Genomic DNA, 129515 nt, shown 5'->3' with positions numbered 1-129515 from the left:
TGTATAATTTCCTAAAAAAACTTTGGAAACAGTTACTTATCTCATTTGGCTTATGAACATTCTTTCCCTCTATCTCCAAACAAGTAACTGTGTTCAATTTTTGTCTCTTTTTCAATTGCCATGCAAGGAGCTTCCCACACTTATCTGCAGACTCAAAAGTCCTTTGTCTCATTTGTTTAATTTTCCATTCTATCTCTTGATTTGTCAGTTCCATATATTGCGTCTGATAATATTTTATTTCTCTCAAAATTTCTTGAGACTTTGGTTTTGACCTCAGTTTCTTTTCTCCTTCCTTCATTTTTTCTAAAATTCTTTCTTTCCTTTCATTTTGCTTTTTCCTCTTGATTGAATTCTGTTGTATCAGGAAGCCTCTCATCACGGCTTTACTTGCGTCCCAAATTGTTCTTTTTTCCACATCTGTTCTCAAATTTATCTCGAAGTAATCTTTCAATGTCTTTAGGGCCTTTATACAGAATTGTTCATCTCTAAATAGGGAGTCATTCATTCTCCATCTAAAGGATCCAGTTGTTGTCATTTTCATTTCCATCTTTACGGCATTATGGTCGGAGCAGGTTTTTGGGCAGATTTCTACTTTTTTAATCTTTGTAGCCATCACACTAGATACCCAGATTTGGTCGATTCTCGTCCATGTCATTTTAGATTCCGAGAAAAAAGTTCCCTCTCTCTCGAGAGGATTCTTTGTTCTCCAGATATCAATCAAGTCCATATTTTCCGTCATCTCGAAGAAAGTCTTTGGTAATCTTCCTTCTTTGGATATTGTCTGTCTTTGTGCCTTGTCCATATTTGTAGAAACCACTCCATTCATGTCCCCCATCATTATTATTTTGCAGTCGAGATAATCTAGTAAGGTCTCATGCAACTTCTTAAAAAATTCTGCCTTCCCATCATTTGGTGCATATACTCCAATTATCAAATATTTTCCCCCCTGGATCTGTACTTCAATTGCCAGGTATCTTCCTTCTTCATCCTTAAATTTTAGCTTCGGGTCCAATTTTTCCTTTGCATAAATCACTACTCCTCTCTTTTTTACTTTATCGGAAGATATAAATTCTTGTCCCAGTCTTTTGTTCACCAACAATTTCCTGTGTGCTCTAGTTATGTGAGTTTCCTGTAGACATATCAGATCCAGTTGTTCCCTTTTCAAAATGTGGAAAACCTGTCTTTTTTTTCTGGGATGGTTCAAACCGTTGCAATTCCAGCTTAGAAGTTGCAGAGACATTTTGTTTGTTAGATGTTTGATCCTCCGACTGCTCCAAGTTTTTCTTCCTCTTCAGTTGGCAGTTGTGGTAGTCCAAATGATAGATTTGCAATGTCCGTTAGCCCTCCTCCTTCTGGTGTTAATCCTTGTCCTTCTCTTGCCGGATCCACCGTACCTTTCTGTAGGTCCTCTAGGTTTCTCTCCAAAAAGTACTCTTTCTCCTGTACTGTTCTTATTCTTACTTTCTTCCCTTTGTAGTTAAAGGACAACCCCTGTGGGAATTCCCACCTGAAGGGTATGAAGTTCTTCCTCAGCAAATTGGCAAGATCTCTATAAAAAGTCCTCACTTCCAAGATGTATTTAGGGATGTCCTTAAAGATTTGGACTTGAATGTTTCCAATCACCAAAGCTTTTTGATAATGAAGGTTCAGTATCTTGTCTCTTTCCTCTTTGGTTCTAAAGGTGATCAGACAATCCCTTGACTTCTTGCTTTGCTTTCTACCAAGTCTGAAAGCAGTTGTTATCCCCACTTCATCTTCCTCCACATCTCCTTGCCAATTTTCCAGAATTGCCTCTGTGAGAAATTCCGCCAGATTGTCCTCTTCTTTCTCTGGAACCTGTCTAAATTTCAGATTTCGTTCTTTCCGTTGTAATTCCAGTAAGGAGAGGGCCGCTTCATGCTCATTCACCTTTTTCTCAATCGGCACAAGTCTTTCCTGTGTCTCACCTGCGACAGATTTTGCACTCTCTGCAATTTTCCTTGTTTCTGAAGATTCCTGAATCAGTCTATTTATAGATTCTGTATTTGTTGCCACTGATGTGGTATTCAAATCCAGTCTTGCTGTAAGTTCTGAGAAGAGGGACTTCTCATATTGCCCTTCTGAGCTTTGGAGATCTCAGCAATGAGAAACTGCTCATTTCCGATTCCTAGTTGGGAGAAGAGAGAAGGTGGGTCCCCTATGGCATGCTGCTGAGCTTCAGGAGATTCAGACACACTCTATCCTGAAGCAATATAGTTAATACACACACATGTATACACATTTCTAAAGTAAGAGTGAGTCCTGATCTTTCCTAAGATAAACCCATCCATCTAATTATTTATTTCAAAAGATTTTTATTCTTCCATTTTATGAAATGATCCTCAAGGCAGCTTGCAATAGATTGTAATAATACACACACACACACACACACACACACACATATAAACCCACACAACTCAGAAGCCCATTTTTATTAATTGTCTACATTTCTATTCCCTCTTTCCTCCAAGGAGCTCAAGACAGCATAGATTATTCTTCCCTCTCCGTTTTATTCTCACAACTACCTTGTGAGATTGGCTCAGAGATGGTGATGGACCCATGGTCATGCACTGAGCTTCACTGGAAGCCTGATCTCCCAGGTCCTCATCTGACAGTCTTACCACCCTGGCTTAGCTTCCTGGCTGATGGCAGAGATCAAAATGTGCTTTCCTTTAAGCTTTCCAGCCCTAGGTCAACTGGAAGTTGGAAGAGAGTATCCTTTCTGACAGGTAGGCAAGCAAGGTCCCTGCAATTGTTCCTTCTCTGGTTGATGGATGGGGCCAGATTGCTCTCCCCTTTGCCATGATGTACTTATTGGAAAGGTGTGCAGCCTCCCAGTGGTCCTTGGTCCCCTGGTCAATGTCAGATGCTTGAACATGCGTCCCTGTCATCCTCCATGTTCTGTGGCATGTGCAGAGGACTTCCAAAAAAGAATGGTGACCCACAAATTATGGGAAGCCAGAAATGTGCAGACCTCTGACTTTATGGATGTCTGTAGATCACACTGTCAATTTCATCATGATCATCCCCCCAGCCTAGGATGTTTTGGGCTTACTTACACCAGAGACAATCTATGCCATGGTCAATGTACCATCCGGTCTTAACAGTATTCTGGCTTCTGTCTAGCCTGCACGTCCTCCTGCTTAATACTTTTTATTCAGTAACCACTTGAAATTCCAATGCAGAGCTTTCTTTCCTCCAGTGTTGTGTCTTTTTTTATTGTAAACCTGAGAGCAGGGACTGTCTTACTACTGATATAAGATACCCATTTCTTTCATCTCAACCCTGCACCTTCAGCAGTGCTAAGAAGAATAAGTCCCCTTTGAGCATTATTACAGGGTAGAAAAGAGGATGCGAATTTAGAAATGCAGGAGTGGGGGTGGTAGAATAGGAATAGTTTTTTCCTCTCTCTGTCTCATCTTTTTGAAAGCCCACATCACCACACACTCATGTGAATATATAACAGAAGGTACAGAGCCATGTCTCGCACCATTTGCTTAATTATCCATGCTTCTAGAATAATTAACAACTATGTTTATACACATCATTCCAGCAACTCCGGTTCTTACGGGACTTTGGCCATAAGGCTATTATTCAATATGGGTTTTTTTGCCAATTATTTTAATAGATTTCCCAAAGTTTAACCCAATTATATAAATTATACCCAAAATAAAATAGCAGTATATTGCTAGTTCAGTGGCTGCTGCTGCTGATTTATAAATGGTACATTAGTCTAACTGAACTGGCAATATTTTGCCTTTTTATTCTGTGATAGGCCAGTTTACTGATTCCACATATTTGCAAACTACAAACTCTAAAAGTGAAATGTGCTTAACATATTAAGAATTATTCACTATCAACACTGTACTTGTAACAGAAACTGTCTTTTGATTATAAGTTCGGGGGGGGGGGTACTACTACCACAGTGCATTAGATGTTGTTCTATCACATAATTTTTCTCCAGAAATTAATCAAAAGAAAGTTATTATCCAACTGAAAGGCAACTTTTCTTTCCCAAGGTTATAGAATATATCATATCTGCCCTCTGCTGGGGAGTTCCATTTATATGTCTACAAATAACACACTCAGACTCAGGAGCAAACAACGTATAACGCTGAAAACATCTTTATGAACCACATGGGCAGATCCATGTTATACATTTAAAGCAGACTCAATGCATATTTAAAGCACATGACTTCATGCAAGTAAACTCTAGTTTCTTATGGGTGCTGGGAAAGGTAGTTCTGAAGGCTGCAACATGCAGGGTGGGAAGTTTAATTCTTTTCCTCACCCACTGTAATCCTGATGCTAATTGCCTCCCTGCCAAACCTCCATGGGAACTTTCCTTCTGAAGGTAATAGCAGCAAATGTGGGAGGGGGATTTCATTGGGATCGCAGCAGAGAAGAAAATGGCAAATGCTCCCTCCCCATTAGCTGTGGCCCTGATGTCAATCAGGCCCTATCCACCTGCTATTAATGTATAGATTATCTATGAGCAGAATAAAACAGGGCTTGCACTTGCCCCCCTGCTTAGGAAATTATGTTTGTAAGAAGCAACTGTTAACTTGAGCAGATAAGTGTGGATATTGTTGTAAACTGGGATGGAAGGGAATACTCTAGATGTCATCTGAGGGATCTCTCAGGGCCCTGTGATTCTTGGTTCTAAGACTGAGCTTTGATCAGAAGCGGGTTAAAAGGAACATGCACAACAAACAGAGATTAGCTTATGGGTCACAGTGCAGTGATCAATGAGTCATGGCTTCTCCCAAAGAATCCTGGAAATGTAGTTTGTTACGGGTGTTGAGAGTCGTTAGGAGGATCCCGTTCCCCAAAGAGAGCTATAATTCCCAAAATGGTTTAGCAATTAATCCCTTTTCCCAAGGTCCTCTTAGAATTGAAGCAGGGGCAGAGATAATGTATCCAAACAATTCCCAGCTTCCATAACAAACTATGCTTCCCAAGATTCTTGACTGTTAAAAATGGTTTAATACTGCTTTCAGTGTATAGTGCAGTCAGAAATAAAGTTTCTGTCCTAGCCACACCTTCTCAGTGGCATGATATTTTTATGGGGATGGAATGATTGGAGTGTTTTTACAGAATCTTCAAGGGAACCACCCTCCCTTGCCATCCGAAGTGGTTTGGTCCAGAAAAAGGTTTGCAGCAAAGTGAGAAATCAGCCTAAAAAAATAGAAACTAAGGGAACCACAGTAATCACCAAACTAGAAGACAGATTCAAAAGCCTTTCTAATAATTTTATTTGGATGGGGGGGAAGCTGTTATCCTCACGTTTCTACTCCTCTCGTGGTTATCTCCAGATAAGCATGGCTCGCGTAAAAAGAGAAAATGTGATGGCTAAACAAAATTAAATAAATATAAATCCAGCCAATATAAACACATGGTGCATTACTTAACTGCCTTGGCTTGATGTGCCTGCATGGGATTGGTTGTTCCAGGGGGCAGTAAATGGACTCATGATCTGAGCTGGCAACCTGCACATTACCAGCAAGTAGGAGACATAGACGATTACGCTAAAAGAGCCTCTGGTGTTTAAGGTACAATGCAGTATAGCAGGCATATAGAGCCTAGTGTCGTCGTAAATATCTATATTGCAGGACTCAGCATGGTCCCACCAGGGATTGCCATTGCATTTGCGGCTTAGTGCAGGACAAAAGGGCTGAGCAAACAAAGCACATTGTTATTGCACATGTGAACATAACTATAAGTGACTCGTATATAAAATGTGGGAGGCCAAAGCTGAGCCTGGTATATTAAGAACAGTTGTGGAGTGACAAATGTGCTCAAAATGTGCTCAAAACCATGATCTTATACATATTTCCTGGATTGCATCCTTCTTTGTTCTCTTTAGTTTAGTCCCAGGAACTGTTCTGGACTTGAAAATCACTGCATCTCACTGTTTTCATAATGCTGTAAAATGTTTGCATAATGCTGGAGATCTTGATGTTGTCCCTAGACATGAGAAGAGTAAGGTTGTTGTAATCCAGGGCACATTTACTTCCAAATAAATATACACATCACTGAGATGCACAGAAAAGAAACCATAAAGCACAGCTTCTGTCAATCACTCTACTACCGAGGAAGCTGTGCCTTGTGAAATATTCCCACTTCCCTTAAAAAAAAATAGTTCTTTTGGGGACTGAATCTGGGAATCTTAGGCCATGATAATTCATGGGAAACATATGGGCACAGGCCATGGAAACTTCAAAAGGTAAAAAAAGAGCATCTCTCACTGTGTTAGCAAAATTTTATTTTTAACTGGATTCCTTTGATCATTCAAAGGCAAGTCTCTGGGCTGGGTTCACTAAATCAAACAAACAGCACTTCAAAGCTATCACTGACGTGACAGTCTCTCTTCTCAAAGCTGCACGTCTTGATCAATCAAGGATCACAGCAAAAGTTGGGCAGGATGGGCTGCAGTTCAGCAGACCACCTGCTTTGCCAGGACTGGTTCAAGACATTTTGCTTCCTGAGGCAAACCACAAAATGGAACTCCTCCTCCCCACCAGGGAAGACGAGGTGAGTGAATATCTAAATAAGGAGCAGAGAGAATGGGATAAAGAACTATGCTGGGATGTCCCTGCGGATCCTGCCTTCCAAGGCGGTCGCCTCACCTTGTCTCATGACTGGGCCGGCCCTGAGCTCTGCATATCTGCTCCAATTCCTGGCATCTCCAGGTGAGACTGAGCAAAAGATTCCTGCATTGCAGGGGGTTCAGTTGTTTCCCAAACTTGGGTCTCCAGCTGCTTTTGGACTACAATTCCACTCATCCACTCATCTCACTGGTCCTGCTAGCTAGGGATGATGGGAGTTGGGTCTGCAGCTGTTTTCGGAGTGCAAATTTGGGAAATACTGGGTGACCCTTGTGGTCCCTTCCAACTCTACAGTTCCCTGGTCTGAAACCCCGGAAAGCTCCTGCCAGTAGAAAATGCTGAGTTCGTAGGCGGACCAATGGTCCATTTCGTTTCCTCTATCCCTGGATCTACTCTCCTGCTTCTCACCGCGGCTACCTCGGAAAATCCCTTTCTCGACCTCTGAAATCTGGAGGCTCCCTATGCATAGCTGTCAACGTTTCCCTTTTTTTAAGGGAAATTCCCTTATTCCGAATAGGATTCCTCGCGAGTAAAGGGAAAAGTTGACAGCTATGTGCCTATGCCCTAGGAGGAGAGGCACCCCGAAATAAAAGCACAGCTGAAACCCCAGGACGCGGAGGCGCAAGAGCCGTTCCCCTCTCCCTCCGCCCACCGGCGCGGAATCCCCCATCCAAGGCCCGGCGAACCGCCGCCGCGCGCTTCCTGTTCCTCTGCGCACGGCGAGGCCGCGCCCCCTCCGTGCCCTACAAGGGGATTGGTGGAGGCGGCCTCGTACATTTGTCAACCTGGGCGAGTCTATTTAAAGCCTGCATTTTGCCGCCAGTGGCTTCTCGCCGCCTCTCGCCTCTCGCTCCCGCGCCCCTCCAGCCGCAGAAGCGCCAGCATGTCCGACAAGCTGCCCTACAAAGTTGGTAAGGGAGACTCGTTGCATGTTTTTGTGGGTTTTGATTGCTCTCTCTGCTTAAGGCCTGCAGAGAGCGAGCGATCGAGCAAACCAGCGTGCTCCCGATTTTCATCGGGGGTGGCTGGGCCTGGAATGGTGCCCTTTCTACCATGTTTCCCCCTCTCTCTTGTTTTCGTCGTGATGTTTTATAGGCAAATGAATTTTTTTGCACCGTTTTCATTGTTCTCGCTCCACTCCCGCAACCATTTTTTTAAAAAAGTAGAATTTGCAAATATTAATAATGGTGATGCTAAATGTCCCCCCTAGCCCAGTTCTGGTGTGCAGGGAGGGCTTATTTTCTCTCTCCTTCCCGTAGTCCAAAATGGACTTTGGCTTAGCTAGGCTAGCGTGTAATTTCGGAGCAAACTCCATGTGGGCTCAGGCGAAAGGTCTGCTTCTGGGAAATGTAGTCCCTCTGATCATTCGGCAGAAGGTTTGTTTCGTGGTTGTGGAGCCGCGAGAACTGCATTTCCCAGAATGCTCTCGGGGACCATGCTGTCAAGCCGTCGCGGCTGCTTCCCTGCGTTAAGCACGCTGCAGGTTTCTATGAATCGCCCCTGCTTAGAGAGAAGCCTGGCTATTTTGAAATACGTGGGTAGATCCGTCAGAGATAGAAGGGATTTTTGGAAATGGGGAAAAAACCCACCCCGTTTCTCCAGTCGCGTACAATAAAATGTTTCGCAACGTCATAATCTGCTACCTTTGCAGAAGGAGCTTAAAACTAGGGCAGAGGCTTAAAGGGAAAGTTGTGCAATAGTGTGACTACGTCAGAATATCAGGCTCTGATATACGTTAAGAAGACACGCCCCCCTCCAATATTTCTTTATATTTTTAGTTTGGGCTTTCCCCATCTTGGCCTCTTCTAGAGATGCTTAGTGTATGATCTGAAGACATCTGAAACAATGATTGACAGGCAGAAAACCTGTCATGTGCTTAAATGAGAACTGAAAAATGAAGCTATTGATGTACTGAGAAAATGTGGAAAAAATCTCTGTTTCACCATGCAAATCACTGGGATTCACTGTAGCGGGTCCCCAAAAGATCTTGCTACTCAGTTACAAGAACCTGACGTGTGCTAAAGTTAGCTAACTTACACCGTGAAGCTCTTAAAACTGCCCTTTCTCTATTTTCCATTCAAGTATTGAAGTATCTGAAGTTTGAATAGGGCAGGGGGGGAAACAAGACACCTCAGTTCTATTCAAGGTTAATGCTGGCATCCCAGTTACCCATTAAGCGGTTTGCATCAGCACTTTTGTTTCTCTGCCACTTCAAAGGCTTCATATAATTTACCTGATGCAACATTTGTCAGTCTTTTCTGAGTTGATTCCCACAAGAGTCTCTCATAAGATTATGACACACAATGTAGTCAGGTAAGGTAAAAGGTAAAGGACCCCGGACGGTTAAGTCCAGACAAAAGCCGACTAAGGGGTGCGGCGCTCATCTCGCTTCAGGCCTAGGGAGCCAGAGTTTGTCCACAGACAGTTTTCCAGGACATGTGGCCAGCATGATTAAACCGCTTCTGTTGCAACAGAACACTGTGACGGAAGCCAGAGTGCACGGAAATGCCGTTAACCTTCCCGCCACACTTGCATTGGTATGCTTTTGAACTGCTAGGTTGGCAAAAGCTGGGACAGAGCAATGGGAGCTCACTCCATTGCGGGGATTCGAACTGCCAACCTTCCGATCAGTCAGGACCCCACTGTTTTTGGCCTTTGGTTTTGTGGCTTGGTCTAGCAGAAACGGGCACAGACAGAAGCCTCTGAACTACAAAGGGCAGCAAATGCTGCTGAGAAGACAAAATTATTTAGGTTAATGAAAGACCTATTTAGGTTAATGAAATACTAGTATGTGCTTTCAGAAGACAACAAAGGTATTAACAGTGCCAAATCCTGCCTAAGGTTCTTTGATATGTTGTGATGAAATAGTGCCCCGTGGGATGGGTCAAAGTCGCAGATCATAGTGGGGCTGAAATGTGTCTGCTGCCTCCCCCGACCCTCACCACCTACTTAAACCTTTGTTTCCTTAACATTTGAGTGCCCAGCTTGGTGAAGTCTTGGCTTATGGTTGCCAATTCTACTTACCGAATTATAGTTACTAGAAATCACTGCAAAGTGTGCTTGCCCTACCATGGGTTGTTTGGTTTTTTTTTGTTATAGTCTTTTCGCTCTAGCATCTGATGCAGCAACTTGCTAATGTTGTCAAATTTATAGGGTGCTGTGACGCCCTTGAGTTCTGCAGGAGGAAAAGTTGACATTGCCATGCACATTCTTTTAAGACTACTATGTCTACTTAGGGGGTTTGCGGGTGGTGCTGTGGGTTAGACCACTGAGACTAGGGCTTGCTGATCAGAAGGTCGGTGGTTCAAATCCCTGCGACGGGGTGAGCTCCCCTTGCTCAGTCCCTGCGCCTGCCAACCTAGCAGTTCGAAAGCATACCAGTGCAAGTAGATAAATAGGTACCGCTCCGGCAGGAAGGTAAACAGCGTTTCCATGTGCTGCTCTGGTTCGCCAGAAGCGGCTTAGTCATGCTGGCCACATGACCTGGAAACTGCACGCTGGCTCCCTCGGCCAATAAAGCGAGATGAGTGCCCCAACCCCAGAGTCGTCTGCGACTGGACCTAATGGTCAGGGGTCCCTTTATCTTTTATGTCTCCTTAGAACTCAGTCCCACTGATTCCAGTGGGGCTTCTTCCCAGGTCTGCAGCTTTACTAGATCCAGATCAGAGGTCCTTCTAGCTAGTATTCTGTTTTCAACAATAGCCAGGCAGGTGCCTCTACAAAGACAACAGGCAGGATACCTTGAACTTGGACAGTAGACAGAACCAAAGGAAGTAGATGTGCACTCAAGATCTCTGCAGAAAAGAAATATGTGGGGTAACTTTATGAGATTTTACTTGCAGTGCACTTGTTTGGATCATGTAGGCACCTGAGCTCTGTTGGCTGGCTGTCCCCTTCTTTTTAAAAAAGATTTTTAAAGATCTAAGTGCTTGGCAAATGAGTTTTCCTGTATTTTCTGCAAGATTAGCATGTGGTGTAATACAAGCTAAGTGGTGCTGTGTCATAAAGGTTTAATGTATCAATGTTTGGAAAATGAAAGCTATATTTAGTTGCAAAGAACTTATGGTTGGGGTTTATCTTGCTCTTAGTTCTTTTAGAGCTGACAAATGCCCTCAGTCTTAAATGTATTCCTTGCAGAATGTTGCAGTTCCATGGAATGCTTCTCCCTCGGCCCTTATTCCAGAAGCACCTTGCTTCAAAGACTTTACAGAAGAAATTGCCTGGAAATGATGGTTTCTTGTAACTTGGAGAACATTACACCTAAATCGGATTACCTGTATATGATTTTTTATTTTTTATTTTGTAAAACGGAGGTAGAATTGAATAAATCTCTTAGCATAGTATAACACTGTGTATGCATAAGGTCTTAACCAAAAGGTTTCAAGAGAAAATGAAGACTACTGCTCCTCTCTCCCAGCTGCTGCCAAATGTCTCTCTTGATAGCTTCATAGCAGTTGTGCTGCTGCTGCTGCTGTTAGTAGAGAACCTGAATGAACTACAGTTTCATGAATGCCTGTTCCAACCACCTGTTGCTCCTTATGCTTATAGCTGACATCAGCCTTGCAGAATGGGGTCGCAAGGCCCTTGAAATTGCTGAGAATGAGATGCCAGGGTTGATGAAGATGCGGGAGATGTACTCTGCAGCAAAGCCACTGAAAGGTGCTCGGATTGCTGGTTGCCTACACATGACTGTTCAGACTGCAATTCTGATTGAAACTCTGGTGGCGCTGGGTGCGGAGGTAAGCATGTTTTGGATTCCTCCTTTAAGGAAAAGAGAGAAAGAAGGAACCTCATTGTTGTTGGCTAAAGTGGAACAAAATGGCCCAGACAGTGTTTGTTCAATATTTTTAAGAGAAGTGGCAGAATAAAAAACGAAACACTAAAATGTGAACTTGTTCTGAAAAAGGAAAAAAATTAACTTGTGTTTCCCTTAGTAAAGAGGACTACTGACCCATACCAAATGGAGCATTTTCATGCATCACGTTTAAGTAAAGCCACAGACTCTGAACACAGGTCTTTTGTAGGTATGGTTAGCCATTAAGAGTCAAAGTATAGTTGGAGTTGTGTAGCTGTTGAATAAATAGCCAGTGCAAGAGCCAGATCAGTACTGTGGCGTGTGGGTGTTTTAAAAAAAAAACTTTGCCCCTCCTGCAGCTCCAATCCCGCTTGGTCTTCTTCTGCGTGGCTATTTGTTAAACAAAAAAACAGGTGGACCAATCTGGCAGCCTCTAGATGTTGATTGGCTGCAGTTCCCATCATTCTTGGCGATAGGCCATGCTGGCTGGGGTGAGTGAAAGTTGGAGTATGACAACTGGAGGGCACCAGGTTAGGCAAGGCTGAGCTAGGCAATATTTAACACTTGGAGTTTGCTCCTGATCATGCTTCAGAGCAGTCATAGTTGGCACTGAGGAAGCACATTGGGGAGTACCTCATTAGAGCAGCAGCACTGGCTATAGGGATTTAGACTTGCCATTGTTTTTCTGGCGTAATTCTAGCAGTGGTAAGAATAGATTTTCTCCCCACCTGAAGTGTAGGCTGAGAGCCAGCATTAGTCATTAGACACATTGAAATTGAAGACGTTGTGGTCATTGATTCCAATAGGTCTGCTATGAGTTTGACTTTGAATGCCAGTTTGCGGGGGGATTGCATGTGATCGAGAATTCCGTTCACCTGCAACCCAGTTTGCGCAGAGGTATATTTAGATGCCAACTTCCCAGCATTGCTATCATGTTGTTGACTGCCCACTCAACCCAAGAAGAAGCAAATCCAAAAAAGGACATAGAATTCAATTTCATATCGGGTTAATAAAATCTTGATTGGACCTTGAAAGGGGAGGGGGGACATCCACATTGTAACATTGTAAGTTAGCTCTATTCAAAACTTCAGTTACATCCTGATATTTAGCAAATGCATTTTAGAAAGGTTTTCTTTTGATACGGGTAATGGTTCCCAAATCTGATTAAGCCTTAATTTGTAAATAATTGTTTCCTGTTTCTTTAAACTGTTTTGCCTTTTAAACGAAACATGCAACAGGGAAGTAAAAAGGGTTTGGACTTGCTTTGTTATCTCTGTAGAGGAAGGTAGGGGAAAATCCCTTATGGTTTCTGGATATATTTTGATTTCTTTTGCAGGTGCAGTGGTCCAGCTGCAATATTTTCTCCACCCAGGATCATGCTGCTGCAGCTATTGCCAAAACCGGGGTTCCTGGTAATATGTTGCTTTGATAACACTTTAACTCTTGTCTGTTTCTTTTGCTCGGTCCAGCCCAATGACCAATGAAGAATGTAGCGTAGAGGGGTGAATTTGCCAGGCTAGCACCAGAGCAGAAGAAATGAGCCTGAGAGTGATTTCTCATTCTGAATGCAGTGCTGACAAGGCAAAATTCTTTTGGTGTATCATCCTAGCAAAGAAAAACTGTTGGTGAGAAACGGCTAAGCAGGCTGCTGCTTATAGTTCATCAAAAAGAATGAAAACATAGGTCGGGGTAGGGAATCTGCAGCCCAGGAACCAAATGTGGCCCTTGGGGCCTCTCCAACTGGCCCTAAGAACTCTCCCCACTGCTACACCCCTCACTGACCCAATTCAACCCCCAAGTGTTTTGCCTGGCTGGAGTGCATCTTGGACTCTGATAATGGAGGACAGAGGTGGTGTGTGTGTGTGTCTGTAGAAACTAGCCTACTGTACAAAGGTAAAATTTACACTCATTGCTTCCCCACTGTTGCCCTGCCTACCACTGGCAAGTGGTTCTTGGAAGGTTGCTCAGAAGGAAATGCATCTCTAGCGGTGAAAAATGTTCCTCACTCTTGATGTAGGTCAGGGGTCAGCAAAGGTTTTGTGACTTGGGCCAGTTCACGGTCCTGCAGACGCTGCGGTGGGCCAGAGTGTGCGCAAGCGCTATTTCCTGTGCTCCTTCCAGCGTGGAGGAGACGTGCGCAGCCAATGGGAAGCCGGCCAGCGTCTTGGAAGGCGGTTCCCGCTCTGAGCGGGTGGCGGGGGTCCATGGGCCAGTTAAACATGGGCTTGTGGCCCATGGGCCTTTGGTTGCTGACCCCTGATGTAGGTTATAAGCTGCAGGATAAAGGTAGCTCTCTAAGTAGAGAAAGCTTACCCTAAGGAGTATGTTACTCTTGACGATGCAGTATTGTGGCTTTGAAGATTGAACATTCTGTTAAGGAGTCCAGCATCCTGACTATTTGCTTGAATATATAGTAAGAACCCTTCTCCCTCTTTGATCTCATTGTATGAAGTCTACTTAACTGCTGATATCTGTTACTGGATAGGGCCTTAGGTAAAGTGGTCTGCTGTTTGCTAGTGCTGCATGTTGGACAATAAGAACACATTAACGTATTTAAGGATATCTTGGGAATTTCAGCAGGTGCATCTTTGCTTACTCTTGCAAGAGAGTGTCAAACTTCACTTGTCCAAATGGCCTCTTCTATACAACCAAGAGAGGTACAATCCTCTATCCTAGATGGAGACTTATGAGAAATGGAGAAATTCCAGATATCTAGTTGCTCCCTATTCAGTAGTAGGTGCAGCTTTTATTTTTATTTTTATTTTAAATTATGATCCTCCCCAATTCTAATTTGGTTGCTTAAGGCTACAATCCTTAACACACTTTCTAGGAAATAAACCCTACTGATCTCAATGAAACCTTCAAGTAAACATGGTTAGGATTGTATTGTAACTTAGTAATGACTTAAGTCTCACAGGTTTAAATTGGGATAAAACGTGTCTTAGTCTGGGATCTAACCTGCTGATTATGCATCCTATGGGCTTCATTATAGGCCTCAAAATGTGGAAACATGCATCTAGGCATCACACCAAAACTAGCAAATTCATTGCAGCATAAGTTGGTGAACCAGACTCTAGTCCATAAGAAGTTGTAAGGCCACAATACAATTGTTTAGTTTTCAAGTTGCTGCAAGACTTTTGTTGTGTTAGCTGCAACAGGCTTAGGCATGGCTGCTAGTCTGGAAGATGTCAAGGCATGTATTTTGGAGGATGAGCACTCTGCCTGCAGAAGTGTGAGTCTTAAGAGTTGACGTGTGGAGTGAGGAAAGCCAAAGGGATGTCAACAATGCTCAATAACTCTGTACATCATTTTCATGGAAAAGCTGAGATCTTCTTTAGTTGAAGATAACACAGCCAATCTGCCCCCACCTCCTTCAAACCCTTCCTCCAAACCACACCTTTTCCCATGAAGCCTTAATCTTCATACCTGCTGATGCTACACCTAAGTAAGTGTTTATGAAATTTAAGTATACGTACTGCCCCCCTCTCTGTTGCCTCCACAATGTCAATTTAGATTGCAAGCTACTCAGGGCATGGACCTGTCTTTCTGTTGCTCTGTGACAGTATGGCATGAAGAGCACCAGCGTGTGAATGTATAAGAAACTGATGGATTCTGATTAAGGTCTTTAATGTGCATGATTAAGCGGTAAACTCTGCTTCCCTGTTCAGATGTAATTATTTTTATTTCCAGCTGTTTATGCAGAGATGAGTTTCTTGTTGCTTCAAGGGAAGATTGCTGATATCATGATAGCACATCTTTTCATTTAGCTCTTGAAACTGCATTCATTTGAGTGTAGCTGACTTCTTAAGTCTTTTAATTACCTTTCTGTTTAATTACCTCTGTGTTTTAATTGCCTCTCTGTTTTGACTTGTACCTAGTGTTTGCTTGGAAGGGGGAAACAGATGAGGAATACATATGGTGCATTGAGCAGACCCTCTATTTTAAGGATGGGCAGCCCTTGAACATGATTCTTGACGATGGGGGAGACCTCACCAACTTGGTCCACACAAAATATCCACAGCTCTTGAAAGGTAATTGTATGTGGTCTTGCATAAACACTTAAAATATGTAAAGCGCAATGTAAGAATGAAGGAAGCTGCTCTCCTGGTATGCCCCACGGAGAGCCTCAAGGTCCATAAATGGCAACACCTTAGTAGTCCCAGGTCCTAAGGAAGTTAGATTAGCTTCAACCAGAGCCAGGGCCTTTTCAACTCTGGCTCCGGCCTGGTAGAAAGCTCTGCCTCATGAAACCAGGGCCCTGCAGGATCTGATTTCTTTCCGCCTGGCATTTGGCTTGGAGCCAATTTGATTCCATCCCCCTCTTTCTTTTTTCTTTTCCCTTTCTCCTCCTGTGATGAGGCTGCATTTTAATATTTTAATGTCTCAATATTTTAATGTTGTATTTTAATCTTGTTTTTAAGTTGTATTCATTCAACTTGTTTTTATTATTGCTTGTTAGCCGCCCTGAGCCCAGCCTTGGCTGGGGAGGGCGGGGTATAAATAAGAATTATTATTATTATTATTATTATTATTATTATTACAGATCTAAACATTGTCCCATCAAGCTCAGTATTGTCTAAACTGACTGGCAGTGACTCCCCAGGGTTTCAGATGGGGAACATTGCCAACCCTATCTGGAGATGAGACCTTCAGCATGCAAAGCACTTACACTACCACTGAGCTGTTGCCCTTCCTCCTTGAAAGTCCCTAGATAGTTCCCTTCCACTATATCATGCACATAATGCAATGTGATTGAGGAATGCTCTATCCAGAGGCACTGTGCACTGACCTAATTAGCAATTCTTTCCACTTGAAATTGGTTGAAAAGGCTATACAAATCAGGCCATCATGCATACGGGCCTCCAGGGAGGGAGTCCACATAATACTACTTCAGGTGTATGGTGGGGTGGATGTGTTCATGCTACAGCACCACTGAGTCACTATCTAGGTACCGTATTTTTCGCACGATTGGACGCACCGGACCATAGGACGCACCTAGTTTTCAGGGGGGGAAATCAAGGAAAAAATATGATTCCCCCCCCCAGCTCTGGGAGCAGTGGACAGGCTGCACGCAGCCTGTGCGCTACTCCAAGACCTTCTCCCTGCTTTTGCGGGAGGTGCCGGAATTCCCCCATCTCCCGCAAAAGCCCGCAGGAGGGAGAAGGTACTGACTCGGCCAGTCAATCCCTTCTCCCTCCTTGGGGAAAAGCCCCCAAGAGCTGCGCGCTCTGTAAAGGCTGCGCGGCTCTTGCAGGCTTTTCTGCGAGGTGGGGGAATCCCCCCACCTCCTAGAAAAGCCAGCAAAGCCGCGCAGCCCCTTTAAAGAGCGCACGGCTTTTGCCTGCTTTTGCGGGAGGTGGGGGAATTCCCCCATCTCCCGCAAAAGCCCGCAGGAGGGAGAAGGGACTGACTCAGCCAGTCAGTCCCTTCTCCCTCCTTGGGGAAAAGCCCCCAAGAGCTGCGCGCTCTGTAAAGGCTGCGCGGCTCTTGCAGGCTTTTCTGCGAGGTGGGGGAATCCCCCCACCTCCTAGAAAAGCCAGCAAAGCCGCGCAGCCCCTTTAAAGAGCGCACGGCTTTTGCCTGCTTTTGCGGGAGGTGGGGGAATTCCCCCATCTCCCGCAAAAGCCCGCAGGAGGGAGAAGGGACTGACTCAGCCAGTCAGTCCCTTCTCCCTCCTTGGGGAAAAGCCCCCAAGAGCTGAGCACTCTTTAAAGGCTGCGCGGCTCTTGCAGGCTTTTCTGCGAGGTGGGGGAATTCCCCCACCTCCTAGAAAAGCCAGCAGAAGCCACGGAGCCTCTTTAAAGAGCGTGCGGCTTTTGCCTGCTTTTGCGGGAGGTGGGGGAATTCCCCCATCTCCCGCAAAAGCCCACAGGAGGGTTGGAGAGTAGCGGGAAGGCGTCGCGCGCCTTCCTGCTGCCCCCCATCGTCTGGGGCTGGCGATGGGGGAAGCGCTGCTTTTCCCCCCGCCAGCCTCAAAGAGCAGACTCTCCTGGCTTCAGCGGAAGCAATGGGAAGCCTCCGGAGCGCAGGCTTCGGAGGCTTTGCCTTGCTATCGCTGAAGCCAGGGAGCCTGCATTCGCTCCATAGGACGCACACACATTTCCCCTTAGTTTTTAAGACGGAAAAACTGCGTCCTATGGTGCGAAAAATACGGTAAGTATCTGAGCTGTCTTGGCAAGTAAAGAGGAGCCCTTCCTACACTTGCCTGCTTCTTGTAAGATTTTGCAGACTAGTAACTTCTGGGTGCTTCATAGCATGGCTGGGTTAATCTTAACTATGGCTTGCTGAAGCAAGCCAACGCAATGAACTGTGCTTTGGAGCAGACTTGTTTCAACAAGTCATAGTTAAGCCTGCCCACAGTTTGTCTAGGTTTGGATGCTTCAGCAAGCTGCAGTTAATCTAAAACAGAAGTGAAAAGTTCCAAACCTTCTCTTCTTCAATGCTCCTGAGGCACACAAAGAAGTGTGAGCCCCTTCCAGTAGCAATAAACAATGTTTTTGCACGGTGTCTATTAAGCCATTACTTTAATAGATGAATTACTTAAGAAATGAAACTTGGACAAAAAACATGCTGGCTAAATTGAGCAAGACTGGATGCTGTACTCATCATCTGCTAAGCAGAGAGTTCAGTGTTTCTGGGTACTCCCACTCACCCTCCTGCCAGTATAACTTGCACATTCTTTCTGCCTTCATGCCTTAAGCTACAGAAACCTGTGAGAATAAATGCTGAGATTCTCAAAATACGAGGCAGCATACCAGTGTATGCTACAGTGTATACTACAGTGTGGTGTAGTGGTTAAGAGCGGTAGACTCGTAATCTGGGGAACCGGGTTTGCGTCTCCGCTCCTCCACATGCAGCTGCTGGGTGACCTTGGGCTAGTCACACTTCTTTGAAGTGTCTCAACTTCACTCACCTCACAGAGTGTTTTTTGTGGGGGAGGAAGGGAAAGGAGATTGTTAGCCGCTTTGAGACTCCTTCGGGTAGTGATAAAGCGGGATATCAAATCCAAACTCTTCTACCTACCCAGTTTCTGTGATTGTACAGTGGTATAGCAGAAGGATTCACCCTTTGGGATTTTAGTCTGGAGGAAACTGCCTTGTTAGATCAAAATCAATGGATCTTCTTTTTTTTTTTTTTAATTATTTATAAAGTTTCAAATATAACAATAAAAAAAACCATTCCATTTGAAATATACATCCAATTCTAATATTTCCACTTTCAGACTTCCTTCAGTCTATCTGGAAATTTTCATGTTTTCACAATTGTTCACATTTCTTGTATCTGTATTGTTTTGTTGTTGGTTTTTTTGACCAAATTAATCTTAACAATTATTATAAAACAATATTTCTTTCCCTTATTATCACAGAGCTTCTTGAAAACCTACAAACGTTAATTGACCTTCACATATATTTTTTAATATACTCTGTAAATTTATTCCAGTCCTCGGTAAATCTCTGGTCTCGCTGGTTCCAAATTCTCCCTGTTAGTTTGTCTAATTCTGCGTATTCCATCAACTTCATTCTCCATTCTTCTTTCGTCGGGATTTCTTCTTGTTTCCATTTTTGTGCCACCAAAATTCTTGCCACTGTTACTGCATATAAAAACAACTTCTCATACTTCTTTTTTATGTCATTTCTTAGTATTCCTAACAGAAAAGTTGATTGAGAAACTTTTAAATCAATGGATCTTCTTATCTGTATATTTTAGTTACAGTACTTTAAGTGCTGCTGCCTTGGACTTTTTGTGCTTGTGCTAAGGGGCAGAAGCTTTTGGAAACACCAGTCAGACAACATACAGCCAGGAAGTTGCTTGCGTCAAATGGTTGTGTGCTGCGTTTTAGTACCTTTATGAAATCCACCCTCCTGTGTTATTTTCCTTGAAAGAAGAGGCATGTGCTAACTTCGCATATATAAAGTTATGCAAGGAACAAGGCATGGTTAAGATTAAACCAGCATTGTTACCAAGCCCCAACAAGTTACTAGCCTGCAAAATCTTATGAGGAAGATGAACAAGCATGATAGTAAAAAAAAGAAAAGGAGGTTGCAGGCTAGAATTGCAACTATGCCTTTTGCACTTTCCTCTTCTCCTGCCACCCTGTTTGCCTTCCCTCTTCTTCCCACTCAACACCAAGCCATAGAGCAGAAGTGGGGGCCTTCCCCCCCACTTTTAAACATTTTCCTGCACACAGTTCCACCTGAGCGAGCCCCACCCTCTGCCCAGAGTGTTTTGGGGCCTGTGAAGAGTTTGCATGCAGTGGAGAAGAGAGCAGAATTGTCCCTAGTTAGCCTCTTATGGATTTTTAAGCCCTGTTGTCAGGGTGTAAGTTTCAACAATAAAGAAATTCACATATACCATATTTTTCGCTCTATGGGACGCACTTTTCCCCCTCCAAAAATGAAGGGGAAATGTGTGTGCGTCCTATGGGGCGAATGCAGGCTTTCGCTGAAGCCTGGAGAGTGAGAGGGGTCAGTGCGCACCGTCCCCTCTCACTCTCCAGGCTTCAGGCAGCTATCCGCAAGCGTTCTGAGTGCGGCGGGAGTTCCTGCTGGGCTCCGAAGGCTTGCGGATAGCAGCCTGTTCTGGGGTCGGGGGAAGCTTGGGTTTACCCCACCCCAGCCCCGCGGCTGGGGCCGGAAATAATTTTTTCCCCTTTATTTCCCCCCCTAAAAACTAGGTGCACCCTATGGTCCGGTGCGCCTTATGGAGCGAAAAATACGGTAGCTAGGCGGATTTTTTTAAAAGGTGAAAAACGAGTAGTCGTGAGCACTACTGAAAAGTGATTTTTGCAAAAGGCCCACTAGAGGGGGGCATTGCACTTTACACTGTGTTGGGAGCTGAATTCCCCCACCCACTTTGCTGGTAACAAAGTAAAAACATGCTGGAAAATATTTTAAAGTAATATCTGTTTCAGCAGAGCAGGGACCATATGACTGTTGGCTAAAGGGCAAAATTCTCCCCATCACATGTCATGGAATGATTAGGGTCCATCCATAGATTTGTCTCTTCATGTAATCTGCTACTGATTGGCTGCATGTGACCATACTGTGCTCCTCTCTCCATCTCATGATCTGCTGCCAATTCCTATTATTTAATAAGACACCAATGTTTTCTACATTTATATTATTAGATTCATATGCTCCCGCCCTTCAACGTTAAAAGTTCTGAAAGCAGCCTCTCAAACATTTTGAAGGACGCTGATTCATTCCAATCCAGTTTCAGGCCTGGGCTTGTCATGGAAAGAGCCTTAGTCTCACCCTGGCGGATGGCCTAAGCCATGGAATGGATTTGGTGTGTGACCCTATTAGTTTGCCTGGATCTCAAAGTGACTTCCCATGTCAGTGAATATACTGTTTCTCTAGGCTTCCTGGTAGGATTGGCTAAGAAGCAGCATTTGCAAAGAAAGAGGAGAGCGAATTTTAGACACACAGGGAGACACATTTAAATTTCCCTTGGTTAATTGTTATTAATTTAAGACTGTTTTATACCACTTAATACTTGCACTCGTGTTGTGTACACTGAGAGAAAGATAACATATACCATATACTCTATCTTTTGTATTTGCGGGTGTTGATGATGAGACAAGGAAGCATTAGGATGCTTCTGGCATGTCCCCATAACTCCTCCTCTCTTGCCATTCTGACATTTGTTGGGTCATTGGAGAGAAGTGAATGACATTGAGGAAGTCCCTGGTATTGCACACAAGGGGGGGAATTCAACATTGTGCTCTTCCAATGCTCCATCAGCAGAAGCATTTCATCTTGTCAGAAGGAATTATCCTTCTCTTCACTCTGTGTACTGTTCTAGGGTTTCTCTTGACCTTCCCAAGCCAATTTTGGGGAGCCTGATGCGGGTGTGTGATCCCTGTTGCTAAAGCAGAAGTCATTGCACAGGGCTTCTGTTGATGGGACTCATTAGGTGAATCCCACCCTAAGTCTTTTTGTTCATTTCTTTCGATCTCACTCCTCACTCCGCCCCCAGCAGTCTCAGACAATTGGGCTGCTCATGATGCTAATGGAAGGTGCTTTTTTAGTTTAGTCTCTTAAAAACCTTAAGCTCATTTTCCCTCCCTCTCTGTCTATTGAAGATTATATCTGTTCTTTTAAGGGCCCTTTCAGATGCCAATCTTCATCCAGCCACTAGATGGTATTTATGGTCTCTCCCATTTCGAATGATCCAAGGGTTTGTGTCTTACATTAATCCTTCCAATATAGGTGAAGATACTCTCTGACCTCTGAAGGACTACCTGGTTTTTCTCAAACATCAAGATCCTTGAAGGCGAGCATTACTTGCAGATGGAAATAATCTATTAAATGCACCTCATCCACTAAAATGCCAACAGGACTGCACTTCCGTGGGCGTTTTCTTTGCCTGGACCAACCAGCCTCTTCCTTTCCACTTCTTTGAGGCCCTCTCCTCTGTTTGGTTTAATCCATGGGCTGCTAGTGCAATGCCTGTGGGCTTATCCATTCAGTAGAAAACATTCTTTTTAAATGAGTTTCATAAATTTCTGTCACTGACCCCCCCAAATCGCTTGGAGACACCTGTGGAATTGGCAGTAATTCCTGTCTTTTCATCTGCACATGAAGCTGCGCATTAACCTTTGTAGCAGTCATTTTGTTATTTTAAGTAAGCGCCATGTTGTAAATCTTTATTTTTGTTAATGAGCTGCACAAATTTTAAGGTTACAGGCGATTTCAGACTTGGCATCTCCAGTGCAAGAAACAGGTGGGAAAGTCTTTATGGGAGGCCTGGGCCGTCTCAGTTATGCATGCATGCATCCCGGCCCTTCACCTCCTTCTGCAACTGTAATTGGATAACTACCAGCTGCCTTTTCCAGAAACAAATACTTAAGCATGACTGTGTTGTAAACAAGTTAAAGAGCCATTAGGGGAGTGTAGCATTTTTATGCAATACTATCCACTGGCCACTTTCTGTTCTGCTAGGCTGCATTCATGTGACTTTTCCCTAACTGTTAAGTTCCCATATTATATTTGAGCTTTCATGCCATGTAAAAGAAACTTCTGGAATTATAGTACAGGTTTAGTGCTTATTTCCATTTTACTTGCTTCCAGAAGACATCCATTTGCAAATAATATGGAAATGGGTGCTAAACTTGTACTATATTCCACTATAAAAACAAAAAAAAATTCCTTCCAGTAGCACCTTAAAGACCAAGTTAGTTCTTGGTATGAGCTTTCGTGTGCATGCACACTTCTTCAGATACACGAATACAGAATACACATGTGTATCTACAGAATACACATGTGTATCTGAAGAAGTGTGCATGCACACGAAAGCTCATACCAAGAACTAACTTAGTTGGTCTTTAAGGTGCTACTGGAAGGAATTTTGTTTTGTTTTGACTATGGCAGACCAACACGGCTACCTATCTGTAACTATATTCCACTATAGTTCCTGTTACATTGCAAGAAAGCTCAAATATAATACAGGAACTTAGCAGTCAGGAAAATGTTGTGGAAGTAGAATAAATGGCCATTTGGATGCAGCCTTATTAATCTGCTGTATTGCATCATAGGATTCTTTTCAGAAAAGCAGTTCACTGAACATTCCCTCTCCTGTTCTGCTGGCCTTGTGTCACAAGTCCTAGTTTCATCCTGATTTGTTCCTTTCCCCCGTTTTGGTCCGTTCACCTTGTGAAGTAGGGAGGGATGTCAAGCTACATAACAAGACTCATACTGCAAGCATGGAAAACCTGGTGTCCTTCAGATGTTGGATGATGGCTTCCATCAGCCCCAGTCAGCATGGCCAGCTGTAGTCCAGCCACATGGAGGTCCACAGGTCCCCCCAACCAAAGTCCAGGACTACCTTGTCAGCTGACAGTGGGTCTCTAAGGTCTCATGCAGAGGTCTTTCCCAGCCATGCCACCTGAGGTCATATTGTCAAAATATTATTGGATGAGTTCAGATACCGTGTTTCATGTTCTTAGCATTCAGATACAAGCCTAGAATGCTTTAGACTCGACCTTGTATGAAGAGAGTTCCTACTACTAGAGAAGTCCTCCTAAGAGGACTACTAAAGATGGCTGCTTAACATTGGTTGAAATCTGGAGATCTCTGTTTGCAGCATATTGTAAACACAGTTGGATTCTTCCTTGCAGGAATCAAAGGAATATCTGAGGAAACCACCACTGGAGTCCATAATCTCTATAAAATGCATGCCAAAGGGACCCTGAAGGTGCCAGCTATCAATGTTAATGACTCTGTCACCAAGGTAAGGTCACTAAACTCTTCTGTATTGTCTCTCCTTCCATAGCTGATGACTATGGATTCTTCCTTGTGTCTCATTTTTCCTCTTGCGCCTTCACCTGCCATCTGAAATGATAAGGGTTCAGTAATCATTTTACTCTGATGAGCTGCTTGTCCACATAACAACTCATCATAATTACTGATTTGTGATGGTGCTGGTCTTTTGCTTTGGGAAGCAGTGGTGGCAAAGCCTTCTGAGGTGTGTGCTTCAGAGAGTGCACCTGAGCAGTAAGCTAGTAAGTCATTGCCCACAGCAAGTCTTTTTGGGGAAAGTTGCATAGATTTCCTTTGCAGCTATAAGCTTTTGCATTCAAGCTAAATTGCAGCAGGGGGCACCCTTCTTAACATCCGTCAACACTTGCAACAACTTTCCTCTCTAGGTTCCTGCAGCATTTGTGTCTAAAATATAGTTTGGATGCAAGATATCAAAGGCTTCTGTGAATAAACTGCCTTTCTTTCGCCGCCCCTGAAATTATGTCTTATGGCAGAATTATGGATAGTAGAAGTTGGGTTTAAACATGCTGATTTATGGAAACTGATGAAACCTGGATGCATTTAGCCTACCTCTAGCATTCTGATGTGCTTGCTTCATGCTGCGATCATCTTTGGAAATTGCTTCAGTTTCTCAAATTCTTCTTTCCTCCCTAGAGTAAATTTGACAACCTCTATGGCTGCAGGGAATCCCTCATCGATGGCATTAAGCGTGCCACAGATGTCATGATTGCAGGGAAAGTGGCTGTTGTGGCGGGCTATGGTGATGTTGGCAAAGGTTGTGCACAAGCCCTGAGAAACTTTGGTGCCAGGGTCATCATCACAGAAATTGATCCAATCAATGCACTGCAGGCAGCCATGGAAGGTGAGAATTGAAGGACCGTTTGCTCAAGTGAGTCATTGTTCTTGGTGAATCCAGCTAAGACATATGTGTCATAGTCCCATTAGAATGAATGGGAGTCCCAAATCTGGGGTCCATTAGGGTATGTTGTTTTAACCCTACGTATGCCACCCTAAGCACTATGGGAACAGGGTTGGGATGATACAGCTGTGATAGATACTTAAGAGCTGGCAAAACAGGAGACATATACCTTGTTTATAGACGCGGGTGGCGCTGTGGTCTAAACCACTGAGCCTCTTGGGCTTGCCAATCAGAAGGTTGGCTGTTTGAATCCCCACAACGGGGTGAGCTCCCGTTGCTCAGTCCCAGCTCCTGCCCACCTAGCAGTTCAAAAGCACGTCAAAGTGCATGTAGATAAATAGGTAGTGCTCCAGTGGGAAGGTAAACAGTGTTTCCGTGTGCTGCTCTGGTTTCGGTGTTCTGCTGCACCAGAAGCGGCTTAGTCATGCTGGCCACATGACCCAGAAAAACTGTCTGCGGACAAACACCGGCTCCCTCAGCCTGTAAAGCGAAATGAGCGCCGCAACCCCAGAGTCGTCTGCGACTGGACTTAACTGTCAGGGGTCCTTTACCTTTTTACACCTTGTTTAAGGCAACCATCCCCCATGGTCTAATAGTGAAAGAGAACAGATACATTCTGGATCAGAAAAGGCAAGATGGAAGGTGGGTCACCTGTTGATCTACAGGGCCTTTTCGTACGTTACACAGGGGAAGCCAGAATCTCTTTCCCTCTTTCAGTCTTATAATATGCATGTTTGCTGCATTCATTTTTGTAGGTGTATGTGTAAAACTCTAACGTGTAAGGTGTGAAGAGGCCCAAAGTTACAGTTCAATGTATCCTTTCCCTTCTCCTTATTTCCAGGTTATGAAGTTACAACAATGGAAGAAGCTTGCAAAGAGGGCAACATATTTGTTACCACCACTGGATGCTCAGAAATTGTGCACGGGAGGTACTGTATACATTTTAGCTAGTGACTGCTATCCCTGTGTGTGTTGGGAAACAGGGATTGTGGAAGATGGTATTGCAGATATTACTATTGCACAGCTTGGAAAAATAGGATGAAGAAAAACTGACTCAGAATAAAAATTGTCCAAACCATAAATATTGTTCCAAACTTTTGCTGTTCTTCAAACAGACAAAAAACAAACAAGTGATACATTCAAATGGTTGCATAAAATCATGTGCTTGTCCAAGCACAGGTTCAGCTTCTTATAAATATAAAATACTATTTATAATCGGAGCTGACAAACAGAGCTCTGTCTCTCCTACAGACTCCATCAGCCTGCATTCTAGCCTGAGGCTGTTTTCTCTCCAGGAGAGACATCAGCATGTCTTTCCTTTATAGTCGCTGAGGAACAAAGGACTCCCTCAAAATGGTGATTTGCAACTCAATACCTTACTCATGTGATCTAAGGTTAAGCACCACATGGTCCTCAAGCAGATCTCTAGTTATCTCAATGGAAATCCCCCAATGTTCCCTTTAGCAATACACATACAGAGTCATTTTCTATTCAATGTACAATTAAGCAACACATGGTTCATTGAAGCAGCTTTCATGATGGTTTTGCTATTATCTTGCTCCCAATGTCATCTTCTGCCCGTAGAACACAATTAAAATGGCATACCCCTCTGGAATTTGTGTTCTGCAGATATAGGACTATTAACTTCTATCAGCCCTATCAGCATGGCAAAGGATGATGGGAGTTGTAGTCTAAGAGCTCCTGCGGGGCAGAATACTGACTGTTCCTGCAATGCACCAGAGCCCATTCAGCTGTTAAAACAATTTAATCTGGCTAGGCCCCAGTTATTCTAGATATCTCTGGAGTATTTTGGTTCATAGAAGATATAACAGCACGTGGAGTTTAAATCTGCATTCCATCCTTTCTATTCTTGATTCTGCAACAGGGACAGAGAATCTGTGATACTCCAGAGGTTGTTGAGATTCAAATTCCCATCATCCCCTGCCAGCGTGGCCAATAGCAAGGGATAATGGGAAGTCGGATTCAAACAACATCTTGAGGGCTGCAGTTTCCCCATCCCTGTTCTACAATAAGCCTGTAACCAAATCTGCTGAACCCTACCAACTGATTGGTAGCTGATTATGAACCAGAACAGAGCTGAGAATTTTACTGCTTTCACAGGCTGCAAGGAGGTAATTGGGTCAGGCCGTGACAACCAAGGAAAGATGGGCTTTACAGTAGATTGTAGCAAGATTAGCAAAGGTGCTTTAGAATGTGAGGGTGGAGTTAGACCATCTTCCCAGTTCCATTTTTAATATGCTGGATTTGGGATGCTTTCTGTTGGGGGTGACAGGAAAGCACAAAAGTGCCTACTAGTGTGAAAAAATAAGTGAAATTCTTGGGACTTGTATTGGTCTGTATACTGCATGGACCAGTCCTTGGGTTGAGGGAATGCATAAGACATCAGCTTTTTGCCAGCCTGGTGCCTTCTAGACCACAACTCCATCAAGCAAAGTCAGGTTGCTGAAGGCTACCTTACATCCTTGCCGTTTTAAGCAGGTCTTTTTAGCTATATAGCATCTGGTGGTCAAGGGACTTAGTTACTGGGATGAGACCCTTCCCAACTGATCTGTGGCCATCTTCAAGCAGTGTTCAGTTCCTTGGGTGCAGGACACAATGAATTACCTTCTCCACAAAGAGCTGTTTTTTTCTCCCCCTTCCAGGCATTTTGAGCACATGAAAGATGATGCCATCATATGCAACATTGGACACTTTGATGTGGAAATTGACGTGAAGTGGCTAAATGAGAACAGCGTGAAGACTGTGAACATTAAACCCCAGGTGAGTGAGAGTGAACTTAGAACACAAAAGATCCCATCTTCATGGAACTCATTCTTGGGAGGATAAAGTCCATTGAAAGACAGAGTGGCGGCTACTCCAGAATTGGAGAAGGGGACCGCATCTTTTGACAGCTTGTTTCTGGTGAACACTGCTGAGGTGTGTCCTGTGCATCCCTCCCCTTTGGGACATGTGGTGAGCAAGGGATGAGGGAGGTGCAGACCAAAGACAAGAAAGTACCTTATTTTCACAAGGGCTGGGCCTATGCAGAGACTTTTAGCAGAATGCGCAGTTGGGTTGCAGTGCCAAGGCACATATCGTGGGTTTGTGCAGATCACCGGAGAGCTTTACACAGGCATGGTTCTTAAACAAGCTGAACTCTCTGTTGGCTATTTGCAGATTAGTTGCACTGCAGAAGGCGTGCTGGGGAGACCACACATTACAAAGAACGCAAAAAAAACTTTTGTTAGGTTTTAATAACAAAAACTCCTTTTACACTAAATACAGTGGTACCTCATGATACATACGCTTCAGGTTACATACGTTTCAGGTTACAGACTCCGCTAACCCAGAAATAGTGCTTCAGGTTAAGAACTTTGCTTCAGGATGAGAATAGAAATTGTGCTGCGGCAGCAGCGGGAGGCCCAATTAGCTAAAGTGGTGCTTCAGGTTAAGAACAGTTTCAGGTTAAGAATGGACCTCTGGAATGAATTAAGTACTTAACCCGAGGTACCACTGTATATCAATAAGCATAACCCATCCCCCAGGGTACTGAGAGAGCTAGGTGCTGTTCTTTATATACTACAGTGGTACCTCAGGTTAAGTACTTAATTTGTTCCAGAGGTCTGTACTTAACCTGAAACTGTTTTTAACCTGAAGCACCACTTTAGCTAATGGGGCCTCCTGCTGCTGCTGCGCCGCCGGAGCCCGATTTCTGTTCTCATCCTGAAGCAAAGTTCTTAACCTGAAGCACTATTTCTGGGTTAGCGGAGTCTGTAAACCGAAGCGTATGTAACCTGAGGTACCACTGTATACCCAACAGCTTAATTAACGTAACTTAACAGCACCTGCTCTACTGCTTCACAGCTGTAAAACTAGGTCACGTTATTTGCTCTGGCCCTTAAAGAAATGCACATCTTGTGGAACAATAATGAACCTTCAAATTTAAGAGACCATTCAACACTCTCTTCTACCCCCTTATCACCACAGGGGAGATAGGCAGCATTACACAGTTGCTGATCTAAATCGTTAAAAGTTACAGACTGGGTTGAGGACCTCAGGCTCCAGGTGTTGAATGCAGCCCATGAGGCTTCTCTGTCTTGCCCTCTGGTTTCTCCCCAGATCACCCCCTCCCCCCTTAGTCTGCTTTGTACCCTCCTTGGATGTTTTTGCTGGGCTGGAATATGTCTTTGAACTCTGATCATGCCTGTTGCTTGCCTGGATAGAGTTAGGTTTGTGTATAGAAGCTACCCTACTCTACAAAGGTAAAATTTAAAATTCACGGCTGGGCCTATTTTCTCTCTAGACCTGCCTACCACAGACATGTGGCCCATAAATGGATGATCAGAAGGGAATGTGACCCTGCCCCTGTTTTGGACCAGTTCTGGGAGCCAAAAGGCATCAGATATAGGAGGGAATGTAAAAAGCAGCAATTATAGCTTTGGAACTATGGAAATTTATTTCTTTTCACTGACGAAAAAACTGTGAATAACATTTTAGAACCTTGCGAGTTCATGCAGACACTTTTTGAGACGGAAGGGAGAGATGTCTAACGTATTTTGTGACACACATAAAGTATAATGAGGTTATCCCTGTTTCTGGTCAAACACTAGAAACTCATTCTGTACTTTTAAATTAATTTATATACTGCTTAGTGTCAAAGTAGACCTCTGAGCAGCTTAGAAGTATAAAACCAATTACACAAAGTTCCATAATTAAAATCTACAAATAGATTGGAAGATTAAAATATAAACATTGAAAAATAAAAACATGGAATAGAAGAAACCCATTAAATGCGCGCGCGCGCACACACACACACACACACACACACACACACACATATACAAATTAAAACAGGAGACTCGGGTCCCTGGCAGGTACCTTTCTCAGGCACTTCTCTGAAACCAGACCTGGAGGCTGGAATGGCTCAATTGCCCATCCTGAATGCATAACAGGATGAAAGGTGAAGTTTTGTTCCTCTTGCACTCTTGAGGCTGATGTTGTTAATCTGCACACCTTCAGTAAAATGACCTCAGCCTTTTAGGATTAGACATGGTCCCATTTTAACTGCTTTGGCAGGCCTGGCTTGTATTAAATGTATATTAGAAACCAGCCTGGCAAAACTCTCACTTTGTGCTGCAACTGCTCTGGGTTGTGTCATGATTTTCTACCACAGATCTGCAGTCATGGTTAGTGTATCCTGTCAATGGCAAGTCCACATTTCCCTCTTGGCCCTTTCCTTGTGTGTTCAGCTACTGGTTTCCATTTACTCAAAGGTGGCTGGAGGCCTGGAGCTTTTCAGAAACACATTGTCATCCTCTTTTTTTCTTTTCTGAAGGGAATATATGGAGCATTTTTCCAAGGCAACGTGCTAACTAGTTCTGAAATATTCCAGGTGCTGAGAATATGATACATCTTTTAGTGTGGCAACATCAGAAAACACTCCTTCCACATCGTGCCATCTAACATAAAAAACACCCCCCCCCCTTTCTTAAAATCCACAGTATGCAACCTAAGCAAGAATACTTGTTGTCAGAAGAGTAATTGGATCAGAGCGTGAGGCATATGGGATTGGAACCATCATAATGGAATTCCTAAGGAAAGACCTTATTCTGTTAGAACCAGGCTTTTGAGTGATCTCCTTCAAAGATAACCTCTGCAAACTGTTTTCAGCTTCCTTTTCATGCGTGCGCATGCACATTTATACATCAAGAACATTTATACTGAGGTTTTTTTGACATTGAATCCAACACATCCATATGTGTGTTGCTGACGGGACATTCCAGATGGAGTCTAGACAGGCGGTTCTCTTTATTGTATCAGCCATCCCTTAAGAGCCAGGTAAGCACACTCTCCTAGGACATGTGCATACCTGTGTGTGTGTACGCATATATTATTATTATTATTTATTTCATATATTTATTTATTATATTAGCACCCTCAAACCTCATGTTGCTTGGGAATTCTAAGGGCGTCATCCGGTGAGGTACTTCTGCTAGTGCTATGGTTTCTGCTTTTGCAACTGAACTCCTGTCCCCTTCCCCATTTCTGCCCTGGAAGGTTGGGGTAACTTGCAGAACACATTTAGCGGGGCATGCTAGGAGAGGAGAGAGGAAGTTAGCATATTACATCAATCCTGCACTGGCTGCCAATTAGTTTCTAGGCTCATTTCAAACTGCTGGTTTTGACCTATAATACCTCAAGGACCACATTTCCCTATATGAGCCTACCTAGACCCTGCAATCATCCTCTGAGACCCTAAACAAGAGGTCTGGAGAGTGGCAACACAAGAATGGCCTTTTTCCGTGCTGACTCCCTGTTTGTGGAATGCTCTCCCCAGGGAGGCACAACCCAGCGTAATTACATACAAATACATAAAACAAAGGTACAATGAGCAATTTTCTTTTACAATGAAATAAGCATAGTTTTGTACCATTTATGATAGATCTTTATTTAATAGGGTAAATTGTAAATCAAGAAACACAATATAACCTGTCATCTGTTCAGTTTTGATCAAAAAACATTCTCCCCAGAACTCTTGTATATATTTATATGACCACATCATGTGAAAATAATTTCCTTGTTCTTCACATTTACTATTTCTCTCTTTTTTTGGTATATTTTTAATTAGTTCCAGCATGGTATGCCATCTGCTCATAATTTTAAAAGAAATGTCTCTAGTAGACACACTTACATAGATGCACTGTGGTTCCAAATATCTCCTTAGTCCTCTGCTATCACCTCTTTATCCAGTCTTCCTCCCAATTCTGCATATTCTCCATTTTAGCATTCAGCAAACATGGAACCTTGATGTATCAGTTTTTGCCCCATTTCTAATGAATCATCAGCTGATACAGTGGTACCCCACAAGACGAACGCCTCGGAAGACAAAAAACTCGCTAGACGAAGGAGTTTTTCGTTTTCTTAGCCGCTTCGCAAGACGCATTTCCCTATGGGCTTGCTTCGCAAAACGAAGCTTGCCCCGCAAGCTCCGGGGATAGCGGGGAAGCGCAGCGCGTCTTCCCCGCTGTCCCCGGACCTCTTTTGAAGCAAGGGGTGGCAAGGAGAAGATCGCTTCTCCCCGTTGCCAGCCCTGCGATTCTCCCCGCTGCCCCTTCCCTTGCTTTAAAACAGGTCCGGGGACAGAGGGGAAGGCGCACGCGCCTTCCCCTCTGTCCCCGGAGATTGTGGGGCAGGCAACGGGGAGAAGCAATCTTCTCTCCACCGCCCCTTGCTTTAAACAGGTCCAGGGACAGAGGGGAAGGCGCGCGGCGCTTCCCCTCTGTCCCTGGACGGTCTCCATAGGAACGCATTGATTGATTTCCAATGCATTCCTATGGGAAACCGTGCTTCGCAAGACGAAAAACTCGCAAGAAGAAAAAACTTGCGGAACGAATTAATTTCGTCTTGCGAGGCACCACTGTAATTCTTCCCTTTTCTCCAGCTTACAAACTTCACCTGAACCCAATATGCTTAAAATACCAAACTGTTCTCCCTTCCCACCCAGCCTTTGGACCAGCCTTCTCCAGTCTTGCACAATTAAAGGGCTCTGTCACCCAAGGAAATACACTTTTAAAAAAGAATTGGATGCTTTGTGGTTTGGAACATGATGGGGAAATGCCCTGAAAGTGTGGACTGGGTGAATGAGTAATGGGAAGACGTATAAACACCCCTCAAGCAAATCCGGATGAATGCTTATTGTCAAATAATGACCCTGCAAACAAATAGGAATGAATAAAGAGGCTCAATAGAGACCTGATATAAATCTAACCTCTGTGTTAGCAAATTGAGATGAATGTTCAATTAAGCAGGTCATCTGGAGGATCCCCAAACCTGTATTTTCTAGTACATTCGATGCATAAATGGGAATCCTCACTTGCCTTCTCTAGTGCTGCCGTACTGCTTCTTAAGTCCAATATCCTGTCCAGAGTGTCTGGTGCAAGCTCTTAAAAAGATGAATACCTCATGATCGTCATAAGATGAGTGCTGTGTGTTCCTTTCCAATGAGATAATCATCTTTCTTTCACTTTCTAGGGCAGGAGCTGAAGTATTGTTTCTCTCTGTTGTGCCTATGCCTCTGGAGGTTTGAATAGGGCTCTGTGGGTTTCCTCAATCACCCATTCATCATAGCCTAGTTCTAGTCAGGATTGAATTAATCTGTTAATTTGCAAAAGGCAAACTGGTTTCATTGAGGATAGTTTGCAGACTGGATATTCCGTGCCCAGAAAGCTGTGGCTCTTTTGCTTCCTTCGGGTGTGTCAGTTCCTAGACCTTTTTCCTCACTCCATCACTTTCCTGCCGTTTTGGTTTTCTTGTTTCACTGGAAAATGGCAGCTGCTGACATTGAGGCTGCTGCCTCATAACACTGTGACTTGAGATGTCTGTTGACTTGAGATGTCTGTTGTCCACAGGATCAACAGACATCCACAGGATGAATAGCTTCTAAAGCACTCAATTGCGGCACAAAATACTGTTGTACTTCATTGGCCACAGATTATTATTTTTTCACTGGATCTGTGAAAAGACCCATGTAGCCCCACACATGGGTGTGGGGAGTAGTGCCTTGGGGAGTAGTGCCTTCCTTTTTAGTACACAACCTGCTGTGAAAAAGCTTATGCTTTGTCATGCAGGGCAATCCCTATGCATGCTAAATTCCACAGTGTTCAGTAGTGCACAAATCAAGAAAGCACATATACAGTGCTACCTCGGGTTACATACGCTTCAGGTTACAGACTCCGCTAACCCAGAAATAGTACCCCAGGTTAAGAACTTTGCTTCAGGATGAGAACAGAAATCTTGCAGCGGTGGCACAGCAGCAGCAGGAGGCCCCATTAGCTTCAGGTTAAGTGGTGCTTCAGGTTAAGAACAGTTTCAGGTTAAGAACGGACCTCCAGAACGAATTAAGTACTTAACCCGAGGTACCACTGTAAAGATTATGGCCTTGATTCCTTTAATCCGGAGTTTGTTGTTCTCAACCAAGAAAGGTTTGGCAGACTGGTGCATTCTGAAAAGCCATTTGTCTAGAAACTGCTGTTGTCGTTTAGTCGTGTCCGACTCTTCGTGACCCCATGGACCAGAGCACGCCAGGCACTCCTGTCTTCCACTGCCTCCCACAGTTTGGTCAAACTCATGCTGGTAGCTTCGAGAACACTGTCCAACCATCTCGTCCTCTGTCGTCCCCTTCTCCTTGTGCCCTCAATCTTTCCCAAAATCAGGGTCTTTTCCAGGGAGTCTTCTCTTCTCATGAGGTGGCCAAAGTATTGGAGCCTCAGCTTCAGGATCTGTTCTTACAGTGAGAACTCAGGGCTGATTTCCTTCAGAATGGATAGGTTTGATCTTCTTGTAGTCCATGGGACTCTCAAGAGTCTCCTCCTGCACCATAATTCAAAAGCATCAATTCTTCGGTGACTGCCACTTAATAACCTTCTCAAGGGACATGGTTCTTAGCATTCGTTGGGTTACATTTTAATATACTGATTGTGTAGATAATACAGTGAAGAAGACTAGAGAAGGGCTGTAGCTTGGGGTCGACCATCGGCTCTGCATTCAGGAGGTTCCGGGTTCAATCCCTGACATTTCCAGATAGGGTTGGGGATACCTGCTGTCTGAAAGCCCAGAGAACCATTGCTAGTCTGTAGAGCCTACACTGTCTGGCAGTGGCTCTTCAGGGTTTCAGGCAACTAGATGGTGGCTTCCAGTGTTCTTTCATATCAGGATCGATTAATCATTTTCTGCCTGTTCTGCAGTGGTTGCTGAACTAAGGATTAAAGCTTTTGATCCCAAAGTTTTTACCGCCCTGCCCCCCAGATGCTATCCTCTTCCTCCTCATGTGCATCAGTGAGAGCCAGTGTGGTGTAGTGGTTAAGAGTGGTGGACTCGTAATCTGGGGAACCGGGTTCGCGTCTCCGCTCCTCCACATGCAGCTGCTGGGTGACCTTGGGCTAGTCACACTTCTCTGAAGTCTCTCAGCCCCACTCACCTCACAGAGTGTTTGTTGTGGGGGAGGAAGGGAAAGGATATTGTTAGCCGCTTTGAGACTCCTTCAGGTAGTGATAAAGCGGGATATCAAATCCAAACTCCTCTTCTTCATCATTCCCCATACCTGGCAGCCTAGCAGAGATTGTAATAATGCCTCTGTGTCTTTCCCTGACTCACTCCTTAGCTCTCATTGGGTCTTTTTTTTCTATTCAGGTGGACCGCTACACGCTAAAAAATGGCCGCCATATCATACTTCTAGCAGAAGGCCGGCTGGTGAACTTGGGGTGTGCCATGGGCCACCCCAGCTTCGTTATGAGCAACTCCTTCACCAACCAGGTTCTGGCACAGATAGAGCTCTGGACACATCCTGACAAGTACGCAGTAGGAGTCCATATTCTCCCAAAGAAGGTGAGTGTTCAGACTTAGGCCCTGTGTTTCTTTGGATGAAAGTGGTATAAAAGTAGTTTTTGTTGGGGGTAGAGGAGGAGATAAACTGACTTGAGACTCTGGAAAGCTGCTGGCAGTAAAAGTAGGCTGATGAAAGGTCTGCGCTGACTGAAGGCAGCTTCCTATGCCCCTTGATTTGAATGTTGGTGAGTTTATGGCTGTGATATGATTTTAACTAGGGACTCCTCAGCCCTCAGGTCCTTGCAACAACTGCTCTTAATTGTGCAATGTAATGATTGCCATCAATGCTTCCTCCAGCTGTTGTTGGACCTTGGCTCCCATCATCCTGGACCATTGAACATAATAGCATGGGAGCTAATATGATGGGAGCGCCATATTGGCTACCCCTAGTCTAGAAAAGCCTCATACTTTGTACAGTATCAACGAGCTAACCTGTGCGCTAGATCATATTTGAATATGTTTTCAACTTCTGCAAAGAATGCTTCTTTAGACAGATTAATCTTGTGTGTCACGGGTCAAGAACCATTGCTCAGGGGTCTTGTGAGTTTTATTTTCTGCTTTGGTGTTGCCTTGCATTCCTGGAAAACATCAATTTGTCCCCAAACCCTTGATTTTCAAAGGAGTTGGTGCCCAGAAGTGTTTCATATGTAATCAAAGGAGAAATGGGAGTTTGTCCTCATTCTTTGTTGTTCCTTCTGGAGCCCAGTTGTAGCTTGTTCTTTTGTATAGGCATGATGGATAAAGGGGAATCTACAACTGCTTGAACATCTGAGCAAAGGCAGTCACAATCTGTTCCTAATTGTCCAAGTGTCCATCCTGTCTTTGTCCTTTTTGCCATTTTATTTCCCTGGGTTTATCCTTAATTATGAGTGAATAACTAATTATCAGTGGATTTCTTTGTTCTGAAAGAGGATGCGGGTTTGAGAGATGTAATAAATTACTAAAAACAAAAAGAGTCGTCTGGCCTCAATTTTCTAAAACAAGCCTGTGATTTTGACAAGATGGTAGTTGTTTGGTGCTTGGCCTAGGCTTAGTCGTCTTTGAAATTCAGCCAGAAGTGATTAGAAAAGATTTTCCCTTTGGTAAATAACATAAACCTGTGCACAACCAGCTGACGCACATACTTGCTGGAAGAGCTTTTCCGTTTAGACTAGTCCCCTAGGAAATATGAGTCCCAAATAAATTTCGCTGCTGAGGACACTTCCCCGATGAACCTGGAGTCACTATGTGCCAGCATTACAACAATCTTGGGATGCTGAGGAAAATTTTGGCAATTGCACAGTGTGCACAGCCTTGGCTCATTGCCTGTCCTTACCAGGGGATGGGGCCATATACCTCATTGGGGGCGGGTGTATTCTGATGCCAGTCAATGTAAGCAATAATGGAGCTAAATGGACCTATAGTCTGATACAAAATAAGGCAGCCTCCTCAGCTCCATAGTAGTACAGCTTAGTCTTTTACATCCTTTAAACTATTTCCTCCCCTTTCTTTCTTTCAGCTGGATGAAGCTGTGGCTGCTGCTCACCTGGATAAACTTGGCGTGAAGCTAACAAAGCTGACCGATAAGCAGGCGAAGTACCTGGGAATACCCAAAGACGGCCCCTTCAAACCAGATCATTACAGATACTGAGCAGCTAGCAGGGCCCCAAAGATCAAGACACAGGGACGTAAATCTTTCAAAGTACTTGCTTCCCTGCTGGGATTCAGCAGACGGCTCCACCCCAGTCGCTTTTTATATAAGCATTTAATAGCGGTTCTACATTGTCACATTTTGCTCTCCCCACTCACATCTCAGCCCATATTTCTTTTTTAGTGTGAAGTCCCCATGACTTTCCCCAAGCACTTTTTTCTCAAACAACTGTGCAGCCGGCTCCTCAGCAGAGCGGTTGCCATGCTGGAAGGTCTACGAGGAGTCTGCAAATTCACTTATCTTCAGGTCTGTGTTTCCAGGGGCGGCTCCTTTGCATCTTCAGGTACATGGAGTGATCCTTCCCTTGTCGTTGTAAAGTACAGGCCACACTGCACAGCAGACTTATTACCTAGCTGCTACATCATGCCTAGATAACTGGAACTTGGCTGGGGTTGACCTGAAACAAAAATGCAGGATTTGCTTGCATCTGCTCACTGGATCTCTCGGATCACAGATCTAGCTTTTGGGCAATGTAACATGATCCCACTTTGCATATATAGTCTCCATAGTAAGAATGGACCTGAATGTGTCCAGAGAGGCAACGTCTAGAAGCAATTTCTTTTGTGTGTAACAAAATTATAAGCCTGGAGCCAGGGGTTGGAGCAGCCAGTTCTCCAAAGATGCCAGTGGTGAATGTCTACTTGGGCCTAATTTTTGAATCTTGTGCCTGTCATAGTGTCTTAAAACAAGTTTTCTTAATAAAATCTGCAACGGTTGCCTTGTTTTTCTTTATGATATTGCTATCATTTCACATTGTCATCTTAAACATTCACCTATTTAAGGCCACTTTTAAGCAGTCGACCTTGTCAATATTCTGTGAATATATAGGGTTGCATCCAGAGTATAACCATTGGAATCAGTTGATTTTTTGTTAGTCATGTAATGTCCACAAATTTCAGTGAGTCTGCTCTGGTTATGACATAGGCTTAATGACATATGACTATAGGCTTCAGCCTATAGTCCTTTTCTGAAGGCAGTTCTCGTATCGCCCAGCATCATATCCTGTGACAGTAAATTCCAAAGAATGACAGCATGGGAGGAAGTCTACAATATTATAGTGATGGCTCAGGGCAGGCACTGATTTTCACGCACAGGTGTATGGGGTATTTGAAAAGGGAAATTTGAGTGCTCACACCCCAAAATGTGGAGTCTAAGGGTGGAATTCACTGTTGTGCAATGATGAACATTTCATCTCCAAGCATTTAAGCTTGTCAAATGAAATGCCCCCTCCTCCTCCCGTGTGCTGTTCTGGGGGTTCTCCCAACCACCCTGAGCCAATTTCAGGGGTGGGTAGGCTTGCCATACGTCCAGGTTTTCCTAGACACATCCTGGAATTGCTCAGCAATTGTGTCTGGGCAGATTTTTGCTGAATCGGCAAAATGCCTGGGGGGAGATGTTCCCGAAAAGAGCTCAACAACTTTGTCATTAATCCTAACAGGAAAGTCTCCATAAACCAATAGGGCTGGAGAATACTAATGCCCAGAATCTGTTTTTAAGCTCCCTGCAGTACTTGGATCAATTCACACATCCAGTGATGTTGAAGCTCAATTCTTCATAGGTGACTTTCTTTTTGCTCTCGCCATGTGCACAGTTGGGTCAAGATGGCCTCATGTGATCCAGCTCTGTGTGTGCACTTATATGGGATTGCATCATGATTTTCGGTATCTGTGCCACAAATTTTGCCGAGATAATCACCGCCGACTTGAATAGCTGTGCAAATCTGGTTCACACAGGATTGCCTCCACATGGTCATGGGGAGCACATAAATCCTCCAATTAGTTGAAGAGAAGCTGGCAGCTTCCCAGGTGTGACCTGGTTGTCTTCTGTAGTCTCTGCAGGCGCAAAAATTGGTTCTATGTCTGCACAGAGCAGACACCAGGAATTTCCTGGGGAGGGAGCCTAGGAATGAGTGCTCCTACACCCCCCCTGCTTGAAGGTGATAGTGCCCCCCCCCCGATAACTATTGTACAAATCATCTCTCAGCTACCCACTGGTTACATGTCTCTGAAATGAATGAATCAGTTTCCCTGGTCCTGACCTCTTAAGCTGCGAAGGATGCTGTCATGGAAAGACAATAAATTCTCTGGTCATCTGTGCAATCACTTGACCTGCTCTATCACCCCCACTACTTTCCTTAAATGGAATAGTATTGCAGCAATAATGAAGAAATGGAGAGGGGTGTTAGTTGCACAAGCACAAAAGAAGTGAAAAATCGCTTACGAGAGATGGGGGAAGAGTTAGCGTTTGTTTCTAGAAAGTTCTCAGGCAATTCCCTGCACAGGTACAGAATCCATGTGTGTCTGTTGGCACAGACAAATGTGGCACCAGTTACAGGTAAATTGCATTTAAAAATAAATAAATATTGGGACTTCAACTGGATACATGTTTATGCACATCACAACTTCTTTACAACCTTCAGTTAATATGCAGGATTCTTATATTGTAATTGCTTGCTTTTCTTTGATATGTGCCACAGCTGTTTAAAACCTGGGCATGTTGGTTGGATGAAAAAAAATTACACCTTTTCCTCAGGCAGGTGTGATCTTTTTATATATATAAAAGTGTTCTGCATTAAGGCCTTCAAACAAGCTGTGGAGGGAAGCACATGTCCCAAGATGGCAAGTTGCCTGCTTCCTTTTGATGAAAACTGGATGTGGGTTTTCCTTTTAACACCTATGCTCCCTTTTTCCTACCTATGGTTTAAGTTGCCTTTTACACTAATTCAGTTTATGCTGTTTGTTGGTAGCCTTGTGCTTCTTTCTGGAGATGGGGAAATGGACTAACGGAGCAATCCTGCACTCTTAAGTAATGCCAGGTGTGGTGCTGTAGGCAGTGGCGTAGCGTGGGGGGTGCAGGGGGGGGCGGCCGCACCAGCCGCAACATCTGGGGTTAGGGCAAATCCACGGGTTAGGGGGCACAAATCCACGGGTTAGGGGGCGCAAATTACTTGCCTTGCCCTGGGTGCTGACAACCCACGCTACGCCACTGGCTGTAGGAAACGCCTGAAGCCCAGCTATGCTGTTAGAATGCAAGACATGCCACCACCATAGGAATCTGCCTTATACTGAGTTAGACTTTTGGTCCATCTAGCTTAGTATTGTTCACACTGACTGAGAAGACTGTGAGAGGCAAGTCCCTCACAGTGTGAGGGGTGGGGGTGCTGCTGTTACTAGGTTATATGAGGCAGTTAGTTGCCAAGTGAGAGAGGAAAGGGAAATGAGTCGTGGTACCTGGTAAAGGTAAAGGGTAAAGGAACCCCTGACTGTTAAGTCCAGTCGCAGATGACTCTGGGGTTGTGGCACTCATCTCGCTTTACTGGCTGAGGGAGCCGGTGTTTGTCCGCAGACAGCTTCCGGGTCATGTGGCCAGCATGACTAAATTGCTTCTGGCGAACCAGAGCAGTGCACAGGAACGCCGTTTACTTTTCCGCCGGAGTGGTACCTATTTATCTACTTGCACTTTTTGGCGTGCTTTCAAACTGCTAGGTTGGCAGGAGCTGGGACAGAGCAACAGGAGCTCACCCTGTCACGGGGATTCGAACCGCCGACCTTCTGATCGGCAAGCCCTAGGCTCTGTGGTTTAGACCACAGCACCACCCGCATCCCCAGGACCTGGTAGGGCAAGACTATTGGGCAAAATAGCAGGAGTGCAGATGGAATGGTCACATGCATTGCCAGGAAATTGGTCGTGGTGGGTGTAATTCAACAATGAATCAATGAGACGGAATTGAAAGTAAATACATATTTCAGCAGTACCCAGTCAGCAGACAGTTAAGATCAAATGTTAACGGTGACAGCAACTGACTAAATGATATCAGAACAGATATCATATTCAGACAATCCTTTTACAAAATAAAAAAAAAAAACCCCAGTATTGGAAAAAAAATCCTCAGAAAGTTACTACAAGAAAGACCGCTTCACAAAGGAAGTGGCCAAGCAGACTATGGGCCAGTTCAATGTTTGGCCCACATGTAAGGAATCCCACCACCATCCCTAGGGAGCACATAGGGACTAGCAGTAGCAGGGGAGTTGTTGGCTGTGACGCTGCGGCTGTCTGTGTTGGAGGTACTGTGGTGCCATCCTGCATGTTTGTGTGGTGATGCCAGAGCATGTAACTGGGAGCATGACATTATTACCTTGAATTCATTGACTTCTTCTGTGCAACCCATGAACTTTACTGCTGCCACAGTCCTTGACTGGTGGGCTGTAGCGATACTCCCAGAGACACTGGGGGAATATCTGTTGTTTGCATTTTCTCCTTATTTTGTTCCCTCCTGGGGAACACCCACCCACACATAACTGGGGCATACAGGTAGGTAGCCGTGTTGGTCTGGTGCAGTCAAAATAAAAATAAAAATAAATAAAAAATTGTCTAGTAGCAGCTTATAGACCAACTAAGTTTGTTCTGGTATAAGCTTTCGTATGCATGCACACTTCTTCAGATACAGGGTATACAGTTGCTCTGCCCAGCAGAACACTCCATACTTGATTATTGGCATTTGATGACAATGTGAATAGACTTTCTTTATTCACAGGTGGGGTGCTTGTATTCCTCCATTCATTGTTGGACTTCAACTCCCATTAATGCCAGAAACTATTATCTGGTGCTTGAGGCAGTCTCTTCAGTCACTCCTGTTTGGGGGATGATAAAATGTGTGTGCCTGGCATGTGCTGGGACGTCCTTGGGTTGTCCAAAGGATGCAGTCAGTTTCCAAGGGAAGAATATTTCAGAGACAACTTCTAGAGTTCTTTCATCTTTAAGAAGCGAAACCCTGTAAGCATTGCCCAGAAAATTCCCACCACTCGAGCACGTCAGCAGTGTGTAAGAAAACAATAAAATATAAGATGAGCTTAGAGTGCATATGAATCTGTCATATATCTGTGAAGGCTTGCTGAGATTTTTAAAAGGAAGGTGTGTGTTTCTTACAGCCTTTCTAAAACCAAAGAATATGGAACCAGCAGGCATCTTTATGGTACCCGCACTGACAGAACATAACAATCCTGCTGAGCCATTTAGTCCAGCATCCTGTTTGCCTACAGGAAGCCCACTAGCATGACATGAGTTCAAAGAAGCCTGCTGCTTGTGAGCCTCAGGAACTGGTATTCAGAGGCATGCTGCCATCAGTCTTGGAAATAAAAGTATAGAGCTGCTATGACAAGCAGTCATGGGTAGCCTTATCCTCCATTAGTTTGTCTAACCGTCTTTTAATGCCATCTAAATTAGTGGCCACCGCTACATATTGACACGGGAATCCTTTTAATTATTATATTTAATGGGGCTGCCAAGTTTTAACCTATACCTTTCAGATTTCCCAGGACAGTGGATGATAAGCTAGTTGCAGCTTCTCCCACGAATTAGTCTCTCATTTCTCTTCTCCCATGAATTAGTCTCTCATTTCTCTTAATTGACATCATATCTACTTGCCATAGCAAGCAGAACTCTAGGGCTGTGTACATACTCCCATTAACTCTACACCTAGTGCATTCCCACTTGCACTACATTAGCCACAGGTAGGGGCTGAAGGTAGGGATAGAAAAGCCAAGTCCTTTTGATTTTGCATTTTCCCAAATCCTCTTGATTTGCAATAATACATTCATTTTACTGCGCCCTTTTACCTAATATTTGCATTTTGTAAACATCGGTTGGGTGGACCAGCGGCATTGTGAAATTTGAATAAGTGCAAATTTTGAAGGGGGGGGGCAAGTTTCAGTTCTCAAATCGTTTCAGAAAGTGCCTATTTGATACATTTGCCTTTAAATGTGAACTGAATTAAGTTTCTCTCTCATCTCTAGCCACAGTCCACACCTATCTGTCATTTCTTTTTAAATGCTGCATTTCCTCATAAATCAGCCACAATCCAATTAGAAAACATAATGAAATGTATGAAGGCATCGATGCCCTAACTCTGCCCACTGGTGTGGACAGACAGCGGGTGACTTGGAAACAGATCCAGCAGTACTGATGTGAACAATAATATGCTAATACAAAAGCAACAGAGGTGGGGGAAGAACCCTGCTGCATTTTAAGGTGCTGGCGCTGCACACAGCTTGGGTGTGATGCCCAGTCAAAGGAAGATGGCAATGTCTGAAAAAGAAACACATGTAGGACAGGGACAGAGATGGAATGTATGCAAGCAGCTGTGACTGTCTTCTCTCCTGTTGCACTGTGGGAGTTAAAGATACGTTGCAGGCAAAAAATGCCATTGAATACTTCTTTTCTAGTAATCAGCCACCCTTCTCTCTCTTTCTGGCTACAGTTATGGATGTCTGTTTTTGTTATTGTGATGGTTCTTCTACTCTAATATTCTCCCCCACTATGTAACGTTCTACACCTCTTTTATTTCTTTTGTACAATTCAGCTAACATCTGTTTTGGGGAGGGGGGGATATTTCCCAGCATCATCTGCTTGAAATCATGCCTAATATGTGGTTTATGTGACACTCAAAAAGTGAAAGATGAGATCTTGGTACAATTACACCTTCTTGAAGAATTTAAGTTCTGAGACGTACAACTTCTTTTCCCTTCCTCTTTTTGCCTTTAGTCTTTTTATCCTACCTAATTCTTTTCCCACAAGGAGGAACTGCCTTCTCCCAGTTTCCATGTCATAAAATTTGATAGCCCTCGCTGTATTTGTCTAAAGGTGGGGATAACAGTTATAGCAGTTGATTGGACAGATGTGGTTGTATGGCACACACACCATACACTTAAAGCAAATCCTCTTAAACAAAGAAGCCTGGAATTGTAGTTTACCTCTTACAGAGCTATAATTGCATCACCCCAAACAAACTACAATTCCCAAGATTCCTTGAGGGAGCGGGGACATGTTTTAAAAATAATAATAATAATATTATTTTCAGTAGATAAACATAGTAAAAAAAAGATTAACAATAATAAAGACAAACAAAAAATAAAAGAAAAAGAGAAAAAATAAAAAAGATACATTCAACATATTATCACTTAATTAATTAAAATTAAGTACCATCCATCTTCATAAACACAGTATTTGACTTCCTCGAATCTCTTCCATCCGAATTTCTTAGTAATTATATGTAGCAGTTTCCAATATCAGTGTTTCAAAAGACCATATCACAGTCCTAATCATATTACATAGCTTTCCTTATCGTACATTTTCTTATTTATAAATTTAATTCCATTTTAATGCTAGGCCTAATTGTTCCTTTCAAGTGGTTATATATCTTTAATATTACAATATTTTTTCAAATAGTCTTTAAATTTCATCCAGTCTTCTTGATGTTCCTCTTCTTTCTGGTCGCGGATTCTCCCGGTGAGATCAGCCAGCTCCATAAACTCCATCATCTTCATCTGCCATTCTTCTACCGTTGGTAGTTCTTGTGTTTTCCATTTTTTAGCTAATAAAATCCGTGCTGCAGTTGTATGCTGCCACAACTGCAGGGACATGTTTTAAATGTGCTTTATTGCAACCACCGTGAAGCCAAGTTAAAGCTAGAAAAGGCAACTGAGTAGGTACTTGCACTGAACATGACTGAATGTTGCCCATTCTTAAATACAGTGGTGCCCCACAAGACGAATGCCTCGCAAGACGAAAAACCCGCTAGACGAAAGGGTTTTCCGTTTTTGAGTTGCTTCGCAAGACGATTTTACCCATGGGCTTGCTTCGCAAGACGAAAACGTCTTGCGAGTCTTGCGAGTCTTGCGATTTTTTTCCGCTCCCCCCTTTTTCTAAGCCGCTAAGCCGCTAATAGCCTTTTAGCCGCTAAACCGCTAAGCCTTTAATAGCCGCTAAGCCACTAAACCGCTAATAGCGCTAATCTGCTAAGCCGCTAATAGGGTTGCTTTGCAAGACGAAAAAACCGCTAGACGAAGAGACTCGCAGAACGGATTATTTTCGCCTTGCGAGGCACCACTGTATCTGTATCACCACTGCAACTTGTGATCTTGCTATGTAAGGAGAAGGGGAATAAACTAGAGGAACACCTCGGGTAAGCAGAAAAACAAAACGTGTGTGTATGTTTTCCCCCTTTGGCAATCTAGAGGGGCTTGAGTCAGGGGGAAAGGCACTGTGTTTATGGGCCTGATTTTGTGAGAAATGAAACAGGGAAGGAATCAGCAGGAAGGAAGAATGATAAGGCAAAGTACTGATGAGAAGCAGGTGTGTTGGCCAGGGACCTTCAGAAGGAGCTGGCAGCCTCCTGGTGCTTTTAAAATAATGGCGTAATCTTGGCTAAAAGGATGAGATTGCATTTCATCTTTGGATCAATTTGTGGTGTTTTCTGCTGCACAAATGATGAGCTGGGAGGTTTGGCCCACAGAAGTAGCAACAAAATCTTTGTGCCATCTTCTCTAGCTGGGCTAACTGCAGTTGCCAAAGGAAAAAGGTAACTTTATGTTCATTACTCTCCTGTTTGGGCAAGATAAACATTTTTATTAGGCACCTAAGGATTCTACATAAAACAGTATTCAGCCATTTCTGGCCCTTTGTAATAAATGAAGCTGTTGCCTTTATCTATAATACATATTCTGAGATTTTCCTTTCTCAAGGTTTGACCCATTACATTTTTTGGTGTCTTCTCGTCTGATTTTATTTCCTGTTCCTTTCTTTGTGTCTTTTCGGGGGGGGGGGAGGGTAATTGATGTTAATCTATCACCAGTTGTGCCCACTTATTGAAAATGTGGGCAATCTTTTAAAAAGATCAAATTTCACAAAATGTAATCAAAAGCTCCACAACATTGTTGCAAAGAGCGAAGTTGTATTCCTAAAGTTTCATTTTTTGTTCTTATTACAGAAATTGTATCTCTGCATCTTCCACAGCAAATCAGTAACAACTGTACATCTAGGAAGACCTTCTGAGTCTCATAAGATTCAATGTTGTTCTGTTTGCCCAATTGCAATATGTACCGTACCTCTGACAGAGGAATGCAAGAACTCCAGTTACTCAGTGGTGTTTTTCATGGGTTATGTCATGGGTAGGCAAACTAAGGCCCGGGGACCGGATCCGGCCCAATCGCCTTCTAAATCTGTCCTGCAAAAGGTCTGGGAATCAGCGTGCTTTTACATGAGTGGAATGTGTCCTTTTTATTTTAAATGCATCTCTGGGTTATTTGTGGGGCATAGGAATTCGTTCATCCCCCCCCAAAAAAATATAGTCTGGCCCCCCACAAGGTCTGAGGGACAGTGGACCGGCCCCCTGCTGAAAAAGTTTAGTGACCCCTGGGTTATGTCATGTAGTTAAGTGCAATCTCTCTCCCCCCACCCCATCTCTTGTATTAGTGATACTGCAGCCACCCAAAACTCACTTTTACATGAATTCTTTTGCCCTCAATACATTGGCAAATGGCCATCACATCAGTCAGTAGAGAAACCTAAATTTACAGAAACTAATCAATGTTCCCCAGGGGAAACAGAACGCTTTAGCAAAAGAAACAGCCATTTATTTAAAGAATTGCTTCTTATTGTGGCACCTGGCTATTGAGGTGATGAGTTTTAGCTAAAATGACAAATACTATTCAGGCTGGCCTTACCTCCCCAAGGGCCCTCCAGATTTTATAAACCGTTTTCATCTGCAAGATGATTGGGGATTTGGCCAGTTTTCTTTCAAGATCAAAAGGAATTACAAGATCAAAAGAAGATTCTTGTTGTATGTGAATGTTTCTCTGGTTTGGGTTGAATTGGAGAGATTTGTGGCCTAGTTGGGAGGATGGAATGTGGGGAGGGCAGGAGAAAATGAATTCCAGCAAATAAACATAGCATTACAAAATGGGCTCGAGTCTGTGCTGTGTAGGTATACCTTACCTGAAGAAATAAAAAGTGAGAGGAGGGGCTGGTGAAGCACATTGCCAGTTAGAAAGGGGTTGTATCTTTTTGAAGCTTGACAAAGTTTATTCAGCTGTCATTTTGGCTGGTCATCTGTTCAGGGCTGGCTACAGCACCTGGATTCCCTTGGTAGTTACCAGGGAACCAGCTCCATGACAAGGCCCATCACTGATGCTCATTGTGCTCACTCTATTTCTGAAGCAGCACTGCCTTTGGAGAAACTGGTGAAATAAAATGCTAGTCCTCAGCAACCAAATGCTGTTGCTGCTACATGTTATGGAGATATGTGTAGCTCTTGGCTGGAGTCCACACGCTTCCTCTGCGCGCTCCCCTCAGCACTCCCGTCAGCTACCTGTAGCAGAGTGTACGCAGCGTAGAAACTGTTGCTGTGTGTGTGTGTAATAAATCAGGCTGCACGCAAGCGTTCTTGCTTATCTCTTTCCAGTCTTTAATCGTGTAGAAAAACAACTCATAAATCTCCCGGTGATAGAGCGCTCATCTTGCGAGTCTCTCCACTAGTACAAACGGAACAACACTGACACAAAGAAACACTCCCCTCTGTGAACTAAGCCACGCCTCAGAATGTGAGACGTCACTCAGAACTTCTTAACCCTGTAAGTTCTGATTCTCTCCACACATGTGACATATTAAACTGTGTGTGCTATAATGAGTATGGAACTCATTCTCACAAGAGGCAGTGATGGCCACCAATTTGGATGGCTTTAACAGAGAATTGGACGAATACACTGCTTGGCATAATGGCTTCGCTCCACTTTCATTGTCAGAGGCAGCACGTATCTGAATATTAGTTGCTGGGAATTGCTTCTCTGTAGTGGAAGTGCTGGATTTGGTTGGACTAAAGTGTTGGACTAGGACTGTGAAGACCCAAAATCAAATTCCTACTCAGTCATTAAGCCCACTGGGTGACCTTGAGCCAGCCATGCTCTCTCAGCCCACCTCACAGGGGTGCTGTGTGAATAAAATGGGGGTAGGGTGGAGAACTGTGTATGCTACCTTGAACTCCTTGGAGCAAAGTTGGCATTTAAATATAATAATCAATATAATAATCAATATCTAATAATCAATAGTCTAATGGAATTAGCTTTTTGACAGAAGAGAGAAAATAATTTGGTTGAAAGGCAGACATAAACTTGGAGCCCACCATTCAGATGTTAGAAGTTTGAAGCAGAATATAATAGTTTCATTCATATACTGAGGGAAGACCTTGAGAGGCTCAGAGCTTTTGAGCAAAAGGATGTATAATATTCATTGTGGAATCATCTCCACAGTTTCCTTTATAATCACATTTCTACTGATATTATTGTGTATGTTACTCTACAATCTATATTATCTTGACAGTGATCAGGAAATTTTCCTTCCCAACTCAATTATTTTTAAAAGGCAAGAAGCATTATTTTTCATAAATACTTTATTCGTTTCCATACCCTGTAAACGATCACGCAATATGAGCCACGGCCAAGAAATTCAGTAAGGCATATGATTATTTCACAGTGCTTATTGTGGAACACATTGTCCTTTTTGCCATTAATTATCATGGTAATGAGTCACAGGAAATATTAGAAACAACATCTTGCACACACCTTTGTATCTAAATAGTGGTGAAAAAGCAGTAGTAACAGAAGATCATGTGAGTGTATGGAAAAAAGACATAATTAATTTCTGGTTAATTCTAAATGCATAACAAAATAGTTAACTGCGGGCCAAAGGAGGTATGACATCTGGGTGAAAGCAAGTAATGTGCACAGTTTAAAAAAAATGTCAAAAAGCCACTATAGGGAGGGAGGGGGAGAGAGGATATCGGGACTGTTTTCAATCCCCCTGACGGCTCCTGATAAAATTACTGTACCTCTGAAGCAGCCAATGGGAGCTCTCCCCTTCAGAACTAATAGGAGTTTTGGGGGGGGGGGAAATTTCATTGGATTTTGGAGTGGGGGATATGGTCAAATCTTTCCCTGTGCACCATACTATCAACATCACATCAAATTTGGTCCTGAATTACTGTGTTAAAAATCTCATAATGGTCTAAGTAAAAAATATTTAACTGTATTTACCTGCTCATATGCTAGTTCACATCTCCACACACGTATGCATGCGCACATGTAGACCAAACGTTGATTTGCTTTTCTTACCAAACTTTATGCTGCTTCGAAGTAAATAAACTCTAAATGAATACATCTTAATACTGGTCTTCAAATATCAGAAGGGCTGTTATTGCAGAGTATGAAATAGGCTTCCTCTCTGTTGCTCTGGAGATCAGGACTAGAACCAACAGGTAATAATGGCAGGAAAGCAGATTTTAGATCTCTGTTTAGGCAAAACTCCCTAATGATACATGTGGTTTGACAGTGAAGCTGTGCACATGCTGTAAATGTAAAGATGACCGCCCCCTGGAAAGAATTCTGATAGCTGTAGTTAGTTAAGTGCTGAGAATTGTAGCTTTGTGAGAAGTAAGCTACAGTTCCTCAGGAGGTGGGGGTCCTTCCTTTGCTGGAGATATTTAAACTCAAAAAATCTTCACTTTCTGCAAAAGAGGTGTTTGTTTTTGTTGAAACAGGGAGAATGGGAACTTCAGAAGAAGAAAAATGTGGGACTAGTGTGGAGCCTAAGTTGATAAAAATATCTTTTTTCCCCAAAATTGTACCTATGTTATAAAAGCCTTGCTTCTCCCTAGTAATGGTGGGGCTCTTTCACAAAGCGGAATTTGTCAAATTCGTACTTTCTGAAACAATTTGAGAAGTGCACTTAACCAAATTTTGAGATGCAATTGTTTCACCAATCAGAGTTGACAAAAATGCACATATTAGGTAAAAATATGTATAAAAATGAATATATTCTTGAACATAACATATAAAATGCATTATATGGCTAGAAATTGCTTGCAAAAAAGCGTATATTAGTCAAAACTGCATATGTGTATATTAGACTAAATTTCCACTGAAATGCTGAAGAACTTTCACGAGGATCTTAAAACAGAAAATTGTCAAATTTCTCTAGAAATATGCAAAACCAAATTTAAGATTGGAAAAGTGAGAAATACAGAGAACCAAAAATTGACAGAAGTATCAGTGAGCAAAATGGGATTTACTTTCATTTTTGTTTTTGCATAGGATTGCAGGATAAAGAACTGATTGTTATTGGAATGGAATATTAATGGAATTGAGAAGAAAACCACATATTTGGTTCCTAAACCTGTATTTATTGAGCTAATACAAATGTGGGGCAAAGAGGATATTTGCCAGTGAGATTTGGTGGGTGATAAGGAAGAGTGCTTAAACTTTCTTATACTAACCGCTTCTCTCCTGCAAATAGTTCTCCCGCTTATCTTCCCCTCAGCTGAACTTACTGCTTTGGAGCCCAGGTGGGCGAAGAAACAATTCAAACCACTGGAAAGGGCATTTGTAGGGGAGAATCAGCAGCTGGAGAACTCCTTCCACTGCTGTTTCCTTTTAACTTCCACCATCCCTCATATTTCTCTTCTAAGGAAAACATGGAGTTGGGGACACCATATTTTCATCATGTGGTTCCACCTAAATAAGGAATTCGTGATCTAGGCTGCAGTATTTCTATTTTGTTTTGCTGTGGTATTAGGAAGTCTCCTGACATAATATGCTATCCAACCCAAGTTAAACACATTTAAAGTCTAATTGATTTCAATAAAAGTGAAAACCACATTCTTAATTATCTTCTACAAATTATTATCTTTCATTTGCTTGTGCTAATAATTGTATTTTTACTCTAGCACAGCCCCTCCCAACCTTGTGCCCTCCAGTTGTTCTGGATTACAACTCTCATCAGCCCTCAGTCCAAAACATCTGGAGGACACTCAGTTGGAGAAGGCTGCATGAATCATTATTATATGTCTGGTTCTCTTTCATTCCCATCTTTATGTATTGGTCTTTAATAACCAGTGTGATATTTTTATTATTCCTTTTTGAAGAGGAGCCCTCACAGCTGGGATTTTGTTAAGTTTGCTTGACAACCATACTACAAGGCTCCCTGATATTTTGTGCTGCCATTAATTTTAAAAAGCAGGTTATGATGCTGTGCAAGATTTCTGCTTTTTGGTAGAATCCAACAAAAGGCAGAAATGGGTTTACTGGATCGAGGCCAAGGTGGCTGGTTTGTCCTCTGTCAACACTTTCATATTAGACAACAAGATCAACATGCCATGCTAAAAATCTGAACTCTAATTTTGGAGAACATTATTGTGAATTTGGAAATGATTGAAACCTCATATCTGAACATCACTGGATGGATGGCTGCTTTTATGGTGTGAACTATCCCTTCTTTTCACTTTGGGGTTTTTCTTCGTAAGCAAATTAAGTGCAGATCTCCAACACTGTAGGGCTGATTAGAAGTACCGTAATTGTTATGAGCATTTTAATAGAATCCAACCTTCTAAGATTTATGGCAGTCAATAGACAATGTTGAGGGAGACAAATGTTCTTTGAGGTTTTGTCTCTCACTGCTTAGACTCCCTCTTGGTCTCTGTCTCTGTCTTTCTGTCCCAACTTCATAGGAGGATGGACTAGCAAACCTGCCCTCCACTCTCTCTTAACATCTGGCCTTTATCTTGAGCACTGGTCTTTGAAGAGGGTGCAAAAGAATTAAATAGCAAAGGCATAAAAACAAACGTTGCTGAGCCCACTTTGCAGAATACATCTATATTTTTTGTGTCTCTTTGTTTACTTTGTTCTCACACAGTTCTCTGTAAGGAAATCCAAGTCTGCAAGTTATTCTCATGCCCCAGAAAGCCCAATGACAGATGATTCATTGTGCTTTAATACAGATGTGAGAGCACATCTTAAGAAAATAGCTCCTGTATGCTTGGGGAATGTGTGAAAGGCACCCGAGTAAATTCTGCTTGGATATAGCCATGTTATGCACTACACTGAGTGAGGTGGCAGAATTACAGATTGTACCACCATACCAGTGTTCAACAGCCTGGTGCTTCTAGATGTTTTGGGTTTTATAATTCTCATCAACCTCAGCCAGCACATTGCATGACTGTTGTTTGGAGGGCACAAGATTGGTGAAGGGTGAACCACGTAATGCTAAACCTTTTTCACATTGTGCTAGTTAATTACATAATTCAAAACTTGTTGACTAATAAAGCTCTATGATGGATTTGGGGGTCATTATTTCTGTATAGACCATAGCTTTTTTATATTAAAAAAATCATCATGGTGTGTTTAGAACATAATCAACCACTTCAACCATAATATACCACTTTTTTGGGGGGGGGGATTTGTAGAGCTTTTTTTTTGCAAAATCTCAAAAAACATTCTGACAGCTGAATCCTGGCATATGGCAGCTCTAACCAGAAGCAATGCAGTTCAGAATTCAGGCATGGTTAGGATTGTACTGTTATTAGTTCGCCACCTCATCAGAGCATAAGGCAATACCTGCTGAATTGGTTCCAAAGTTCCTCTAATTTATTACCCTGTTCCCAACAGTGATCAGTCAAATGCTTCTGGAAAGGGCCTTCACATCCCCCTTAGTTTTTTTGTATTCAGCAGTACAAATGGGGACGTACAAAAAACCAAAGTTCACTGTTTTACTTTGTATGCATTCTCCTCCCAAATTAAATAGTTTTGTTTTAATTTTAAACATTAATTAGTGTGCCAAAAACTCATCTTCCTAAATATACATGTATAATGCTTTGCTATGTTGCGTGTTCATGTTCAGGGGAATTATTTTAAATTGACGCCCACAGATAAAAACAAGACTACTGTTACACTGGTGAATATTCTGGAGGAAATAATATGCAGGAGGATTTTGGAAAGATATTGGACATTCAGCTACCAGGCCCCTGGCCATGGACTATGATGTCTGGGACTGATGGGAATATGACAACATCTGGAGGGCCACAGCACTGATCAAAAGTTCCTCTAATTTGGTATCCTGTTCCCAACAGTGATCAGTCCCTGTCTTAAAGGGACCGCTTTTCTCACTTGTGAAATGTTTCGCTGAGCGACAGAGCAATATTGGCACACACTTATCAAATTATGTATATTATTCAGGTGCCTGAATAATTTGCCCATGGTTACTATATGCAATTTTCTGTTCTTCCTCAGGCAATAAGGTGTCTTGAGCCAGCCCTGAACCTTCAATATTCTCTTTAAGTCATGCAGATAAAGGTGATTTCTTTTACAGTGCTTCCTCTATGCATATAGATGGCTTTTGATATCCAACCCAAACACCTTCTAAATTTGGCCTGCGGACGATCCGGGAATCACCGTGTTTTTGCATGAGTAGAATGTGTGTTTTTATTTAAAAAGCATCTCTGGGTTATTTGTGGGGCATAGGAATTCGTTCATCCCCCCCCCCCAATAGTCCGGCCCATGGTCTGAGGGACGGTGGACCGGCCCATGGCTGGAAAAGGTTGCTGACCCCTGGATAAACAGTCTTATTTCCCTTGGTTATCTTCAGCTTGCTGTACAAACATTCTATATCTATAGTTATTTTTCTTGACAGTATGCCAACATTGGTTCATTTTTTTAAAAGAAGTGTTCCCTTTCCTTCCTTCCTCAGTTTTATTTTCCTCACATAACTTCATTTAATTTTGCTTTCAGGACCGGCCTCACCATTAAGCAGAGTGAGGCTGAGGCAGCTCCCTCAGGCAACTGATTTTGCATGTTATGCAAGGGCAGGAAAAAGGTTAATTTATATACTTGTTGTATTTATACTCCCAGAGGGGAGGGGTGGAGAGGCACCTATGGGATTATCTGATTTAGGAGCCAAAATATCTAGACCAGCCAAAGTTACAATGCACCTTGACTGGGAATGCTGAAGCGACATTTGCTGTTCTGCCTCGGGCAGAAAAGTGATTTAGGCCTGCCCTCTCAGAAGGGAAACCATTTCATGTTTACTTGAAGCTAATAAGTAGTCCAAAGAATATTAGTCAGCTTTAAGTAAACTTGAAATAAAGGGGGTGGGGTGGGAGAGAGAAATCAGGTTTACTTGAGGCTAATAAATAATTCAAAGACTATTTATAAGACTATTTATTTATCAACTTCAAGTAAACTTGAAGTGTTTTTCCTTATCCCTGAGAGGGCAGGCCCAAGTCACAGATCAAAGCCTATTTATTTATCAGCTTTGTTCAAGTAAGCTTGAAATATTTTTCCTTACCACCTCTTTTATTCAATTTGCTCCACTCTTTTTGCTCATAAAACAATAATGTCTATGTTTCCTTAGGCAGCTTATAGATTTCTTACATTATTTTTTAAAGTACTGTGTATTTACTTTTATATGCTCCTCCTCCTCCTCCTCCTCTATATGGTATGGAACTTCTGTGTTGTTGCTATTTTTCTCTGACAGTGCATGTGGAAATTTATTTATTTTTTAAACCCAAAAAGAAACATAAATAGCATAAGAAATGCTATTTTTATTGATCTGTTATTAATGCCTGTTATTTATGAAATACAAATTGAACATATACCATTAATTCCCCCCCCTTATTCTTTCACTGTTTTTTTCATATATTTTAAAGTTGCTAAATGTTCCTTTTCTTCATAGTTGACGGTTGGTGGAGATTGCTGCATTGCAGTGAGGTGGTCTACAGATGACCGTTGGGGTCCCTTCTAGAGATGGGAAGGCCTGGGAAAAAACCCAGAAAAAAATTGGGGGGACCCAGGTTCCCCCCCCCCAAAAAAAGCCTTTTTTTTTTTTGTTTGGAAAAAACCCTGGTGTCTCTCCCCCACCCCTTTTCCAGTTTTCCCCCAGGCCTTAGATATTCAGTGTTTTCATCTCCATTTAAGTTTCCTCTCTTTTTCTATTTCGCTATGGATTTCTGCCTGACATATTGCTTTGCTGCCCTATCCCATTCCTCATCCCGACAGATCCACATTGTATATTTAAAGAACATTCAAACAGACATTTAAAGCACATGACTTATTCTGAAGAATCCTGGGAACTGTAGTTTATGAAAAGTACCTGGTATTGTAGGTCTGTGAGGAGGAAACTGCACTGCAGAGTTCTTGGAAAGTACCCATTGCTAGCAGATGTGTTGATTAACCTGTATAGATTAAGCAAGAAAACCTGCTTAATCAACACAGCCTGCAGAGCCCAGGTATTTTTGGGACAGAGTTTGAATTAATTTGGTAAAGAAATGATATTTATTTTAGCACATGCTACCTAAAAGTGGAGATATTGAGATGAGATTTGCTGCAGTGACAGAATGTATTTAATTCTTAAAAATTAAAAGAATGAAAGAGGAGTGCATTTTTTCACAATGGGAAGTAAAAGTAGTTTGTGATGTAGTGATGGGCACCAATTGTGATGGTTTAAAAAGGGTTGGATTCATGAAGGATAGCTCAGTTGGTTAGAGTGTGGGGCTGATAACACCAAGGTTGCAAGTCTGATCTCTGTAAGGGACAGCTGCATATTCCTCCATTGCAGGGGGTTGGATCAGGGATGTCCAACCAGTAGATTGTGATCTACTGGTAGATCCCCAGCTGATCCTGGTAGATCATGGGATCCTTAAAAAGGTAAAGGTACCTCTGACGTTAAGTCCAGTCGCAGACGACTCTGGGGTTGTAGTGCTCATCTCACTTTACTGGCCTTGGGAGCCGGCATTTGTCCGCTGATAGCTTTCGGGTCATGTGGGCAGCATGACAAATCCGCTTCTGGTGAACCAGAGCAGAGCACAGAAACGCTGTTTACCTTCCCGCCGGAGTGGTACCTATTTATCTACTTGCACTTTGACATACTTTCGAACTGCTAGGTGGGCAAGAGCTGGGACCGAACGACGGGAGCTCACCCCGTCGCTGGGATTCAAACTGCCGACCTTCTGATTGGCAAGTCCTAGGCTCTGTGGTTTAACCCACAGTGCCACCTGCGTCCCCACATCATAGTAGCAAAGTAAAAAAAGAATATTTGTGCATGTGAGAAGTGCTTGTGGAAAAAACTAAAAAACTCTGTGCAATCCTCCCCCAAAAAAGCTCAACAACTCTGGGACCTCCCTCCTGCTCAAAAATTCTGGGCAGTCCACCCCACGCATGCTCCTCTTCCCTCCAATGACAATGGGTAGATCACTGCCAGTTTTTTTTTATACTGGGAGTAGATCACATTCTCTTGGGAGTTGGATATGCCTGGACTAGATGATCCTCAGGGTTCCTTCCAACTCTATGATTCTATGATTTCTTTATGGGTAAAGTCATTAATGGCTACTAGGCGCAATAGCCTTTTGTTACCTTTTGTTACAGAAGCAGTGCACCTCTGACAACCAGTTGCTGCGGACAACAGCAGGAGAGGTCTATTACCTTTGTACCTTGCTTGTAGGATTCCCATAGGCATATGGTAAGCCACTGTGGCAAATAGGATGGGCTGGATTTGTGGCATGTTGTGTTGATATCATACTATTCAGTAGGTGTCTGTGGAACTAAGTGCGGCCATGCTCCCTGCTTCAAAGGAGATGCAGTGGTCATAATAATTTGGGTAAGGGCCACTCTTTTCTAGGACCTTGGGTTGGCAGTTTCAACAGGCTTTTATCTTCCACCCTTGACAGAGAGCTAACTATAAAAGACTGAGCAGTAGCTTGTCTCCATCTGCTCTATACTATTTAAAAATCTTCTTTATTGCTACATGGCTGACTTTCTGGAATGTGCCTTTTGTAGCTAGTCAGTGGCCCATGTTTCTCATTCAAACTTGTAATGTGCAATATAATACCACTTCTGAAGAGAGATATAATTCCTTCTTGACATGAAATCTGCTTCTTTTCACCTCTCTTGTAAATACCCTTTCAGGCCGTCAGGCTGCATCTCCTTTCTTTCCATTCCTTGTCATACTTGCTGGGGCAGTGGCTGTCTTGTTTATGACAGCATTTACCTCATGAAAAATATCCCATAATTCATGCAGTTTGGGAGGGAGTAAAAGCCAGCCAGCCAGCCAGCTTCAAAAGTTCTTGGCTTCCTTTGCAATGCACATAAGACAAAGAGGCCTAGAAGACACACTTATGGGTCTAATAAGACACAGAGTCCCCGTGGCATCCCTGGTTTTTGATTTAGCAGTTTGGGTTTCCCATACGGCAGTAGCAGACTGTCTGAAATAGTCGGCAGTGACAGAAGGCACAAAAATCGCAGCAGGGACGAGATGGTGGCTTGCAGCTTGACCAAGTAGGCACACAGTTGGGTGGTGGTGGAGGTCTTGGTTGGGGAGGCTTTTTTTGCTGTGCCTTTTTCTGCGGAGGGGAAAAAAGGATGAAAAGCTTAATAACTCTTAGCTATAATAAGAGTTCCATCCTGTTAATGTCTGGGAAGATCCAGATGTATGGCAGCCCTGCAACTGAGGATTTTTGCTCTTAAAAAAATCTACTTAAAATAAAACCCCAGAGAAGGGCCATAGATCACTAGTAGAGTGTATGCTTTCCTTTCCATTGGGTTCAATCCCAGGCATCTCCAGTAAGCGTGAACTGAAACCCTCAAGAGTTATGGCTTGTCAGGGTTGACAATACTAGGTTGGATGAACCAATGGTCTAACTCAGTATAAGGCAGATTCCACTGTTTCTACTGGTCTGTGAAGTTGGTAAATGTAGAATATCAACATTCTTGAATAATAAAGAAGCTTAAAAAAACCCATTATTGAAGGTCAGGAAGAAAGTCTGTGATCCATTTTTAAATCCAATTTTTTGCATACCTGTCAATTACCGTAGTTTTACAATGGATATGGGTAGTTCTCTGGAAATAAGCTTAATTTCCTATCTAGTAGTTCTGCTGAAGGCAACCGTATAATTTTTCTTTTAGCATGTCTGGCATTCACAGATAATCTCATGGTTCAATTGATCCGACTGTATAGATTCTGATTTAGTTTTCTACTAGCAGTCAAACCTAATATCAAACTTGTAATTAGTGCCAACCCTGCCCCCCCGAACTGTGGGATATAAAGGTGTCAGTCAAGTCCAACATTCCGAGAGGACTAACTGCCTCTATGTGGCAGGCAGTTTTGTCGGTTGGTTGCTGCTAGGAGTGTTAACTGGTAACTGCTCGGATGCAGTCTTCTCATGTTTCACTACTATCTAGTATATAGTTTATCTGTCATGTAACCTAAGCCTGCCTTCAGGAACAACTGTGTAAACCTGAATGAATCTAAAAGTAAAGTAGTTTATGTTAATATGATTCAGATTCATGTGTGTTTTCTTTAAGAGGGACAGAAAGGGGTTATCAACCAGGAAGGTATAATTATTGATAGGACTCAAACGAATTAGCAACCCTCTTGTTGCTGCATAAACTCAAACAGGGGATCATTTAAACTCTGCTAAATTATATAAACGTTCCCACACAAAGCATATCCAGTATACAGGCAACCCCTGATTTACACTGGGGTTATGTTCCAGATTATCATGCACTTGTGTGAAATCATGTGCAATTGAAACACTTCACATATGGCACATGTGGCCACCATCTTATTGAAGCTAAGTAGTCTGGTCAGAGTGGCAACTGCCTGGGAATCACAGTTATGCTGCCTTGGCTTCCATGAAGGATATTGTGTGTCTGTGTATGTATGAACTTTGGACTAAACTAGATGTGAGGTACATACCTTGCTTTTTTCTTAACTGATTTTAGAGTGTGAAGACACAGAAAGGTGAGTTATACATATAAGTACAGAGATACTGTACTTGTTAATATAAGCTGGTAATGTAGATATCCCCATCAGCAACAGAAATGTAAAAGTGAGAAGTCCTATAACCTGTTACTGACAACTTGAACTATTTTGACCTTGCTGACTTTTCAAGATGTATCACTCACCTTCATAGATTTCCTTTTCTCAGCCTCATTCCTGCTGAGCTTCAGGGACGTTTTGGTTAAATCTTTAGAGGGAAAAAACATTTTATTAAAGGTGTTACAATGCACGAATGTAGATACTTTGAGAGACGTGGATTTTCTCACATTGCTTGTCTCTGTCCCCTTATTCCAAGTAATGTGGCAAATTACAATATGTAACATGATGACATCACCCTCTGTGTCACCTCACAATTTGCTTACTTCAGGGGTAGGTGATGTAGTACCTTCCAGATGCTAGTACAACACCATGTTTCATCCCCGTGAGTCCAAATACAGACCGGGACGAAGGATTGACTGATGCCCCAAAGAAATCAGTTGCAGGGATTCCAAAGAAATATGCACAAAATGGCAAAGTGATCAGTTCAAGTGCTTTACATCAAGAGGGTTACATACAGCAATGCAATGCAGGATTCTTTGCCGCTATACCTCAGGACGGACACTGAAACAGCAAGCACCATGGCTTTGTTTGTGACAGGCCAATTGTATATGGGCTACTTATATAAAAAGCCAGCTACGTAAGCTGGCCCCAATTAACAACCCCTGGCTTAGAGTTCCGTTCCCCAGTCCCATCCATCTCTCAGATAAGGGAGTGGCTGAAAGGCAGCCAGCTCGAGACTTTAAAGCTTCAAAGCAAGCAGATAAACATATATGAGTTTATTTTTACCGTAAATATGAATTAGTCCTGGGGTTATCTTGACTACCAAGATGGTGTTTACAGGCCTTCCGGGACATTTGCACCATTTGGTTCTATACCCTGCCACCTCACCATCCCTGATCATTGGTCACATTGACAGGGCCTGCTGAGTACATTTGGAGGGGGGGTTTACTGTATTGCCTTTTATATACCATACATCATGAGATGACAATTGTAGGGCCAGAAGAACTATACATACAAAAATATACTTATGAAGAATGGGGGGGGGGGTAAAGAGATGGGGAGTGATGGCAACTCTATGCTTTTCATATACTGTATCTGAGCACTAAAAAACGTTCTGGGTAACCCTTACCGAATTATATATAATCTAGTGCAACCACCTTGCTCCATATGTTCATTTGATTTTGAGCATGCCAGGTTTGCTTGAGCTTTTGAGCATTCAGCTTATCACCAGGTGACATTGCCTATAACTTTCAGCACTTGGAGACATAGCTTCTGCAACTCTCCTCCTATTTCTCCAACAGTTCTCTAACCCACCTCCTTTCTTCGCCTCTTGCAGGTGAAAATAATCTCCTTAATAGGCTGGGTGGAAGTATGACATTGAAGAATTGGGTAGGTTTGGATGTAATGAGAAGCCATGGTTTCCTGCTGTGTCAGGTGTGGGGAATCATTGGTCCTCCAGATGTTGCTTAACTACAGCTTCCATAATCCCTGGCTATTGGCCATGCTTGCTGCACAGATGCTCTTACAAAAATATAGTACTGCTAAAAATCATTGTAATTCAAATCAAACCTTTATACACCACCTGGATATAAAGCCATAACTGACCCTCTGCAGACAGACAGATGTGATCCATGTGACGCTGTCAAAATCCTATGTGGGCTGGGAGTATAAAGTGCATTGGGGCAGACAGGAAGGAATATCTCTGCCTATGTTGTACCACTGAAATCACTGTTGCCCTACCACTTTCCAGATCAAAAATAACTCCACCCAGGACAAAAAATGGCTGCAGGAAAGTACCCTTCTCACTCAGCTGTACATTAAATTACCTCCCTTCTTCTGCTTTATAGCAATTTAGCACAACCTATGTCAGATCATGTTTCATCTAGTTCCTCTCTTGGAAATCTCACATAATAGATAATATGCCTTTTGTGTTTTAAATACACACTGAAAAGCCTTATGGTACTTGTTCATCATTTCCCTACTGAAGGATGTAATTGAAAAGGCCTACAAAAAGAGAGGTCACACCTTCTATCAGCGCTGACTTCCAGCACCTCTGCTGACATTTACTTTTGTCTTGCAGCCTTTCATCTTCCTGAATGCATCCATCGCTGCTGCTTCCAGGTCCTCAATTCCATCCTGATTTGCTTCATGTGCTCTTTGTAACTGATGATTACTCAAGAGTATAATGATCTCCATGTAATCCTGATGACAGTAAATCTATACTGATAGAAAGTGTGAAGCATCTTTTTACAGGCCTTTTCAATTACAGTCGTTTCTCATTTGTCTATTTATATTTGTTTCTAATATAAGCAACCTTGCTTATATGCTCCCTTGCCCTTGCAGGGATTTATTTACACATACATCAATGTACATAGCAGACACATGCAAGGGTACTAGACATGTACCGTATCTCTTTTCCTCTCTCAGTACCTTACAGTCTAGAGTTTGGAAGTAGGTCTGAGTCACACAGTTATATTGTTCCTTTTTTGATTTGTTAGAAAACCCAAGGTTGCAAAACAAAGAATTTCTCATAAGAAGAGCCTGCTGGATCAGGTCAACGGCCCATCTAGTTCTGCATCCTGTTGTCACAATGAACAGCTAGATGCCTATGGGAAGCCCAAACATAGGAACTGAGTGCAAGAGCACTCTCCTCTACTGTGGTTTCAAGAAACTACTATTCAAAAACATCCTGCTTCTGGCATAGCCATTGTGGCCAGTAGCTAGGAGCCATTCTTCATGAATTTGTCTAGCCCCCTTTTAGAACCATTGAAGTTAGTAGTCATCCCTGCCTCCTGTGGGAGTGAATTCTATTGTTTAACTATGTATAAAGTAGTACTTTCTTTTGTCTGTCCTAAATCTTCAAACATGACTCTGCATTGGATGTTCCTGAGTTCTAGTGTTATGAGAGGAGAATTTTTTTTCTCTATCTACTTTCTCCAAGTCATGCATAGTTTTTTACTCTCCATTTTCTCCCTCCTTTCTCCCCTTCATCCTCTCTCTCTCTCTCACTCTCATATACACACAAGCACATGTCCTATTCTGCCATCATCCATTCATTCTCGCATGTGCAGGTCCACTGGGTAGAGAAGCTGAAAGTATCATTGGAGGTTTGGGCAGTTGTTGCTATCCTTCCCATCATTGCATCTGAAAAGCTAGCTAGAATGGATCTTGGAAAGCAGTTGTTTCCTCAGTACTGAGCAAGGAAGAAAAGTGAGCTGCTTGTTTGTTCTGATAATACTGTGGTGTTCCTCCACAGATGGCTTGTTTTTCTTCAGTGCTGGATACATAGAAATGATCTATTGCTCCTTGGCAGCTCACTTTGGGAAGGAAAGAACCAAACAGGAGGCTAGGCAGGGGACCTGCTATGGCCTGGTGGTTCTGGACCCATTCCAAGACATCTAATTTTAGCAACTGCCTGTATATCTTCATTTTTCCAAAGTGGACTTCGTTGCCATTACAGATGGATTGTGATAACACATCTTCTACCAAACCTCATGCAAGAGATAACTGAGATCCAGTTGACTTTGTCAGAGGAAGTAGAACACAACTTTGCTCCATTCTGGTAGTAGTGAACCTGACTTCAGCTGTCAAGGTAATTATTGAGATTTATTTTACATTGCTTTTATACTGCACCCTTCATTTATATTCTATGATGGTTTACAAAAATACTTTGGGTGGGATTCACCTAAGGAGCCACATCAGCAGAAGCCCTTGCAAGGGCTTCCACTTGCACAATGGAGCTTTCCCTCATCTTCTCCCCTTGTGCCCCTGAAATTACCTTGTGTGTGAGAGAGAAAGCCTCCAGAACAGCACATGGGGAGGAGGGGGGAATCATTCCATCTGGCGAGCTGAAATGCTTCTGCAGACAGAATGTTCAGAATAGTGCTACATGGAATTCCAACCGATATAGCTGGCGTTCTCATTCAAGAGCATTATAAAGGAAAGCGAATTCCACTATTGTCTTTTGCAATGTTCTGTGATTTATTCCCAAGCATTTAGAAGTCATGACAATCCTTAATTTGGGTATGCTGTATTCTGAAATGATAGCAGATTCAGGTCAATTATGAAAGCCATATTTTGCTTAGATGTTGAGCTTTCCCAATATCAAATTTACTTTACTCTCAATTTAGTTCAATTAGCTATTTGTGAACAGATGGCTAATGTAAATGTGTTTCTATTAATCCCAGAATGTCTATGAAGAGCCTTTATAAAATTAGCCTTGAAGTTTTGATTGACTCATCTGGTAACTCTGTGATGTGGTGGAGTTCATATGGGTTCAGTTTGAGTAGTCCTGGAAAGCTACCCCATAGCTTTATGCTTTTTTAAAGGATGACAGAGGCATTGGTGGGATTGTGACGATTTGACCTAAAGCGCAAATATAGCTAAGGGATTTACATGGATTCAGTCACTCAGTATCTAATAGGAGTATAGGCTTTTGTTTTTGAAAACGTAAAATTAATCAGCTGAATTTGAGAGTTGTTCCTTTCCACTCCTACTTGCCTGAAATGACGGTATTAGTTTATTTTAAAAATAAATAAATAATGGCAGGGCTCAGTTCCAGATTAGGTCCAGGTTGCTCAAGGCTGGGCTGCAGAGTACCAGAAGAGAGGCAGAGGTAAAAGAGACACAATGAGTTCTTCTTTCAGAAGTTGCATGCCTCCCAGTTCTGTTTTTAAGATTCCAAACAGAAGACTTTACTGACCTACTATTGAGATAGGTGGGAGATCCGGAAACTTGATTTTGTTACTATTTACCGTACTGTTGACGGCATTCTGCTTTTCCTCAAATACCATGTAAGAGTAGCTGGTTATGAGCAAAGTGCAGCAGAGAAGGAAGCCAAGGAGGAAGTTCCTATATTCCATTCTGGTGAGAGAGAGAAAGAAAATAACACCGTATTAATTTTTTGTATCAGTCACATATACCTGAGGGAAAAGAGAGCAGTGCATATAATGTCAAAGTATACAAATATTTTTGCAGCGTTTCGTTCTGTCCTTCCAACTAGTCACCTTTGCTAGAATGGAGAGAATGTAAGACCTTAAGCTCACAAACCCTCTAGAAAGCCCTGGATTCACTTCTGGATGAGTTTTTTAAAAGATAAAAAGGCATCAAAAAGGATGCCAACTTTTTGTTGTTGTTGCTTTGCTCTGTTTGCAATAACCTCAGTTACTCACATCAGTATGGGGTCAAAGGAAGCAAAGGCTGTTGGGTTTAAAGAGGCAAAATTATTACAATAGGGCAAAAATAACAATCTCACTTTCATTTACTGATTAACCTTGCATCATCATCATCATCATCATCATCATATTTTTTTATTTATATCCCGCCCTCCCCAGCTGAAGCCGGGCTCAGAGCGGCTAACAACAGTAAAATAATACAGCATTCTAAAAGCAATTCATTATAAAATCAGTTCAAATCAAATTAATGGGCTAGAGTTCTGCAAAGTAGCCAGAATATTATCACCACTGCCACAAGATAGGAAGAAAATACATGCAATGTAATTGAAATAACTATGATTTGGCTTCTACAATTCGAAAAAAATCTGGTATACCAGAACAGGGAATGTAAACTGTAAACTGTTGTAAGTGTGCAAATAATTAAAATAGAATTAAAAGGGGCTCCTTTTATATCCCTATGCCCTGTTCCTGCTATGTTGCATTCTTACAATTTCTCTTTGTTACTGTAAAGTAAATATTTGTCACTGCCTTTTGCTGAAACAATTGAAGTTATTGTTGAAGCATTGTGAAGACATACATAAGAGAAAATATGAAGCACCTGATTGCTTGCATAAGGCAAGAGGAAAGTAAAGTATCAGCTTTCTTTAATCCATGAACAAACAATTAAACCCAAGTGAACACTATCAAATCAACTGAAAAATTCCAGTGGTGATCAAATTTAAGCAGCCATTTCCAAGTCAAACAGTTCCAAGTTTATTCATTCTTAAATATCAACTTAGTCCCATAAAAACTGCTGAACACATTTAAACTCAGTCATATTAACAACAACAACAACAACAACAACAATTTATTATTTTTACCCCACCCATCTAACTGGGTTGCACTGGCCACTCTGGGTGGCTTCCAGCATATATAAAAACATTAAACCTTAAAAAGCTTCCCTATACAGGGCCACACTAAGAAGCTATTTTTAAATATCCCCAGAGTTAGGGGTGAGAGCTATGTAAGTAAGTAAGTAAGTAAGTAAGTAAGTAAGTAAGTAAATAAATAAATAAATAAATAAATGGAGAGATCCAGTATTTTATTGTAGCTGAGATTTGACACATCTCCTCAAAACCATAATGGAGCTCCCCACCCTGAAAAAACCCAGAGCCAAATGAAGATAGGTTGTGGGTGCTCAGTGCACACTGGATGCTTTTGGACTGTTGCAGGAGGATGGGGAGATAAATATTTGGGGAGAAATAATGGAACGGAGGGGCTGAATCACTCTACATAGTAACATTTTATTTCAGTGCCCCACTTCTTGTTTTCTATTTTTAAATTGAACTTGTACACTGTCTTGAAATCCAGTATGGTAAAAAGGTGAGTGAGACTATTTAGAAACAATGAACACGTTCAAACCAAACATAAATCAACACTTGTTGCTTTGTGGAATATCTCCATAATATTTTGCACAAAACATGTTAACCACAATCTCACACATAGTCAAGTATGCTTAGGTTCAATGAAATCAGTTTCATGCTGGTTTGTATCACCCATCACAACAAGTTATGGCCTGCTATAATTATGCAAATTGTTTTATTACCCAATTGATTAGGGGGGGAAATGACTCTCAGGGTCCTTTCCCACTCTACAGTTCTATGGTTTTGACAGCTATCAATAAACAAGAACACAGAAAAGGTTTGTTTTCAGACTTTTAAATAATTTTTTGTATGCCCGTCTACCTTTGGGAATGTTACATATTGAGAACACATTCAAACCAATTCTCACCACATAATCCAGAGAAGACAAGGTGCAAAGACTTGTGTGTGATGTGTATGTCTGTGTGCAGGATATAGTACATTTTAATCATTATTCATGAATGTTAAAACCATCGCACATTGAATATGTATTATAAGATTCATGTTATTTAAGAAATAGGCCTTAAAAAACCCCAATTTAAGCCCGAAACACGACTCATATACATATCTTTTTGCTTCATTCTTTTTCCATCTAGCCCTTTATGTAGTTCTTAAACTCAGAACTAATCCTATCTGTTACAGTTAGTCTGCATCGATTGATCACAGTCCATCACAGTTATGAGTGCAGAAGCTCACTGGAGTCAAAGGGCTTCAGTTCTGTGATGCATTATGGCTATCAGTGTGTTCTAGATATGACGTGCATAATTCGTTAAGTATAATAAATCCCCTTCTGTTTTGCAAGTGCATCAGAATCCATTCGTTTCAGGAAAACCAGACATATATCAATTATTCATATTATTCAGTGCCTCCAGATGGCCTTGATCTCTCAATACAAATTATTTCATAGTTACCTTCTCTGGAGCAGCTCTCTAGGACTTCTCTGTCCTCTCCTTTCAGTTCATTTGTAAAGAGCAATGAGTCTGTTCATTGGCATTAAATATTAGTTTTTAAACTTGTTGACAGGGGAAAAAAGACGACCACAGAGCAAAGCTCTATCAGTAGGGAAATGCACAGTGAAAGACTGTGATCACGCCTTCTTACCAATAATATATTTCAACTCTAGGGCATTTTTCCATTCTGGAAAATTCACTGGCACAATGCCACATCTTAATATGGAACATAGCCTGGGCCAGCTGATTGCTCCTGTTAAGACTTTGTCCGGGTTAATAAAACTACACTAGCTGAACTAATTTAACAGAACATATTTAAATTTTTGCAAATATTGAATTTAGGCTCACATAAACCAGCTGAGCTCTTGTTGAAATCAATTTAGCTCAAACCATCTGTAGCAAAACCAATGGATTTACAGTATTTTTCCATGTATAACACTCCCCCCCCCCCATGTATAAGACACCCCCTATTTTTGGGAACTCCAGATTAAGAAAATGGGGGGAGATTGTGTCCATGTATAAAATGACCCACAATTTTGAACATAATTTTTTTTTATTATAAAACCTCATCTTATACACTGAAAAGTACAGTAAGTGCTATGTAAACTGGTTTAAAGCAGAATGACCAGATACTAAGTTTGCACTTGATCTGCTGCTATAATGTAGAGATTTATGGGTTAGGAGCGAAACTGAATCTGAATAAGTAGTGCTAAGTTACACATCACACTGAAACATTAGTCCCTGATGCTTGTGCTGGAAAGGGTATCCGGTAGACAATTCCAGATACTTCGGTTGCTCTTCTCAGCCATGGCAAGGATGTTCACACATGTCCTAAGTTGTTGTGGTGGGCATTTTGCCAGGCTGGCACAAAGAGGGGAAATACATTAATTGAAGAGGGCATCTCAATCCACACTCCTTAATAATCTCTAGGATGACCTATAGAATGCTTGACGGCTCAGCCACACTTCTGCTTATCCCATGCCTAGGACGCATGGGTCTGGGTAGTTTACCACTTGTCACATGCTTTCTAGACACAAGTCTGAGTCGTTTTCTGATTGCTCTACCGCTTTCTCCAGGAAAACCCACTTTTTAGCACCGAATTGGAGCAAACGTCAATCCGCAGAGAAACTGATATTTGCTCCAATTCCATGGTAAAGATCAGAGGTTCCCAAGGGAAACTGTCAGGATAAGCAGAAGTCTGTCAAAAAAAGAAAGAATGAGCTGAGATGCAGAAGTTTCCATGTGCAGTCTCTGTGTGAAAAACTCATGACAGAATGTAACCTTTTGTGGCATGTAGCTTGTCTTGGCCTTTTTAGGACTGTTGTGAAGGTTTTCAAAAGGAGTTGTTTATTAAAAGGAGCTATAGTTATAATACATATTAGTCCGCATAGTATTTATGAAAGGAGTAACCTCAGATAGTCTTAAAGGAATTCTACTTTGTTCTAGCGTGAAAAGATAGCCAACTTTTTATCCAGCTTTCTAATCGGTACTGATGGCAAGAAGATACATTTCTTGTAAAAGCAACCGGACAAACTTTGTGTGTGTGTGTGTGTTTGTTTGTTTTTCTGTATGTGGTGTGTGCGTGCACAGTACCTTGTGTATGTAGCACTAAGAAGGAAACTTAAAGCTAGAAAGTAAATAATGTTTCTGAAGATTGAGTTCTTGCAGTCACCAGTATTGCTCCAAGAGCATGTTATCTCCTTTGTTGGTTGAGAAACTAATTCTATAAACACTAGCTATCTGAATGTTTGTCAGCTAGCCCACATTCACTTTGCATTAGGGTTGCCATATTTCAAAGAATGAAAATCTGGACACAAAAGTTTTCGACGAACGAATCCCGGCTATGCCCAGGAAATTCCGAACGTATGGCAGCCCTACGTTGCAAATTTGTAAAAATATAATATTTCCAAAAAAATCAGCCCTGAGTGCTCACTGGAAGGACAGATCATGAAGCTGAGGCTCCAATACTCTGGCCACCTCATGAGAAGAGAAGACTCCCTGGAAAAGACACTGATGTTGGGAAAGATTGAGGGCACAAGGAGAAGGGGATGACAGAGGACGAGATAGCTGGACAGTGTTCTAGAAGCTACCAGCATGAGTCTGACCAAACTGCGGGAGGCAGTGGAAGACAGGAGTGCCTGGCGTGCTCTGGTCCATGGGGTCACGAAGAGTTGGACACGACTAAACGACTAAACAACAATCTTTCCAAAAAAAAAAACCCCTGTGTGTCTAGATTTATTTTTGGGGGTCTATATTTTATCCTCACAAACACCCTGTGAAAAGCTATAATTTATATCATTTGCATATATCATTTGCATTCTCCCCGGTAAGCAATGTGTTCTGGGCAGTTAATGATAAACTGAAGCTGAAATAAACCCTGAAATTTACTACCAACCGGGGTCATGAGAAGCTGCGAACCACTAGTATTAACCCTACAACTGGGATCATGCTTGGAGTTTGGGGCATGAGGAGAGTAGGAGAGTAGCATACCCCAAACAATGTTTCGGTCAGCAATTTATAAAAAGGTTTATTCTACTTCATGCCAGTCCCCCCAATTCACTGCTCATGCATAATACAGTTCATGTTATTTCGAACAAGAACATGCAACCAGCTTTTTGTTTGTTTGTTGTTTACAACAATTTGGGCCTCGTTTAGAGATGCTTTAGGAAATTGATCTTTGTGAATTTCAATACAAATTGACCTGATCTGAACCACCAAGACTAATGTCCAGATAGGTACTTACAGTGCAATCCTCACCATGCCTACTCAGAAAGAAGTTCTATTGAATTCAATGATGCCTACTTACAGGAAAGTGGTGTTCAGTCTAAGCTATCCATTGGCTTTTAGTTTTGATGTCAAAAGTATCAATGTAGTTTTGATGTAAAAAGTATTTTTAAATACTTAAATGAAAATTGTCATTATTTGGCAGATTAATGTGGAAACAGGTTGGGTGCAAATTAATAGACTATTTCGTTTTATTCGGGGTGATTTCAATGGGAAATTAATTGGCTTTCCTTCTATGAAATTACATAAATTCTATTAATTTCTAAATGCACCACTGTTTAGTAGGATTAGCCTCTATCACTACAGTATTAATCTTTATTATAAAATACCAGTATTAAAATTTAGTCTCCAGTCCTCGAACTGTACCTGAAAGGAAACTAGATGCCAGTTAGCTGATACAGAAAAATATAATACTGTCACTTTAGGCTTCATAAGTGTATATCATAGTGGCAAAATTCAAGGACTGAAGGATACAAGTCATGGAGCAAGATGTTCTCCATACTAGATGGCACATTGACATTGATAATAATAAGCAAACAACTTTTTTAAAATGAGACATCTGGCAATGATTGTCTGAATTGCACTAATGTCACACAGGGTGAGCCAAGTCAGCGTTATCAAGTTGTGTGAGAATTCATAAACAAAAACAAGTTGCTGAAAACTTAGATGTTGTAAACAGCTTGCCTAAAGTTCTGTCTAGTATGAAGGATCCAAGAGCATAGGTAGTTCAGTTCCCAGTGATACTTGACGTGACAATTGAAACACTTTTGTACAAGGGCTCAGACTGTTTATGAGTCTTACAAACAAACTAACAAACTCCAGTATATCTGAATGCGGAGGATGCAGAGAACATTCTGGGAAACAATAGGGTTGGTGCCATCTTATGCCATTCCCACACATATATTAATCTTCGGGGGGGGGGGGCAGGGAGGCCAAGTGGGAAGCTTTCAGTGGCTTGAATGCAACACATAGTTGTCTAAATCACATAGCAACAGTCAATCTAAATTGTTAGTAGCAAGATAGATTTCTTCCTTCATTCTCTGTGGATTATTTATCATGTTTATATACTGTCTTACTTCCAAGGCAGTTTATAATTTAAATTACTAACACAATGAATGATGCAAAATATTCTCAGGCTGATTTCAGGAGCTGATGACACTTGCTCCCTAGCTTCTGCTTTCCCTCAGGGCAGCCAGATCTTAAATAGCCCAAGGAAGGTGAGGTTGGATTCCCAAGCAGTTCTTTCAGGATACTTCTTTCAAGGGCTGGTTGTTATTTGCTTCCTGCCTGGGCTTCTGCTCTTTTGGCTTTGCTCAAGGCACACACAGGTCTTTATGCTTTTGGAAGTGGTGGATAATACAGCCCCAGCTGGTTTTATTTTCTTCATCTTCATTAATAGATTTATTCGGTATCATATGTGGATTATTGCCTAAGCTATGCATGTCTAACAGAGACCTAGAGTGTGAATATATGTAGATATTATTTGAATTCATTGTACAGTGGTACCTTGGTTCTCAAACTTAATCTGTCCCAGAAGTTCGTTCCAAAACCAAGGCGCGCTTTCCCATAGAAAGTAATGCAAATCGGATTAACCCATTCCATACAACCCCTAAAACAGCAATTTAATATTAATTTTACTATCTAACAAGACCATAGATCCATAAAATGAAAGCAATAATAAACATACTGTACGATAAAATAAATAACAGTATTGTAGATGATAAAAATTAAAATTATTATTTTTTCTTACCTGCACTGATGATAGTCATTGTTTGGATGTGAGGCTTATTCATTTCCACAGTCACACAATCAGTAGCTGAACTGGGTTCCACACAGTCACAAAAACAAATTAACTGAAAAAGCCTCAAAAACAAAAATGCAAAATAAATAGCAAAAACAAAAGCGCCAAACTTAATCTGTTCTGGAAGTTCGAAAACTAAGGCGCAGCTTCTGATTGGTGCAGGCACCCCGGATACAATAGCCAACAGCTGCACCAGACATTCGGCTTCTGAAAAACACTTATTTCCGGGTCTTCGGTGTTTGAGAACCAATGTGTTTGAGTACCAAGGCATTTGAGAACCAAGGTACCACTATAATCGTAAAAATAATGCAACTTCTTTAGCCTAGTGTATGCTTATCAGAGGGGCAGAGCAATTCTAACCTCTGTCAAAGTCCAGTTGAGGGAAGTTACCACATATAAAGAGGCTATATCAACCAAAGGCAGCGTGAGATGATGTCACTGGTGTTAAGAGACCAATAGATCTGGACCAGTCTCATCTTGAACTGGGCTGGGAAAAGACACGGAGACCTGCCTGCCTTGCTGTTTATGCTGAGTCCAAAGCTATGGGTTTGGGGGCCTCCCTAGAAATCTTATAGGGAAGCAAGATCTGTTGAAGTGTTAATGCTGTGAACTCTTCTATCTAATGCTCAGCTTGCATATAGGTGTGTAAATAAAACTATATATCACAAAGACACCACTGTCTCCAGTAACCTTCATTCAAAGGAAATCAAGCCCAAGATATATGCTGACAGCCCTGTAATCTTTCATTATTTGGAAATTGTGGTGCACCTAACAGTATAAATAAATAGGAATGCAAGATACATATTATTAATTAATTAATTAGTTAAATTTATTAGTTACTCTTTTTTTACTCAACTCAGAGTGACTTACAAAACAACAGTATACACATATAAAATGGAACAACTGTAGGGTTTTTTTGCATATTTATCTTGGAGTTTTTAAGCACTGGCTTGCATAAATTTCTTTTGTAGTAGAAGAAGAGAAGAGTTTGGATTTGATATCCAGCTTTATCACTACCCGAAGGAGTCTCAAAGCGGCTAACATTCTCCTTTCCCTCCCTCCCCCACAACAAACGCTCTGTGAGGTGAGTGGGGCTGAGAGACTTCAAAGAAGTGTGACTAGCCCAAGGTCACTCAGCAGCTGCATGTGGAGGAGTGGAGACGCGAACCCGGTTCCCCAGATTACGAGTCCACTGCTCTTAACCACCACACCACACTGGCTCTCAGTAGATCTTAAGAAAGTCCATGACCCTGCTGCTGGCTTCATAGCCATTATAGGGAGCATCTTAAATGAACTTTTATGGTTTCTATGTGGAACTTCCCTAATTGTGAAACCATCATGTGGTACAATTTAACTGGAAAAAAATTCAGTGTCACTGCTCATAAAAATCTTATTCTGGAAAACAATATGTTGCTACTACAGGCATATAAGGAAAGGGAAGGGGGAAGTGAACTTAAAAGCTCTTGTTTGTTTTCATTTGCATACAATCTATTTGGCATGTTCAACAGTGTTGGGTAAAGTGGGGTCATCACAAATACTGATTCTCAGTTAGGTCAGTGCATTTCAAAGATTCTGCCTGAGAATACTTTCCATCAACATGTCTATAGAGGATTTCCTTTATGTTGCAGAGAATTGTGTGAGATTTACTAGAGCGCACAATCATGCAGAGTGCTGCTATCCAGGCGTGTTGGGCTCTGCATGCATGAGAGGGCACCTAAGAACCACAGTCAAGACTCCTTTTTGTTGAGTATTGTAAGGGAAACTGTAAGGGAAACCCTGTTTGAAATGGATCCAGACAATCCCAGAAAAAGCTCCAGAAGCCCCTGAGTGAAGAAGTCAGTATTTATTTATTTATTTATTTATTTATTTATTTATTTATTTATTTATTTATTTAATATTTCTACCTCACTTTTCACTTCATCTGGGGTCTCAAAGTGACTGGTAGAAAATGGAAAATATACAATGTACAACATTTAAAACATAGATTAAATAATCAGAGATTGAAACAAAGACCACCACAAAAAATGCACAGAAGACCAAGAAAATCTGACAGGTTTCCCCAGGAAAGCTCAACAATGTGGGTTTGTTCCACCAAAAAAGCTGTCAGGAGTTTTACTTTTTGAAATATGGCAACCCTAGATGTAACATCGTGTAGCGAAGAAGCAGAATCGAGCCTCCCCTTCCCCCTCCCTAACTGGAGATAAACTCCAATTCGCTTTATCATTATGTGTGAACTGGGAAAAGCCTGGTCCCTTTAAACTGTGATTTGTTTTAACAACACAGGATTACAAATCATGGTTTGATTCTCAACAAACCATAATTGAAAGTAACTAAAGATCCCCTGTCCAGTGCATCTAACAATACACAATGGTTAGTTGAAAACAAGCAGTGAATGCTTCCTATCTCCTCGTGGCTGTGCCAGAGATGGAGAGGAGAGCATGTGAGCCCTTTGCTCATTTCTGCTTGTTAGCATTGTATCTGAAATCCACCATTAAGTCTGTGACATTTCTATCCAAAGCCCAAATGTATACAAGAATAGAGTGACCCATTCACTGCAACAGTAATAGGCGGTAATAGTATTATCATGATGAGGTCTATGGAGAATTTTCCAGACACAGAGAACCATGAATTCAGAATTGCTAATCATATAATATAATTAAGTTAATTTCATTTACATTATTAAGTTCATTTTATTCAAGTGGATTTAATATCTGAAATTACCTGAAAGTATTATTAATATTATTATTATTATTAAAAATGTATTGAATTAAACAGGATCTCCACAAAAGCAAATTTGTGTCGCAAAAAACAAAGTTACATTGTTCATCACAAAACATAAGTTGTGTCCACATATCTGTCAGTCACACGGTTATAAAAATAACCTATTTCTCTTTCAAAATTCCATCAGTTTGCCTGCTTTTACTGTTTTTCTTTATTTTTTCTACATATAATGGTTAATTATATCTAAGTTGTAGAACTAACTAAGTTATAGACAAGGACAAATAGTGTCTGTTTCTGTGGGCAAAATTCCAGTATTTAAATGTTGATCAAGGAAACAGAATTTGATCTTGTGCAGACTATTTTGCATTTCCCCTGCGTACTAGAAATTTTTATTTTCTCCTTCCTGCAAAAGCAACAACACCCCTGAGAAGGGAAAAGAAAGGACCTAAATCTGAGGAAAATTTATAGATGTTTAAGAGAACAATTGCCAGTATGATTTTATTATTCTAAATTACAAACCAGAAGTCACCATAGTCTTTGGAAGCAAAAGGAGATCCTACAGAATCTTTCAGACACTTTAAAAATGATAAGAATTCCTCTCCCGAAAACAACCAAGCCAACAAAAAGTACAAAAGATGTATATCTTGTGATACAAAATGGTACTTCATTTTGGAATAATGATAAAATTGAAAATATGTAATTAAAAGGGGAAAAGAAATACTGAATATTGTTAAAACAGGAAACCAACATTCAGAATACTAATATGCAATAAATTACTTTGCAGTTATATGGAAGAAGTTTATAATCATTCTACCGCCATTTAGTCACCACTTACTCACACAAGAAAACACCTCTGATCAGGCAACTTGTTTTTTTGTTTTATCAGGCAACTTGTTATAAATTAAAAATAAACATATCCTTATTTTATTTTCAGTAGTGAATATAAGACCAAAAGAACAATGCGTAAGAAATGAAAAACGATTACTATTGTCTCCACGGTTGTGATTCCAAAACCTTCAGAAAATAATGAAAGAATACTAAATAAATGCTGCCCCACTTTAAACTTCATACACCATTCCTAAAAATGCAGATATCGAATGTACTTGACCAGAATACATTTTTTAGTATAAAAAAGTGAAGAAAACAAAATCAGAAAGAATTTATTGAACCAAAGTTAGAAGAAGTAAAATTGATAAGATTAATGAAACAAACATATGAGCTCAGTGTAACAAGTAATGATAAAGTTTTGTTTTAAATGTTAAAAAGGAGAGCAAATACAGCACAATATTTGAATATTAGGAAGAATTGAGTACCGGTAACTCTTGGATTCACTTTTTCATCCCACCAAGCCATCCTTTGGGGTCTGGCTGGAAGTGGGAAATGGAGAGTCTAAAATGTAAACTTTTCTCCGTAAAAGTATGTTAGAAAGCAGAATTTTTCAGAAAAGGGATTATTATTATTTTCCTATGAAAGTAGCAAGTGGCTACTGCATTCAGTACTCACTAGTGCAAATCAGAGCAGCTTTTCTTTCTTGTCGTCCTCTTGGTCTGAAGAGAATACGAGCGATGCTCCTGGAGTTTTTGCTGTCACCCTCCTCCCCTAGGATTGCTGCAAACCTTTTCCTCTTCTAGCCTTTTTACATAGAGCCATACTGAGTCGCAGCCAAATTAATCAGAGTACCTGGATGGGCTCCCCGCCCCCTCCCACTTTAATTTACTGCATGTGGTCAGGTGTTTTTTTCCGCTCCGCATGACTCTTCAAATCATTTGCAAACAGGAAAAGAGTGTACTTGAACTTAATCCTGTGTAATTTTAATCATAGAAAAAATCCACTGAGTGCAATGAGAACATCCCCAGATGCAAGCCAGACACAAATAATTGCTAGAAAAGCATTTGGAATAGTTCTTTGGTAAAATATCAAATCCTTCCGTAAAGTCCAGTTTTATCTGTTGACTAGGCACAGGCTTCGCTGGCTTTGATGAATGCAAAAGGGTTGGACACTCACTCACAGCCCTAATATGGTTCTAGCCTTTCCTTAAGTCTGAGGAGAAGAAGAAACCTGGCAATGATTTGAAATTGAAAAAGCAAGCGACATCTTAGTTATTTTTAAATACTTTAAAAATGCATAGAAAGAAATTAATAGTCCCCGTATTGACAAAGAGCAGGTATGTGTTATAGGACAGACAGTTTAAAATTGTGTGCATCAAGGCTGGGCTTTTATACGTTCCAGTCTTCCCTAGTCAATTTCACAAGTGTGCTCTTAATTGATTCTGCGTTGGTTTACACCACTCCATTCAACGTATATATATTTTTAGTGCTGAACTGAAAATACTGCTGTACTGCCATAGTCCGATTTGCAGACTGCAAAATCATGCTTGCGTTTTTGTGATTTCTTGGGGGATGTTGAAAGAAAGTCTAGAAATGTAAACTAAGAGGCTTATTTGGGTACCAGGTACCGGTGCACCCAACTCAGGCTCCCCAACTTTGCTCCTCCCTTCCTCCAGAGGGGAAGCAGACCATGGAGCAGCAGACTTTGCATGCTATCCAAATCAGGGGTGAGAAACCGTGATCTGAAATGAATGTTCGCTCTTGGTTTGCGGTTTGCTCGGGAGCAACAAACAATGAGCGCTGAGTCAGAAGTACGGTAATTCTAAGCCATACTGTTATCTGTTTTCCCTCTGGATAAAGATTAGAGTAGATCAGGAGTGCTGGAACTACTGTAGTTTGTTAAGGGTGGTGGGAACTGTAGGTCTTGAGGGGTGAACTACAATTTCCAGGATTCTTTGAGAGAAGTCATGTGGTCTAAATGCACATTGAATGCACTTTAAATGCATGATGTGATTCTGCCAACTGTATCACATCTGAATATGGCCAACAGTCACACATGCCTCAATACAGCAATGTTTTCAGCCTTAACATGAGTGTAGAACCAGCTCTCACTTTTAGATTCAAGTATGCATGACCTTGTTCAGAAACATCTCTTTCCCTCCTGCTCTTCCCCCTCCATTTTTATTTTGAACTTTTTTTTCCTGATAGTGTTATAAAATTTGGATTTACATATTACTCTAAGTGGTAGAAATAAAAGTTACTGATTAGCATCCACCGAACCATGGAACTAGGTCTGTATGCCCCACAAAGTACTGAGCATGTGTTTGTTGAAAAGCAGCCTCCAGTGCCATAAGGAAAATGGATCATGATGAAAGCAATGGATATTTCAAAATTAACTTTTAAAATGTCATGGAAAATCTGCTGTTCAAATTGTATGTGGGGGAGTGAAAAATTGTAATTAGAATTCCCAATTCCAAAGTAGCTCTTTGGAATGAAATGGGAAATGGTACTTTACAGTGCAAGCTTATAACCTGATTCCCAGGTATGGGTGAATATCTCAGTTTTGGTTTCTCTGTTTCTCATTTTCAAAGCTTAGCTTTGTTTCTTCATATTTCTACATCCAGGTTTTGTTTTTTCAGGTCCTCATGAAAGTTCACCAACATTTCACTACAATTTTCTCCTAATATACACATGTTTATATATACATTTTGCCTAATATACATATTTTGCAAAGCAATTGTGCTTTTGTATGCTATTTTCATTAATGTATGCATTTATATGCACACTTTACCTGAATACTGTATGAGCATTTTTGTACATATACATTGGCTGGAGAACTGCACTGCCAAATCAGGAGGAGTTTGCCTTTTGAAAGATGACTGTGTTCCGTTTTGCTTATTGTTTCGGAAAGTGTAAATTTCATAGGTTTGGGTATAAATGTGAGCTGAATTTTTGCCCCAACCCTACTCCCAGGCAAGCGGGTAAACAATTGCAGCTTTAATGTCATTTCACCTGAAACCACTTGGACATACCAAAGAAGGAGAGAGGGGAGGGAGAAGCATACGGACGGAACCAGTACTTAGCAGTTCAGATTACACGTAATGCTAAGGCAAACTATGCTCTAAACCCAGACCCATGGTTTGTCTTCTCCAGACAAATTATGGTTAAAGATTGTTGTTTGTCTGGAGCAAGACAAGCCAAAAGCAAGGGTTTGGCCAACATAGTAAGCCAAACTATGGCTTGACGCACAACAGCAGCAACAGGCCAGATATGAAGAACAATGTAGCCATAATCTCCGTTTTGGGAGCTCACATGCTTGCTCATTTATACTAAGCTGTGATTTTGCTTAGTGCTATGAGTGAACTACATCATGCTGCCCTTGTTATTAAGCAAAGATTCTCATGCTCAAACTGTCCCATTGTCTTGTTCACTGTTTCTTGGGCCATATTTCGAGAACTTAGAAAAGTCAGCCATATGGGCCCTCCCCATCACAACCCATGCCTCTTCCAGATAATTTTAACAGGTCTAACTACTGACAGTGTGGCTTTTGCAGTGGACAGTAGTTCAGAGAGGATATTATTCAGAACCCTCTTGCTTCATCTGCTCCCTCGTAGGTTCTCTTGCGTTCAGTGCCAATATCGAAAGAAGAAGAAAAAAGAGGGAAAACGAATACAGGGACAATAACTTAACTAATTGCACCCCCCTCACCAATTTGGCAGGTTTATAAACTTCACTGAGTTGTGAATGAGTCATGCATTTCTCACAACCTGCACAAAGCCACACAGTTTTTGGTATATAAAATAGTCACAACCAGTTTAAATAATTAAGAAATAAGGCTAAAACACAAGACTTGAAGGCTGGCAGTTAATGCAATGGAGCAAGCCAAAGGCAAGGGCCACAGTGGAATGGCATGATGTGGGAATGTGTGAACCAGATAGGTTGTGGGTAATATAGCAGCAGAAGGTCCGCTTGGGTTGGAAGGAAATTTTTCTCATGATGTTTCAATCTAACATTTATCTGATATTTGGTGTTGATGCAATTTACACAAATGTCAGAAAGCTAAGCTAGCTGCCTATAGGAAAGACTCTGATTCAAGTTACAATACAGTACTGATCAGGTGGGCACCCTCCAAGCTTGTGGGATCTACTTGTTTTTTTGTTTTTTACTAGAACCTCAAGATCTATTAACTGAAGCCAAATTTAAATTGGTGGCAGGGGCAGAAGCAACATACTGTTAGTATTAAGGAATAGGGTAACTCTGAATTGATATGCAGCCCATGAATTTATTTTCAGTACCAGCACTTAGCTCATAGTCCTATCACACAAAAATTAATTCCTGATTCCACCCTACAAGCTTTATTCCTCTCAAAAGCCTAATTTGGAATGTGGGGAAAGGCTTTATGTTGCAATTATTAAACAATAGAGAGTCGGAATCCTTGCTGATCTTCTGCAGCTTACCTAGAGAAGTACTGGTAGATCATGATCTAAGAACATAAGGAGAGCTTGGTTGGTTCAGGGCAAAATTCCATCTAGTCTAGCATTACGTTCTTGTAGTGGCTGTGATGGCCACTCCCAATCATCCTGGGTCTGGAGCTGTCTGATGGGAGTGTGTTCCCTACTAGCACAGAGTATACCCATCTGCTCAGAGTGTGTGGTATGTGTGTTGTTGTATGTCACACTCACTGTTTCTGGGTACTTTACAAAAATGCAGTATCTCATACCTTTTTAAAAAGATTAATTGATGGGAGTTTTTGCTTGGGCTCTTCTTTTTTGTAAGCTCACTTATATTTAGGTAGGTTGTTTCAGGACTTGGCACAAAAGAGCCTGTGCTTATGCATCCTAGGAGTCAAGCAAGAGAACACGTTTGCATTCCATCATGCATAGGGTTGTCATCCATCCCTAGAAAATTGGGATCACACTGTTTTGGGACAAAAGTGTCCCCTGTCCTGTTTGGACTTCAAACAGGATGCCACCCCCCATGTTTGAGCTCAGCTGGCCCAAAATGGCAGTTGTGTCACTGTTGGTATGGCTGAAGGGGTGTCTGGCCCGGCACAAGTGACAGTAGAGGGAAGGAGCAAATTCCTCTCTCTCCCTCTTCCCCTCCTTCCTTCCCTCTCGCTGCTCCTCCTCCTCAGCCACTGCCCCTCTACCACCTTTACCTGACCTCCCCTCCTCCTCTGCCCTTGAGTCTTCTCTGATGCCAGCTGGGGTGAGAGGATGGAGCTGTAGCTCAAGTCACTGTGGGAGCTGGCCTTCTACCCCTGGCCCCTGCCCATCTACAGGAGTCAGGGGAAAGAGCAGGGCCAGGGTGGCGGGAGGCTGAATGAGGAGAACCTCACCTCCTCAAAGGGGAGGGGGGAGGATTTGGTGCCATGAGAGAGAATGTGCCCCACAATTCCCCCAACCTGTCCTTTATTTTGTCCCACCTGTCCTGTATTTTGCCTGACCAAAGATGGCAACCCAAGCTCAGTAGCTAATATGGATTTGCCCCACCATGAGACAGTTACAGATTGATTTGCACATCCAAGCATGTGGCTGACAGACTCATTGCATAAGCTGCCAGGCTATTTTAACAAGTCCTCAACTAAATAACTATATCCAACAGTACGCAAGTCCAGGCTTCTAAAATGGCTTTTATATTGAAGACTTCATTCTGCATAACAAAAGCATAAAATCAGTTATTCACGAGATGAACAAAGCTCACTTATTTGAACGGCTCACTCTACCACATTTGTTTCGTTAGAGACACATAAACATGCATTGATCTAGCAAGTGCAACTCGCACATGGAATCTTTTCTGTAATTGGCAACCAAAGAGCTATAAACAAGTTCTGCCCTAGTTTAGCAGACTTTGGGCTTCTTTCTTTTGGAAAAAAAACCCCACCCATTAAGATGTAATAAAATTTGCTTTTAAAAGTTAAAAGACTTTCATAAGAGCATTTAAATAGGATATAGTTGGACCTGCCCAAGCCCATGCCTATGGTTGATGAAGCTCTTTGTTACTTAGTTCACATATAGAGTAGGGTGAGGTACACATAATCCCCACCGTGAAGCCTGCACATATAATTCCAGTTGCTGGAATGGGGCTGCCTGCATAGGGCTCACAGTGATCAGTTCTGCTAGCAGGCATGCTAATTCTGATAATCTGTTTGGGCTGAGGGCAGTCAGAACACACCCACCCAGTAGATGGTTGGTACTATCAAAGCAGACAGCACAGACCATCTGTTGGATAGGTGTACTCAGTTCTTGCAAGTATCATACATTGATATATTTGCAGAGAGCCATCACCGAATTCCTATCCCTCTTCATCATATATATAAAAAGAAATGGAGAGGAAATACAGCTGGGGCTTCAGGAAGAGTGGGCAGCTAGATGCTTTGAGGAAAAGGACAAAAGCATTTTGTTTTACCACAAGGCTGGTCAAAGTTTTCGTGCTACGCTGCACAATAGCTTTGCCATAACTCCTTCAAACATAAATAGCTTTGATATTTCCCAAGTGTTCCCCCCTCAAAATCTTCTCAAAATGTCACTAAAAAATCAAATCCAAGATTCTTTCTGTTGAAAAAGAAAGAGAGACTCTACCCATAGTACAAACATCTGTAGACATTGTGCAAGAGTTTTGGAACTTCATCCTGGATCAGCACATACCACCAGAGCCTTTTCTGCTTCTATAGAAAGCAAATGATTCTTGCAAAATATGGTTTCAATGATTCCTTCTCTTTGTTTCTTGGATCTGTCAAGACAAGACCTTTCTTATCTCAGCATGCAATACTGTTGTGAGCCATCTCAAGACACGGGGAAAGCTGTACAGAAATAAAATATATACATTTTAAGTAACCCACAAGTATATAACTAAAGAATCCTTACTGTCTCACTCTACAAGTGGTTATATTTTAACTCCAAGAATAAGTTCTATTCCGCAACCTATTCAGTGAGGAAGAATGCTAAGAGACTGAAAGGTAGACATCTTTGTTATTGGCATTGTCATATATGTAACTTTGATTATTAATTTATTTGATATGTATGGTTTGTAGCTTATACAAAGAGACCTATGAAGGCACACATACAGTCTGAAATAAAGAAAAAGCAGTGTTGTGGTTGTCTGAAACTTCTTATGAGCACAGGTGTAATATAGTAGCTAAGGAAGTGAACTATGAATTTGGAAGTTTCTAGCTCACATCTCAACTCTACCATAAAATCATTAGGTGGCATTTAACAAGCCATTCTCTCTCTACGTCAGTCCCCTTCTCTCCATATGCAGTATGGGAGAATAGTAGTATATACTGGTCCATTAGGGCAAGTTGGGCACTGCCCCACCAAGATGATTCTGCCTTCACTCAGTCCCCACCTGTCTGCCTCCTAACTTACAACCAGTCCAAGGGTTGTGGCACTGACTGTCAGCCTCCTCCTTAGTCTCACTCAGTGATGCCTTTGTTGAACTCAGCAAGGAGGAGAATGGAGGCAAATTATCCTTGGCTCTGTCTCCACTGTTGGTCTTCCTGTCTTCCGCCATACCAGTCACCACTGGGATGTGTGCACTGGACATGTGCAACTGCCTGATACAGATTCAGCCCATTAGTCCACCTAACCCAATATTGTCTACTCCGACTGTCAGTGACCCACCAGAGATTTTCACTGGTATAATTATTGCCTCTCCCATGGGGTACCTTAAGAACTTTAATTATGTGATGGGGATAATTAAAGATTTATCTTTTAGATTTATTAAATTAAAGATTTATATTTTAGATTTATCAACTGCCCAATGAACAGTTCTCAGGAACTGGTATCAATCCAATCTGAGTTTCTCACACTGATATGTTTATTTTCTGTCCTTAGTCATGGCCATCTTTAGTTCAGAATTTTGCAGTGTGTGTTAGGAGATATTTGATCAATCCAGAAATGAAGTGGGGGTTAACTATTTTATTTCTTGTAAACTTTATTGAAAATGCATTACTTTTTTTGTTATATTATTGGTTAATGTAATTTCCGAAAACATTGTTCTTAAGCTGCAATCCAAAATACATAGACAGCTGGGGGGCAGTAATTGCGCAAATGCCATTAATGTTTGTGTATTTGTGATGTAAGTATCAGCAATGGAGGAAGCAGTATCAGGACCGCAGAAGACTACTGGCAGGATGGGCTGGGGGAGTTAAATGAACATTTCAAGAAAGGAAGTTCCAGAATCTGGGCACTGCCACTAGAAAGGCGGACATTGTGCATCTTCCCTGCTGAGGCTACCTGACTGGATTTAATTATTTTGTCATAGAAAAATGTCTGTCTTTCTCAGGAAGATTGAAAACAACTACCCTTGTGTATGTATTTAACTATGGAGGTTTAGGAGTTAGGAAGAAAATGGGCTGCAATGTATTTGTGACTAAGAAATGAAGGCCCCTTTCGTTTCTTTTCCCAGAAACCAGATGTACATTTTGTCTTTTTTCTCTAGAGAAAGACTGTTTTGCTTTAAAAATAATGATAACTGAAAAGCACTTCAAATTCGGCATAAGTGTTTTGGGACTCCCCCAATGTGAGGCCACATGGAGGTCACTGGCTGTATTTCGCACAAGACTGGTCTTATTTCCAGGAATTGTAAGCAGAACAACTCAGAGTGCTTCTTTTCCATGAATGGGCATCACTCGCAGTGTGTGGAACCAATGCCATTTTATTTCTTATGCAAGCAGTCTCTGTTTGGTAAAAAATATTTCTTGTGGATATTCATATTGCTTCCAGATTTGTCTGTATTTTGTGAGTGGGGTTCAGTTGCAAACTGGCAAATTCAGGTTGCACAATTTTGTGCAACAAACCTGTCCCCCCCCAAAAAAAAATCAGGGACTTTTTCTGCAGTATGTAAAGCAATGGGGAAAATACACCGAAAAGCTTGCAGTAACAATTTCTCAGTAAGATGTTGTATAACTTCGCTGGAAATAAATCAGAATGAGTACTCAATAAATAGCCAACATAGCATAACCATCCTGCAAACTTTCTGCCATCAAATCAAGATCAATGCTTAAATAAGCAGGTTATTTTGAAGAGACATCTTCCTTTCTCCCATTGTCCTTCCAATCCAGTCTCAATAGCCAGGAAATACTAATTTGTGATTAACCCTGGACATCCTAAATTACTAACTTGAATGTTAGTGATGTTCAACTAATTCTTAATCAGAGTAGAGCCATTGAAATTAATGGACCTAACTTAACCATATTCATTAATTTCAATGGGTGTGCTCTGAGTAAAATTTAGTTGACTACCACCCAAGGTTTGGATCTGTCACAATCATGGCAAGCAGCGGAATAAAGGCACACAAAGGAGGAGGCTTTATTTTCCCACAAGGGCCATGCTGATATTCTCCAAGTTGCTTTCCTTTGCATAAGGCAAATGTTTATACTGTAGAACTATATGCTTCCCCATTGTGAACAGAAAAGCATCCTGAGGAGGCCTATTTTGAACACAAAATTACTGACACCTCGCAGCTGTTGTGATCAAATCTGCATCACCTTCACTGCATGTGGGAGGGGGGCAGCATAAAGAAAACTGGGAGACCAATAATAAATCTCAAGCTGCCACATGGAAATTGATGGCTCAAAACAAATAAGAGATATCTAAATGATTTTTTTGTGTTGTGTAATAATAATAATAATAATAATAATAATAATAATAATAATAATAATAATAATAAATAATTCTATTTATACCGCACCTTTTTCCGTGACCGGGACTCAAGGTAGCTTACAAATAAAATAACAGCTATTCCAAATTAGACCAAGAAAAGCAACCTTGAAGGCAGAGCCATCTTCTAGGGGAACGTGCCAGAAGCGATGAGGCAACCCCAGGCCAAGAGGCAGTGAAAAGATTATGACCCGTTTGTATACGGAATTAAGATGTGTGTTGTGTTTATGGCATTTTTACTGTTTTTAAATGTAAGGGGGATAAGCTCAATCCTTTGTAAATTTATCTCTGCCACTTCAAACATTTTTTTTAATAAAAAAGGCAAAATCATGAGCTTTAAAAATCAGCATATGGAAATAGGATTATGTTTATTACTTTGCTCATAACACTGTCCAGCTGCCCAAACGAATCTCATGTTAACCACATCATTTTTTAAAATATCATTTTAGAAATTTATTAGCTGGATCATCTTCCCCCTGTGAAGCAGATGATAATAACAAGGGACATTTTTCTAGAAAAAGAGGTGCTGGAACTCACCATGAACTTCTCCCTCGCTCTCTTAGAATGGCAATTGTGCCCGTCCAAGAGGGACGGGAGCTGAGCACTGGTGAGCTCGGGTTGAAAAAAAGCCCTGATAATAACTAAATTCTCACTTCAATGTACTGTGCTTTTCTTCTTCTTTGGATTTAAATTTGATCATTTCCTTTGCAACCGTGGCTCCAAAAAAGTGGTGGTTAAAACTGCATGTTGCAGAAAAAACTTTTTTTCTTTCTCAAAAAGCCTGCTTAAACTATCCACTTGCATTTATTGATTGATTGATTTTTGTTTGGGGAAAGCAGCCATGGCTTCTTGATCTAGGATAGGGGTTGCACAACTGTGGCCCTCCAGATGTTGGTAGACTCCCAACTCCCATCAGCCCCAACCACTATGGCCAATGACCAGAGATAAAGGGACAACTCCCATCAGCCCCAGCAACTATGGACAATGGCCACAGATAAAGGGACAATATCTCGAACAGCAAACCTTCCTCCGCTCTAGGATACGTTTCCAATCAGAGTTGGCTCAAGACATTTTGTGACCTGAGGCAAACCATAAAATGGTGCTCCCTCTCTCGCCATGCAACTTGACTAGGACATTGAACAGTCACCAGGTAATAACTACCAACCCGTAGGATCTTAGACACACCCTTTTAATCATTTTTAACGTATTTGTTCAGGGTTGTTGAATGCACATTGAGCAGCACATTAATGACTTCCAAAGACTGTTCTAAATCAAAATTGCTATGATGATAATTGGAGCAATCTAACTGTGGAGCCTTGAAATAGTGCAGATTTTTACTTGGGTGAAAAATGGCCCATTATGTTCAGTGGCGCTTACTCTCAGAAAAGTGTGCATAAGATTTGTTTGTATGTTTGTTATCCTAGCCTTTGGTACTGAAACAAAAAACCAGAGGGATTGATAATATAGTTAACATGCCACCCCAATCACTATGAGCTGGGCGAGAGTCCATAGGCTGCAGGCACATTTACTAGAGTAGGTTCCCTTTTAGGAAAATGAGGCACAGCAGAGTCTGTGGTGTTTATGATATATGGTTTATTTACACATATACACAACCTGCTCCTAGATGGAGAGAGTGCAGAGCATTCACATCCCAAGAGGGTCCTGTTTTTCCCATTGCTGCAGCCTCAGATTCCAAATATCACATCTGACCCTCTCCGGAGCATAAAACAGGCTCCCCATCTCATGCTCTTTTACTAAATCCAGGAATTATGGGGAGGATCTGGCACCTAAGAGTTCAGGGGATCCTCGCCCCTCTCCCAACTTATAACAATACTAAAAATACAAAGCTAACCTTAATTACAGGATTAAGCCTAAAAGCAGGAACCCTGGGGGGAGAATGCTAGGATGCTCTTTTGCTTCCAAGTGTCTTCATTTAGGCTGCAGTTACCAGAGGTGAGTGGGTTTGGGTTTTTTTTACTGTAGTAATAATAATAATAATAATAATAATAATAATAATAATAATAATAAATATAAATATATATATATATATACTATTTCGCACACACAGCTCTGGCTGTGGAACTGCATGCACACTGCAGTCATTCTCACATCCAAGCCCCCGTTCCTGCCCAAGCCAGGGACAGGCATTTGAAACATTTGAAGATGTTCACCAGTTGCAAGGCTCTTTACAAAGTCACTTGATCGGCAGTGTCCTGCAATACAGTGGTACCTCGGGTTACAGATGCTTCAGGTTACAGACTCTGCTAACCCAGAAATAGTATCTCGAGTTAAGAACTTAGCTTCAGGATGAAAACAGAAATTGTGTGGTGGCGGCAGGAGGCCCCATTAGCTAAAGTGGTACCTCAGGTTAAGAACAGTTTCAGGTTAAGAACGGACCTCCAGAACCAATTAAGTTCTTAACCCGAGGTACCACTGTATATATCAGCTGCCCCCAGTTTAATTAATATGCTTTATGTAAAGAACAATATGATAAAGTTAACCATTTGGGCATATGCAAGGCTTTACATATGTAGCACCATTTCAGAAGAGTGAACTGAACAGAAATCTACATTTTGAAAAGAAAAAGGGAGAGCCCGTTGTCCTGGTATATTCCCTGAAAATAAAATAAAAATTACATGTAGTGTTTCAGATTATTTCTCCACAGAAGGATTTATCTGTGTTATTTGCTCAGAAGACATTTGTCTTCACTAAATACCCTTCAAGGCTGACGATGGTTAATATTTCAATAGGTTTAATTGACTGAAGGCTACAATCACACACTTGCTTGGAAAGAAGTTTGACAGAACTTAGTAGGCATTGCTTTTGATTACACATGTACAAGATTACACTGTAAATCAGTTAAAACACTGTTCTTCTGGCTAAACCTTTAAGCACCTTGAAATATATACCTGCATCACTTTACAATGGTATAGAGTTGGAATGTGTAAATGCCAAAGTTTTGAAAATTATCAAACCATGACCTATTAACATAATTAAATATGAGACTTCGCTTCAGAGGCTGAAGTATGTTCTTTCATCCACAGTGGTTAAAATGAATGAATATGAACCTGTATCTTACAGGGGTCTTTTACATTTATTAGATTCGCTTTGAATGTTAGATAAAAAGAGAAATCATGTTCTCCGGATGATTATTAGCAATTCCTATGTTTTCAAAGATAACCTTGTTTTAAGAAATATGTTAATTCCTTTTACTAGCTCCCTGGTTCTAACTATGTTACACAAAAGAAAAGCCTGAAATCAACAAAAAGTTTCTCCCACCAAAAGTGTTAAGAGCCAATGTGTAAATCTAAGAACTAGAAGATATCTCTGATGTCAAACTGATTTTGCAAGAATTTTGGTAAAGGTTTATAGATGTTCACACAGTAATTTGCACATTGGTACGCACTATCTGGGTACATTCTTTAATTATTTTCACTGATGCTTAGAATAAAAAAAAAAATCAGGTTTCTGGATGAAAGCATCACATAAGGTCTGAAAGTCCAGAATATTGTCATCATAAGAATATTCTCTTTCCTAAATACATCTTTGATGCATCAAATCTTTATATTTTGTTTATATTGTAACTTTTAGCATCTCTTCACCTCCACCTAATTCTTTAAAAAAAACCAACCCTGAACATTAAGTCCACAAGTGATATTATCAGAAATAAGAAGCCTTGATTAATTTTCTACTAATGATTGCTAGGGGAGAATAAAGTTTGGGTACACAAGTGGTAGGGTTGACTAAGATTCACAAATCCTCAAGCATAACTGCCACATACCTTAGTGTTGTGCCAGGCACTATAAAGCGTCAAACGATCTGCTGCTCCCTTTTTTCTCCTCACAGATAGGCAGCTAAGCATCGGTTGGCGAATTAAAGATGCTAGTCGTCTTGTTTATATTGCCTGTCATAGTTGGGCTGGCAGGGGCGGTACCCCAAAGCAGTACTCTGCACCCATACTCAAATTCATGTACACAACACAGCTGCTTTCGTCACCCCCATGTGGGTTGGAGAACTTTGTAACAGTAGACTTTAGAATGCTTTGATCTTTTTCAGACAGAAGAAAACCAGAAGGTGCATAAGGCACCTTTCAGAGGAAAGAAATGGTTGAAATAAACGCGTGCCCTACGCCATGAGGGAATGCAATCTGTCACTCCATTGATGAAAATGGATGCATTCCTCATAACTCCTCGCACTATATATGTTTTGCTCCCTTGGAGGACAGCTTATAACTTGTTGAAGGAAAAGAACAAAAGGGTGTATACATAGCCTGTGCAATGAGCAACTATTTACTTGTGTAATTTTCAATACACAGAAGCCAAAAAGATTACTAGAATAATTCATCAAAATCTGCTTTTGTTGATCACAAATGCCAGTTTTCCAGGTGGGCGTGCCACTGATGTTCTGGATCTAGTTCTAAGATTCAAATGACCTTTCCTGAGGCTAGGGCTATACAAACATCTGAATTTCAGTTTCTCTGCACTTGCTTCACTTTTGAGAGGTAGCTGCCTGTCACTATCCTAAGCTTGTGATTCAGTTGAAATTAATTTGCACTATATAGCATCTCTTGAAAATGTATTTATAGGCTATGGTTAAAAGTAACCACTGCCTTCCTGTTACCTTCAGATTCTGTTCCTTAAGATGCAATCCCCCCATACCTATTAAAACAGCATCTGCTGGGCTGTGGGAAGGAGAACAGTTTGTGCCATCAACCAAAGACTGGAATGAGCTACTTATTAATTTGTGAAAATGAGCATCTAGGTTTTAACTTAGCACTGCTTGCTGTTTATCTATATAATGTTTACCGATGGGTTTGGATCTTAAAAACAACAATGTTTTAGGTGCTTTTTGTGGTAGTTCTTTTTCTGTATTAATTTTAATGTTTTATAGGGATGCTTTTTATTTGCATTCTTTTCCTTTAAGCTGTCCCTAACTTTGGAGAAGCAGGATCTTTGTCTATACAGTATTTGTTTGTGCCTGTGAGTACGTGAAATAAATAGGGCGCCCCATCAGGCTTGCTAAATGGAAAGAACAATCTTGCAAAGCTTAAAAGGGAGTGTAACTGCCCGGTTAGCATAAGCTCCTTCTGTTTTGAATTCAGTCTGATTCTTCCTCAGTTCAGCTACTCTGGTTTGAATCAGCACATGGTCGTTGCTGAAGTATGACAGGAGCAGCTGGAGGTGCTTGGTAATTACCTGATATACCTTTGCTGAGTGCTTTTCCCACCCCAGTGGTTGCCGCTTGGAATTCTCCCTAAGGGTACTATTTATCAAGCATCTCCTGTCCCACGCTGGGTCACAAAATTTACAAGTAAACAGAAATTGACTAAAGGGGTGGGGTGTGCTTTCATAATTTAGCTTTAGGAGAAAAGCTGCTACATAATAACCTCTGCATATTCCTTAAAGGAGGGCCCTGTGTGCAAGGTAATCAAAGCTCCTTATTGGATACTTCTCTATAGCCCAAGCATTAAAAAAATGCGTGGTAGTGCTAATCACCTCCAGATGCGCATAATAGCAATAACTTGGACTATTGTGTCCAGCTCAAAAAGGATATTGTACAAAAGGGAAACCACAATTATCAAGGCGCTTGTGATTAGGTTTGGGGTTGCACTAAAGGCTACTGTGAAGAAGGGCTATATATTGATTTATTATTTTTACTGAATTTCAGTGGGGAGAAAAAGGAATTATTTGCCCCAGTTGCATATAAACCATTCATTAAGTCATTAAGATCTTCTTTGGAGGCCTCCTTCCAGTTGGCTGTGCCTTTTGAGGAGAGATTTTTGGTGTTAAAGCAGAAGATCACCTTTGTGGCAGCATATTAGCTATGGAATTTCCTCACCTGTTCCTTATTTAGTATTGACTCAAATAAGGAACCTTGTAATAGGGAACAGGAGGGCAAAGACTGCTTGACACCTTCCTCTTTGTTGAATTATATGCAGCAGACCAAAATGGTGATCTGTATTCTTGATTTTTGTAAAGTGCAAGATGGAGAGCTAGGAATCCGTGGCCCTCCAGCAATCCTGGAACTCCCATCAGCCCCACTGTGTGTGGCCAACAGTCAAAGATGATGGGGGTTGTGGTCCAGTAACATCTGGAGGGCCTACTGGTCCCCACCTCCCACTCCCAAGAATTCTTGCTGACTTTGCAGAATCTTGCTGGTCAATAGTTTTATTGATTATTTTTACATTGAGTAATGATGTTTTTGAGTTATCCCACCTTGTTTTGTAAATTAAAAGAAGATGCCCAATGCAGGTTCCAAGATTCATTTATGTCTTTAAATATGTCTAGACCTCACTTTCATATAAAGTCGTATGCAACCTAGTACCAGTACTACAGTAAAAGCTGAAAGATTGAACGTTGAGATACAATAAGACCCTTTGTCAAAATATGATCATCCCTGTTTCAAAAACTAGCTAGGTTCTAAATGTGCACAAGAAAATAAGACTAGACTCCTGTGTCACTACAATGCCCATCTAGTCTAGCACCCTGTTTTCATAGTGGCCAGCCAGGGGCTTATGGGGAGCCCAAAAGAAGGACTTGATCTCAACAGCACTGTCATCTCCTGTGGTTTCCAGCAACTGGTATTTAGAAACATATTTTTGTGCTTTTATATTGTAAACCACCCTGTGATCCTCAGATGAAATGCAGCATAGAAATCTAATAAATCTAATAATAAAGATAATATTGCTTCTGATAGTGAAGGCAGAACATTGCCATCAGTGTTAGTAACTACAGATGGCCTTATTCAAAATGGCCACAACTTTATTGATTAAAGATGTAAGTTGGTTTTGGTTTAGGCATTGGGTATGTATCCTGAATCAGCCCACCTGCTTGCTGACTGATATCTCCATCAAGGTGAAACCAATTGAATGGGTGATCCCACCAGGTTGCCCTTTTGGGATGTTCTACGGCCCATCAGCCCTCTTTGGGCTTTCAGACAGAACCCAACCCCTGGACCCCTTTACTAGGGTCTAGGGGTGGGGAACCCACCCATCCCTAGGTTGACAGGGGCAGGTGCCAGAAGCAGGTACTAGGTGCGGGTCAGCACATGGTTTCAGTGAAGTCAACTCTTTATTCAAAGAAACAAGACAGTCTAGGAGGCCAGGCCTAGTGAGCACAGCAGCTCTTCCTGATAGAGCTTGACCCTATGAGGCTGTTGCAAGGGTTGGGTTTTGTTGGGGAAGGTGGCGGGAGGGCTCTTGGATGAGTCAGAGCACTGTGCCTCCCTCCCTAAGCTAGGCAGAAGCTTCCTGGGCTTTGGGAAGGAGGTGCCAGGCTTTAATACTTTAACACTCTAATTTACTGGGAACATTTAGGGGACTAGTCTAGTCCCCCATGTCCACTGATTGCATGCCACTGGTTAGGCATGCACTTCTTTGGATGCTGTTGACTCGTTTTTGACAAGCTCTTCATACTGCGTTTCTAATGCCCATGATTTCCCATTGTACTTTAAAGACACTTCTTAGCAACGAAGTGACTCATAGAAATATCACAAATAAATAATAAATGTTTATGATTTATTGAGAGCTGGCCCTTTCCAAATATTCCTCCAAATACATGCCAAATGGAAGCTGGAAGAGAACAACAGGGGACAGTGTGTTTAATGCGTGTTTTGTATTGTGGTGGCCTGTTATACACAAACACTTCACAGCGGAGCCAAATTATTCCCAGGATGTATTTATTTAATGTATTCATATCCTGCCTTTCTCCCAAGCTGGGACTCGAGGCAGCTTAAAACATTAAAAAAACTTCATAAAATACAAAATAATTTTTAAAAAACTAGTAAAAAACCCCAAATAATTAAGATACATCAGAACGCAGGTACAGCAGCCCCAGTGATCAGCATCACCTGCAGCTTAGTTTTCAAAGATCTCTGTCTCGATAGAAAGGTCTGTCTCGATAGAAAGGTCTTAGCCTGCCAGCGGAAGGATAACGAAGAGGAAGCTGATCTAACCTCTCTTGGGAGAGAATTCTACAATATGGGAACAGCCACAGAATAGGTTCGTCTGTCACCAACATCCTTGCTTCTGATGTTGTTGAGACTTAGAGAAGGTGCTCACCCAAGGATCTTAGCACCCAGAGAGACTTGTATTGAGAGATACGATATTTTAGGTAGGCTGGGCTCAATGCCTTGGCCTTGTATATTTAAATGTTTTCCTACCACACCATCCCTGCAAATAGAAAACCAGCGTGCCAAGAAGCAAGCTAGGCTAGAACCTTCCCCCTAGCACCAGTTCACATAGGAAGACCCACCATATGGCAGTTCTAGAATTGGTGGCAGCAGTGCTGGAACCACATGGTGTAGACTCTACAAGTGTGCGATCTGCCATTACTGGCAGCATATCAGAAAGACCATATAGCTACAGCACATCCCATAGCACCATAGTCATGCCTGAAGGGGCTCTGGACTGAGTCCAGTTCTAGAGATCCCTTGCATTTATTAATCTGACCTGGGTGAAACTAGTTTTTGTCGGCAATGTATGCACATAGAACAGCCTTCCAAAGCCTGATGCCTTCCATCAGCTTCAGCCAGCATAGTACAAATGACGAGATTTGTGATCTAAAACATCTAGAGGGCACCAGGTTGGTGATGGGTATTGAGGCTAAATTGCTGCATTGGTGGAAGCTACAACAATGTTTTTGAACCTCTCCTTTACCGCTGTGAGGCCCCCCTAATACAGGTTTTAGATTTTGATTGGCTTCTGTCAAAATTGCTTACTCTTTTTCCTCTGGTTTGGGATGGGCAAATATATCAATTTTGGTTTCTTTCCATTTCACATTTCTCCAATCTTATGTCTCCTCCTACTTCTCAAAAGCTGCCTTATGTCAAGTCAGAACAGTGGTCTATCTAGCTTAGTATTGTCTAAAGAGACTGGCAGTTGCTCTCCAGGAATTCAGGTGGGATGTCTCCCAGTCCTACTTGGAGATGTTGGTGATTGAATCTGGAGCCTTTTGCATGCAACACATGTGCTCTGCCATTGAGTCAAGGACGATGACACCACCACCACCACCACCACCAATATATACTTGTATGCTTCAGGTGCCAAATTGCCTTCATCTGTCATTTTGTCTGGTCCCTGGCACATGCATAGAAACACACTATATAGTTCTAAGAAGAATGCCACCCTCAAAAAAATTATTCAAAAATAAAATAGGGACAGTTTTTTAACAAAGAACAGGTGCCAGAAAACAGAAGTCTGTCTGTGATATATAGGGACACTTCTGTAAAGAGAGATTGAATTGTGAAAACATGACCCCCCGCCCCACTTCAGATCCAATTATATCTGTAGTTTTAATCAAGCCACACTCTTGCTCAGCCTAAACTCAACAGAGGGATAAGACTACTGATACTATCTTGGAGGGTCATTGTGTTAGGTTTTATTGAGATATGTGAAGTGCACTGAATACTCTTTTGTTGTTGTTTAGTCGTGTCCTACTCTTCGTGACCCCATGGACCAGAGCATGCCAGGCACTCCTGTCTTCCACTGCCTCCTGCAGTTTGGTCAAACTTATATTGGTAGCTTCGAGAACACTGTCCAACCATCTCGTCCTCTGTCGTCCCCTTCTCCTAGTGCCCTCAATCTTTCCCAACATCAGGGTCTTTTCCAGGGAGTCTTCTCTTCTCATGAGGTGGCCAAAGTATTGGAGCCTCAGCTTCACGATCTGTCCTTCCAGTGAGCACTCAGGACTTATTTCCTTCAGAATGATCTTCTTGCAATCCATGGAACTCTCAATTGTCTTCTCCAGCACCAGAATTCAAAAGCATCAATTCTTCGGCGATCAGCCTTCTTTATGGTCCAGCTCTCACTTCCATACATCACTACTGGGAAAACCATAGCTTTAACTATACGGACCTTTGTCGGCAAGGTGATGTCTCTGCTTTTTAAGATGCTGTCTAGGTTTGTCATTGCTTTTCTTCCAAGAAGCAGACGACTTTTAATTTTGTGACTGCTGTCACCATCTGCGGTGATCATGGAACCCAAGAAAGTAAAATCTCTCACTGCCTCCATTTCTTCCCCTTCTATTTGCCAGGAGGTGATGGGACCAGTGGCCATGATCTTAGTTTTTTTGATGTTGAGTTTCAGACCATATTTTATGCTCTTCTCTTTCACCTTCATTAAAAGGTTCTTTAATTCCTCCTCACTTTCTACTATCAAGGTTGTGTCATCTGCATATCTGAATACTGAATACTCTAAAGGATTATATAGGCAGGCTTGTCATTATTACTCCCAAAGTCACACACAGTTTAATAACTTGACCGCAAGAGGGATATTATGAGACAACTTTTCACTGTTTTGTAGTTTTATGACTGATCCATCAACAGTGCACCCACCGCTCGCTTTGTTCTGGTTTCTAATACAACACTGCTCCCTTGCGTGCAAATAATACATTGCTTTGGAAAAACCCATTTCCCTTGAGGCTGTTAATGATTCTGCACATTTCTCCAAGATAGTGAGTGTATAAGCTTAATAAGGTGTTTCTGCAAGTTTAGCAACAAGCCCTTTGAACAACAAGCTCCAACATTCTTCATCTGAAAAGCGGGACACGTGCTCACTTCCTTCCCTCCTCACTCACTTCCTCCACCCACACCCACAGAGAGGGGCCAGCAAGAGCATTGTGCGTGTCCACCATCTCCACTCCAGTGGGGAACTGACTCTCCCACTCATGAGGGCTCCACTTCACAAGGGTCCTACTGCAAATGCCGGCTGCAAGTGCCAGCTCACTTTCCTCTCTGAGCTTGGTGGCAGCAGCGCAGGAGGGGGAAAACAGGACATTCCGGGATCAGATTAGAAGCCAGGATGGCTCCCGTAATTCCAAGAATGTCCCAGGAAAACTGGGACGCTTGAAGGGTATGGACGAATGTATCTGAACAAAATGCTGGTTTTTCTCCCCTGGTTTCCTAGTGAGACAATTTTGCATTGCCCTTTACATACACCTTGAATCAGGCCCCAACTGCACTATACATTTAAGGTAGTATTATGCCACTCTAAACAGTCATGACCCAAAGAATCCTAGGAACTGTAGCCTGTTAAGGGTGTGGATAATTGAGGAGACTTCTATTCATTCTCGCAGAGCTACAATTCTTGAAGTGGTTTAACAATCAACCCCTCTTCCTAGGAAGCTCTACCACAGGCATAGGCAAACTGGGAGCTCCAGATGTTTTGGGACTACAATACCCATCATCCCTTACCACTGGTCCTGTTAGCTAGGGATCATGGGAGTTGTAGTCCCAAAACATCTGGAGGGCCGAATTTGCCTATGCCTGCTCTACCCTGAGAGGGGAGTGGTGAGTGTGTCTTCTAACAATGCTCACCACCCTTAAACCACATTTCCTAGGATTCCTGGCAGTGGCGGCAGGGAGAGCCATAACTGTTTAACGTGTTTAAATGTTATAATGGTGCTTTAAATGCTCAGAGGCACCAGGTTGCTCCCAAGATTGGGGTACTGGGTGCTGGTGTGTGTTGTGTGTTTGTTGTGTGTCACGTGTCACGTGCGACACAAGAACCCTGGAGGATCTGGCCACTGGACCTGCATCACATATTGCATGTGTGACGTCACACACGTGCGATGCATGCAGGATGTCACACTTGACGCATGCAGGGCCACCTGAAGATTGAGGGGACCCATTCCCCTTAAAAATATATGTATCAAGGGGGTCAAAACAGTTGGCGTGCCGGATAGTGAAAATGAAGCCTAAGGCTGTAATCATATAACCACTGGGAGTAAGCTCTCTGGAACTCAGTGGGACTTGCTTCTGTGTAGACATGTGTTAGGTTTGCACTGTAACTTTATCACAGTGACAGGGAGATTGCCTCCAAATGTTGCAGTCAGGAAAGTCAGGAATTGTACTTTTGACATGGAAGTCAATTGATCTAACTTCAGCAAACTGGGCTTAGTTTTATGAGATAACATCTGGACTCCAGAGAATGTATTCCTTATGTCCATCGTTATAATATCCAACAAAAGAAAGAAAGCCAGTGGTTCTTTTTTATAGATAGATAGATAGATAGATAGATGATAGATAGATAGATTATTTATTTTATTTCTAAAAAGATTTTCCATCAGGGCAGCTCTCAATCAGTAACACCTTTTAAAACAAATAAATTCAACATCAATGAAGCACACAGCAAACCCACAGCAGAACAATTATAAACAGCAATTGGAGTTAAGTCAGCAGTGAAATTGACTCTGCTCACATTTTTACAAGACACATGTCTAAATAATATTATTTTTAAACTGATTCCACAGTGCACTTAGTGGTTGAGTGCTGGGTGAAAGAAAGAGCTTATGTATACTCTTGTGAGGCTTGAGAGCTTGTTAAATCTTACAAACAGAAGTTGAGTTAATGAAGAATTACGAACAGCATGCACTAAAGCTGGACAATCATTTCCAGGAAGTTCCATGGAAATGATTCTATGTCAAGACTTGCACCATTCCATATTCTTGGGTAAAAAGGTGGCAGCCCCTATTCAGCCAAGTACTACTGACCGGTAGCAGATGGTGTGGTAGGATGACACCAGTCAGCGAACCTTTGAGCAGTTGTGTTGTTGCTGCTTACTGGGAGGTAAAGGGGAGGGGTGGGGAGGCAACGACGAGATCAGTATGGTGCAAATGCACAAGAGCCAGTTTGGCTCCACCTGTGCATTTACACTACACTGACCTTGCTTCCATATTGGTCATCTAGCTCCTGATAAGCTCTTAAGGGGTGTGTGTGCTGTAGCCTATCAACTTTATGATTCCGCTTTGGGGCTTCCTTGGTGGGAAATGTCTGTATTGTGGGAAATTTCAGAGCTGGTGGCACACATCACTCTTACGCTTGAAAAGAGGAGGCTACCTGGGTTTCTTTTACACTCAGTGCAGAATTTTACACTTCCACCACGCAGGCTAATTAGCAAGAGGCAAAGGTGGAGCAGTGACAGCCGACATTTTGGATGGTGGAATTTGGACTCAGAGGGTGTCTTTGATTTATTTCTTTTTTACATATGAACACCAGCACAACACTTGAGAATCGTTGATACCAAATGAAACTCATTTGCAGATCAGTTAATCCTGATTAGCTCACTTGGATTTTTCAAGCAAATGTAAAGCAATTAATACATTTAATCCAAACTGTCAGCGACAGGGAAAGTCATTATGTGATTGCTTGGATTTACATGATGAACACTGATTGTGTATGGGTGCACAGATAGAGTACAGCTTCCTGTGAATGACAGTCTCATTTGGGTTGCATCAATGTACCCAAACCTATGGAAAACTTTCATATTGGCCCTACTCCAAAACTGTGAATTGGCTACATGTTTTGTGGACAAATCTCCACATGCCTAGCTATAAAATGGGTGTCTGGTGCTGTAATTTTGACTAACTCAAATCACATTGTTTCAGAAGGATTGTGGATGTGTTAATCCAAGCTCTCTCCATGATGTAGAAGCTAAGTAGCAGAGCACATGCTCTACTACCAATCCCTGGTGTCTCCAGGTAGGGCTGAAACAATAGAGAGCTGCTGCCAGCTGGTGTCAACAGTATTGAGTCACATGGATCAATGACCAAATATAGCTTCCTATATTCCTGAAACCCCATACAAAATGTCAGTCAAAGCACCTATAACATGTTCAATACCATCTTCCCTATGTCTTCCTCTCTCCCATTATAAAGGCTAAGCCTATCGTACTGTTATGTGTTGGAGGGGGGGTAGGCTGCATGCCGAGACCCTTCTAACCCCTGGATCCAGCAAGTGTCGGCGGGGAAAAAAGACAGGCTAGCTTCCTGATGAGGTGATTGCCTGGGTGATGAGCCATTGAGGGGAACAAAGAGAAAGCACTCTGTGCGAGATGGCAAATGGGTGGGGCCCTTTTCTCAACTCATAGATAGCTAGAAAGACAAAGCCAGAGTTGAGGGCAGAGAGTTTGGAGTGATGTAAGCTAGAAGTCAGAAAGAGAGGGAGAGACAGCGCACCATGTCTGATTTCTGCTGGAATCCAAGGCTGTGGCTATGGGAGAAACAAGGCGTGTTTTGGGGTGTTAACGCTGTGAACCCTTCCATCGCAGACTCAGGTTGTATATATGTATGAATAAACCTTATATCATAAAGACATCACAGTTTTTGCTGTCCCTCGTTTCGAAGGAGACACAAACCCTGGGTAAGCGCCTGGAACTCCTAGAATCTCACATCATTTGGAGATTGGAGTGGCGTGCAATAGTATTGTAACCCTGCTAGCAGGAATACCCCCCCCCCCAATAATTCATAATTAGCTTAAGAGCTGAAGAGTTGATTAACCAGAGGTTATAGCAAAGTTTTGTAAAACTGCTTTGGTTGAAGCTTGATTACCAAAATAGACAACTTTGTTCTCCTAACATAACCTCTGTTAATATACTCTCTGCCTAAAGCTCAATTTGTACAGGCATTTTGAGTTTTTATTATGTTGATATCAGTTATTACAAGGTTATTTGAATAGCATGTGATTATCAGTAGAGCATTTTGTAATAAAGCCAGCCAGATCAAGGTTTAGTTGAGATTCCTGCATTGCAGGGGGTTTGGACTAAATGACCCTTAGGATCCCTTCCAACTCTGATTCTATGAAACTCAATTTACTCATGAACTGGCTTCAGCTGTCAGTAAATAACTACAGGCTAAATGTAATCTTATACTGCCATCTAGCTTACAACACTTCACATTTCCCTCAAGTATTTACTGCAAAATAAATACATATTTTTATTTAAAAAATATCTTCACTTTTCCTTATTGGCAATTTGGCATTGCTCTTGAAAAGAAAAAAAGAAAAGGGAGAGAAAGAGAGAGAGAGAATAAAAAGCCATCCAATGGCAAGGGGATAGATCTAACTGAATCTGCTGACTCTAAAATAACTTAATACAAAATGAAATAACATTTCTCTGAACTCTGAAAATGTGCAGGAAAGGAATGTATTGGCTGGGGTGACTTATTCTGTGCAAGTGGGAAGAAGTCTCTAAGAACCAACTTTGTTCGTTGGTTCTTATATTTTCGGGCAGTACACAAAAGCTCTCACCTTCAAGAATTCACACGATCTCATTCTTTAAGGCATGTTGATGTACTAATTTCTGCTATAATACTTCTTAGCTTGCTTATTATTATTGACGACTTTGAACACAGTCTAAAGCATCTTTCCTCTACCTGGTGCTTTCCAGATGTTTTGGAGTGCAGTTCCCATCAGCCCTAGCTCCACAAGCACTACCTTATTCCAACTCTTTACACCAAACCTATCATGTAGGTGAGTATGCTGTAATCTTACAAGCATATTACAATCTTACAAGCATATGGGAGTAAGTCCCACAGAGGGACTTCCTTCTCAGCAAACATGCATATAGCATTGTTCTGTATAATTATCAACGCTGTGGTGTAGGTGACTGGGGAAGCTGATGCAGTGTGTCTTGTCTAAAGAAGCCTGGTAATTTCATTGCAAAAAGGGACACATGGATCAGGGACATCCTGGTTAACAGTGCAGTTTCTCAGCCACTGTAGCACTCTACTAATAGAAAGGTTAGTGGAAGGTAAGTTTTTGCATATGAAGCACTGTGTTGGGATAATGCAAAACCTGAAAGAGTGGGAAAAGGTAGTCAGTAAGGGAATTATGAGTATTGAGTTCCAGGGTGGAACAACTGTGGAGTGAGTGAATGTAAGAACTGTTTTAATAATGGTGTCATGTGTGGGACGCGGGTAGCGCTGTGGGTTAAACCACAGAGCCTAGGACTTGCCGATCAGAAGGTCGGCGGTTCGAATCCCCGCGACGGGGTGAGCTCCTGTTGCTTGGTCCCTGCTCCTGCCAACCTAGCAGTTCGAAAGCACATCAAAAGTGCAAGTAGATAAATAGGTACCGCTCCGGTGGGAAGGTAAACAGCATTTCCATGCGCTGCTCTGGTTTGCCAGAAGCGGCTTAATCATGCTGGCCACATGACCTGGAAGCTGTACGCCGGCTCCCTCGGCCAATAAAGTGAGATGAGCGCCGCAACCCCAGAGTCAGTGACGACTGGTCCCTAGCACCTTTACCATGTGTTCTAGACTGGAAACACCCACCAGAATTCTCTCTGGGCAGTTGGAAACCTTGGAAAATTTGGGTTATTGGTGGTATGGGGAGAGCTTTGTGTATGTACAGTCTACACATTTATGTACACATGTAAAAATGAGGTGCTGGTAAGGTAAAGGTACCCCTGCCCGTACGGGCCAGTCTTGACAGACTCTGGGGTTGTGTGCCCATCTCACTCAAGAGGCCGGGGGCCAGCGCTGTCCGGAGACACTTCCGGGTCATGTGGCCAGCGTGACAAAGCTGCATCTGGCAAGGTGCTGGTACTCATATATTAATATATCCTCTCCCCCCATCCATTAATCACACACACCACAAATACAACTCTCCCTCTCTCGAACAAATCACCTACATACCTCTCTGTTTTTGCCTCTTACTCCCCCTACAAATTGAGCGACTCCTTCAGAAAATTCCCTCCATTTCCACCTGACGGGCGGGCAACAGCAGGCTGAGTTTGCTGGACATACCTCACTGCTCCTTCCTTCTCTCCCCAACCTTTTTTAATTTTACACAAGCCCTAGCACAGGGTGAAGAAGTTGTCTGCTGATGGATGGTGAGCATGTGGGGATATCTTGCCACTCCTCCCCATCCACTTTCCCTCCAGCTAGTCCCAGCATGGGATGAGGTTCAGCTGCCTCTTGGTGGGCATCTCACTTGTGTTTAAGAAGTGGGGAGTGGAGCTTTCAGAAAGAGTTTTGAATCCATGCATTAGAATAGTATTAGAATATCAGAGCAATGCCATGGCAGCAACTGCTGGCAGAGAAGATCTCTTCATTAATATCTTACTTCCAACACATCAAAATTTTCCAGTTCATGTCCACGTAAAAACTATTTCCACAGAAGCGAGAATATGGTAGCAACAAAACCGTCAGCACATTATAGTAAGATTTGAAAGTGTTTCCATGTCATGAACTGCTTGCAGCTGGGCTGCTTGAGAGAGCATGGGTCCGATTGTCCCAATTTGGAGGACGCATCCCCCCAAAGCAACTGGTTTGATACCCTTTCACAAAATGGTCTACATTTTTGCAAAGCAGTTTCATCTCTTGTAATGCGTTTTTCATTGTTATTTTCATACATGCATTTCTATGCGCACTTTACCCTAATATATGCATTTTTGTACACCTTGCTTGGCTGGAGAACTGCATTGCAAAATTCAGGGAAGTGCACATTTCAGAGGAAGGCTACATATTGTTTCAGAAAGCGCAAGTTTGGTAGCTTCAATTTTTAATGTGAATTGAATCAAATGTCTGTCCCATCGGTACCTTTTGCAGCATAAACTACCTTTCTAGTTTAAAGTCAAATGTGTGAGACCTGACAGCAGGACCGTATGACTGGCCTCTAAAATGTATGGAAATATTTCTCTGGAACCAAAACACCAGCTGCCCTCAGCCCAAAATGCCCTATCTCTCATTTCCTATAAACATGTGAGAGGGATTTTGTTTACTGAAGCTGGCCAGCAGCCCACAAACACTGCAATATTATCTTCAGGAACCTTTCCTTTGCCGCCTAATAAATCCTTCACAGATTTCTTCCATTTGCCTGGCAAGTTAGAGTTCACATCTTTGGTTTGTGAGGGTTTCTGGCCCTTCCCTAATTTCAGGAAATCTGGTTCTCTAGTAGATTTCTCAACACATCTGTTCATCTTCTGGGTGCATTTCATGGGGGTGAACTAATTTTCTTTCTTTCTTTCTTTCTTTCTTTCTTTCTTTCTTTCTTTCTTTCTTTTTGTGTTTTATTTCATTTGAACACTGCCCCCAAAACTGGCAAGGCATTAAGAATTTATATCTTGAATTGTGAGGAATTGACAAGTGGATTTATGGAGGTTTGGTGGTGAGAGAGATTTTGAAAAGGAACATCACATAAAATTACCTGTGTTCATTCAGAAGATTTAATAATCCTCATTAGGAAGTGTGAAAACTGCAGGAGGCCTTTGTAAACTTCACCAAAGGAATTCTCTTTGCTGAGTCGTCATTCATAGGCCTATCCAACAAGGCATACATGGGCAAGAGGCAGATCATGACAGGTCTTGGGCTAGGCTGCAAACAGAGGGACCATCTCCAGGGGATCAAAAGATCAGACATATGGCAGGAAGTGTCAGTGGGAGGGGGAGTGAAGAAGGCCCCACTCTCTCACCAGAACTTCTGTTTTGCATGGAGAACACAAGAAGCTCAAAGCGAGTTTGAGAAAATCTTCAGTTTATACAGTGGTACCTCGCAAGACGAATGCCTCGCAATACAGAAAACTCGCTAGACGAAAGGGTTTTTTGTTTTTTGAGCTGCTTCGCAAGATGATTTTCCCTATGGGCTTGCTTCGCAAGATGGAAACGTCTTGCAAGTTTGTTTCCTTTTTCTTAACACCGTTAATACAGTTGCGACTTGACTTCGAGGAGCAACTCATAGCAAGCGGTGTGGTAGCCTTTTTTGAGGTTTTTGAAGACTTTGGTGATTTTTGAAGCTTTTCCAAAACTTTTCCGACACCGTGCTTCGCAAGATGAAAAAAATCGCAAGACGACAAAACTCGCGGAACGAATTAATTTCGTCTTGCAAGGCACCACTGTACACTCTTCCTCTTCCAGATAAAGGCGGTGCCGGTATCAGCACTTGTATCCTTGGGTCGATCCTGGGGAATAATGGTGTGATCCTAACCGTGGCTACTAACAAACAGGTGGGGTGTAACGAAGGTGGTGGTGGGTGGAGAAGCAAACTGCTATTGTAGCTTGGAATTGGCAAAGTGATCAGGGCCCAATGACATTACATGATGACAGCGAGGGTGCCTTGGGAACCAGTGGACCTCGGCTGGCTGAGAAAGAATAACATCATATTTATTTATTTATTTATACATACCCCACCCATCTGGCTGGGTTTCCCCAGCCACTCTGGATGGCTTCCCACCGAATATTAAAAACAATACAGCATCAGACATTAAAAACTTCCCTAAACAGGGCCGCCTTCAGTTGCCTTTTAAAAGTAAAATAGTTGTTTATTGCCTTGACATCTGCTGGGAGGGCATTCCACAGGGCAGGCGCCACTACTGAGAAGGCCCTCTGCCTGGTTCCCTGTAACCTCACTTCTCGCAGTGAGGAAACTGCCAGAAGGCCCTCGGTGCTGGACCTCAGTGTCCGGGCTGGATGATGGGGGTGGAAGTGCTCCTTCAGGTATACATGACTGAGGCCGTTTAGGGCTTTAAAGGTCAGCACCAACACTTTGAATTATGCTCGGAAACGTACTGGGAGCCAATGACGATCTTCCAGGACCGGTGTTATATAGTCTCGGCGGCCACTCCCAGTCACCAGTCTAGCTGCCGCATTCTGGATTAATTGCAGTTTCCGAGTCACTTTCAAAGGTAGCCCCACATAGAGCGCATTGCAGTAGTCCAAGTGGGAGATACCTAGAGCATGCACCACTCTGGCAAGACAGTCTGCGGGCAGGTAGGGTCTCAGCCTGCATACCAGATGGAGCTGGTAAACAGCTGCCCTGGCCACAGAATTAACCTGTGCCTCCATGGACAGCTGTGAGTCTAAAATGACTCCCAGGCTGTGCACCTGGTCCTTCAGGGGCACAGTTACCCCATTCAGGATCAGGGAATCCTCCACACTAGCCTGCCCCCTGTCCCCCAAGAACAGTACTTTTGTCTTGTCAGGATTCATCCTCAATCTGTTAGCTGCCATCCATCCTCCAACTGACTCCAGACACTCACACAGGACTTTCACTGCCTTCACTGGTTCTGATTTAAAAGAGAGGTAGAGCTGGGTATCATCTGCATATTGATGAATGCCCAACCCAAACCCCCTGATGATCTCTCCCAGTGGCTTCATGTAGATGTTAAAAAGCATGGGGGAGAGGATAGAACCCTGAGGCACAACACTCATCCCCCACCACAACTTTCTGAACACGGCCCAGGAGAAAGGAGCGGAACTACTGTATAACAGTGCCCCCAGCTCCCAGCCCCTCAAGACGGTCCAGAAGGATGTTATGGTCAATGGTATCAAAAGCTGCTGAGAGATCCAGCAGAACTAGGAAACGGCTCTCACCTTTGTCCCTAGGCCACCGGAGATCATTGACCAGTGTGACCAAGGCAGTTTCAGTTCTGTGGTGAGGCCTAAATCCCGGCTGGAGGGGATCCAAATGGTCCGCACCCTCCAGGTGTGCTTGGAGTTGTTCAGCAACCACCTGCTCAATCACTTTGTCCAAGAATGGAAGATTTGAGACTGGGCGATAGTTGGCCATATTGGCTGGGTCTAAAGATGTTTTTTTAAGAAGTGGTTTAATGACCGACTCTTTCAGTGGGCCTGGGAAGGCTCCCTCACAGGGAAGCATTCACTACCCCCGAAGAAGAAGAAGTAGAAGAATAAGAAGAGGAGGAGGAGGAGTTTGGACTTGATATCCTGCCTTTCACTCCTCTTAAGGAGTCTCAAAGCAGCTAACAATTTCCTTTCCCTTCCTCCCCCACAACAAACACTCTGTGAGGTGAGTGAGGCTGAGAGACTTCAGAGAAGTGTGACTAGCCCAAGGTCACCCAGCAGCTGCATGTGGAGGAGTGGGGAAGCAAACCCGGTTCACCAGATTACGAGTCCACCGCTCTTAACCACTACACCATGCTGGAAGAGATTGATCAGGCAAGGAACAGGCAAGTAGATTCCTTATTATCCTCCACCCCACTGTCTCCTAGATCCAGAAGGGGGTTGAAGAGGGAAGGGCAGGGACTGCTTTTGTGATGGGTACGTGGAATATACGGTTGGAATACCAACTTAAATATGTGGCATGAACCCCAAAATGTGGGTGCTTTTAACAACAACCCAGCAATGTTAGCAATAGTTGGCCACTCTAAGAACAGATTCCTGGGCTAGATAGACCTTTGGTCTGATCTAGAAAGGGTTTTCCTAAGTTTCATCTTCTACAAAGATTTTTCTTTAAGTAGCTCACGACTTCATTTCTTATAAATCTGTGATCATTGGATTATTATTATTATTTGCATTGTTGCTGTGATTAACTGGAGCATTCAGTCTAAGCAAAGAAGCATTTGTTAACATCCTTTGGCAGTTTGACCTTTCTTCATATAATAAAGAAAAAAATATGCTCCTGTGTTTATTTAACCTGAACCTTTAAAAAAGGAACTATATCTACTTAAAGCCCTAAAGTGGGGCTTTAAGTCTAATTGTTGTCATTCACATATTCACTCACTGGAGATAATCTGGCCATTTTCATTCATTATTTATAGTAGAACAATTTTGTGGGTGGGTGGGGGGATGGGACGGGACACAAACACTCAGTAAAAGAGCAAACATTTGGAAGTATTTACAGGTCTTCGTGCAGAACTGAAACTACAAAATAGCAGTGCTCAGAGAATTGGTTCCAGGTGCAAATTAAGAACAAAAAGACTAATAATTTTATAAGCACCAGGGCATATATATTTCTCCTTTTAGAATATATGTAAATATTTAAAATATATGCTATCACTTATAACCATTTCATAAGCAGATTACTCCATGAATGCAAGGATTTCTGCTTGCATGATGCAACAATATTCCCTCTCCTCCTTCAAGGCAAGAAAGTTTCTCATCTCTTCCACCCCAGCAGTCACCTGCACCTCCTACAAACCATCTCATGAGTACCATGTAGTGTTGCCATGTGTCCTCTTTTTCCTGGGTAGAGTTGTCATAGTGATCCATAGTTAAAAGTAAAAGTCGGCAAATGTGTCCTCTTTTTTGCTCTTCAAAATATGGCAACCTTAATTAGAACATAGGGTGCTACCTTATATTGAGGCCATTGATCCCTCTAGCTCCATATTGCCTGCATTGACTGAAATTAGCTCTCCAGGGTTTCAGATGGAACATTCCCAGCCCTACCTTGAAGTGATGGAAATTGAACCTCTAACCTTCTGCATGCAAAAGCCATACTGAGGTATGGCTTTTACTCAGGTGGAGGCAGAGGGAAGTGAGGTATGGGAGACGTTCCTTCCATGTTTTGCCTTACGTTAACATCTTAGGATCTGAGCCAGTATCTTTATTGATATTTCCTGACAGCTTCCTTCCTTCCTTCCTTCCTTCCTTCCTTCCTTCCTGCCTTCCTGCCTTCCTGCCTTCCTGCCTTCCTGCCTTCCTTCCTGGTGTATGCACCGTGTATGTTAGAAATTGACCCCTAGTGTCTTGCGATTTTGGCAAGATCTATTATTATTATTATTATTATTATTATTATTATTATTATTCTATTTATATCCTGCCACTTATGGCAAAGCACTTCCAGGTGGACATGCAGCATAAAATAAACACAGAAGAGGTACATTTATCAAATTATTATATTTATGAGGCACCCCATAAAATAAATTATCTAGGCATAATAAAGAATAAAATATAAAAACATGCTGCAATAAAACCAGACTATAATACACTGCACACTACACCAAAACCACAATAAGGTTAAAGACAAGCAGCCTGAAAAACCAAATACAAAATCAGCCCCCATAGAAGCACATACAGCAGCATAGAACCAAACTGCCAACCATGCTGTGGGGTCTTAAAATCAGATCTGAGAGAAAAGAAAAGTCCTTTTTCTGAAAAAGATAGCAAATCACCAGGCATGATTTGCTAGGCAGAACATGTCACAGCTAGGGGGCTACAACAAAAAAAGCCCTGCCATCCTCCAAACAGTAGTTATAAAAATGTTAATGTTTTACATGTTTCTCCTTCTTTCCTTTTTCAATAGTTTAATGTACTTTTAATGCAAGTTGCTTGGAGACCTTAAGTAACAAGCAAATAATAATAATAATAATAATAATAATAATAATAATAATAATAATAATAATAGGAGGGTGCACACTGAAAAGGGTGCCAGTTGATGACCTGAAGGTATGCCTAGGTGAATAAAGGAGGAAGTATTCTGTTAGGTACCGAGGTCCCAATCTGTGCAGGGTTGCCAGTAGTGTGGAAGAGAGAAAAGCAGTCGCAATGTGTGACCAAAGGTGCAGACACTCAGCCCCAAATTCACTCTTTAAAACATCAGATCAAACAGCAACAACACCACTATAAAAGGTAAGTGTGGAAAGGTCTGTGGCCTCTGTCCAGGCAGCTCCCGCAAGCGCCTGTGTGATGTGAAGTCGTTGAAGGCAGAGGAAATCTTTCAATCCTATTCAGAGTGAAATTGTTAAGCGTTGACAATGTGCATCATGCATGTCACCTCATACCTTTCACAGCTGTATGACAGGCAAACATGTAACGTGCTTCTCCATCAAATAGATTTGATGATGGGGGGGAAATACCACTTTAATTTCAGAAATGTCTGCCTGCCATGTAGCTGTCACAAGGTATGTGTGCTTTTGTACTTTAACCGCTACATGAAACAGGAAAAGTCAGTCAATGAAGCTGTTCTCAACGCTGCCTCATGTTAGGGCTGGGAAACTTGTGGCCTTTCTAATGTTTTTGGACTCCAGCACCCATCTGACCCAGGCAGCATGGTCGAGGGTCAGGGATGATGGGAGTTGTAGTCCAACAATGTTGGGAGGGGGTCACAGGTTCCCCACCTTTGTGTTAGGGAAAGCTTCTCCTGCAAGATGTCTACATATTGAAGACACAAAGGTGCTGCCGGGAAATTTATTTATTTATTTTAAAAACACACAATTTTAATGTTATTGCTGTACTATGTGCTGAGGCAGGTGTTGGGCTGGATCGCTTTCATGTGCTGAATTTTACTTTCAAGATGTGCTGGAGTGATCACATGACCAACATGCTAAATTCCATACTAATTGCTTCAATCTACACTCACAGCAGTGTAGCTCAGTGGTATGAATTGGTCATTTGCACTGCTTTGCAAAGCCTTCCAAAATCTTTCTGTTTTAAATAAACTCCCTTATTGAAGAAGCACCATTTCAACGATATACCGAGAGCCATACTTCACATGAGGCACAGCTGTGTGGGTCTTAAATGCTTAGCCTGGAGTGCAGAGAAGGTCCATAAAGAGCAAGGTTAATTGTGAGGCCATGACTGCCTAAAATAGATGTCTGTTAGACAAGCTGTGATCTTGGGTTTGATTACTGGCTTGTCACAAAGGCTTAGTTCTGTGAGGTGGTGAGAAGTCCCACAAGGTGAGGCTTATATGACAGAATGCTCCTCCATCAAAAAAAAAAAATCCTTTCTGTCACAAAGGCTTAGAAGACTCAATGGTCAGGAAGCTGCACAATGACTTTATTATCGTAAACAAGAACATGCCGCCACAGGAAACTCCATCCAGATAAAACGATCAATCCTACACATTCTTGCCTGGGAGTAGAGCATCTGTTTTGCATCCAGAAGGTCCCTGATATCTCCCTGCCTAAGACCTTGGAATTGTTGCCTAAAACCTGCCAATACAAAACTGGATGGACCATTGTTCTGATTTAATATAAGGCAGTCAGCAGAAGAACATCTTTTCTTTAAAAGGAAACCCCAGATGTCTTCTCACAGGCTATACTTACATTTGAAAAAAGGCATGTTTCATGAATGCATTCATTTTAAAAAGAGTCCTGGGATGGTAATTTCTCATTTCTAATTGCACAGGCTCAGAACCAGTTGCCTATACTACCATTCTGCGACTACATTTGCACTGCAGAAACATCTCCAGTCGATGTTGCAAATTTGGATTAAATTCTGTAACTGACATGGCTCCCTCCTAAAAAATTCTAGGAATTGTGGTTTGGTGCGGAATTCTCAGAAATCCTGAGATCCCTTTCATCCAAACTGCAGTTCCCATAGCTCCTAGAAGAGGGAATGAGTGACAAACAAGTTTATTGATGCATGTTTGCTCACATGTAAGGTTGCAATCCAATAAATACCAGGAAGTAAATCCCACTGAACTCCATCTGATTCACTGCTGAATAGACACAATGGGCTTGTGCTGTATGTCCCATTGGAGTCAAAGGAGCTGACTCAGTTCTAAGTAAGTATAGGTTTGCAGCATCAGGCTAAACTGAACAAAATATCTGGTTTCCACAAGGAAGAATGCACCAATTCTGCAAGTTTGGGCAGCAGCCAAAATTAATTAATGGAATAGTTTTTAGCAATTTAAAGGGTTGAATATGTTAACCTTTTCCAGAAGTGAAGAATTGCTTAAGATGTTTCCCTCCATATATTTAATTCAGGCATCTTTTATTCTGTTACATATATGCTATAAGAGTGAGAGTTCAAAATTGGAGAACCAAAACAGATCATGCCCACAAAATATGAACACATGTTGTATTACTATAATTACACATTGCTCAGTTTCATGGGAGATGCAATGTGGAAAATCATCAAAAGGCTTAGAATTGTTTAAGTCCAAGTTGGGTCCCCACATCAACCCCTTCCCTACATATTCCAGTTATTGAAAGTATGCAAACACATACAAAATCACAGAGAAATATCTCAAAGAAAATCCAATTGTAAGTGCAATAAAAATATTGTGTATCTGGATGGCATAATTTCATGGGGAAAGCGCAAAATGTTTATGGAATAAATATTACTGAAAGAATTAAAGGGATCAAAAACTGCTAACAGTCACCAGCAATTGAACCACATAATAGTTTTCAGGAATTATTAATGGATGGTTATTTTTAGGTTTTGTTATGTGCAGTATTGATATAAAGTAGTTCAGGCAAACATTATAGCTGCAGTAAAACAAAACAAAACAAAACAAATCCTTAGTTTGTATGTAATAGGTTAACTGTTGGCCTACTTGCATAGACCTGTATGGATATAGGCTATATGTGCATTCTGTGAACCTGATCATAGGAGTTTGGAAAATACATGGAAAGCTAATGCCTTAATGGAGTGCCACTACCATAAAGGCCCTATTCCTAATGGAAATCAATGCACTAGAATTACCAGACAGGCAGGCTGACCTGGAGTCTCCAGGTTTGCCTAACCCCACACCCCAGGTGGCATGTGAAGGGCTTGAATCTCCAGGTGGACGAAAGTGCCAACAACAATTACCGTATTTTTCGCCCTATAGGATGCACCGGCCCATAGGACGCACCTAATCTTTTGGGGGGGGGGAAATAAAGGGGGGGAAATGATTTTTCCCCCAGGCGCGGGGCTGGGACGGGGGAAGCACAAGCTTCCCCCGACCCCAGCCCCCAGAACATGCAGCTCTCCGCAAGCCGTGGGAGCCCAGCGCCGGGCTCCCACGGCTGAAGCTAAGCCTGGGCGTGTTGCGCCTCCCTGCTGTCCCCGAGCTTGCGGGGCTGGCGGCAGGGAGAAGCGGGCTTTTCCTGCCGCCAGCCTCCAAACCAGGTCGGGGGACAGCGGGGTGGCGGCGTTCCACCTCCCTGCTGTCCCCCGAGGTTGTGGGACTGGCGGTGGGGCTCTCTTGAAGCCTGGAGAGCGAGAGGGGTCGGTGCGCACAGACCCCTCTCGCTCTCCAGGCTTCAGCGAAAGCCTGCATTCGCCCCATAGGATGCACACACATTTCCCCTTCATTTTTGGAGGGGGAAAAGTGCGTCCTATAGGGCGAAAAATACAGTAATCAAGAAGAATACATGCAGCTTAGAAGCTTCAGGCCAACAGGAGCTGGCTGAAAATTTTTGCATATACTCTCATGGGAAGGGGTCTGCCCTTTCCTCCCCTCCCTGTCCCAATTAACTTCCATCTCTGCAAATGATTGTATAGATGCTCCGGGCTGTGTATGTCTGCCCTTCTCTACTGTCCCAATTAGCCTCTGTCTCCAGGCCTCAGTGGTGGGAAGGAACACAGAGGACGACAAAGGACTGGGCTGTGCTCAAGAGTCCAGGTAATGAGTATGCATGCACACCTGGCACAAGGTGTGGGGCTGCAGAAGTGAGCAGAGCAGAGCAGGAGCAGGAGCTAAGTCCTGCTGCTTCAGCTACCCATAGCAACTCATGGATGGCCCTTTGTTCTTCCTGAGCGAGTTTGAGGATGTGAGTCTAAATACTGACTGAGGGAGACTAGTGCTGAAAAGCTGGAGTGGAGGAGGAGGTATTTATTATTTATTTACATTCAAAGTGAAGTAGAGACTAGATAGATCATTTCAGGGAGAAGTAGGTGGGGTGGGGGCTGCCTTGGAGACAGAGGAACAGAAAAAGCTGCCAAGATCCCAATCTCATTCTAGTGTGTTTGCCCCATTCCAGTGTGTCCCCTCCCCTCTTTCCACCTCAAGGGCAGCCTAGGAGTGTGCACAAGAAATCAATTTGGATATGGGAAAGAATAGAGTGATGGAAGGGGAGGTGTTTAAGGAAAATGGCAGAGTTTGCTTTCCAAGCTAAAATCTGAATTGATACATTGATTCACAGAAGCTATATTGAATCACACCTACATTCATTCATAAAATGGGTGTGTGCTAATGAGAACCTAGTAGTTCCCCCCACTCCCACATGTCTGAAACACAGAGTTTGTGGAATATATTGTGCCTGTGTATAAAGCAGAAGTTTGGGAAGTGCTGTTCTTGGTATGAAAACAGGTCCTTGCAATTTTCCCATCAAATCCCATGTTTTAAACACAAAGCTTGGAGGAATGAAGTGTGTGTATTTCTGCATGTTTCTGTTTAAAGCAAAGACCGGGAAGGTTAATTTTGTTAGGATATTTCCGTTCCACCTTAAGAGAGAGCAGGCTTGTGAGTCACAGAGTCTGCGTATTTCCTGTTAAGGATGTTTATGTTTGCTGTTTTCCTTTCGATTTCAGTCGGTCGGAGTCACTGACTCAGAACGGTCATGTTTTCCCTTTGTTCTGTTCAACGCTAAATAAAGTCTGTAAATTATGCTCTCTTCTGCGGTGCAAGCTTTCTGGCTGTGGTTTCTGCTGATAAAGAACAGTGTGCACAAGCCTGGAATGTGGCAATCTATTTCTGAGGCTTTGTGTCGCTAACTGCTGGATCTGCCTGGCTACGGGAGATCGATGGACGTTCGGCAGCCGGCTTGGGGCCATGATGGACAATATCTCCCTGGCAGTTTCCCAACAACAAGGTTTCGGGCCCAGATTCACAGCACCTACAGGAGAGTAAAGCTGCAACAGACTGCGCTTGAGAGGTATGAAGTGGGAAAAGCAAAAGAAAGGGAGGCTTTTCTGTTTTACCTCGGACGGAGCCTTTGAACTCCGGCAAGGCTAAATTGGCCTGGGAGCCGAGCCAAAAGGCATCGTGATTAATGAGCTGCCAAGACAAGGAGTCTCTGAATTTAAAAAAGACTCACGGCTAAAGCAGAAAGCTGGAAATGGAGTTTTTCCAAGCTTCTGAGGCAAATGCTGAATGCCTTAAGTTACATGGGCAGAATTATGAAACCTGGGCAAAATGGTGTGAGAGTTTGCTGCGTCAGTTTAGGGTGTGGCATACCGTGAGTGAGGCCCCCCCAGTTCCTCTGACAGAGAGATGGAAAGCCGATGATTCGAAGGCGATTGACGTAATAGTCTTATCCGTATCTCTTGAGGAAATTAAGACGCTGGCTGGCAACACCACTGCACGTGGAATGTGGTATGCTTTGATGAAAGCTCACAAGTCAGTCATCCCAGCCCAGAGTTTGACTGCATCGGAGGTCCTGGCTGTTTCCCAGAATGCGAGTGAATGCAGGGATGCTGAGGGCACCGGTTGCAAGCTGCAGGGGGAGCAGACTGTGATGTCATCCCAGGCAGCATTCCAGCCTCCAGGGGGAGCCAAGGAGTCGGCAGCTGAGAGCTCTGTTTCTCGTGAGAACCAAGGTCATCGTCTTTGCAGAGGCCGGAAAGGCAAAGGTAAACAGGCGTCTGCAGATGGCCCGAAGCAGAAGGGGGGTGAAGAGCCCGCGCCAGTGGAAAACAAGGCTTTGTTAGCTGGCACTGCTTCACCAAAGGCTAAAGGCACGTCTGCTGACCAGAAGCAGGGGGGCAAGCTGCAAAAGCCCACGCCAGTGGAAGACAAGGCTATGTCTGCTGGCACAGCTTCACCAAAGGCTAAAGGCACGTCTGCTGGCCAGGAGCAGCAGGGGGGCAAGCTGCAAAAGCCCAAGTCAGTGGAAAACAAGGGTTTGCTTGCTGTGAAGACTGCTCCAACAGCCAAAGGCAGGTTTATTATCGATTCAGGTGCCAGCCGCCATATTTCGAAGGATCGCCACCTGTTTATCTCCTTCAAGCCTCAGGAAGGTGAGATCCACCTGGCTGATGGAAGGACGTTGCAAATTGCAGGAGAAGGGACTGTGAAACTTGCAAGTTTGCATACAACCATCAGTAATGTTCTGTATGTTCCTGGAGCTGCAAGCAATTTGTTGAGCGTCCCGCAGCTTACTGGACGTGGTTTTCAGATTTCCTTCAAGAGGAGCGTCTGTGTCATCAGTAAAGGCAAAGAGGACTATTTGCATGCAAAGTTTATGGATGGTTTGTTCCATATAACTTATGAGGACACTGCTGTTGTATCTAATGCTGATTCTTGTTGTGTTGCACAAACTAACAAAGTTCTTCATGCAGGTTGCATTCATGAAGCGCATCGAAGGTTTGGTCACCTCTCTTGGAAGGCTCTGGCCAAGATGCCAGAGGTGGTTGAAGGTTTGAACATCAAACCCTGTAAATTTCACATGAAATGTGTATCTTGTGCAGAGAACAAGGTGAAGGTTGCTCCAAAAGGCAAAGAGTCTAGCAGGCAGGCTTCCAAGCCCTACCAGCTAGTGCACGCAGACCTAGTTGGGCCACTTACGCCCTCTTTAGGAGGAGCAAGGTTCTTCATGGTTCTAATTGATTCTTTTTCTAGGTACATTCATGTGTTTTTGCTCGAACAGAAATCGCAAGCGTTTCCGAAGTTTAAGGCATTCTGTGCTTGGTTGGAGAATGCTCACGGTAAACGTATTTCCTGTCTTTTTACCGATCGGGGCGGGGAATTCACTTCTCAGCAGTTTGAAGCTTTCCTGACTGAGAAGGGAATCCAGCATGACATGTCAACCCCCAGATCGCCATGGATGAATGGGCTTGCGGAGAGAGCAAATCAAACATTGCTGCAAGGAATGAAAACCTTGTTGCATGATGCCAATCTCCCTGATAAGTTTTGGGGGGAGGCTTTGGGGAATCTGGTTTACTCCGTTAATCGCAGATTGTCATCACCCATTGGTTGTACCCCCTATGAGAAGATGTTTGGCAAGAAACCCAACACCAAACACATGAGAATTTTTGGTTCTGACATGTGGGTACGCACCCCACAAACCAACAAGCTTGGGAAGCGTGGGGCACATGGTTTGTTCATGGGGTACGAAAAAGGTGCATACAGGGTATGGATGACTGACTCTAAATCCATAAAGTTCACAAGGAGTGTTGAGTACAATCCTAAGTGGGGGGGAAATGTGGGAATTTTCCAGAGTTACCCAGAGGAGGATGAAGGTGATGTCAAGCAAGCAGCTAAAGCTGAGGAAGCTGCTGAGGATGATGAGGATGATGATGATGATGATGATGATGATGATGATCAGAGTTCGGATTCCAGTTCAGTGGGCGGCGCGGCTGCTGGTGTCAGTGACAGTGATGACACAGCAGACTACCAGAGCGCAAAGGCCTCAGTCAGACCATCTGATGCGTCTGACAATGAACTGGAAGAACCACTGTTCACCATTGGTCATTTTTCTCCTAAGAAAGAGGAGATGAGTCCAGAAGACTTGCGTCTAGTACGTAGGTCTGAAAGGGCGACCAAAGGCAGACCTCCAAAGAGATTTGCTGATGAGTTTGCTAAGACTGCAACTGCTGTTCTTAGTAGCTCAGAGAAGGTGTGGGAACCTTCAAGCTTCAAAGAGGTTCAGGAGTTAACCTCTAAAGATGCTGAGCCTTGGCTTAATGCCATGAAGGCTGAAGTTGATTCCTTGAACAGGAACCAAACTTGGGAGCTGGTACCGGTAGTCCCAGGTATGAGACTGGTTGGCAGCAAATGGGTCTTCAAGGCCAAGACAGACCAGAATGGCAAGGTAGTCAGACACAAAGCCAGATTGGTTGCCAGAGGTTTTTCACAGGTACCAGGACAGGATTACCACGAGACCTACTCACCCACCGTCAAATATGAGAGCATTCGGCTGATGCTCAAGATCGCTGCGGAGGAGAAACTGCATGTTTCCCATCATGACATTAATACAGCTTTTTTGTACGGGATTTTGAACGAGGAGCTGTTTATGCTTCCACCTGACGGGATGCAGATACAGAAGGGAATGGTCTGTAAACTGCGGAAATCCTTATATGGTCTCAAGCAGAGTGCTAGGTGTTGGAACACAAAACTCACTGAAACGTTGCTTTCTCTAGGTTTTCACCAGGGCAAAGCTGATCCATGTGTGTTTGTCAAGGAGGAGGGGCAAAACAAACTGTATTGTTTATGTTTTGTTGATGATCTTCTGATGTTTTGGAAGAATCAGGCTTTCTACCAAAGCACCCTAGCTCAGCTGAAGGAGCACTTTGACATGAAGGATCTTGGTGAGGTATCCAACTATCTTTCTCTGCAGGTGGAGAAGGACCAAGCAGGTAATTTTCTGGTACACCAAACACAGAAAATTGCTGATGTATTAACCAGGTTGAATTTGGTTGATGCAAACCCAGCAGACACACCGATGGTGACAGGTTACCAGGTAGACAGTACTGCTGAAGCGTTTTCTGACACAACGCTATACAGATGCGTTCTAGGCAAGCTGAATTTCATTGCCAGATGTTCAAGACCTGACATAGCTGTAAGCTGTAATCTGCTTAGCAGACATGCCAACAATCCTACGGTTCAGGATTGGAAAGCTCTGAAGCGCATAGCCCGCTATTTGAAAGGGACTATGCACTACAGGCTGAGGTTCACCAGTCAGAAGACTGGAGGTCTTGAAATCTTTGCAGATGCAAGTTTTGGAAGTGACACCACAGATGGTACAAGCACTTCTGGAGTATGCTACATGTACAACCACTGCCTGTTTGACTGGTTGTGCAAGAAGCAAACAACAGTGAGCCTAAGTTCCTGTGAAGCAGAACTCAATGCTCTGTCATTTTCACTCATGGATTGTGAATGGTTGATGCAACTGTTTAAGGACATCGGGGTTTCTGTGAAATGTCCTATACAAGTGTATCAAGACAATAGATCGTGTTTGGCTTTGCTGAACTCTGAGAGTTGCAAGCAAAGAACCAAGTACTTGCAGATTAAGCTACATCGTGCAAGAGAGTGTATTCAGAAAGGACTGATTCGGGTGTCCTACATGGCAGGAAATGAAATTCCTGCTGATCTGTTGTCTAAGGTTGTTAACAAAGAACAACTTAAGGTTTACACACAGAGGTTGCAATTGGGTGAACCACAGGTACTACAGGTTACACGGAAAGGGGGAGGATGTTAGGATATTTCCGTTCCACCTTAAGAGAGAGCAGGCTTGTGAGTCACAGAGTCTGCGTATTTCCTGTTAAGGATGTTTATGTTTGCTGTTTTCCTTTCGATTTCAGTCGGTCGGAGTCACTGACTCAGAACGGTCATGTTTTCCCTTTGTTCTGTTCAACGCTAAATAAAGTCTGTAAATTATGCTCTCTTCTGCGGTGCAAGCTTTCTGGCTGTGGTTTCTGCTGATAAAGAACAGTGTGCACAAGCCTGGAATGTGGCAATCTATTTCTGAGGCTTTGTGTCGCTAACTGCTGGATCTGCCTGGCTACGGGAGATCGATGGACGTTCGGCAGCCGGCTTGGGGCCATGATGGACAATATCTCCCTGGCAGTTTCCCAACAAATTTGTGCCTTCCTCACTTGTGCCAGGTAGCCCTATATGCCAGACAGGTAGACCTGCACATGTGATTTTGTATGCCAACACCAATGTTAAATGTTCCTATGAGCTCTTAAATACCCCCCCAACAAGCAAGAATGTCTTGTGGTATCTTAAAGAGTAACTAATTGTATAACTGTATGATAGCATAAGCATTGCTGAGGGGCGGGGCGGGGGGGCAGCTGTAGATAGTGAGGTTAAAGGTAAAGGTACCCCTGCCGGTACGGGCCAGTCTTGACAGACTCTAGGGTTGTGCGCTCATCTCACTCTAGAGGCCGGGAGCCAGCGCTGTCCAAAGACACTTCCGGGTCACGTGGCCAGCGTGACGAAGCTGCTCTGGCGAGCCAGCGCAGCACACGGAAACGCCATTTACCTTCCCGCTAGTAAGCGGTCCCTATTTATCTACTTGCACCCGGGGGTGCTTTTGAACTGCTAGGTTGGCAGGCGCTGGGACCGAGTAACGGGAGCGCACCCTGCCGCGGGGATTCGAACTGCCGACCATGCGATTGGCAAGTCCTAGTCGCTGAGGTTTTACCCACAGTGCCACTCGCGTCCCTTTATAGTGAGGCTAGAAGGAAATTAAATGCATACCGTACTGACTGGCAATTGTGTCATTTACACTGGCTGTTCACAAGAGCAGTTCACAGCAAGCACAGGAGCAACGCCTTTAGCTATGGTTTCTATCTTAATTTCCAACCAGTGACATATTTGCTCATTCTTAGACTTTGGTTTTTTACTTGAATGACATGCTCTCAGCAACTGTGGTTAATGCTTGGTGTGCCATGCTTAATTACATCACTGGGGGCCACCCCTAGGTCTTGTTTGGGCCCTGGGATCCTCCTGATCTACAATGCACAACTATACAGGTCTACATTTGTAGGCTTTCCCTTGCAGGCATCCATGCCTAATGCATGAATGTCAGTCAACGAACTGCAATAAAGACATATGCTGCTGCCATTAGTTGATGGGATTGAGCAGCCCTGGAACTTCACACTTAACTCCTTCCAAAACTGACATAATTCCTTTTTAGTTTTATCACTCTGTCACGGACAGAAATCAGGACCAGAGCTTCTTAGTGAAGTAGGAGCTGCCACATGGTTTGAAGGTTTCAGTGCCATTAACCAAAAGCACCTCCATCTTAGAGATGTCAGATTTCTGGACATTTTGAGGCTGTAGGGGATAAACATTTTCTCCTCTCCCCTCCATGCTAAAAAGGAAGTTTTGGGGGAAATTGAGATGTATGCAATACACAAGCAACAAATGTTCTGTATATGGGCTTCATTAAGATGCTATCCCTCACTAAGTGCAGGGACATACCTTGATTGTGGCTATTTTATATGTCAGAATTATCATTCTTGAATGTTGTAGGCCATCTTAGATAGAAAATTGTGATTTTAAAAACCATTTTGTATTATAAAAGAGAATCCCCCCCCACATACCCCCAATCAAATTTTCTGTTGGAAACATGTGGGGAGGGGGAGTCTTTAAAAATGAAAAAAATCTAAAATGCATTTAAAACACTGCTTTTTGACTAATGTAGCTGAGTCGCAGATCTCTACTCCTTCTAGAAAGCCTTTGAATAAACTGGGCTTACCAGCTGGTGCTTTAAATTTCGGGCACCACACTGTGACACCTAGAAGAGAAGATGGCTTCTAGGAGCATTGGCTTCTGTAGCTGTCCACGCTCCACCTCTTCACCAATGTATTTGTTTGTGGCCCTTTTACATATTCAAGCATTGTAAACTGAACACATAAGAGGCAGCAGCAGTGCTTTTTTTTCTGGCAGTATGTGACATTACAGAGTACCACCACCATTTTGGGGGGCGGGGGAGAAGGCGGGAGGGCTCTTTGATCCTGTCAAAGCATCACACCTTCTTCCCTTAAGCTGGGCTTGGGGAAGGAGGTGCAAGCCCGTGTCCCAGCAGAATGTTGGACAGTTTGACCCTGTGGTACACAGTCAGGTACTGAGAGAACAGAAAAAGGTAGTGTTGTAGCAAGTCAATTGCAATAAAGCAATAATGATGCAATAATGATATACCAAGATCTTAATGAAGTTCCAGTAAAACATGCAATTGTTTTACATGAAATTGTTTTTTGTGACCCCAAGGAATTTTTGTGTCCAGGGCAACTACCCAGAGTACTGGCACCTTTTTTTTCTAGAAACAAAGCACTGGGCAGTAGGATGGCAGTGGCAGGCCCCACCCTGTGCACATCCATTTTTAGGCTAGTATAGGGGCTGTTGTTACACAATAGAGAGCCATGAAAAAGCAGGCCAAACTTTTTATCCACATTTTGTAATGCCCCTCTTTAGTTGTTTGTCTTTTACACTAAAAAGCCTCCAAACTTTAGTTCAGTATTCACCAACTTGGTGCTGGCTGGGAATGATGGGAGGTGTATCTCAACAACATCTGGAGGGCACCAGGTTGGCAAAGCCTGACTTAGCCTTTCCTTGTATGGAAATTGCTCTGACCACTTAATCATTTTGACTGTTCTTTTCTGCACCTATTCCAACTTTTCTTTTTTATAGATGGAGCAACCAGAACTGTATTCACATTATTCCAAATGCAGCTGAACCATAGACCATAAAGGGATCACAATACTATTTTATTTTTGCTCTATTTCCTAATAATCCCCCAAATGGAAATTTCCCTTTTCACTGCTGTCCTGCCACACACAGAGCTGTTCTTCCCACCAAACTATTCTCTTTCCTGCTTAGTCACTGCCGAATTAGGCAACATCAGTGTCAATGTGAAGTGAGGAATTTTTGCCCTCATCTGCTTCATTAACATTGAATCTGATTTACCATTTTGTTTTTTTCCTGCTTTGTTTTGTTTATTTTTGTTTTCCGGTTTGAAGAGGTTCTTTTTCTTTACCATGAATAATTTGGAAGTATAATTTGGAAACTTAGCCACCTCACAGCACATCTGTTACTATAGATCACTTTTGAATACATCAAATAGCACCAGTCCCAATACGGATGTTTCTGGGACCCTGCTGTATCCTCCACTGCAAAGATGGTATAATTATTACCATCATCCACTTCCTGTTCTTTAACTAGTTACTGATCCATAAAAAGACCACTTCTCTTACCCAATGACTGTTAAGTTGAGCCTTTGTTGAAGTAAAAAGCCTTTTTAGAAATGAAAGTATATAATGGTCTCGTTCCCACGACACGCATTAACAAACCTTGGCTGCAGTTTGTGGTTAGTGTTGGTTATTGTCCAGACTCGGCCCCATAGGTAGTGGATGATTTTGTAAGTTGCCCCCCCCCCCAACTGGGGCAGAAATACAGCAAAGAGGTGAATCACAAAGATATAGCTCAAAGCTAGAACATAAGTGGGACGTGGGTGGGGCTGTGGGTTAAACCACAGAGCCTAGGACTTGCTGATCAGAAGGTCGGCAGTTTGAATCCCCGTGACGGGGTGAGCTCCCGTTGCTCGGTCCCTGCTCCTGCCAACCTAGCAGTTCGAAAGCACGTCAAAGTCAAGTAGATCTATAGGTACCGCTCCGGCGGGAAGGTAAACAGCGTTTCTGTGCGCTGCTCTGGTTCGCCAGAAGCGGCTTAGTCATGCTGGCCACATGACCCGGAAGCTGTACGCCGGCTCCCTCGGCCAATAAAGCGGGATGAGTGCCACAACCCCAGAGTCGGTTACAACTGGACCTAACGGTCAGGGGTCCCTTTACCTTTAGAACATAAGTTGCTACATGGTGCAAATGGCTACATGTAACACAGGTTCCCAACATGCATACTAACACAATGTAACAGATCCAGTAAGAAACCACACTGAATCAGCAAAATTGCCAGTGCTTATTGCACATGTTTAAACGAGGTCATGATGTACATGATTGGTGAAAATTGAAATGCTTTGTTTGAAACTTTATAAATACCACTGCCTGAACCACTGGGCGTGGTTTCAGTTTTGCAGAATAATCCTACTGTAACCTATTGCTTTTGCAATAAACGTTGGACTCTTAACTCCTCACGTTTCTGAGTTTTTATTGGCAAAAACTGAGGAGATAAGCCATTTTTTGGCTTACAACAGTAGGACTGGATCCACTTAATACAATACCAGTATACCAATCCCATGACCCAGTTCAGGAGGGACCTACATCCATTACACTCATATCTTCCTTGTAGGCTTCCTTTGGGCATCTGTTTGGCTTTTGAGGGAACAGAATGTTGGACCGGATAGGCCTTTGATTTAACCCAGCAGGGCTTTTCTTGCCTTCCAGTGAATGTGAAAATGTTAATGGATACAGTTTCAAAAGAACACAAGAGATTTATAGATACAGTTCTGAGCTTTTCTAGCAAAAAGTGAAATGGATCCTCACTGGAGAAAGCTGTAAATGTCAAGATTCTGAACTAGAAACAATTATTTATGATCACAGACCCCATGCGCTTATATACTTAAATGGGGCTGGTGGGTTTTTTTGGGGGGGGGGTTAAAGCTTTCACAAATCTCCTTCAGTTATGTGAATATTGTGTTACAGAATTTTGGTAGGTGAGAAAACAAAATTGCTCTCCATCTGATATTTATTTAGCAATTACCAAAAAGCTAAATTCTTTCTAACATCACAGTTATCATTACATAGAAAGTCCAGGAGCACAGAACATATAAAGAGAAAAGAAACGTTCTGCACAAATAACTCAGATCTTTGATTCTATAAATCAGATTTGCCACCGCTGAAAAACAGGAGAAAAAGCTGTATGCTCCTCTTTAAAACATCAGTACTAATATTCTCAATTTCATCATACTTTCTTTTCCCTTGATGAGGCAGATCTGTTCTGAGAACATATATAGGGAACTTAAAAAATGACATTAGTTTGTATGTTTGCATGAAATGGGCAATATTACACAAAATTACATCCACTTATTAAACAATTCTACAAGAAAGTTGTTAATGTGAAACCCAAAATACGTAGTTTGACTTTGAAATGTTACTAACCAAGTCTCTAAAATAAATTGCACATCAGTCTTTATTGCTCTGTATATATTCCGTGTATAGTTAGCTAACCACAAGGAAGATTTCAGCCCAGTCTGAAAAATGTACAGAATGCCAGAGTCTTCCCATCTCTCTCGCACCGTGGCACAAAGGCACAAAGTACTTTTTTCTGGCGGGAGTGCTGATGCAGCTCTTTGACAGGGGTGACGTCTCTGTGTCTTTGTTCAACTAAGGTCCAAGCTATAATGGACTCTCCAGGTGTTTGTTTGGTTTTTAAAGCTACGGTGCTGGAAGAAAATTTGATGGAAGCAGTACCATTGGGAAAGGGCCTACCAACTGATTACCCCATGCTATTTCCTAATCTAAATCAAAGGACCCATGTGGCAGCTAAATCTGGGTCCCTGTATTACCGAAGGCTAACGGCACAGGTTTTGATTGGGGTAACAGTATGGGGGAAAGATTACCTCTTCACCTCTTCATCCAGCCCAATCACCTTCTAAATCTGGACTGCGGATGGTCCGGGAATCAGCGTGTTTTTACATGAGTCAAATGTGTGCTTTTATTTAAGATGCATCTCTGGGTTATTTGTGGGGCATAGGAATTTGTTCATTATTATTTTTCAAAATATAATCTGGCTCCCCACAAGGTCTGAGGGACACTGGACCGGCCCTGTGCTGAAAATATTTGCAGACCCCTGATCTAGTGCTACTGCTATGATTAAATTTAACCCCCTTTCCCTATAGCTGCTCTTGAGAAAAAGTCTGGAGATATCATCAGGAACATCTATGACATGGTCCTTGAGTTGCATAAAAAGCTGCATTTTAACAATGCTATCCTTAAAAAAAAAGAAAAAGGACGAGAGTGTAGTTATTCTTAAAAAGTTCTATGCTACTCTGTGGGTTCCAAATACATTAGAAGCATGGGGCATAAGTAGTGATTTTTTTAAAAAAGAAATATTTAGGGGTACTCTCATTTTGACTCAAGAAAATCACCATTGACAGGAACACCATGACAGGAAATGAGGCCACCATTGGGGGTAGCAATGGAACTGATGATTCACCGTGCTAGAGAAGAAACTAAAATTTTTAAAATTTTAAGTTTCTTCTCCTGTTAGAGTCACAAAATGTTTAGGGGTATGTGTACCCCTGCGTACCCCCAGAAAAAAAGCACTGGGCATAAGTTTTCTAAATGATAACATTGCAATATAAACAGAATATAAAAACAGCTATGGCTAATAGTTCCATGAAACACAGTGTCAAATTTCAGTTCCAGTAGAACATAATTTTCTTCTACAAAAAATATTATTTTGTAAAAGGCAGAGGAAACAAGAAAAAATAGCTTCCCACTCAAACAAAATTAACATATGGAAGAGTATGATGAACATTACATTAAAACCTATCTGAGAACCTTGTTTATCAACTACTGTGAATCCATTTGCCTTTTCAAAAAACAGTATGCAGTCTACAAAATAATTTTAGTTCCTTGATTCTTTCTCAGAATCGCACATTCATTCTAACTTAAATAAAAATAGAAATACAGTAGTATTGCAACAAAAGCTTTGGCTTCTCTTTCAGTATCAGTACAACTGAAATAAATGGACTTCTTAAAGCATAACTAACTTAAATCCATTTATTTCAGTGGGTCTAATCTATGGTTTAGGCTGGGTTAAGGGAAGACCACCCTAGGGTCTTAAATTACCATATGTAAACCTGGTGAAATTCTTTGGACTTATAGTTGGCAGGCGGGGGTAGAACTAAAATTTCACATAAGTTTTTTATTAACATAAATTATCATTATTTTTAAAATACTGAAATAATTTTGATCTGTGCCAGGCACACAATGTTTTGATTGCTCCATGTATTTTATTTTGTATGTGGGATTTAAAAAAAAATTAGAAGATGCAGAAGTATAGGACAGTCATTTTGTTAATTTGAAAGAAAAGGCTTTGGTTTTTTCCTAATGCATTTTTATGAGAAATGTACAGTAGCTTGTATATAAAATGTTTTAAGATCTTGGAAAGATAAACACAAACACTCCTGTACAATTTAGGGCATGGTACCCACTTTTGTGTGGCTTACTTCAACACAGAGAGAATATTAAAACAGTTTTATGCCTTCCTGTTGATTCTAGCAACTGTATTTGAGTTTCACCAGAATCTGTAAACATGGCTTTTAAGTAGCATCATTTACACAAGAAGCTGTGGGCTACAGTACTTGTGTTCATTTGATGCTATTTATCATCATGTAAAACTATTTTAACCCTGAAATCCTATTCATACTTTCCTGACCACAAGCCCTATTGAACACAGTGGGACGGCTGGTTAAAAATGCACAGGCTTGCATTACACATTTGTTTTTATAAGTTTGTTCTTATTAATCTCCACATATAAAAAATACAATTATAAATTAAATGAACACCAGAATTTAACATACTGTAATGAAAATAAATGCAGTTCGTTATAATATTTAAAATTAATTTGAAATGTACGTAATTCTTTATATTTTTTTACACCAGATCAATTTAGCATCAAGTCCTGATGTGTTAAAAGTTTAATAAGTAATAGTTACAGAACTAAAAGTTTGAAATTTACTGGTAATTGCCTTATTTGTTCTGTGCAAGCTTGAAAAGCATACCAGGTTGTTAGACCCATTAGCTAGACCCATTGTCTCTCTGATCGGTTCTGAGCACTTTGTATGACAAGGAGAATTTTCAATATCTCGGAGATCATTATGGACTCATTCATAATAATCAGCATTTGAATGATATGCGTGCAAGTTCTATAATAATTTTAATGGGGGGAAACAGATACAATTCTTTCTCGCTGGGTGCTATGAATTGAAATATGCCTACAAGAAGAAATATTTTTATTTTCCATATGGTAAACATTTCCATTGTTCAGACATTGCTGATAAACCTATAACCTAGCACATTCTTTGTGGGAAATAATCACAGTTTTAAAGCACATTTATGCCACACACTTCAATGAGCTATTTCTGAACAAATTAATCTTTAAACAAATCTTTAAACAAATTAAAAAACGTGTGGTTTTAAAAAAATATCTAAATGTTCATCAATTTGTTAAGAGGGAGATAGTAAAAGCACAACTTCAGGCAATACCAATGAGACGGAAACATGGAAGGTGCCTAAAGAAGCCAGGGTGGCTATCTAAAGAACTTTTAACTGAGTTAAGATTAAAAAAGGATGTGTACAAAAAATGGAAAAGGGGGGAAACCACCAAAGAGGAATTCAAACAAATAGCCAGCACGTGTAGACACAAAGTCAGAAAAGCTAAAGCACAAAATGAACTCAGGCTTGCTAGAGAGGTTAAAAGCAACAAAAAAGGCTTTTATGGGTATGTTCGTAGCAAAAGGAAGAACAAAGAAACCGTGGGGTCACTCAGAGGAGAAGATGGTGAAATGCAAACAGGGGACACAGAAAGGGCTGAACTCCTCAATGCCTTCTTTGCCTCAGTCTTCTCCGATAAAGAAAACAATGCCCGACCTGAAGAATTTGGAGCAAATGATTCAGCAGAGGAAACACAGCCCAGAATAACTAAGGAGATAGTACAAGAATACTTGGCTAGTCTAGATGTATTCAAGTCTCCAGGGCCAGATGAACTGCATCCAAGAGTATTAAAAGAACTGGCAGATGTGATTTCAGAACCACTGGCAGTCATCTTTGAGAATTCCTGGAGAACAGGCGAAGTCCCGGCAGACTGGAGGAGGGCAAATGTTGTCCCTATTTTCAAAAAGGGGAAAAGAGAGGACCCAAATAATTACCGCCCAGTCAGTCTGACATCAATACCAGGGAAGATTCTGGAGCAGATCATTAAGCAAACAGTCTGTGAGCACCTAGAAAGGAATGCTGTGATCACCAATAGTCAGCATGGATTTCTGAAAAATAAGTCATGTCAGACTAACCTGATCTCGTTTTTTGACAGAATTACAAGCCTGGTAGATGAAGGGAACGCAGTGGATGTAGTCTACCTTGATTTCAGCAAGGCATTTGACAAGGTGCCCCATGATATTCTTGTAAAGAAGCTGGTAAAATGCGGTCTTGACTATGCTACCACTCAGTGGATTTGTAACTGGCTGACTGACCGAACCCAAAGGGTGCTCATCAATGGTTCCTCTTCATCCTGGAGAAGAGTGACTAGTGGGGTGCCACAGGGTTCTGTCCTGGGCCCGGTCTTATTCAACATCTTTATCAACGACTTGGATGATGGACTCAAGGGCATCCTGATCAAATTTGCAGATGACACCAAACTGGGAGGGGTGGCTAACACCCCAGAGGACAGGATCACACTTCAAAATGACCTTGACAGATTAGAGAACTGGGCCAAAACAAACAAGATGAATTTTAACAGGGAGAAATGTAAAGTATTGCACTTGGGCAAAAAAAATGAGAGGCACAAATACAAGATGGGTGACACCTGGCTTGAGAGCAGTACATGTGAAAAGGATCTAGGAGTCTTGGTTGACCACAAACTTGACATGAGCCAACAGTGTGACGCGGCAGCTAAAAAAGCCAATGCAATTCTGGGCCTCATCAATAGGAGTATAGCATCTAGATCAAGGGAAGTAATAGTGCCACTGTATTCTGCTCTGGTCAGACCTCACCTGGAGTACTGTGTCCAGTTCTGGGCACCACAGTTCAAGAAGGACACTGAGAAACTGGAACGTGTCCAGAGGAGGGCAACCAAAATGGTCAAAGGCCTGGAAATGATGCCTTATGAGGAACGGCTAAGGGAGCTGGGCATGTTTAGCCTGGAGAAGAGGAGGTTAAGGGGTGATATGATAGCCATGTACAAATATATAAAAGGATGTCACATAGAGGAGGGAGAAAGGCTGTTTTCTGCTGCTCCAGAGAAGCGGACACGGAGCAATGGATCCAAACTACAAGAAAGAAGATTCCACCTAAACATTAGGAAGAACTTCCTGACAGTAAGAGCTGTTCGACAGTGGAATTTGCTGCCAAGGAGTGTGGTGGAGTCTCCTTCTTTGGAGGTCTTTAAGCAGAGGCTTGACAACCATATGTCAGGAGTGCTCTGATGGTGTTTCCTGCTTGGCAGGGGGTTGGACTCGATGGCCCTTGTGGTCTATTCCAACTCTATGATTCTATGATTCTATGATTCTATTCTATGATTCTAATTTAATGCCTTATCTCCATGCTTTTTTATTGTAAGTTGAAATGTTATGCACCCTGACTTGTAAGTAAATTCAGTTGAAATCAATGAAAGTTTCTTCCAAGTAAGTAAGTTTTAGAATCGAATTCATAAAAAGATGCACATTATTGTATTAAAATTGTATATAGAAAGCCACTGGGTTACTCCTAAAACAAAGCATTTGAAAATACATTATAACTTAATTCATGCAAATTCAAACATGAATGAGAGAAAAAAATTCAGCATTCATTTAAATTAATATCAAAAGCATTGTTGGGATTAAAAAGAGGATCTGTTCCTCCCAAGTCAGCTATAGTGTATTCTTGTTCAGAAAATGTAATAACGGAGCATGTTACAGATGCACAGAACTAACGACAAAAATACCAGGAGCAAATGTATGCATTTAAAAAGCCATCACAACAAGAAAAAAGCATAGTACAGTAGCCAAACCTCTCTAAGCCAATAAAGGTAGCTGAAAGAATAATTGGGCACTCTTCGAAAATTCAAACGACGGTTCTACAGAGCAGCTTTTAATTTACTTTTGATGAGAGCCTTAGGGTGTCTTTGCAGAGCAGAGTATCTTAGAAGCAAATAGACCTTCCCTCAACAGTCAGCAGATTCCTACAGACAGGCAGCCCCACAGCTTCATAGGGCTTTAGCATTGTCCACTCACTCCCCTCCCCTCTAACTCTCACAAATTCAAACTGAAAACTGTCTGTGAACAGTAGGGTGGTCAGTCAGTCAACAACCATAACAGTATAAATACATGACTACTCAAAGGTTTTGGGAGTGTCATTCTTTGCAAGAAGTTTGACCCTAAGGAGGGGGGGACGGGACGACATACTAGTATGCTGCATGACCATAACACTGAATTTTCACACCCACCTATTGTAGCCAGTTTGCAATTCTTAGAAGAGTCTGACAAAGCACATTTGCAACTATAGAAGCAGAAACCCATAGGAAAGAGGTGCATTTGAAACCTCGAGAAGTAAAGCAGTACAAATCCGAGCGGGACAGAAAAAAGGCAGGGAGATGTTAGTAAAGGGTACATGAGAGAAACACAATTTTATTTGTTATTCAGGGGAAAAAATGTGATTTTGGCTCCTACCTGAAAAGAATGTGCCTCTATTTATTCTACCTTGGGAAACAAAAAGTTCCAGATTCTCCCTAGTTAGCTTCCAGATTCTCCCTGGATTAGCTTTCCCCTTTAAGAAGTTGTAGGTTCATAGCAAGAGGGGAATTTTTTTTGGCACAAATGCCTATTGAAAAGGGGGGGGGGAGATGGGGGAGGAGGGAGGAGGGAAAGAGCGCATGTTGGGGGGGAGGTCAAGCCCAGTACAATAAACGAGTAGAATCAAAATACTGCCTGCACATTGAATCCATCAGGCTCCTCTGACACTCCCCTAGAGTCTAATTCATCTGAGAGGAGAGGGGATGCCAGCACAAGATAATCTCAGTTTCTTTCTCTGTCGCAGGGCAGATCAAAACTCCATCTACTCAAGGAATATGGCATAGTTTATCGTCTCTTTCCTGCTTCTAATTTGCAGTGAATTTCACAGGGCTTCCTGATTCATTTCCGGTCCCTTGTAAATCAATGTACAGACTTCGCTGTTTGCACAAGAAATTCACTGTTTAGATTTAGGCCAACGAACCATTTTCTGCCTTTAGATTGTCATACATGACTTTCTGGCATATAGGACTTTTCAGCGAGTAAGACTTTGCTTTTCAGCAGAATTAGAAAAGATACAGGAAGACAATATGCCTAGCAAACAGAGTCTTACAAAATCTGCGGCATGGAGGACCCTTCAGTAAGGATCAATCGTTTGGATGTATTAATTTATTTAAATGCATATTTGTTTAAAATTGCTCATTGATAAAAACTAAGGGACAAAACAAACCTGGACTGGGTAGTATGTGGAAATAATAAGACGTTTAAAATAACCTTCTCCAGCTTTTGCTAGACTATTAAAGAAGGACCTGAAGCAAGACAGGAAGGAGAAATTCAGGCCAGGGGGCACATGCAATCAGCTTCTGAAGCACCCATTAGCTATTATTAATTAATTCATTAAATTTATTTATTAATTTTATTTCATAAAATGTATACACCACTTGATTGTAAAAAAACCCAAACAAACCTCAAAGTGGTTTACAAAAAGATAAAACAAAATCAAGCCCAATCAAAACCAAAGTACAATACTGTAAAACATATAGTGAAGGCACCTGCTTGATATCAATAGACAGTCAAGTGACCACAAGTGGGGTAAAGTGATATTGTAGGTAAACTGGTCTCAAGTTATTATGGGTTTTGTATGCTAATTGCAACACCTTTAAATTGGCTGGTAGCGGATGGGCAACTAGTGCAGCTCTCTGAGCACAGGTGTTACATGCAGACATTGGTGTCACTCCTGTTGTGCAATCGTCCTGCAGCATTATTTGGCCAAGAGGACTCTGCTCCATATTTTCTACCATTTATTTGCTTTAGTCCTTTAAAATTTGCATTTATATATACGCTGACCTTTGCCTCTGTCTCTGCCCACCACTGACACGTGGGAATGTGTCCCTTGGGCTGAAGAAAGTTCCTCACTACTGTCCTAATGGAAAGTTTTGTGTTTTGTTTTGTTTTGGGCTCCCCCCCCCAATTGGGATGCGGGTGGTGCTGTGGGTTAAACCACAGAGCCTAGGACTTGCCGATCAGAAGGTCGGCAGTTTGAATCCCTGAGACAGGGTGAGCTCCCGTTGCTCGACCCTGCTCCTGCCAACCTAGCAGTTTGAAAGCATGTCAAAGTGCAAGTAGATAAATAGGTATCGCTCCGGCGGGAAGGTAAACTGCGTTTCTGTGCACTGCTCTGGTTCGCCAGAAGCGGCTTAGTGGTGACATGACCCGGAAGCTGTACGCCGGCTCCCTCGGCCAATAAAGCGAGATGAGCGCCGCAACCCCAGAGTCGGTCACGACTGGACCTAATGGTCAGGGGTCCCTTTACCTTTACCCCCCCCCCCAATATTTAGCTCTCTAAAGCTTTCCTTCTTCTTCATCTTTTTAAATTAGCTAGTGAACCTTAATTAATTAATTTTTTTGTAGTGGGAACGCAACAAAAAACACTTAAAAATAATATCGCTTGACTGCCCTGAGGCAGTCACTATCAGTGTTACTTGTCTCTGTTAGTTCCTGCTAATAATGGAATCCAGTGCACAGTGAATCATGCCTTTACCCAATGGATGGACTGTGGTAGA

At 42.2% G+C, this 129515-nt stretch overlaps 2 protein-coding genes and 2 long non-coding RNA genes across 6 annotated transcripts; 3 read left to right on the top strand and 1 right to left on the bottom strand.

The window, feature by feature from the left end:
• The first annotated feature begins 7378 nt into the window (after positions 1-7378).
• Positions 7379-37389, top strand: AHCY (adenosylhomocysteinase). Its single transcript, XM_028734893.2, has 10 exons — positions 7379-7537; positions 11175-11365; positions 12758-12833; positions 15300-15452; positions 23540-23652; positions 24336-24543; positions 25442-25529; positions 27264-27381; positions 34789-34983; positions 36482-37389. Exons 1-10 carry the CDS (start codon positions 7510-7512, stop codon positions 36611-36613), a joined length of 1302 nt encoding a protein of 433 aa, XP_028590726.1. The 5' UTR covers positions 7379-7509; the 3' UTR covers positions 36614-37389.
• LOC144327833 (uncharacterized) lies at positions 15459-17101 on the top strand. The gene is made up of 2 exons (XR_013392992.1): positions 15459-16585; positions 16631-17101. It is a non-coding gene; the product is annotated as an uncharacterized LOC144327833 (long non-coding RNA).
• Positions 37390-54153: 16764 nt separating the features above from the next.
• On the bottom strand, positions 54154-127461 carry ASIP (agouti signaling protein). 2 transcript variants are annotated; one of them, XM_028734891.2, is made up of 4 exons: positions 127393-127461; positions 62847-63007; positions 58231-58292; positions 54154-56666 (listed from the first exon to the last, which is right to left on the bottom strand). In XM_028734891.2, exons 2-4 carry the CDS (start codon positions 63004-63006, stop codon positions 56490-56492), a joined length of 399 nt encoding a protein of 132 aa, XP_028590724.2. In that variant the 5' UTR covers position 63007; positions 127393-127461; the 3' UTR covers positions 54154-56489. The 2 variants fall into 2 exon arrangements, with proteins under 2 accessions (XP_028590724.2, XP_028590725.2); XM_028734892.2 differs by lacking the exon at positions 127393-127461 and adding an exon at positions 74478-75078.
• On the top strand, positions 57468-73836 carry LOC114599510 (uncharacterized). 2 transcript variants are annotated; one of them, XR_003707323.2, is made up of 3 exons: positions 57468-57576; positions 61605-61736; positions 73759-73836. It is a non-coding gene; the product is annotated as an uncharacterized LOC114599510 (long non-coding RNA). The 2 variants fall into 2 exon arrangements; XR_003707324.2 differs by lacking the exon at positions 73759-73836 and adding an exon at positions 71882-72098.
• Positions 127462-129515: the final 2054 nt, after the last annotated feature.

The sequence above is a fragment of the Podarcis muralis genome, chromosome 5 (assembly GCF_964188315.1).
Source record: "Podarcis muralis chromosome 5, rPodMur119.hap1.1, whole genome shotgun sequence".
Taxonomy (NCBI): Eukaryota; Metazoa; Chordata; class Lepidosauria; order Squamata; family Lacertidae; genus Podarcis; species Podarcis muralis.
This window is presented reverse-complemented; position numbering and strand designations above follow the sequence as displayed.

Coding starts and splice junctions, on each gene's coding strand:
- AHCY (XM_028734893.2), top strand. CDS start 7,510: ATGTCCGACAAGCTGCCCTACAAAGTTG. Junction 12,834..15,299: donor TGCCAAAACCGGGGTTCCTG/GTAATATGTTGC, acceptor ACTTGTACCTAG/TGTTTGCTTGGAAGGGGGAA. Junction 23,653..24,335: donor TTAATGACTCTGTCACCAAG/GTAAGGTCACTA, acceptor TTTCCTCCCTAG/AGTAAATTTGACAACCTCTA.
- ASIP (XM_028734891.2), bottom strand. CDS start 63,006: ATGGAATATAGGAACTTCCTCCTTGGCTTCCTTCTCTGCTGCACTTTG. Junction 58,293..62,846: donor CCCACCTATCTCAATAGTAG/GTCAGTAAAGTC, acceptor TTCCCTCTAAAG/ATTTAACCAAAACGTCCCTG. Junction 56,667..58,230: donor AGAAAAGGAAATCTATGAAG/GTGAGTGATACA, acceptor TCCCCTCCGCAG/AAAAAGGCACAGCAAAAAAA.